The sequence below is a fragment of the Poeciliopsis prolifica genome, unplaced genomic scaffold (genome assembly GCF_027474105.1).
Source record: "Poeciliopsis prolifica strain line A6 unplaced genomic scaffold, Auburn_PproV2 SCAFFOLD202, whole genome shotgun sequence".
NCBI lineage: Eukaryota > Metazoa > Chordata > Actinopteri > Cyprinodontiformes > Poeciliidae > Poeciliopsis > Poeciliopsis prolifica.
This window is the reverse complement of record NW_026562577.1, coordinates 17,345-159,573: the sequence shown is the minus strand read 5'-3', so window position 1 is coordinate 159,573 and position 142,229 is coordinate 17,345. Positions and strand designations below refer to the sequence as shown.

Here is a 142,229-nt window from a genome sequence, read left to right as displayed (position 1 = left end):
CATCATCCATCCATCATCCATCCATCCATCATCCATCCATCATCCATCCATCCATCCATCCATCCATCATCCATCATCCATCCATCATCCATCCATCCATCCATCATCCATCCATCATCCATCATCCATCCATCATCCATCCATCATCCATCATCCATCCATCCATCCATCCATCATCCATCCATCCATCCATCCATCATCCATCATCCATCCATCCATCATCCATCCATCATCCATCCATCATCCATCCATCCATCCATCCATCATCCATCCATCCATCATCCATCCATCCATCCATCATCCATCATCCATCCATCATCCATCCATCATCCATCCATCATCCATCCATCATCCATCCATCATCCATCCATCCATCCATCATCCATCATCCATCCATCATCCATCCATCATCCATCCATCATCCATCCATCCATCCATCATCCATCCATCATCCATCCATCATCCATCCATCATCCATCCATCATCCATCCATCCATCATCCATCCATCATCCATCATCCATCCATCCATCCATCCATCCATCATCCATCCATCATCCATCCATCATCCATCCATCATCCATCCATCCATCATCCATCCATCCATCCATCATCCATCCATCATCCATCATCCATCCATCATCCATCCATCATCCATCATCCATCCATCATCCATCCATCATCCATCCATCATCCATCCATCATCCATCATCCATCCATCCATCATCCATCCATCCATCCATCCATCATCATCCATCCATCCATCATCCATCCATCATCCATCCATCCATCCATCCATCCCATCCATCATCCATCCATCATCCATCCATCCATCCATCATCCATCCATCCATCCATCCATCCATCCATCCATCCATCCATCCATCCATCCATCATCCATCCATCCATCCATCCATCATCCATCCATCCATCATCCATCCATCCATCATCCATCCATCATCCATCCATCATCCATCCATCATCCATCCATCATCCATCCATCATCCATCCATCCATCATCCATCCATCATCCATCCATCATCCATCCATCATCCATCCATCATCCATCCATCATCCATCCATCCATCATCCATCCATCATCCATCATCCATCCATCATCCATCCATCATCCATCATCCATCCATCCATCCATCATCCATCCATCATCCATCCATCCATCCATCCATCCATCCATCCATCCATCATCCATCCATCCATCCATCATCCATCCATCCATCCATCATCCATCCATCCATCCATCCATCCATCCATCCATCCATCCATCCATCCATCCCATCCATCCATCCATCCATCATCCATCATCCATCCATCATCCATCCATCCATCATCCATCCATCCATCATCCATCCATCCATCATCCATCCATCATCCATCCATCATCCATCCATCATCCATCCATCCATCATCCATCCATCATCCATCCATCATCCATCCATCATCCATCCATCATCATCCATCCATCATCCATCCATCATCCATCCATCATCCATCCATCCATCATCCATCCATCATCCATCCATCATCCATCCATCCATCCATCATCCATCATCCATCCATCATCCATCCATCCATCATCCATCCATCCATCATCCATCCATCATCCATCCATCATCCATCCATCCATCATCCATCCATCATCCATCCGTCATCCATCCATCATCCATCCATCATCCATCCATCATCCATCCATCCATCATCCATCCATCATCCATCCATCATCCATCCATCATCCATCCATCATCCATCCATCCATCATCCATCCATCATCCATCCATCCATCCATCCATCCATCATCCATCATCCATCCATCCATCATCCATCCATCCATCCATCATCCATCCATCATCCATCCATCATCCATCCATCATCCATCATCCATCCATCCATCCATCATCCATCCATCCATCCATCCATCCATCCATCATCCATCATCCATCCATCCATCATCCATCCATCATCCATCCATCATCCATCCATCCATCCATCCATCCATCATCCATCCATCCATCCATCATCCATCCATCCATCCATCATCCATCATCCATCCATCATCCATCCATCATCCATCCATCATCCATCCATCATCCATCCATCCATCCATCATCCATCCATCATCCATCCATCATCCATCCATCATCCATCCATCCATCCATCATCCATCCATCATCCATCCATCATCCATCCATCATCCATCCATCATCCATCCATCCATCATCCATCCATCATCCATCATCCATCCATCCATCCATCCATCCATCATCCATCCATCATCCATCCATCATCCATCCATCATCCATCCATCATCCATCCATCCATCATCCATCCATCCATCCATCATCCATCCATCATCCATCATCCATCATCCATCCATCATCCATCCATCATCCATCATCCATCCATCATCCATCCATCATCCATCATCCATCCATCATCCATCCATCATCCATCATCCATCCATCCATCATCCATCCATCCATCCATCCATCATCCATCCATCCATCCATCATCCATCCATCATCCATCCATCCATCCATCCATCATCCATCCATCATCCATCCATCATCCATCCATCCATCATCCATCCATCCATCCATCCATCCATCCATCCATCCATCCATCCATCCATCCATCCATCATCCATCCATCATCCATCCATCCATCATCCATCCATCCATCCATCCATCATCCATCCATCATCCATCCATCATCCATCCATCATCCATCCATCCATCATCCATCCATCATCCATCCATCATCCATCCATCATCCATCCATCCATCATCCATCCATCATCCATCCATCATCCATCCATCATCCATCCATCATCCATCCATCATCCATCCATCCATCATCCATCCATCATCCATCATCCATCCATCATCCATCCATCATCCATCATCCATCCATCCATCCATCATCCATCCATCATCCATCCATCATCCATCCATCATCCATCATCCATCCATCATCCATCCATCATCCATCATCCATCCATCATCCATCCATCATCCATCATCCATCCATCATCCATCCATCATCCATCATCCATCCATCATCCATCCATCATCCATCCATCATCCATCCATCCATCATCCATCCATCATCCATCATCCATCCATCATCCATCCATCATCCATCATCCATCCATCCATCCATCCATCATCCATCCATCCATCCATCCATCCATCATCCATCATCCATCCATCCATCATCCATCCATCATCCATCCATCATCCATCCATCCATCCATCCATCCATCATCCATCCATCCATCCATCATCCATCCATCCATCCATCCATCATCCATCATCCATCCATCATCCATCCATCATCCATCCATCATCCATCCATCATCCATCCATCCATCCATCCATCATCCATCCATCATCCATCATCCATCCATCATCCATCCATCCATCCATCCATCATCCATCCATCATCCATCCATCATCCATCCATCATCCATCCATCATCCATCCCATCCATCATCCATCCATCCATCCATCATCCATCCATCATCCATCATCCATCCATCATCCATCCATCATCCATCATCCATCCATCATCCATCCATCATCCATCCATCATCCATCCATCATCCATCATCCATCCATCATCCATCCATCCATCCATCATCCATCCATCCATCCATCATCCATCCATCCATCCATCCATCCATCCATCATCCATCCATCCATCCATCATCCATCATCCATCCATCCATCATCCATCATCCATCCATCATCCATCCATCCATCCATCATCCATCCATCATCCATCCATCATCCCCATCCATCATCCATCCATCCATCCATCCATCATCCATCATCCATCCATCATCCATCCATCATCCATCCATCATCCATCATCATCCATCATCCATCCATCATCCATCCATCATCCATCCATCCATCCATCATCCATCCATCCATCCATCATCCATCCATCCATCCATCCATCCATCCATCATCCATCCATCATCCATCATCATCCATCCATCATCCATCCATCCATCCATCCATCCATCCATCATCCATCCATCATCCATCCATCCATCCATCATCCATCCATCATCCATCCATCCATCCATCCATCATCCATCATCCATCCATCATCCATCCATCCATCCATCATCCATCCATCATCCATCCATCCATCATCCATCCATCCATCCATCCATCATCCATCATCCATCCATCATCCATCCATCATCCATCCATCATCCATCCATCATCCATCATCCATCCATCATCCATCCATCATCCATCCATCCATCCATCATCCATCCATCCATCCATCATCCATCCATCCATCCATCCATCCATCCATCATCCATCCATCATCCATCCATCATCCATCCATCATCCATCCATCCATCCATCCATCCATCATCCATCCATCCATCCATCCATCATCCATCATCCATCCATCATCCATCCATCCATCCATCCATCATCCATCCATCCATCCATCCATCCATCCATCCATCATCCATCCATCCATCCATCCATCCATCCATCATCCATCAGATGGTGTCGGTTCTAGCAGCAGCTCTTTGCAGACTCTTTTCGGTTCTTTTGTCTTATTGATGAAACGCAATAATAAAATTTTTCTGAACCTTAAACTGACCAGCCAGAAAAATGTTCTTACTTCATATTTTAATCACTTTGTTGTTTTTATATTTTTGCTTTATTTAAAACATTTTATTCATTTAGATTTTATATATTCATTCATGTAATTCGCAGCACAAGTAGAGATTGAAAAAGCTCAGGAAGGTCAGATTATTTTTATTCAGTGAAGTAAAACCAGCTAAATGAAAACTGTTTTCAGTTATTTCCTCCTAACTCTGTTTGAACTGTAAATGTTTCTGTTTAACTTGAAATGTTTCCATTAGAGCGACTTCAGGAACCCGCCCGGTTCTGCAGAACCCCAAGCTGACTCCAACCAGCTGCTGCTAGCCGACTGTTAGCCTAGCTAGCCCACTGTTAGCCTAGCCCCACTGTTAGCCTAGCTAGCCCACTGTTAGCCTAGCTAGCCCACTGTTAGCCTAGCTAGCGGTTGTCTCCGCCTCTCCTTCCGTCTTTGCCGTTTTCCAGCTCTTCCTCATCTTCATCCCCAGTAGCTAGATGAAATCACGCCTCATTCTCATCTAGAAAAGAAAGTTTTCCAGTTCAGGTCTGACTGGAAGGCGGTTTGAGTCCAGTAGGAATCAGACGGAACGCCTATGGCAAGCCGTTTTAACATAAATTCGGTTTTGCCGCCCTTACATTCCAGATATCGCTACTTGTTTTATGACGAGACGTTTTAGCAATTTAAGATCTCTCTAATTATATTCTGATTAGTCAAAATGACGTCAGATTTACCATTGAGTTGTCTGGAGACTTCAGTTCAACATGTCTACAGTGAATTACTGACCATCTGAAATACACAATGAAATTCTGACTAGTCAAAAAGTAAATTCAAGATATCTCGATTGTAGTTTTGATGAGTCATAATTCTAATCAAAGATATCTCTAATTAGTCCATAATTCAAAATATCTTAAATGTATTTTGAATAGGAGAAATGCAGTTTTGACTTGTGGAAATTAAATCATAGATATATATCTTAAAAGCAAATAATGACTGGACAAAACTAAATGAGAGATATCTTGAATTATTCAACTTTTCTATTTAAGATATCTTGAATTAGCATTCTGTCCAGTCAAAGCGTCACTGATTTACGTGGCAATTTGAAGGTTAAATAAAACAATGAAAAATAGAAAAAAACAAAACAAGATGTTTGAAAATGCACAACTTTCATGTTGAAAATGGATTTTAGCTTTTCAAAGCTTTGTTTAGCTTTTGTTCAGAAATGAACAAACAGGATTTGTTTTTGCAGATATCGTTAGCAGTCTTATAGTTTATAAAGTTTTGCTGAGCTCTTTCTAAATTTGTGGCATTTATGGACAATTTTGTGCAGGAAACATAAAGTTCTGCATTTAAATGTTGGAGACATCTTGAGAGGAATTTTGACTTGTCAAAAAGTAACTGAAGATATCTTGAATTATCATTCCCACTAGTCAGAATGGAAATGCAGATATCTTAAATTACCATTACGGATCGTCAAAATGTAGTTTTGTCTAGTCAAAATGAATCTTTAGATATCTGGAATGTAATTACCGAAAGTCAGACGAAAGCGAATTTATGTTAAAATTCGCTTTTATAAATTTGAAAATATTTGTCTAAATTTTTCTTTTTCCAAATGGTCGCGGAACATCCAGAGTTTGGTTTAGCACTGAGCTAATAGAGCTGAGACAATACTGATTGTCTCCGCCAGGGGGCGCCAGTTTCAGCATGTGTGACCCTGCTGCGCTCTCCTCTCTGCCGCAGGAGGGCGCTTTAAGAAGGAGATCGCGGCCAGAGTGGCTGCTGCTCATCAGGGATGAAGGAGGCCCCCCAGAGGCGCAGGTGGGTACTGCAGCTCACACCGGGGTAATTACTGGATTTTAAACCATTCATTTTGATTATAAATCAGCTTTTAATACAGTTTCAACTTAAAATTACTGCCATTTCACATCTCGGTGTTTATATCTGCAATTTATTTGCAAAGAATATTTATTAAGAGACAGCTTTAAGGTAAGAAACAATAAATATAATATTGTGTCAAGGCATAATGAGGAATATGTGCTGTATCATTACAAACATACATATTTTATTTTTATATATCTGCTGCCTGTTTTGTGTTTAAACGTGTGTCTTTATTAGGAAGGACTTAACTATTGATTAATTAATTATTCTTACGATAAATTGGATAAAAACTGACATTCAGCAGATTTTATTTCAACTTTTTTAATAATAGGGAATACATTAAAAGTTGTAAACAAATATTTGCATTCTTTTTAAAATAAGAACATAAACATTTTAATCCATAAATTTAATAACAAATTTTATTTTTAAACTTTTCTGTTGAGCATTTTATAGATTAAGTGATTATAACTGATAACCAAATGTGCTAATGAATTTTTATTGATTATGTTCTATTAAAAACTCAGTGTTTCATGTTTTAAATGTCATTTTTGCTTCATTTCTGCTCTGACTGAGTTGTTTTTTCAGCTGCAGTTAATGATTATTGACTATTAACGTGGTTGGTTTCCATCATCTGTACCGATAGATTATTGATTATTGGTTTCTTACATTAAGTTTTTCAGTTGAAATCAGCCTGGTGTGTCTGTGTGTGTGTGTGTGTGTGTGTGTGTGTGTGGTGTGTGTGTGTGTGTCTGTGTGTGTGTGTGTCTCTGTGTGTGTGTGTTGTGTGTGTGTCTGTGTGTGTGTGTGTGTGTGTCTGTGTGTGTGTGTGTGTGTGTCTGTGTTTGTCTGTGTGTGTGTCTCTGTGTGTGTGTGTGTGTGTGTGTGTGTGTCTGTGTGTGTGTGTCTCTGTGTGTGTGTGTGTGTGTGTGTGTCTGTGTGTGTGTCTCTCTGTGTGTGTCTCTGTGTGTGTGTGTGTCTGTGTGTGTGTGTCTGTGTGTGTGTGTGTGTGTGTGTGTGTGTGTGTCTGTGTGTGTGTGTGTGTGTGTCTGTGTGTGTGTGTGTCTCTGTGTGTGTGTGTGTGTGTGTCTGTGTGTGTGTGTGTGTGTCTGTGTGTGTGTGTGTGTGTCTGTGTTTGTCTGTGTGTGTGTCTCTGTGTGTGTGTGTGTGTGTGTGTGTCTGTGTGTGTGTGTGTCTCTGTGTGTGTGTGTGTGTGTGTGTGTGTGTCTGTGTGTGTGTCTCTCTGTGTGTGTCTCTGTGTGTGTGTGTGTCTGTGTGTGTGTGTGTCTGTGTGTGTGTCTGTGTGTGTGTGTGTGTGTGTCTCTCTGTGTGTGTGTGTGTGTGTGTGTGTGTGTGTCTGTGTGTGTGTGTCTGTGTGTGTGTGTGTGTGTCTGTGTGTGTGTGTGTGTGTGTCTGTGTTTGTCTGTGTGTGTCTCTGTGTGTGTGTGTGTGTGTGTGTGTGTCTGTGTGTGTGTGTCTCTGTGTGTGTGTGTGTGTGTGTGTGTCTGTGTGTGTGTCTCTCTGTGTGTGTCTCTGTGTGTGTGTGTCTGTGTGTGTGTGTGTCTGGTGTGTGTGTCTGTGTGTGTGTGTGTGTGTGTCTCTCTGTGTGTGTGTGTGTGTCTGTGTGTGTGTGTGTCTGTGTGTGTGTGTGTGTGTGTGTGTGTGTCTGTGTGTGTGTGTGTCTGTGTGTGTGTGTGTGTGTGTGTGTGTGTGTGTGTGTGTGTGTGTGCAGTTCGCTCTGTGGGTAGACGCCGTGGTGTTCGTCTTCAGCCTGGAGGAGATCAGCTTCCAGACGGTTTATCACTACTACAGCCGCCTGGCGTCCTACAGGAACACCGCTGACCTGCCGCTGGTGCTGGTGGGAACCCAAGGTGCTCTCTCTCACACACACACACACACACACACACACACACACACACACACACAGAAAACTTTACGAGTCACATGCGCTTCATGTCTGAGCCTCTGCTGCCATCTGGTGGTGGTCGGTGGTATTACATCTGAGTTTCTCTCATTTCTCTCACCACATTATGATGCAGCCACTGCCGTGCTTCACTCTCAGTGGTTCTGTTTGGAGGTTAAAGTTCACCTGCTTCAGATCATGCTGCCAGTCGGTTCTGATCCAATTAGAAACAAAACTGCCTTTCATCTCTGTTAGCTCTTCTTCCTGATTACTGAGTTATTTTAATTGATTTTATTTAATCATTCAATCATTTATTGATTTGTATTTATTTCTTATTAATTTCATTTATGTAATGATTTATTTACTATTAAGTAATTAAGTTTTTTTTTATCATTACCATAGTCGTTTAATAATTAATTTCTTTAAGAAAGACAAATGGCTTTCATCTGTTGTCAATCAGCTGATTTTTTTTTGAGATTTTCTTTTTGGTTTTTATTTATTTTATCATTCCTTCATTTCATTTATTAATTAAAATTATCTACTTTTATCCATTTAATTTCATAATTCATTCATTTTTTTATTTCATTATTTAATCATTTTTTTATTTTATTTTAAATTTGAGTCATTTTTTACTTAAGTTTTTATTCTACTTAGTCATTTATTCATTTAATGTATTTATTTTCTTTGAACTAATAACTTTCATTAAACAATAATTTATTAATTTATTTATTTGATTATAAATGTATGTAGTCATTCATTTATTTGTGCTTATTTATTTAAATTGTAGTCATTTTATTGTATTTATTAATTAGATTTTTTATGCAATTTTATTTAATCATTTATTTTGTTAATTCTGTTTTTAACCCTTTATTTTTATTAATTCTATTTAAACCTTTATTTTTTATTCATTCTATTTAATCCCTTATTTTTATTAATTCTATTTAAAACTTTATTTTTATTCATTATATTTAATCCCTTATTTTTATTAATTCTATTTAGTCCTTTATTTTTATTCATTATATTTAATCCTTTATTTGTATTAATTCTATTTAATCCTTTATTTTTATTAATTCTATTTAAACCTTTATTTTTATTAATTCTATTTAATCCCTTATTTTTATTAATTCTATTTAATCCTTTATTTTTATTCATTCTATTTAATCCCTTATTTTTATTAATTCTATTTAGTTTATTTTTATTAATTCTATTTAATCCTTTATTTTTATTAATTCTATTTAATCCTTTATTTTTATTAATTCTATTTAATCCTTTATTTTTATTAATTCTATTTAATCCTTTATTTTTATTAATTCTATTTAATCCTTTATTTTTATTAATTCTATTTAATCCTTTATTTTTATGGATTGTTATCGTTGTGTCGGTGTGGAAGCCCTTCCACCAGCAGAGGGCGCCAGCGCCCCTCCCTGACCTTCTCTTCCGGTCGTTTCCCTCCAGACGCCATTAGCTCGTCCAACCCGCGGGTGATCGATGACAGCCGCGCCAGGAAGCTTTCAACGAGCTGAAGCGCTGCACCTACTATGAGACGTGCGCCACCTACGGGCTGAACGTGGAGCGCGTCTTCCAGGACGGTAAGCCGCTCCTGCGGGAAGGTGACTTTCCTCCATCGGCTCTTAATCGCTCCGCAATTAGGAGCGAAATGGCGCCGCTCGGCTATTCAGCTCCGACCGGCCGCAATTAACTTTTATAATGAGGAGGGGGGGATGAAGGGCCGGACATTACGGCTGAAGTGACCGCAGCCATCAGAGTCCTCACTGACCCGGCCGCCTGGCTCCGGTTCGGATCCGGTTTCACTTCACCCCAATAGTAGAACACACCACATTCATCCCAGCAACTTTAAATGTCAAATTTACTACTTTAAATGAGTCCATGAAGGCAACATTAACCGGCTGGTCCAGGTGAGCAGCGCTGCTGTTGCTGCGCTGGTCCAGCAGGGGGCAGCCTTTCCTCTCTGAGCGGCGCTGCAGAGCCTCAGGAGGAAAGACTGCAGACTAAACGCTGCCTGATTATCCTCTTAATTATTCCACTGAGTGTGTGTGTGAGAGAGAGTTTTTGAGTGTGTGTGTGTGTGTGTGTGTGTGTGTGAGAGAGAGAGAGTTTTTGTGTGTGAGAGAGAGAGAGTTTTTGAGTGTGTGTGAGAGAGAGAGAGTTTATGTGTGTGTGTGTGTGTTTGCCTCCTTGTATTTGTCTCATCATTATCTCAGATTAATCAGTTTTCTAATCATCCAGCAGAACCAAGAGTTTAATGTTTCTGTGGACAGCAGCAGCCTGCAGGGCTGTGTGTGTGTGTGTGTGTGTGTGTGTGTGTGTGTGTGTGTGTGTGTGTGTGTGTGTCACCACAGCAATCTGCCTCTGTTTCCACACGTTCAGTGAATTTTCTGCATCTTTGCTGCTTTTTCTAGGTTTTTGCAGCTATAATTTCTCGTGGATTCAAATGTTTAATCTAACTAATCAAACTTTATATCAATTAAATAATCAACATTTTAATTAAAAACATTTTGGATGCTGAACTATTGGACAAACAGAAGTCTGAGCTCAAATGTATTTTTATGTTCCAAAACCATCAGATTGACCAAAGTCATTTTATATCCAATCAGCTTCAGGAACATTTGAAAAAAATGTAATTGTGTTAAAATTTATGTAAATAATGAATCAAAATGAAGGCGTTGACGTCCCACCTCCAATAATTTAATGCAACTCATTACGTAGAAAACTGTTGCAAAAATGAAAGCTGGACATAATTAATGTCTCCCGACAGGAATTAGGTTAGCGAAGCTGCTAATGATACAAACAAGATGGCTGATTGCAAAGATAGCAGGAACGATTTGATGTTGTAGTTCTGGGGATTCCTGAAGCTGAAAACTGGAGCATTTTTATTATGTGTTGGGTTCAGCTGCATCATGCAGATGTGGAAGAATCTTCATCAGCGCAGACTGAGGGTTTGATGAAATTATTGCTAGAGAGAAAGGTGATTATAGAGATTTATTACTATTCTAGATTCATTCCCAAGCATCAAAACACAAAGCTCCATGATGGAGGTAGCCAGCAAACAAGCAAGCTATGAGGCTAATACGTTAGCAGCATGGAGGCCGGCGGGTTCTTGGACATGAATCCATCTGTAAAGAGACATTTAGCGTGAGGAACGCTCTGTGGCGCTCTGTCTTGACGTGTTCAGAGTCTGTCCTGTCCGTCCTGTCCGTGTCTGTCCATCTGTTTCTGCGCGTCCTGCAGTCAGACGTGGATCCAGGTCATTTCCCTGCTGCTTCGGTGATAAAGCGACGAGTCGGATTGATGGTGTTTCTGTTTGAGTGGTGAGGGCTGCAGGACGCTGCGGTTCTGGTTCTGATTGGTTTCCATTGATATTAATGATTAATGGAGGATTCATGCAGAGACGGATCCGTCCTGAACCGCCTGATTTAAACTGCATTTAGTAAATGTGAGTCGATGGAGAATCAAATCACAATTTATGAGCGCGTATCGATGCTGTTTTCATATTTCTGTGACCTTCGGCGATCGATCAGGGGGCGGGGCTTCAGAAAACTGCTGATTCTGTTACCTGGCAGGAAACGCCTTCACACCGCCAGGTCCACATCCTGGTTGCCACTGAGACCTTCATGAGACCTGAATTATGTAACTGAGAGGCTGTTTGACATAAAGACTGAATCTGACCAGAGTTCTGGTGGAGCCGATGGCCTAGTCCAAACCCTGAAATAAAGTCTGTAACCCGTCCTGTTAGCGCCTGTCCTCAGTCTGTCTGTCTGTCCTCAGTGTCTGTCTGTCTGTCCTCAGTCTGTCTGTCCTCAGTCTGTCTGTCTTCAGTCTGTCTGTCCTCAGTCTGTCTGTCCTCAGTGTCTGTCTGTCTGTCCTCAGTCTGTCTGTCCTCAGTCTGTCTGTCTGTCCTCAGTGTCTGTCTGTCTTCAGTCTGTCTGTCCTCAGTGTCTGTCTGTCCTCAGTCTGTCTTCAGTCTGTCTGTCCTCAGTGTCTGTCTGTCTTCAGTCTGTCTGTCCTCAGTGTCTGTCTGTCCTCAGTGTCTGTCTGTCCTCAGTCTGTCTGTCTGTCCTCAGTGTCTGTCTGTCTTCAGTCTGTCTGTCCTCAGTGTCTGTCTGTCTTCAGTCTGTCCTCAGTGTCTGTCTGTCCTCTATGTCTGTGTGCGTCTGATTTCCTGTCCTGTGAAGTGAAGCTGGTCGGTGGGGGGAGGAGCGGAGCGTGACCTCCGTGTGAGGGACTCGGGGGGTGACAACGACGTGCTTTCTCGTCCATCAGCGCACTAATTTAATTAGCTTAATTACACCGACATGAACCCCTTCTCTCTCTCTCTCTCTCAATCTCACACACACTTACAGGCTGTGTGTGAGACTCTTCTTTATAATCCGTGTCGGAGTGCAGACTCTGGACGCTTCGTTAGCGCTCATTAATGAGCTATAATGACCACACATGCATAAATACAGGCCAGAAATCACCAGGAGATCGAATCCAGTGTGTCAATACACACACACACACACACACACACACACACACACACACACACACACACACACACACACACAACGGACAACACATGTATATTAGTCATATGGACATAGAGACCAGGGTGGATATGAGTCAGCTAGCTAGCAAGGCAGTGAGAAGGCAAGGTGGAGGGCTAATAAAGTGGAGGGCTAATAAGGTGGAGGGCTAATAAGATGGAGGGCTAATAAAGTGGAGGGCTAATAAGGTGGAGGGCTAATAAGGTGGAGGGCTAATAAGGTGGAGGGCTAATAAAGTGGAGGGCTAATAAGGTGGAGGGCTAATAAGGTGGAGGGCTAATAAAGTGGAGGCTAATAAGGGGAGGGCTAATAAGAGGAGGGCTAATAAAGTGGAGGGCTAATAAGGTGGAGGGCTAATAAAGTGGAGGGCTAATAAGGTGGAGGGCTAATAAGGTGGAGGGCTAATAAGGTGGAGGGCTAAAAGTGGAGGGCTAATAAGGTGGAGGGCTAATAAGGTGGAGGGCTAATAAAGTGGAGGGCTAATAAAGTGAAGGCTAATAAGGTGGAGGGCTAATAAGGTGGAGGGCTAATAAGGTGGAGGGCTAATAAAGTGGAGGGCTAATAAGGTGGAGGGCTAATAAGGTGGAGGGCTAATAAGGTGGAGGGCTAATAAAGTGGAGGGCTAATAAGGTGGAGGGCTAATAAAGTGGAGGGCTAATAAGGTGGAGGGCTAACCATCTAGTAAGCAAACAGACAAGGTAACAAGCTAGTTAGCAAGCTAGTAAGATAGTAAGTTTGCATATCAAGCTGATAAACAAGGTAGCTAGCAAATAAAATAGCAAGCAAGCTAGCAAGTAAGGTAGCGAGTAAGATAGCAAACGTGCAACATATCAAGCTAGTAAACAAACAAGCTAGCTAGCGCATGGCATGAACATGAAACAATAAGAGACCCTGAATTAGAACCAACGTAGTTTAATGTTTTTATTGCATCTTTTTTAATGAATCTGTTTCTTTTCCAAATCTGGATCCATTTTTAAAAGCTGTCAGCCATTTTCCTCCCACCCAGATGTTTGGGACCCGAGCAGCTCATCCTGGTCACTTTGGTTCCTGAACTGTGAAATAAATCAGACCTTCTGAAGCAGCTGTGCAGTGAGAAGAGTGAGACGCCACAGTGTCCACCTCACCCTCCGCCTCACCCATCTGCCCCGCTCTGCCCCCATCTGCCCCGCTCTGCCCCCTCTGCCTCACCCTCTGCCCCGCCATAAATCTGATCAGAGAGACGTGTCCATTAGCAGGAATGGCAGCTTCTCACTGCAGAGCTGAGATTGATGGATAGAGTTAAATTGTATTAAGCATGTAGTTTAAATATTTAGCACAACCTTATCATAACTGTTAAGGCCCCTCAGAGTAAAATACAGCCTGCCAGCAGCGGCGGCCGAGCATCAGCGGCGGCGGCGTCTGATCCGCCGCCGCGCTCGCCCTGATCGCTCGCCCTGATCGCTCGCCTCCTTTCATGGCCTGTTTTTGTTCTGAACAGCCTCTCTGCGCCGCAGCGGCCGCTTTAAAGACCGCCGAGGTCGCTCTCTCTTCTCGCTGCCCTTGGCTCGGCCCAAGTCACCTGGAGGTAAATGTTTACGAGCGGCTCCTCGTTAACGAAGCCCAGGGCTTTAACGAGCCCAATTAAAACAATGGCTTCATCTGGGGACGGCGGAGCCGGCCAGAGTTTATTGGAACGGAGATAATGGAGTCTCTAAAGTCTGAACTCTGCTGCCTCAGAATCACAGCCAGGGTTCAACCGCAGAAAATTAACGCTGTTAGGGCCCGAAACGCCCGAACCGCCCGAGAGACGCCACCATCATGTCAGGACTCTGCCGTGTTTCAGCCCCGCTGCAGCTGACCCAGAATGCTGCAGCTGGAGTTCTGACTGAACGGAGGAAGACGGGGCAGAGGGTGACTCTGAGACCCAGCTGTTCAGACACTCAGTGCTGATGGTGGTTTACAGATCCCGGTTGAAGACGGCTTGCTCTGCCTGCTGTTAGCCTGAGCCCGGTGTTTCTGCCTGGTTGATTGGATCCAGACTCCTCCTGGACTTTAACCTTGTCTTTGTGTTGTCTTTGTGTTGCCGTCGCCCTCCAGTTGCGCAGAAGGTCGTCGCCGTCAGGAAGAAGCAGCAGCTCTCCATCGGACCCTGCAAGTCGCTCCCCAACTCTCCGAGTCACACGTCCGTCTGCGCCGCTCAGGTGTCCGCCGTCCACGTCAGCCAGGTCCGCCGCCGCCCGGCTTCCTTCCTGTGTCTTTATCCAGTTTTCACACGGTGAGCGTTGACCCGGCCTCTCGTTGCTCCGGTTCTGGTTGCAGACCAGTAACGGCGGCGGCAGTCTGAGCGACTACTCTTCGTCGGTTCCGTCCACGCCGAGCACCAGCCAGAAGGAGCTGCGCATCGACGCGCCGCAGGCCGCCAACACGCCCACGCCCGTCAGGAAGCAGTCCAAACGCCGCTCCAACCTCTTCACCGTGAGTCTCCCATCTCAGCTTCGGGTCAGACAGAACCACAGGAACAGGCCGGGTTCTGTCACTGGTTCTCCATAAAGCAGTTGACAGTGGCTGTACGGCCGCTAATCTGCTAATAGAACAGCTACGTTTTTTTAGCGATAACTGTGGAAATATTTAGCTTCATCTATGTACAAAATCCTGAATAATTATAGCATTAGCTACAGCTAATGTTTATAATTTATGCTTAGCATTAGCTGTAGCTAATGCTTATATGTTATGCTAAGCATTAGCTACAGGTAATGTTCATAAGTTATGCTAAGCATTAGCTATAGCTAATGTTTATAAGTTATGCTAAGCATTAGCTATAGCTAATGTTTATAAGTTATGCTAAGTATTAGCTATAGCTAATGTTTATAAGTTATGCTAAGCATTAGCTATAGCTAATGTTTATAAGTTATGCTTAGCATTAGCTATAGCTAATGTTTATAAGTTATGCTTAGCATTAGCTACAGCTAATGTTTATAAGTTATGCTAAGCATTAGCTATAGCTAATGTTTATAAGTTATGCTTAGCATTAGCTATAGCTAATGTTTATAAGTTATGCTTAGCATTAGCTATAGCTAATGTTTATAAGTTATGCTTAGCATTAGCTACAGCTAATGTTTATAAGTTATGCTAAGCATTAGCTATAGCTAATGTTTATAAGTTATGCTAAGCATTAGCTATAGCTAATGTTTATAAGTTATGCTAAGCATCAGCTATAGCTAATGTTTATAAGTTATGCTAAGCATTAGCTATAGCTAATGTTTATAAGTTATGCTTAGCATTAGCTATAGCTAATGTTTATAAGTTATGCTTAGCATTAGCTACAGCTAATGTTTATAAGTTATGCTAAGCATTAGCTATAGCTAATGTTTATAAGTTATGCTAAGCATTAGCTATAGCTAATGTTTATAAGTTATGCTTAGCATTAGCTATAGCTAATGTTTATAAGTTATGCTTAGCATTAGCTACAGCTAATGTTTATAAGTTATGCTAAGCATTAGCTATAGCTAATGTTTATAAGTTATGCTTAGCATTAGCTATAGCTAATGTTTATAAGTTATGCTTAGCATTAGCTATAGCTAATGTTTATAAGTTATGCTTAGCATTAGCTAGCTGTTTATAAGTTATGCTAAGCATTAGCTATAGCTAATGTTTATAAGTTATGCTAAGCATTAGCTATAGCTAATGTTTATAAGTTATGCTTAGCATTAGCTATAGCTAATGTTTATAAGTTATGCTTAGCATTAGCTACAGCTAATGTTTATAAGTTATGCTAACCATTAGCTATAGCTAATGTTTATAAGTTATGCTTAGCATTAGCTATAGCTAATGTTTATAAGTTATGCTTAGCATTAGCTATAGCTAATGTTTATAAGTTATGCTTAGCATTAGCTACAGCTAATGTTTATAAGTTATGCTAAGCATTAGCTATAGCTAATGTTTATAAGTTATGCTAAGCATTAGCTATAGCTAATGTTTATAAGTTATGCTAAGCATTAGCTATAGCTAATGTTTATAAGTTATGCTTAGCATTAGCTATAGCTAATGTTTATAAGTTATGCTTAGCATTAGCTACAGCTAATGTTTATAAGTTATGCTAAGCATTAGCTATAGCTAATGTTTAGAAGTTATGATAAGCATTAGCTACAGCTAATGTTTATAAGTTATGCTTAGCATTAGCTATAGCTAATGTTTATAAGTTATGCTTAGCATTAGCTATAGCTAATGTTTATAAGTTATGCTTAGCATTAGCTACAGCTAATGTTTATAAGTTATGCTAAGCATTAGCTATAGCTAATGTTTATAAGTTATGCTAAGCATTAGCTATAGCTAATGTTTATAAGTTATGCTAAGCATTAGCTATAGCTAATGTTTATAAGTTATGCTTAGCATTAGCTATAGCTAATGTTTATAAGTTATGCTTAGCATTAGCTACAGCTAATGTTTATAAGTTATGCTAAGCATTAGCTATAGCTAATGTTTAGAAGTTATGATAAGCATTAGCTACAGCTAATGTTTATAAGTTATGCTTAGCATTAGCTATCGCTGGTTAGTCCCTTCAGGAAGAGTGATTATAATGTGTCTGGTTGTTGTGATCTTATCGCTAGTGTTTTAGCGTTAGCACAGCTAACGTTGCAGTTAGCGGTGACCGATGGTAACCAGTCGCTTGAGCTAATTTCAACCTTTCATTTGAAGGCTGATGCCCGGTGGAGCCGCTCTTACTGGGTTCTACAGGTCCATATTGTGTTTCAACGTGTTAATGAATCTGTAGATGAAGGAGGTTCTGCTGCAGTCGGACCCGGTCTGATGATGATGATGATGGTGGTGATAATGGTGTCTTGTGGCTCCACAGTCGAGGAAGGCCAGCGATCCGGACAAAGAGAAGAAAGGTCTGGAGAATCGGGCCGACAGCATCGGCAGCGGGCGCGCCATCCCCATCAAACAGGTGAAGCGCTTTGATTGGTCCGCCTTCATCACAATCACACACTTGACATGAATTAGAGCGCCGGCTCTCCTGGGTCCGGGTCCGGATCATTAGGAGGAGCCGCCGCCCCTCTGCGCCGTCTGAAGGAAGAAAAGAGCGTCTGCGCCACCGGCGGCGAGCTGGACCGGCGAATCAGGCAATTACGGCTCTGCGGCGGCGGCGGCCTCTCGAGTCCGCGCCGCGGCCTCGTTTGTAATCTGAGCGGGGGGTCACGTTCTGAAGAGGAGACGAGGTAATAACCGGCGAAAAGCTCCTTCAGCGCCCGGCGGCTTCAAACGAGCCCTCCTCCTCCTCCTCCTCTTCTTCTGTGGTGCTGCTGCTGGCGTGGAGAGCCTGAGAGACTCATTATGGAGTTAATCATTTCACATGAAACACGTCAGCTTTCATTTCCAACAACAGCACAGCGTCTTGTTTTCACTCCCTGCAACCTGATTTATTCGCTTTGCTTCTGCGGAGCAACAACACGGCCAAAAACACGACGGCATCATGAGGAATATTCAGATTCCCACTTGAAACATGATGTTTAATAAGCACATTTATTTACAGACCAATTCTACGGAGCAACAACATGACCAAAACAACAGTAGATAATCTATTCTAAAATATGATTTTCTGTTTTATTTCCACTCTCTTTATGCTTCATATGTAAAGCAGTTTATTTCAGTAAGTTCTCTAGCTGTAAATTATGGTATAATAACAAACATCTTAATTGGAAATCCTTAATTGCAGCTGTAAATTATGCAGAAACCGTCATAAAATAAATCAAAACACTGATCTGGTGCCAAAACTTTCTGAACAACTGAAATGTATTTAATTTGAAGCTGCAGCGAAACATTGTCTCCATCCTGCTGACCCGCCATGTTCTGGACCAGAACCGTGTGTGTTCATTGGTTGATGATGCTGACAGACGCCGCTCCATAATGAGTGTTTAATTCACCGCTGCCAGAAATAAAAGGTGCAGAAATGAGTGCTGCACTGTTCTCCACTAGCAGCTCCTTCACACGGCTCCTCCGCTTCACCTCCACCTGACCTCCGGCCAACCTCTGGCTGACCTCCGGCTCACTTTGACCTCTGCCTCACCTCCAGCTGACCTCTGCCCCATCTCTGCCTGACCTTAACCTGTGGCTGACCTCTGGCTCACTTTGACCTCCGGCTGACCTCTGGCTCACTTTGACCTCCGCCTCACCTCCACCTGACCTTGACCTCCAGCTGACCTCTGGCTGATTTCTGCCCCACCTCTGCCTGACCTTAACCTGGGGCTGACCTCTGGCTCACTTTAACCTCTGACTGACCTCTGGCTCACCTCTGGCTGACCTCCGGCTGACCTCTGGCTCACTTTGACCTCTGACTGACCTCTGGCTCACCTTGGCTCACCTCTGGCTGACCTCCGGCTGACCTCTGGCTGACCTCTGGCTGACCTGGCTCACTTTGACCTCTGGCTGACCTCTGGCTCACCTCCGGCTGACCTCTGGCTGACCTCCGGCTCACTTTGACCTCTGGCTGACCTCTGGCTGACCTCCGGCTCACTTTGACCTCTGGCTGACCTCTGGCTCACCTCTGGCTGACCTCTGGCTCACCTCCGGCTGACTTCCGGCTGACCTCTGGCTGACCTTGAGCTGTAGGATCATCACTCTGACTTTAGGACCTGCTGCTCTCCACATGGGATGTTTCTTCTTTAAATCAAAGTGTTTCTGTGTGCAGCTCTAACCGACCAACCCAGTTATTTCACATAAATCTGGACAGAAATCATTTCAGGTCCTTTGAAAAAAGTGTTAATCACATCATTTATTGATCATCTTTGTTTTCCAAGCAGGAAAACCAGATCATGAGGTGGAGGATCAACAAACTGAACAATAATTTAAATTAATTTTCTCACCGACTTCAACTCTCGCTCTGTGGTTGCCTAGCAACAGCAGTTTCCAGCTCCCCCAAACGTTGGTTGCCTAGCGACGACCTGTTGATTAGCAGCTTGTAGAGCAAATATTGATGATCAATAATTCAGACGGCTCAGGTCGGTCCAGTGACACTGGTTCAACTGGACTGGTTAACTGGTCCTGACTGGTTTCATGTCAGCTCTCCTGACGGACCGCCGGACGCCGCCGCCGCCTCGTTAGCGCCGCCGCCTCGTTAGCGCCGCTCGCCAGCGACTGGAGGTGTCGCCGCCTGGCTTCGCCTTCGGTTGCGGCGGGAACGCCTCGTTAGGAGAGCGGCGCTCATTAAAAGCTCACACACTCTGGGCTGAGAGCGGCGCTCTGATCCTCCACTCTCACTCAATTAGAGCCGCAAATGAACAAAACACACCCGGCGCCGGCCGCCTGCACCACCAGCACCGCCTGCACCACCAGCACCACCCTGCACCACCTGCACCACCTGCACCACCTGCACACACTCCACCCATAAAACACCCAATTACAGCCCCACTCACTGGGCTTGGACTAGGACCCGGAGGCCTGCTGCGGCTCCACAGTCACCACTGATTCATGGGACTAAATTTCCCAGAATTCAACCTGTGAAGGAAAACTTGGACGTTCTGGATCCAGACCTGGACGCTTGAAGAGGCGTTCAGGCACAGCCAAAACGCAGGAAATGTCCGTTTTGATCTTTGGAGGCTCCCTGTAGCGCCGAGCCTCAGAGGAGCCGCCGGCTGCTCCGTCCTGCTCTCCATCCTGCTCTTCATCCTGCTCTTCATCCTCTTCTTCTTCTCCTCCTGTGCTGCGTTTGTTGACGGCGCGGTCCTCCGACATCTGCTCTGCGCCGCTAATTAAGCGATAATTACCGGAGAGAGGCTGACCAGGGAGCTTTGAACAGCAACAGTCTGACAAATTAATTTGCTGTAAAAACAGCAGCTGAGCCGCCGGGTTGTTGGTTCTACTCCCTCCCTGAGCCGGACCCTCCAGGCGCGTCCCAGAGGACCTCTAATCCCCGTCCCTGAACGCATCGCGCCTTCTGCCTCGTCGGGTCCAACTGCTGCGTCTTAGAGGCGTCAGACTCACTTCACGTCTCGGTTCATGTGTTCATCTGCTGGCTGCCTCTGGAAACAAACCAGATGTGTTAAATACGTTTCTAGTGTCTGGAAAATGAGCCTTTCACAAACTGCACAAGGTCAGAGGTCACAATCACAGCCGCCTCGGTCGTACAATGGCTGCTGGAAAACAGAAGTTTGGAGAAGTTCTGATGATCTAAGAATGAAAATGTGATGAGCAGGTTTTGTTTAGGACACAGACACTAACTGGTTGAACTGGTTGAACTGGTTGGAAGTAAAGCTGAATATTTGTTATTGATCAGCTTAACAATCTGACTTTCTAATCGATCAGTAGAAAATCAGCAAACATCTGGACACACCGGTAAAGTTTCTGATTGGTTCTGATGGTTCTAACTGGTTCTGATTGGTTCTGATGGTTCTGATTGGTTCTGATGGTTCTGATTGGTTTCTGATTGGTTCTGACTGGTTCTGATTGGTTCTGATGGTTCTGACTGGTTCTGATTGGTTCTGATGGTTCTGACTGGTTCTGACTGGTTCTGATGGTTCTGATGGTTCTGATTGGTTCTGATTGGTTCTGATGGTTCTGATTGGTTCTGACTGGTTCTGATTGGTTCTGATGGTTCTGACTGGTTCTGACTGGTTCTGATTGGTTCTGATGGTTCTGATTGGTTCTGATGGTTCTGACTGGTTCTGATTGGTTCTGATGGTTCTGACTGGTTCTGATTGGTTCTGATGGTTCTGATTGGTTCTGACTGGTTCTGACTGGTTCTGATGGTTCTGACTGGTTCTGATTGGTTCTGATGGTTCTGATTGGTTCTGACTGGTTCTGATTGGTTCTGATGGTTCTGACTGGTTCTGATTGGTTCTGATGGTTCTGACTGGTTCTGATTGGTTCTGATGGTTCTGATTGGTTCTGACTGGTTCTGACTGGTTCTGATGGTTCTGACTGGTTCTGATTGGTTCTGATGGTTCTGATTGGTTCTGACTGGTTCTGACTGGTTCTGATTGGTTCTGATGGTTCTGACTGGTTCTGATTGGTTCTGATGGTTCTGACTGGTTCTGACTGGTTCTGATGGTTCTGATTGGTTCTGATGGTTCTGATTGGTTCTGATGGTTCTGATTGGTTCTGATGGTTCTGATTGGTTCTGATGGTTCTGACTGGTTCTGATGGTTCTGACTGGTTCTGACTGGTTCTGATTGGTTCTGATTGGTTCTGATGGTTCTGATTGGTTCTGATGGTTCTGACTGGTTCTGATGGTTCTGATTGGTTCTGATGGTTCTGACTGGTTCTGATGGTTCTGACTGGTTCTGATTGGTTCTGATGGTTCTGACTGGTTCTGACTGGTTCTGATTGGTTCTGATGGTTCTGACTGGTTCTGATGGTTCTGACTGGTTCTGATTGGTTCTGATGGTTCTGACTGGTTCTGATGGTTCTGACTGGTTCTGACTGGTTCTGACTGGTTCTGATTGGTTCTGATGGTTCTGATTGGTTCTGATGGTTCTGACTGGTTCTGACTGGTTCTGATTGGTTCTGATGGTTCTGACTGGTTCTGATTGGTTCTGATGGTTCTGACTGGTTCTGATTGGTTCTGATGGTTCTGATTGTTCTGATGGTTCTGATGTTCTGACTGGTTCTGATGGTTCTGATTGGTTCTGATGGTTCTGATGGTTCTGATGGTTCTGACTCTGATTGGTTCTGATGGTTCTGATTGGTTCTGATGGTTCTGACTGGTTCTGATGGTTCTGATTGGTTCTGATTGGTTCTGATGGTTCTGATTGGTTCTGACTGGTTCTGACTGGTTCTGATTGGTTCTGATGGTTCTGACTGGTTCTGATTGTTTCTGATGGTTCTGATTGGTTCTGATGGTTCTGACTGGTTCTGATGGTTCTGATTGGTTCTGATTGGTTCTGATGGTTCTGATTGGTTCTGACTGGTTCTGACTGGTTCTGATGGTTCTGATTGGTTCTGACTGGTTCTGACTGGTTCTAACTGGTTCTGACTGGTTCTGACTGGTTCTGTCTGGTTTCTGATGGTTCTGATTGGTTCTGATTGGTTCTGACTGGTTCTGATGGTTCTTATTGGTTCTGATTGGTTCTGACTGGTTCTGATGGTTCTGATTGGTTCTGATGGTTCTGATTGGTTCTGACTGGTTCTGATTGGTTCTGATTGGTTCTGATGGTCTGACTGGTTCTGATGGTTCTGATTGGTTCTGATGGTTCTGATTGGTTCTGATGGTTCTGACTGGTCTGATTGGTTCTGATGGTTCTGATTGGTTCTGATGGTTCTGACTGGTTCTGATTGGTTCTGATGGTTCTGATTGGTTCTGATGGTTCTGATGGTTCTGACTGGTTCTGATTGGTTCTGACTGGTTCTGACTGGTTCTGATTGGTTCTGATGGTTCTGACTGGTTCTGATTGGTTCTGATGGTTCTGATGGTTCTAACTGGTTCTGACTGGTTCTGACTGGTTCTGACTGGTTCTGATTGGTTCTGATGGTTCTGACTGGTTCTAACTGGTTCTGATGGTTCTGACTGGTTCTGATTGGTTCTGATGGTTCTGACTGGTTCTGATTGGTTCTGATGGTTCTGATTGGTTCTGATGGTTCTGATGGTTCTGACTGGTTCTGACTGGTTCTGACTGGTTCTGATTGGTTCTGATGGTTCTGATTGGTTCTGACTGGTTCTAACTGGTTCTGATGGTTCTGACTGGTTCTGATTGGTTCTGATGGTTCTGACTGGTTCTGACTGGTTCTGACTGGTTCTGATTGGTTCTGATGGTTCTGATTGGTTCTGACTGGTTCTGATTGGTTCTGATGGTTCTGATTGGTTCTGATTGGTTCTGACTGGTTCTGACTGGTTCTGATGGTTCTGATGGTTCTGATTGGTTCTGATGGTTCTGACTGGTTCTGATTGGTTCTGATGGTTCTGATTGGTTCTGACTGGTTCTGATGGTTCTGACTGGTTCTGATTGGTTCTGATGGTTCTGATTGGTTCTGATTGGTTCTGACTGGTTCTGATTGGTTCTGACTGGTTCTGATGGTTCTGATTGGTTCTGATGGTTCTGACTGGTTCTGATGGGTCCCGGTCCGCAGCCTGGATGGACCGGGCCTCCCCGGCCCCCTCCACCCCGCCCCGCTCTCTTTAAATTGGGGGCTGATTTCGGGCGTTAGTTACCCTGTAATTCATTAGCGGCGCCACTGGCAGCGGCAGGCTGTAATTTCACGCTTGGCAATAAAAGATGTCTCATAATCTGCTTCATTTAGCAGCCAAAGAATTTAATGAAATTAACTGCAGCCCTAATTAAGACGGTGAATATTAAAGAGCTGCTATCAGGTTTAACGAGGCCCGCCGACCCGCCCTCCGCCGGATCCCAAGAATATCATTTCCCTGAGAAAGGCTGTCAGCGCTGGGAGCCATTTTGGCCCTGATGACATTTCTGTCATGCAGCAACCCGGCAAATGAGCTTCCAGGAGCGGGGGGGCCGTTCTGGTCCGAGGAATAATTAAAACCAGGAACTCAGGCGTCAATCAGCCAGCAGCGAGAGCCTCCTGCTCGTTACCAGGCCAACATGGCGGCCAGCCGCGGCCCGGCCGCCGCCGCCGCCGCCGCCGCCGCCGCTGTCCAGGAAGAGGAGCTGCTCCTTCCTCTAATGAAGGAAGGTTTGGAGAATTGAGTTTCTAATTAATGACCCAGAACTCTGATCAGATCTTCCTCTCTGCTGTTGTTTGATCCGCTCGCTCGGCGCCGCTCCCCTGGGCTCGCCTCATCAGCGCCGACCTTGGTGGAGACGGATGCTGCTCCGCGGCGCCTCCTGTTCGCGCAGGTGAAGCAGCAGCTTTCATCATCAGGAAGGAGAGCGAAAAACCTGATCTGCTCTGTGCGGCAGGTTGAGGAGGAACCAGTCAGAACCAGAACCAGTCAGAACCAGTCCAGTTTCCTCCCAGCATCTGGAGGAAGGACAGCTTACCTCTCAATACATGCAGGTCCAGGTGAGCGGGACACCTGGACACTCGGACTGATGGTAGGCCTGGTCTGATTGGTCCAACACGTAAAAACTGTCCAACCAATCAGAAGAGGTCTCTGTCCAATCATCGTCCTCCATGTCGGCGGTTGGCCTCGCCTTACAGCTTCCTGCCCTCTGATTGGTCGACTGATTGGCTCTGATTGGACGAGTTCTTGGTCTGAATCATGATCAGCAGTTTGTTAGTTTGAGGTAAATTGGTTGCAGATGTTTATGTCTGATTTGGTGATTCTATGATCTCAGAGAGCTGGTATTGGAAGTTGGGTTCATGAATCAACTCTGATTGGTTGAAGGAAATCTTTGTATCTGGACCGGAACCTGAGGACTTTGGTTCAGAACCATTGGCCCGTTGTGCTGGTTCTGTTAGTTGAAGTACATGTTTGCCGGGAACACAGAGGAACTTCCAGAAGTTCTCCTGAGGTGTCTGGTTCTGTTCTGTGATTGGTCTGTTCCTCTGATTGGTTCTGTTCTGTGATTGGTTCTGTTCCTCTGATTGGTTCTGTTCCTCTGATTGGTTCTGTTCCTCTGATTGGTTCTGTTCCTCTGATTGGTTCTGTTCTGTGATTGGTTCTGTTCCTCTGATTGGTCCTTTGGTGGACCTCATCGTTTGGGTCGGTGTCTGCTCTGACCGGGTCGAACGGCGCCGCCTCCTGCCTCCATCCTCTTTGTCTGCTGGACGTCTGTAATCAGCGGCTCACACTCCGGGCCTGTCTGAGGGGATGATGGATGACCCGGGTCGGAGTGCGGCCCGGACCAGATGCAGGAAGGTTCTGATTGACCGTCCTGATCCGGGAGACAAAGGCAGAGGGTTCTGTGTCCGTGCTGTCAGGCCGTCGGCGGCGGGAGGATCCATTGTGTGAGCAGAATGGGGCGATTGAGCGATTAGAGGCAGATTACTGGACGGTTCTTTATCTGGTTCTGCTCAGCAGGTTTAATGGGTTTGATGTTCCTCTGCTGCCAGGACAGAAGCCGTCCCGCTGTCTTTGTGTCTCCGTCTTCTGGACGGATCGGACTCCTGACAGCGCGCCTCTTTAATCAGAGGCCCGGTCCGACTCCGCCAGCGTTTCTGCTAACGAATGACTCCGTCTGCCGGCTTCCCCCGAGCCGCCGACCTTTTCCGTCATCCCTCACAGCGCCGCGGCGTCGCAGGGATCCGCCGCCGCCGCTCGGCACGACCTGAACCGCAAAGCTCGGCGGCGCCCTCGGACGTTTTGGGATGCCTAACAAATGAGTCCATCTGCCGCCCCCGAGCGCCGACCTTTTCCTAAGCACTGCCTCGCCATACTTCAGCGGCGCAGAGAGTCCATCCCAGGAAGTATTTGTCTTACATCCATCGTCCCAGGAGGGACCTTGTGGGCCGTCATGGCCGCCGCGGCCCCGCCGCCTGCCAGAGGTAAAGCAAGTGTGTCACAGAGGTGACTAATGGAGGATATTACCCATCAGCAGGGTTTCAATTAGCTTCCCTCATGCTAACTGATGGCTTGTCATCCTCAGGAGGGATGCTGGGAATGAATCTGCTGCTGGAGGAAGTGATGCGTTACTTCCTGTCCAAATAGGAACCTCAGTGAAATAAAACCAAACATTTCTCTGGTCCTTCCTCCTGGAAAATCTGTTTACTCAGTTTGACAGGAAAGTTTCACTTTTCACTTGGTGACATGACTCATCTTTAGAGTTCAAAGGTCAACACCAGACACCAACAGGGTCAGAATCCCTGAATATGTCTGGGTGACTTGGTCTAGGCCGTTTTAGGGAATCTCCTCTGAGCGGCGCTGACCCGGTTAGCCGCTCGCTAGCAGGCGCTAACGGACGCTCAGCCGGCCTGACAGCTCTCGGCTGCCGGCGGCCTTCGCTTGGCCGCGGCGAGAGGCTCGTCACGTCGCGTTTAGCGCGCCGCGGGGAAGCCATGTTGTTCCCGTGGTGCGGCGAGACGCCGCCGCTTCCTGACAGCAGCCGGGATGAGTTTGAACATGGCCGCCGCGGCCTGAGATCAGAACCGTGTCCAGCTCCGTCTCCACGCCTCACTGTCACTCTGAAGCGTTTCTGCGTGGCGTTTTGTCGCCGCCAATTACAGCGAGCCGGCGGGGGTCACGGCGGCGCAGCGTCCCACCGCCGCCCTCCGCCTAATGAGAGCTGAGCGGAGAGCTGAGCGGAGAGCTGAGCGGAGAGCTGAGCGGAGAGCAGGCTTCTGTCCATCATCCGTCCTCCTCCTCCTCCCGCTCTTCACACGGACTCTATTAATACTCTGTGTCGGAGTGTTAATGTTGTAGAGGTCCAGTGAAGTGACACGCGTGGCAGCGCGCCTGTAATTGCTAATCAGCGGACGGTTTTATCCCCCGCCGCCGCCTCCCTCGCGCCTCCTTTTTGACCTTCCTGCTCTCCCCTCGTACCTAATGAATGCTGCTCAAATGAAGTGTGGGCGGCAAAGGAGCGCCAGCCGAGCAGCGCCAGCCGAGCAGCGCCAGCCGAGGAACGCGAGCGGCGGGCCTAGACGCTCACTCGGCCGCGGCTGATGTGCGTAGGAGAGAGAAATAAAGATCCAGACAATTAAATAAGTGCTGATTTCCCCACATTTTGCCGCGTTCAGCTCCTCTGACTGGATGTTTGGACTCCTGACGTCTTCTGGCGCTGAGCTCGTTATCTCCACTCCACAGACCCTGGTGGTCATGTAGCCTGAGCGGCGGCCCGTCCACATGTTGGCCAAGTGCACAATTAGGACGCTGTGAGTCAGAGTTGAAGCTGGCAGCATGTCGGCCAACCACAACTCACAGCACTGTTTGGGTAGTTTGACCCGCTTGTGGTCAGAACCATCAGAACCAGAGCAGGACTTCACTTGGCACCAGTTTTAGGCTCATTTTAATCCGTTAGCTAAAGTTTCCTCACATGTAGGCGGTTTCGATTGGCCGGTGCAGCCGGTCTCCGGTCCAGTTCTGGTGGACCTGCTCATTAAAATTGTGAGGAGGTCAAACAGAGTAAAGGATCCAGCAGAGCTTGCAGTGGCGATGCTGTTTCACTGTAACGTGTCACGACTCTTCCTGATGACTATCCTCTGCTGCTTCCTGCAGGGCATGCTGATGAAGAGGAGCGGCAAATCCCTCAACAAGGAGTGGAAGAAGAAGTACGTGACGCTGTGCGATAACGGCCTGCTCACCTACCACCCAGCCTGCATGTAAGCTGATGGCCGACGTTCCCTCCTGTTTGGCCATAACACACTCTGTGCATCAATTAGGACTCGTCATCTGTTTGCCCACCATGATGAGGACATCAGCTCTAATGTGTCTGCTAATTACCCTGTTGGCTCACAGAGGCTTTATGGCGGCAGGCGAAGACCTGCTGCTTCCTCCGGAGAGCAGGAGGAACCGGGTCAGCAGAGCCCAGCGCTGCAGGTTCCGAGTCCGGAACCGGCGCCGCTTTGCTCTCATTCGCTGCAGTTCTATCACAAATGTGTACAAAATGCTGCTGATGTTTCTGCTAACGACCCAAAGTGCAGTTTGCATGAGAAACATAATGAAAACACAGATTAGTGATTAAAAATCGCCGTCCTGCCGCCACTTCCTGTCGTCTTCGTCTGGACACCAGAAACCACATTAACTCACAGTCACACACTTCCTATTCGCACCTACATTTATTAATATTGACGTCATTTTTATTGCCATGTTTCAGTTTTAGCTCCTTCTGTTAGCTTTAGCTCCTTCTGTTAGCTTTAGTTCCTTCTGTCAGCTTTAGTTCCTTCTGTTAGCTTTAGCTCCTTCTGTTAGCTTTAGCTCCTTCTGTCAGCTTTAGTTCCTTCTGTCAGCTTTAGCTACTTCTGTTAGCTTTAGCTCCTTCTGTTAGCTTTAGCTCCTTCTGTCAGCTTTAGCTCCTTCTGTCAGCTTTAGCTCCTTCTGTTAGCTTTAGCTCCTTCTGTTAGCTTTAGCCTCCTTCTGTTAGCTTAGCTCCTTCTTAGCTTTAGCTCCTTCTCCTTAGCTCCTTCTGTAGCTTTAGCTCCTTCTGTAGCTTTAGCTCCTTCTTTTAGCTTAGCTCCTTCTAGCTTTCTCCTTCTCTTTAGCTTCTTCTTAGCTTAGCTCCTTTAGCTCCTTCTGTCTTTAGCTTCTCTTCAGTCAGCTTCAGCTTTAGCTCCTTCTGTTCTTTAGCTCCTTCTGTTAGCTTAGCTCCTTCTGTTAGCTTTAGCTCTTCTTCTTTACCTCCTTCTTTTAGCTTTAGCTCCTTCTGTTAGCTTTAGCTCCTTCTGTCAGCTTTAGCTCCTTCTGTTAGCTTTAGCTCCTTCTGTTAGCTTTAGTTCCTTCTGTTAGCTTTAGCTCCTTCTGTTAGCTTTAGCTCCTTCTGTCAGCTTTAGTTCCTTCTGTTAGCTTTAGCTCCTTCTGTTAGCTTTAGCTCCTTCTGTTAGCTTTAGCTCCTTCTGTTAGCTTTAGCTCATTCGGTCAGCTTTAGCTCCTTCTGTTAGCTTTAGCTCCTTCTGTCAGCTTTAGTTCCTTCTGTTAGCTTTAGCTCCTTCTGTTAGCTTTAGCTCCTTCTGTCAGCTTTAGTTCCTTTTGTCAGCTTTAGCTCCTTCTGTTAGCTTTAGCTCCTTCTGTTAGCTTTAGCTCCTTCTGTTAGCTTTAGCTCCTTCTGTCAGCTTTAGCTCCTTCTGTTAGCTTTAGCTCCTTCTGTTAGCTTTAGCTCCTTCTGTTAGCTTTAGCTCCTTCTGTCAGCTTTAGTTCCTTCTGTTAGCTTTAGCTCCTTCTGTTAGCTTTAGCTCCTTCTGTTAGCTTTAGCTCATTCGGTCAGCTTTAGCTCCTTCTGTCAGCTTTAGCTCCTTCTGTTAGCTTTAGTTCCTTCTGTTAGCTTTAGCTCATTCGGTCAGCTTTAGCTCATTCGGTCAGCTTTAGCTCCTTCTGTCAGCTTTAGCTCCTTCTGTTAGCTTTAGCTCCTTCTGTTAGCTTTAGCTCCTTCTGTCAGCTTTAGCTCCTTCTTTTAGCTTTAGCTCCTTCTGTTAGCTTTAGCTCCTTCTGTCAGCTTTAGCTCCTTCTGTTAGCTTTAGCTCCTTCTGTTAGCTTTAGCTCCTTCTGTCAGCTTTAGTTCCTTCTGTTAGCTTTAGCTCCTTCTGTAGCTTTAGCTCCTTATGTTAGCTTTAGCTCATTCGGTCAGCTTTAGCTCCTTCTGTCAGCTTTAGCTCCTTCTGTTAGCTTTAGCTCCTTCTGTTAGCTTTAGCTCGTTCTGTTAGCTTTTACTCCTTCTGTTAGCTTTAGCTCCTTCTGTCAGCTTTAGCTCTTTCTGTTAGCTTTAACTCGTTCTGTTAGCTTTAGCTCCTTCTGTTAGCTTAACTCATTCTGTTAGCTTTAGCTCGTTCTGTTAGCTTTAGCTCCTTCTGTTAGCTTTAGCTCGTTCTGTTAGCTTTAGCTCGTTCTGTCAGCTTTAGTTCCTTCTGTTAGCTTTAGCTCCTTCTGTCAGCTTTAGTTCCTTCTGTTAGCTTTAGCTCCTTCTGTTAGCTTTAGCTCATTCTGTTAACTTTAGCTCATTCTGTTAGCTTTAGCTCCTTCTGTTAGCTTTAGCTCGTTCTGTTAACTTTAGCTCCTTCTGTTAGCTTTAGCTCCTTCTGTCAGCTTTAGCTCATTCTGTTAGCTTTAACTCATTCTGTTAGCTTTAGCTCGTTCTGTTAGCTTTAGCTCCTTCTGTCACATTTGCCTAGTTTTCTTTGGCATTTAACTACATTTGTATGAATATTTTGGTAGTTTTCTGTAGTATTTTTACATTTTTAGTACTTAGGTAACTGTCACTAGCATCCAGCGAGTTTTTTTAGTTTCTATGCTGGTTGTGAATCATGGAGTTTATTCTTTGCTTTGGTTTTTATTGCTGAACTTGATTTTTCAGCTGTTTCCTTCCTGGGTTTTTAAAGCTTTTCTTTACGTTCATGATGTCAGAAAAGCTTTTGTTTTCCAGATTTCTTCGTGTTTGGCTGGTTGTTGATGCTTTGTGAATTAATCTTGTGTTGGGACTCATTCATAGTTTCATGTCTTCATGGTTTTGCCGTCCAGCTTCATGTGTCCCTTTGTGGCTTCCGTAGCCACAGTTCTGACATGAAACAACATTTTAAAGATCAGCAAACTGTTTTCAGCTTGAGCCTTCCTGACCCTGAGTAGTGAAGTACAGTTTAGCAGCAGCTGGGAGTTGCTGGTTTGATTCCCTGCAGAGCCGTCGCCACACTTCGCCTCTCTGCACCCGTCAGTCAGCCGTTAGAGGAGCTGAAGCAGCAAATTAGAGTTAAACTCATCATTAACACATCAGCGCCGCATAAACCGCCTGCAGCAGCGCAGTCCGACCGACCCGGATCAGCTGGATCAGCGCCGCTGGATCCAATCATAGCGGCGCCGCTGCTGCTGAGCCCGGTTCTGGTTCTGGTTCTGATCCGTCCAGCTGGCTACGCACAGAACTTCTGAAAACTGAATCATCTTCTACAGACTGAGTCATGTGCGAACCGGTTCTGGTTCTGGATTGTTGCCTGGAGCAGGGTTCCCAAAGTGGGGTTGGAGGGCCCTGAGGGGGCCGTGAGGCTCCAAGTGTCGGGTCCAAACCAGATTTGATGTTTGGACCCGATATGAGGCGTACGGAGGGCAAGACGAGGAAAAACTGAACGAATCACTGAAGATAACTAAATGTGAACATATAAATATAAAAATGTCAAAGTTAAATAATCCAATCTGTGAGAATTATGTGTTCAATATTGGACTGGTTTCCTAAAGGTTCTGGACCCTTTTGGGCTTTCATTCGGTCTTATTTTGGAGGTTCTGGATCCAGTTGTAGTTCTGGTTCTGGACCCATATTTAGGCTGTCATTAGGTTCTGCCGCCTCCATCAGAACCAGCCACCAGTAGATCTGCTGGTTCTGCTCCGTCGGTCAGACCGGTGTCGATTGATTGGACCGGTGTCGATTGGTGCTGATCGGACCGGTGCTGATCGGATCGGTGCTGATCGGACCGGTGTCGATTGATTGGACCGGTGCTGATCGGACCGGTGCTGATTGGACCGGTGCTGATTGGACCGGTGCTGATTGATCGGACCGGTGCTGATCGGACCGGTGCTGATTGGACCGGTGCTGATTGGACCGGTGCTGATTGATCGGACCGGTGCTGATTGGACCGGTGCTGATTGGACCGGTGCTGATTGATCGGACCGGTGCTGATCGGACCGGTGCTGATTGGACCGGTGCTGATTGGACCGGTGCTGATTGGACCGGTGCTGATTGGACCGGTGCTGATCGGACCGGTGCTGATCGGACCGGTGCTGATTGGACCGGTGTCGATTGATTGGACCGGTGCTGATTGGACCGGTGCTGATCCGACCCGGTCTCTCTCTCTCTCCATGCTGCAGCTTTCCCTCCGTCCTCTCAGCTGTTGCCGTAGCGACCGGTGCTGATGAACGTCGGATGCAGATGGAGAGTCATTAGGGCGTCAATCTGTCGGAGCGTTTACCCAGAATCCCCGGCGAGGCCCTGGAGAGCACTAGGCTTTGAATAGGCCCTTTGTCAGGAGAGCTGCCAGCAGGAGGCGGGACGATCAGAGAGAGAGAGAGAGAGTGTGTGTGTGTGTGTGTGTGTGTGTGTGTGTGTGTGTGTGTGTTAATAATCTAGTTTATGGTTATTATTTACGGCACGGCGGTGGCAGCCGTTACTGCGGGTCGTTATTCTCAGCCTCTTCATCAGACGTGTCGGGTCGTTTGGCGGCGGTCCAAACCCATCAGAACCACACAGGATGTAAACAACCACAGGTCTGGTTCTGGACCTGTTGAATCCCATCTGGACCAGGTCCGACTGGTTCTGTTGACCTGGTTGGTTTGGGCCAGTTCTGGTTCTGGTTTCTTTCAGGTTATTGATTCAGAACCCGTTTGGTACTTTTTGTGGACGGGTTCAGGCTCCTCCTGGTGCCAGGTCCGGCTCGGTTCCCAGGAGAACTCCTGGTCTGGTTTGGACCCGTTTCAGCTGATTCAGTTCAGTCTTGGTTTCTGGTCCAGTCCAGTTTGGATCGGTTCTGGTTCTGTCCTGGTGGTTCTCATGTTTTAGCTAAAAACCATCCATTAAAATGTTTCAGTATCTGGAAAACAGAACCCATGAGCAATCCAGGAGAGTCCCAGAACATTTGGTCAGCTGGATGAATCAGATTATTTCAAACTAGTTATTGTTTGGTTATTTCTGCCGTCACAAAGTCACTGAGGCTGAAATACAATCAGGAATGTTTGCTAACGGAAAATAAAACTTGATTCAAAGCAGGAAATTGCATTTATTGGCCTTATTGTTATCCTCTCTCTCTCTCTCTCTGTCTCTCTCTCTGTCTCTCTCTCTGTCTCTCTCTCTGTCTCTCTCTGTCTCTCTCTCTGTCTCTCTGTCTCTCTCTCTGTCTCTCTCTGTCTCTCTCTCTGTCTCTCTCTCTGTCTCTCTCTCTGTCTCTCTCTCTGTCTCTCTCTCTCTCTGTCTCTCTCTCTCTCTGTCTCTCTCTCTCTCTCTCTCTCTGTCTCTCTCTCTGTCTCTCTGTCTCTCTCTGTCTCTCTCTGTCTCTCTCTCTGTCTCTCTCTCTGTCTCTCTCTCTCTCTGTCTCTCTCTCTGTCTCTCTCTGGCTCTCTCTCTGTCTCTCTCTCTCTCTGTCTCTCTCTCTCTCTGTCTCTCTCTCTCTCTGTCTCTCTCTGTCTCTCTCTCTGTCTCTCTCTCTGTCTCTCTCTGTCTCTCTCTCTGTCTCTCTCTGTCTCTCTCTCTGTCTCTCTCTGTCTGTCTCTCTCTCTGTCTCTCTCTCTCTCTTTCTCTCTCTCTGTCTCTCTCTCTCTCTGTCTCTCTGTCTGTCTCTCTCTGTCTCTCTCTGTCTCTCTGTCTCTCAGGACTACATGCAGAACGTTCACGGGAAGGAAATCGATCTTCTGCGGACCACCGTTAAGGTTCCGGGGAAGAGGCCGCCGCGCGCCGTCTCAGCCTGCGGCGCCGGGCCCAACCAGAACGCCAACGGCCTGGTGAAGGACATGAGCAATGTCCAGCTGGGACCGGCCTCAGGTCAGTTTCAGGGGCAGCTCTGTGGCCCTGGGGCAGGCCGGCCACTGAGGTTTCAGTTTATTAAACTGGATTTTAATCTGGGCTGAAAGGATCTATCAGATTAATTGAGATTATTGATTAATTGTTAGGTGGGATATTTGGTGAAAAAAACATGTTCAGAGCAGCAGTTCATCCAGAACTACAGAAACAAAACTGGTCCTGCTGTGTTCAGGCAGCGTAGGAAACGCCGGCGTTCTGCCGCTTCCTGAGTGTTTGATGATCTCAGCTGAATGCAGGCCAGCAGCTCCTGTTCATCATCTGGGTCCTTCAGAACCGGGCCGGCCTTGGTGGAACAAGCGCCGCGCTTCACCTGATGGAGGCGTCGTAAAACAAAAGCCGGGGGGCGCCGCCGCGTGTCGCGCTCTGCTGCATAAAAGCAGCTCAGAGGCTTAAATCAAGCAGGAGAACCGCTGAGAGCATGAATATTCAGGATCCATCACTAATTAATGCCATGAATATTAATGCAGTGAGCGAGCAGGCTGAGACTGGAGGGGAGAGGAAACAACAGCAACAGGAAGAGGAAACACTGGAGGAGGAAACACTGGGACGGGGAATGCAGGAGAAAATTTGATGCTACCTCCCACCTGCAGGTGGCAGTGTTTCTCTGACTTCATGTCAGCTTAGAGTTCATTATCGATACAAACAAAAACTCATTTACCAAATTTAAAAATCTCTAATATTCTTGTAAATATTCTAAATCACCTCCATTATATTTCAGATTTTTATTGAAAAAGATTTGTTAAAAATCATGAAACCTGCTCTGAATGTGTTGTTCTTCCAGCTAATGGCCTTCATATATCCTCCAATTAGCGATTAATCGATTACTAAATCGCTCGATCCATCACGATTAATCAGATTGTTGGTTTCAGCCGCAGTGTTTAGTCCTGTAGTTCCCTGTGCTGCCTGCAGAGGGCAGCCTGCTGACCTGCTGACCCTCCTCAGGCTCGGTGTCCAGCAGCACGTCGGCGTCCCAGATGGCGAGCGGCGTCAGCCTGGTGTCCTTCAACAGCCGCGGCCTGGAGGGCCTCCACCAGCGCTCCTACTCCGTCTCCAGCGCCGACCAGTGGGCCGACGCCACCGTCATCGCCAACTCTGGAGTCGGCACAGGTGAGAGGCTCAGGAGGCCAGACACGCAGCAGCACCAGGGGGCCCTCTGGGCCTCACGGTGCAGCTGCATGGTAGAGCTCTGTGGCTGCTGGGTGTGCTTGACTTGAAGTGGCAGCATTACGTCCTCAGGACCAAACACACACACACACACACACACACAGACAGACTGACAGCTGTCAGGCCGCGTGTTGTCATGATGATAAGTCTGACTGGCAGCCCCCCGCCAGCCGTCCTAAAGCAGCATTTAAAGCTGTGAAGCTGGTGGAGAGGAGAAGTGTTGCTGCTTGTACTCAACTCCCCCACACTGACGATCAACAAAATCATGGAACTGGTTTCAAACCAGTTTAATGCAAACAGAAAACTGCTTGAAACAAACCTCACACCGTTATGCTAAATCATTTCCACAATTCAGCCAAGACCAAGACCGAATTTTCATCCAGTTCAAACCAATCAGAAACCAGTTCAAACCAATAAGAAACCAGTTCAAACCAATCAGAAACCAGTTCACACCAACATAAACCAGTTCACACCAACATAAACCAGTTCAAACCAATCAGAAACCAGTTCAAACCAAGATAAACCAGTTCAAACCAACATAAACCAGTTCAAACCAACAAAAACCAGTTCAAACCGACATAAACCAGCTCAAACCAATCAGAAACCAGTTCAAACCAACCAGAAACCAGTTCAAACCAACAAAAACCAGTTCAAACCAATCAAAAACCAGTTCAAACCAACCAGAAACCAGTTCACACCAACATAAACCAGTTCAAACCAACCAGAAACCAGTTCAAACCAAGATAAACCAGTTCAAACCAACCAGAAACCAGTTCAAATCAACCAGAAACCAGTTCACACCAACATAAACCAGTTCAAAGCAATCAGAAACCAGTTCACACCAACATAAACCAGTTCAAACCAATCAGAAACCAGTTCAAACCAACCAGATACCAGTTCAAACCAATCAGAAACCAGTTCAAACCAACATAAACCAGTTCAAACCAACGTAAACCAGTTCATACCAACCAGAAACCAGTTCAAACCAACATAAACCAGTTCAAACCAATCAGAAACCAGTTCAAACCAATCAGAAACCAGTTCAAACCAACATAAACCAGTTCAAACCAACAAAAACCAGTTCAAACCAATCAGAAACCAGTTCAAACCAATCGGAAACCAGTTCAAACCAACATAAACCAGTTCAAACCAATCAGAAACCAGTTCAAACCAATCGGAAACCAGTTCAAACCAATCAGAAACCAGTTGAAACCAATCAGAAACCAGTTCAAACCAACATAAACCAGTTCAAACCAACATAAAACCAACATAACCAACATAAACCAGTTCAAACCAATCAGAAACCAGTTCAAACCAACCAGATACCAGTTCAAACCAATCAGAAACCAGTTCAAACCAACATAAACCAGTTCAAACCAATCAGAAACCAGTTCAAACCAACATAAACCAGTTCAAACCAACGTAAACCAGTTCATACCAACCAGAAACCAGTTCAAACCAACATAAACCAGTTCAAACCAATCAGAAACCAGTTCAAACCAATCGGAAACCAGTTCAAACCAACATAAACCAGTTCAAACCAACAAAAACCAGTTCAAACCAATCAGAAACCAGTTCAAACCAATCGGAAACCAGTTCAAACCAACATAAACCAGTTCAAACCAACAAAAACCAGTTCAAACCAATCAGAAACCAGTTCAAACCAATCAGAAACCAGTTCAAACCAATCAGAAACCAGTTCAGACCAATCAGAAACCAGTTCAGACCAACATAAACCAGTTCAAACCAACATAAACCAGTTCAAACCAATCAGAAACCAGTTCAAACCAACATAAACCAGTTCAAACCAATCGGAAACCAGTTCAAACCAATCAGAAACCAGTTCAAACCAATCAGAAACCAGTTCAAACCAATCGGAAACCAGTACAAACCAATCAGAAACCAGTTCAAACCAATCAGAAACCAGTTCAAACCAATCGGAAACCAGTTCAAACCAATCAGAAACCAGTTCAAACCAATCGGAAACCAGTTCAAACCAGATTGTAAAAGTTGAAAACCTTTGAATTTGTTTCTGTTTAGTCCTATAAAAGAGATTTTTTCTCCAGATATTTTTCCAGTAAATCAGAAACTGGTACCGGAGAAGAAATTCAAATGATGAAATAAAAACACATTAGAAACAGACATGAGTTTTAAACGAGGCAGTAAGTTATTAAAATGAGCCAGAGGTCCGGTTGGTTCCAGGGTCTGCAAAGTTCCTGGACTTCTGAGAAAAACAAACAAGTTTTATGTAGTCTAGTTAAGTTTACCTGAACTGAAGCTCATTTTTACAGTGTAGCTGAAGCATTCAGTTATTAAATGAATATAAAACCTTCCCAGCTGCAGTTCTGCGGCGGCAGAGTGATGCTGCGGGGGGCGCTGCGGACCGGAGCAGGTCTGCAGATGGCGGCCGTTAATTGCCGCTCGGGGACGGCGTCTTGTCAGCAGAGATAAGTTGTCACATTTTCCACTTGAGCTGAGACTAAACGATTGTAAAGTAAGTTATGGCCGTCCTTGGGGCGCCGCGCGGGTCGGGGTTCCGTTCAGACGCACGGAGCCGCTGTCAGCGCGCCGCCGCGCCGGCCGATTGATGAGAGCCGAATGTTATTTTATTCCGCCGCTGGTCACAGCTGTCAGCCTGCTGAGGGAGGCCAGAGAGACGCGGCGGCGCAGCGGAGAGGCTCAGGCCCGACCGCTGCAGACTACCCACCGAATCAGACAAATCACAGCAGGTCGCGACCTCACAGACACCAAAACCAACAAACAGAGCCATGAGCCAGGAGACGGAAATAACAACCAAACTACGTCTGAACTCAGCGTTAATCCTGGTTCTGATTACGACATTTCAGAACCAGATTCACTGGTTCTGTGTCCAGTGACAAAACCTCTGAGACCAGATTAATACCAGTCCAAGACTAATTTACCATGTCACTAAAACCAGTCCTAAACCAGTTAGGAACTGGTTCCAGTCTAAAACCAGTCCTGCTAGAGACTGGTTTTCTCTAGCAGGACCAGAGAAAACCAGTCTAGACTGGTTTGGTACCAGTCTAGACTGGTTTGGTACCAATTTAGACTGGTTTGGTACCAGTCTAGACTGGTTTGGTACCAGTCTAGACTGGTTTGGTACCAATTTAGACTGGTTTGGTACCAGTCTAGACTGGTTTGGTACCAGTCTAGACTGGTTTGGTACCAGTTTAGACTGGTTTGGTACCAGTCTAGACTGGTTTGGTACCAGTTGGTTTGGTACCAGTCTAGACTGGTTTGGTACCAGTCTAGACTGGTTTGGTACCAGTTTAGACTGGTTTGGTACCAGTCTAGACTGGTTTGGTACCAGTCTAGACTGGTTTGGTACCAGCCTAGACTGGTTTGGTACCAGCCTAGACTGGTTTGGTACCAGCCTAGACTGGTTTGGTACCAGTCTAGACTGGTTTGGTACCAGTCTAGACTGGTTTGGTACCAATTTAGACTGGTTTGGTACCAGTCTAGACTGGTTTGGTACCAGTCTAGACTGGTTTGTACCAGTCTAGACTGGTTTGCTACCAGTCTAGACTGGTTTGGTACCAGTCTAGACTGGTTTGGTACCAATTTAGACTGGTTTGGTACCAGTCTAGACTGGTTTGGTACCAGCCTAGACTGGTTTGGTACCAGCCTAGACTGGTTTGGTACCAGTCTAGACTGGTTTGGTACCAGTCTAGACTGGTTTGGTACCAATTTAGACTGGTTTGGTACCAGTCTAGACTGGTTTGGTACCAGCCTAGACTGGTTTGGTACCAGCCTAGACTGGTTTGGTACCAGCCTAGACTGGTTTGGTACCAGTCTAGACTGGTTTGGTACCAGTCTAGTCTAGACTGGTTTGGTACCAATTTAGACTGGTTTGGTACCAGCCTAGACTGGTTTGGTACCAGCCTAGACTGGTTTGGTACCAGCCTAGACTGGTTTGGTACCAGTCTAGACTGGTTTGGTACCAGTCTAGTCTAGACTGGTTTGGTACCAATTTAGACTGGTTTGGTACCAGTCTAGACTGGTTTGGTACCAGTCTAGACTGGTTTGGTACCAATTTAGACTGGTTTGGTACCAGTCTAGACTGGTTTGTACCAGTCTAGACTGGTCTGGATCCAGTAAGCAGAACCCTGGCTTGAACACAGCCTCATGTAAACCTTGTGTCTTCTGTCTCATTGCTGCTCTACGTTGCAGACACCGGTTTGGGTGACTCAGTCTGCTCCAGTCCCAGTATCTCCAGTACCACCAGTCCAAAGATGGAGCCTCCCCATCACCGCACGCCAACCGCAAGAAGCACCGGCGGAAGAAGAGCACCAGCAACTTCAAGGCGGACGGCCTCTCTGGTACTGCAGAAGGTAACGCCATCCCCCTCCCATCGCCTCACTTTCCTCACCCGGGTTTGACCCCGGACCGGTTCTGGTCCGGCCTGCGGACACGTGAGCGGGTTCTGAGACCCGGGTTTGGAAACGCTGCCATGTGATCGTCTGAGACTCCTGACCTCTAGAGGGAGCGAGGGATCTCTCCATCCTCATTCCTCTGCCCTTCATCTCGGCCTCCATCTTTGATTTGTTTCAAAACTTTAAACCAAATGTCTGTTTGCTGCAATTTACCGAGTCCGACTGGGAACGACTAGAATCCGGTCAAGATCCCGTCAGGATCCCGTCAGGATCCAGTCAGGATCCAGTCAGGATCCCGTCAGGATCCAGTCAGGATCCAGTCAGGATCCAGTCAGGATCCCGTCAGGATCCAGTCAGGATCCAGTCAGGATCCGGTAGAGTTCAGGTCTGATCTAATCAGTTTTGACTCGCCGGGTTGTTGCCAACCAATCAGGGCCTCCATCATCACTCGCTGACTTCCTGGAACAAAGGTTTGTGTAACAGGAGCAGCGTTCTGATTGGCCTGTGCCAGCGTAGCTCCGCCCCCGTCGATCCCTGGCCAGCGGTTGGTTGTCTCTCTGATTCGGCGTTGCTAATGGAGGCAGTCTGTGCATGGCTGAACAGATGTGGCGGCTGCAGCAGATGTGTAATGTTGGTCTCTCCATCAGCGCGGCAACAAGCAGCAGACATGACGAGTGGCTGCCTGAGTGATGGATGGGCGCTGCATCCTGCGCTCTGAGTAAATGTGATTTTCTCTCTTTATTCTGTCTTTATTCCTTTAATCCTGGCCGCCATCGCTCCTCATCGCCTTCGCCTCCTCCGCCCGTCAGCAGCAGACTCGCCCCCCGATTAGTCAGCTTAAGTGAAATATTATAAATAATCCAGCGTATTGAAATCTTTTATCAGCTGTGTCACTTTCATTATTCAATAAGCGATTAGTAACAGTCTTCCCAATTTAGCCATTAAGCACAGAGCGCGCTCAGTCGGCCGTCGGCCTGTCACGCCGGGCGGCTGGTGAAGTATCTAGGTGTCAGAGCGAGGCCCGGGTAATTTACGACGGGGGACCGCCCTCTGCGGCCGACCACACACACACACACACACACACACACACACACACACACACACACACACACACTCCTCACACTCACACACACACACACACACTCACACACACACTCCTCACACTCACACACACACACTCACACACTGCTCACACACACACACACACACACACACTCCTCACACACACTCACACACTCCTCACACACACACACTCCTCACACTCACACACACACCCTCACACACTCACACACTCCTCACACACACACACACACTCACACACGCAGGTGAGATCACCTGCTTAGTTCACAGCTTCACACATACATTACAATAAAGCTTCAAACCATCGTCTCAGCTGAAAAATTCCAAAACAGACCCAGTTCAACAGGAAATGACATCAGAGCTTCAACCACAGGTTTTGTTCCTGTCTGGGTTTATTTCCATTCACTAAACTGGTTTAAACCAGACTGAACCGGTTTGAAGCAGATCTGACTGTAAACAAAGGGAATGAACAGAAATAATCCAAAACTGGTGCAGTCAGAAATGTGAAGCAGTAGCAAAGCAAGACAAACATCAGAACCACAGCAGTCATGAAGCAGCATCAGGACCAGCGGGGATCCCAGGACCAGCGGGGATCCCAGGACCAGCGGGGATCCCAAGACCAGCGGGGATCCCAGGCCCAGCGGGGATCCCAGGACCAGCGGGGATCCCAGGCCCAGCGGGGATCCCAGGCCCAGCGGGGATCCCAGGCCCAGCGGGGATCCCAGGCCCAGCGGGGATCCCAGGCCCGGTCCACATTAAACCAGTTTGGACCCAAAGCCAGTATCAGTAAACCAGTCACAGAGGTGCCCGGATAGGCCTCAGCATATCTTCTGTGAGCTTTCAAAGCTGACCTCTGACCCCCAGAGTCTGAAGTTTCCTCTTTGACTGGAGACCCCGTGACCTCAGACCAGAGCTGATTGGCCGTTCCTCTGGCAGGTGATCAGTGTGTTCGCCAGGTGAGCCGCAGAAGGAGAAATGAGGGCGAAGCTGTCTGGTCGGACCAGGTTCTGGTCGGGTTCTTTTTGGGTCAGAACCGGGTTCTGGTCAGGTTCTGTTTGGGTCAGAACCGGGTTCTGGTCAGGTTCTGTTTGGGTCAGAACCGGGTTCCGGTCGGGTTCTGTTTGGGTCAGAACCGGGTTCTGGTCGGGTTCTGTTTGGGTCAGAACCGGAGCCCTGCGGTCCCCCCCCCCTGCCTCTGGAGGGAGAACAGTCGTCTGCAATATTTTCCAGGTTATTAATGCTGTAAAATGCTGCGAATAATGTGCGGAGTAATGACCTGTGTCGCAGAGCAATAGTGTGTGCGCTGACATTTAAGGCTTTTAATTTGTGTTTCCTGAGGCCGCCGCCTGTCTGCCGGCGCGCGGCCAGCCGGCCCGCCGCCTGACGGCCCGCCGCCTGACGGCCCGCCGCGCGTCCCGCTGAAACGTCGGCTGTTTGGGTTGTTCTGTTTGTGCTGCTAAAGGTTGCCGGTGTCAGAGTTCACAAATTGCCTCGGCGCCACCTCCCTTTGCCGAATGTCAGCCACAGTAGCCGAGAGCGCTGGCAGTAATTACTGCCGCCTGTGTGTTCTGGTGTGTGCATACGTTTAGTCGACCCGCAACGTTTAAACCCGCCACTGACACAAACGCTCTGGGAAACGAGCAAGGCATCAAAACAACCTTCATGTCCTGCTGGGGGTGCGACGCTGCTGCCCCCATGGCAACCCATCCAGAACCAAAACCAGTATGAAACCTAAACCAGTCTGCAGTTTAAGGCCAAAACCTTCACACTGGCTTTAAACCAAAGTCTGTATCTACAAAAACTATGAACAGTTTTCAGCCAAAACCAGTAAAACCAGCATTCAAAACCAGTTTCAAACCAAAGCCGGAGTCAGACTGAACCTTAGGCCAAGACCAGCATGTAACCAAACTAATACCAGTTCCAGTTGGTGTTATAAACCAGTTCAGAAGCTTAGCGTTGGAGCAGAAACTGGCTCTGAGGTCCGATCAGCACCAGTCACTGGACAGGACCAGTGTGAACCAGAAAACTCTCCATAACCGGTTTAAACTAAAGCCAGTGGAGACATGAGCTGATTGGCTCAAAGACTGGAACCAGTCAGAACCAGTTTAAAGCAGTTTAGATGCTACGTTTGATGCAGTTACCTGTAGTGGCCACTGGGGGCAGCAGTCTGCGTTGCACTAGCTGAGCCATGTTTTTGTCGTTTCTGGACTGAACCAGGAGTTCTGGACCCGGAGGCTGCAGGTGTGTTGACCTTTAGAGCTGTAAATGTCAGGCCGGTTCTGGTCCAATCTGGGACCTCCTGGTTCTATTCATGAGCTGCTGCGGCCCGCCGAGTTGGCGTTTAATCTGTGGCTTTGAGGGCGCACGCTCTTTGTTGGTCCTCCCTCCCTCTGGAAGCAGAGCATCATGGGAATTTAATTACGGCGAGTCCCTGCAGGGCGGAGGCGGCGCCGTCATTCAGAACCAGGAGGCTGTCGGATCTCAAACATGAGGCGGCAGATCAAGTTTGGACCTGGTTCTGCTGGAAGCCACAGACTGACTCTCCCTCTGTTAAGCTACAATCGGTTCTTTTTGTTCTGGTCCAGCCAGACTCAGGTTCCTCTACTTCTCTCTTTCTTCCTAACAACACTTCCTGCCTGACCGGCCACTTCCTGAAAAAGCTAAACTTAAAGTTAAGGTTTTAAAATGTCAGGTGGCATAAAGATGATAGAAACACGTCTGGCTTTTCAGCGGGACAAATGCAGCTTCTTTTCTATCAGCAAAAGCTTCACACCAGGCTAATAAAGCTAACGCTAGCTAACTAGCTAGTCTGTCTATCAAACCAGACTACTGAGGCTAACGCTAGCTAACTAGCTAGTCTGCCTGTCAAACCAGACTACTGAGGCTAACGCTAGCTAACTAGCTAGTCTGTCTGTCAAACCAGACTACTGAGGCTAACGCTAGCTAACTAGCTAGTCTGCCTGCCAAACCAGACTACTGAGGCTAACGCTAGCTAACTAGCTAGTATGCCTGTCAAACCAGACTACTGAGGCTAATGCTAGCTAACTAGCTAGTCTGCCTCTGTCCTGGATCCAAAGCCGGGTTCACAGTTTGCGTGATGCTTGTAATGTAGCAACCATCTTGTATGTTTCTAGTTTTTCTCTCTTGGCCGAATTCAAAGTTTTGTGTTTGACTGAAACTTGAAACCTGAAAGATTGATGGAAAAACAAGAAACCAACAAATTCATCTTGGTCCAACAACCAAAATGAATTTCACAAGCCCTTGTTGGCTTGATGACTGGATGATCTAATTGTGGTGAAAACATCAATAAAACTCAGAGTTTGTGTAGTTTAGTGTTTTATCTGAAGTAGAGGGAACCGGCCTGGTGGTTCAGTTTGCCGTAAAACCGAAAGGAACGTGAATCCATCACTTATTCAGTTGGAGTTTTATGATGTTTCTGCTAATATTGCCTGTTGGGACTTTCAGAGTAAAAGCACAGAATGATTCCGGGCCGGTTCTCTGACCCGTTTTGTCCTCCACCAGAACAAGAGGAGAACTTTGAGTTCACCATCGTGTCGCTGACGGGTCAGACGTGGAACTTCGAGGCCACGTCGTACGAAGAGCGGGACGCCTGGGTCCAGGTCATCGAGAGCCAGATCCTGGCCAGCCTGCAGGCCTGCGAGAGCAGCAAGAACAAGGTGACCCGTTTGGTTCTGTTGGAGGTTTAAAGCGACTCCTCAGCACCGGATCTCCTCTCAAACCCAATCTTTCCCGTTTCCACTCCCATAATTACAGAATAGCAATTACCGTCGGGTCGGCCCGGTTCTCCGTCTCGGCCGTGTTTACGCCTAAGGCACTGAGCCTCTCAGAGGCCCCTCCCCCACCCGTTTAATTTGTTTGCCATGTTCTCCCTTCACGCCTGAAACATGTGTGTCTGTGATGACGTGTGTTGATCTAACCGGGCTCTGTGGACCCGACCTTCTCTCCTCCAGTCTCGTCTGACCAGCCAGTCGGAGGCGCTGGCGCTGCAGTCCATCCGGAGCATCCGGGGCAACGGGCGCTGCGCTGACTGCGACGTACCGAGTGAGTGAGCAGCCGTCTGTTCTAACGCTTTTAGCACCACAGAAGAAGAAAGGAGGTCCTGGTTTGTAGGTTTCTATGACCCTGAAGGGAAACCTTTGAGTTTACAACAGGAAATAGATCAGCAACAGGAAGTACAGGAACAACAGGAAGTAAATCAGCAACAGGAAGTACAGGAACAACAGGAAGTAAATCAGCAACAGGAAGTACAGGAACAACAGGAAGTAAATCAGCAACAGGAAGTACAGGAACAACAGGAAGTAGATCAGCAACAGGAAGTACAGGAACAACAGGAAGTAGATCAGCAACAGGAAGTACAGGAACAACAGGAAGTAGATCAGCAACAGGAAGTACAGGAACAACAGGAAGTAGATCAGCAACAGGAAGTACAATAACAGGAAGTACAGGAACAACAGGAAATAGATCAACAGGAAGTACAGGAACAACAGGAAATAGATCAGCAACAGGAAGTACAGGAACAACAGGAAGTAGATCAGCAACAGGAAGTACAGGAACAACAGGAAATAGATCAGCAACAGGAAGTACAGGAACAACAGGAAGAAGATCAGCAACAGGAAGTACAATAACAGAAAGTACAGCAACAACAGGAAATAGATCAGCAACAGGAAGTACAGGAACGATCCAGCTCTATTGCCAAGGCGCTCCTGGTGACTCGATGGATGACTGTAGGTAGTTGCTGTGTTTGTTTGGACTAGGCCATTCAGTGGAAGATTTCCAGTTTCAATGTTTTGCCATCCTGTGACACCCAGCTGGTTCTGGTTCTGCTCCCCAGACCCAGACTGGGCCAGCCTCAACCTGGGCGCTCTGATCTGCATCGAGTGCTCTGGGATCCACCGGAACCTGGGGACCCATCTGTCCCGGGTCCGGTCCCTGGACCTGGACGAGTGGCCGCTGGAGCTCATCAAGGTGATGTCGGCCATCGGCAACGAGCTGGCCAATAGCGTGTGGGAGGCCAACGCCCAGGGCCGCCTCAAACCGGGGGCGGACGCCAGCAGGTAGGACACGCCTCCGGAACCGGGCCGCGGCCCGTTGACACCAACAGAACCGGATCAGAATGTTGCTGCTCATGTTGTTGTTTCCCCTTGTTGCTCCATATGGCCGTGTGTCGCCCGATGCTGCCCCAAGTCACCTTGTGTTACCACCTTGTCCCCGTGTGTTGCCCTTGTTGCCCCATGTTGCCCCAATGCTGCCCCATTTTGCCCCTTGTTGCCCCATGTTGCCGTTTTTGCCCCATGTCTCCGTGTGTTGCCCTTGTTGCCCTATATCCCTGTGTGTTGCCCCATGTCGCCATGTGTTGCCCCATGCTTCCCCATGCTGCCCTATGTTGCCCCATGTCGCTATGAGTTGCCCCATGCTGCCCTATGTTGCCCCATGTCGCTATGAGTTGCCCCATGTCGCTGTGTGTTGCCCCATGCTGCCCTTTGTTGCCCCATGTCGCCGTGAGTTGCCCCTTGTTGCCCCATGCTGCCCTATGTTGCCCCGTGCTGCCCTATGTTGCCCCATGTTGCTGTGTGTTGCCCCATGCTGCCCTATGTTGCCCCATGTCGCCGTGAGTTGCCCCTTGTTGCCCCATGCTGCCCTATGTTGCCCCGTGCTGCCCTATGTTGCCCCATGTCGCTATGAGTTGCCCCATGCTGCCCTATGTTGCCCCATGCTGCCCTATGTTGCCCCATGCTGCCCTATGTTGCCCCATGTCGCTATGAATTGCCCATGTCGCTGTGTGTTGCCCCATGCTGCCCTATGTTGCCCCATGCTGCCCTATGTTGCCCCATGCTGCCCTATGTTGCCCCGTGCTGCCCTATGTTGCCCCATGTCGCTATGAATTGCCCCATGTCGCTGTGTGTTGCCCCATGCTGCCCTATGTTGCCCCATGCTGCCCTATGTTGCCCCATGCTGCCCTATGTTGCCCCATGCTGCCCTATGTTGCCCCATGTCGCTATGAATTGCCCCATGTCGCTGTGTGTTGCCCCATGCTGCCCTATGTTGCCCCATGCTGCCCTATGTTGCCCCATGGTGCCCTATGTTGCCCCTTGCTGCCCTATGTTGCCCCATGTCGCTATGAATTGCCCCATGTCGCTGTGTGTTGCCCCATGCTGCCCTATGTTGCCCCATGCTGCCCTATGTTGCCCCATGCTGCCCTATGTTGCCCCATGTCGCTGTGTGTTGCCCCATGCTGCCCTATGTTGCCCCGTGCTGCCCTATGTTGCCCCATGTCGCTATGAGTTGCCCCATGCTGCCCTATGTTGCCCCATGTCGCCGTGAGTTGCCCCTTATTGCCCCATGCTGCCCTATGTTGCCCCATGTCGCCGTGAGTTGCCCCTTGTTGCCCCATGCTGCCCTATGTTGCCCCATGTCGCTATGAGTTGCCCAATGCTGCCCTATGTTGCCCCATGTCGCTGTGTGTTGCGCCATGCTGCCCTATGTTGCCCCATGTCGCTGTGTGTTGCCCCATGCTGCCCTATGTTGCCCCATGCTGCCCCATGCTGCCCTATGTTGCCCCGTGCTGCCCTATGTTGCCCCATGTTGCTGTGTGTTGCCCCATGCTGCCCTATGTTGCCCCATGTCGCCGTGAGTTGCCCCTTGTTGCCCCATGCTGCCCTATGTTGCCCCGTGCTGCCCTATGTTGCCCCATGTCGCTATGAGTTGCCCCATGTCGCTGTGTGTTGCCCCATGCTGCCCTATGTTGCCCCATGCTGCCCTATGTTGCCCCGTGCTGCCCTATGTTGCCCCATGTCGCTATGAATTGCCCCATGTCGCTGTGTGTTGCCCCATGCTGCCCTATGTTGCCCCATGTCGCTGTGTGTTGCCCCATGCTGCCCTATGTTGCCCCGTGCTGCCCTATGTTGCCCCATGTCGCTATGAGTTGCCCCATGCTGCCCTATGTTGCCCCATGTCGCCGTGAGTTGCCCCTTATTGCCCCATGCTGCCCTATGTTGCCCCATGTCGCCGTGAGTTGCCCCTTGTTGCCCCATGCTGCCCTATGTTGCCCCATGTCGCTGTGTGTTGCCCCATGCTGCCCTATGTTGCCCCATGCTGCCCTATGTTGCCCCGTGCTGCCCTATGTTGCCCCGTGCTGCCCTATGTTGCCCCATGTCGCTATGAATTGCCCCATGTCGCTGTGTGTTGCCCCATGTCGCTGTGTGTTGCCCCATGCTGCTCTATGTTGCCCCGTGCTGCCCTATGTTGCCCCATGCTGCCCTATGTTGCCCCATGCTGCCCTATGTTGCCCCGTGCTGCCCTATGTTGCCCCATGTCGCTATGAATTGCCCCATGTCGCTGTGTGTTGCCCCATGTCGCTGTGTGTTGCCCCATGCTGCCCTATGTTGCCCCATGTCGCTATGAGTTGCCCCATGCTGCCCTATGTTGCCCCTGCTGCCCTATGTTGCCCCGTGCTGCCCTATGTTGCCCCATGTCGCTGTGTGTTGCCCCATGCTGCCCTATGTTGCCCCATGTCGCTGTGTGTTGCCCCATGCTGCCCTATGTTGCCCCATGTCGCTATGAGTTGCCCCATGCTGCCCTATGTTGCCCCATGCTGCCCTATGTTGCCCCATGCTGCCCTATGTTGCCCCATGCTGCCCTATGTTGCCCCATGTCGCTGTGTGTTGCCCCATGCTGCCCTTTGTTGCCCCATGTCGCCGTGAGTTGCCCCTTGTTGCCCCATGCTGCCCTATGTTGCCCCGTGCTGCCCTATGTTGCCCCATGTCGCTATGAGTTGCCCCATGTCGCTGTGTGTTGCCCCATGCTGCCTATGTTGCCCCATGCTGCCCTATGTTGCCCCATGTCACTGTGTGTTGCCCATGCTGCCCTATGTTGCCCCATGTTGCTGTGTGTTGCCCCATGCTGCCCTATGTTGCCCCATGTCGCTGTGTGTTGCCCCATGCTGCCCTTTGTTGCCCCATGTCGCCGTGAGTTGCCCCTTGTTGCCCCATGCTGCCCTATGTTGCCCCATGTCGCTATGAGTTGCCCCATGTCGCTGTGTGTTGCCCCATGCTGCCCTATGTTGCCCCATGTCGCTGTGTGTTGCCCCATGCTGCCCTATGTTGCCCCGTGCTGCCCTATGAGTTGCCCCATGTCGCTGTGTGTTGCCCCATGCTGCCCTATGTTGCCCCATGCTGCTGTGTGTTGCCCATGTCGCTGTGTGTTGCCCCATGCTGCCCTATGTTGCCCCATGTCGCTGTGTGTTGCCCCATGCTGCCCTATGTTGCCCCATGCTGCCCTATGTTGCCCCATGTCGCTGTGTGTTGCCCCATGCTGCCCTATGTTGCCCCATGCTGCCCTATGTTGCCCCATGTCGCTGTGTGTTGCCCCATGCTGCCCTATGTTGCCCCATGCTGCTGTGTGTTGCCCCATGCTGCCCTATGTTGCCCCATGTCGCTGTGTGTTGCCCCATGCTGCCCTATGTTGCCCCATGCTGCCCTATGTTGCCCCATGTCGCTGTGTGTTGCCCCATGCTGCCCTATGTTGCCCCATGCTGCCCTATGTTGCCCCATGTCGCTATGAGTTGCCCCATGTCGCTGTGTTGCCCCATGCTGCCCTATGTTGCCCCATGTCGCTGTGTGTTGCCCCATGCTGCCCTATGTTGCCCCATGCTGCCCTATGTTGCCCCATGCTTCCCTATGTTGCCCCATGTCGCTATGAGTTGCCCCATGTTGCTGTGTGTTGCCCCATGCTGCCCTATGTTGCCCCATGTCGCTATGAGTTGCCCCATGTCGCTATGAGTTGCCCCATGTTGCTGTGTGTTGCCCCATGCTGCCCTATGTTGCCCCATGCTGCCCTATGTTGCCCCATGTCGCTGTGTGTTGCCCCATGCTGCCCTATGTTGCCCCATGTCGCTGTGTTGCCCCATGCTGCCCTATGTTGCCCCATGCTGCCCTATGTTGCCCCATGTCGCTGTGTGTTGCCCCATGCTGCCCTATGTTGCCCCATGTCGCTGTGTGTTGCCCCATGCTGCCCTATGTTGCCCCATGTCGCTGTGTGTTGCCCCATGCTGCCCTATGTTGCCCCATGCTGCCCTATGTTGCCCCATGTCGCTGTGTGTTGCCCCATGCTGCCCTATGTTTCCCCATGCTGCCCTATGTTGCCCCATTTCGCTGTGTGTTGCCCCATGCTGCCCTATGTTGCCCCATGTCGCTATGAGTTGCCCCATGTCGCTGTGTGTTGCCCCATGCTGCCCTATGTTGCCCCATGTCGCCGTGAGTTGCCCCTTATTGCCCCATGCTGCCCTATGTTGCCCCATGTCGCCGTGAGTTGCCCCTTGTTGCCCCATGCTGCCCTATGTTGCCCCATGTCGCTGTGTGTTGCCCCATGCTGCCCTATGTTGCCCCATGTCGCTGTGTGTTGCCCCATGCTGCCCTATGTTGCCCCATGCTGCCCTATGTTGCCCCATGTCGCTGTGTGTTGCCCCATGCTGCCCTATGTTGCCCCATGTCGCTGTGTGTTGCCCCATGCTGCCCTATGTTGCCCCATGCTGCCCTATGTTGCCCCATGCTTCCCTATGTTGCCCCATGTCGCTATGAGTTGCCCCATGTTGCTGTGTGTTGCCCATGCTGCCCTATGTTGCCCCATGTCGCTATGAGTTGCCCCATGTCGCTATGAGTTGCCCCATGTTGCTGTGTGTTGCCCCATGCTGCCCTATGTTGCCCCATGCTGCCCTATGTTGCCCCATGTCGCTGTGTGTTGCCCCATGCTGCCCTATGTTGCCCCATGTCGCTGTGTGTTGCCCCATGCTGCCCTATGTTGCCCCATGCTGCCCTATGTTGCCCCATGTCGCTGTGTGTTGCCCCATGCTGCCCTATGTTGCCCCATGTCGCTGTGTGTTGCCCCATGATGCCCTATGTTGCCCCATGCTGCCCTATGTTGCCCCATGTCGCTGTGTGTTGCCCCATGCTGCCCTATGTTGCCCCATGTCGCTGTGTGTTGCCCCATGTTGCCCTATGTTGCCCCATGCTGCCCTATGTTGCCCCATGTCGCTGTGTGTTGCCCCATGTTGCCCTATGTTGCCCCATGCTGCCCTATGTTGCCCCATGTCGCTGTGTGTTGCCCCATGCTGCCCTATGTTGCCCCATGTCGCTGTGTGTTGCCCCATGCTGCCCTATGTTGCCCCATGTCGCTGTGTGTTGCCCCATGTCGCTGTGTGTTGCCCCATGCTGCCCTATGTTGCCCCATGCTGCCCTATGTTGCCCCATGTCGCTGTGTGTTGCCCCATGCTGCCCTATGTTGCCCCATGTCGCTATGAGTTGCCCCATGTCGCTGTGTGTTGCCCCATGCTGCCCTATGTTGCCCCATGTCGCCGTGAGTTGCCCCTTATTGCCCCATGCTGCCCTATGTTGCCCCATGTCGCCGTGAGTTGCCCCTTGTTGCCCCATGCTGCCCTATGTTGCCCCATGTCGCTGTGTGTTGCCCCATGCTGCCCTATGTTGCCCCATGTCGCTGTGTGTTGCCCCATGCTGCCCTATGTTGCCCCATGCTGCCCTATGTTGCCCCATGTCGCTGTGTTGCCCCATGCTGCCCTATGTTGCCCCATGTCGCTATGAGTTGCCCCATGTCGCTGTGTTGCCCCATGCTGCCCTATGTTGCCCCATGCTGCCCTATGTTGCCCCATGCTGCCCTATGTTGCCCCATGTCGCTATGAGTTGCCCCATGTTGCTGTGTGTTGCCCCATGCTGCCCTATGTTGCCCCATGTCGCTGTGTGTTGCCCCATGCTGCCCTATGTTGCCCCATGCTGCCCTATGTTGCCCCATGTCGCTATGAGTTGCCCCATGTTGCTGTGTTGCCCCATGCTGCCCTATGTTGCCCCATGTCGCTGTGTGTTGCCCCATGCTGCCCTATGTTGCCCCAAGCTGCCCTATGTTGCCCCATGTCGCTGTGTGTTGCCCCATGCTGCCCTATGTTGCCCCATGCTGCCCTATGTTGCCCCATGTCGCTGTGTGTTGCCCCATGCTGCCCTATGTTGCCCCATGTCGCTATGAGTTGCCCCATGTCGCTGTGTTGCCCCATGCTGCCCTATGTTACCCCATGCTGCCCTATGTTGCCCCATGTCGCTGTGTGTTGCCCCATGCTGCCCTATGTTGCCCCATGCTGCCCTATGTTGCCCCATCTCGCTGTGTGTTGCCCCATGCTGCCCTATGTTGCCCCATGCTGCCCTATGTTGCCCCATGTCGCTATGAGTTGCCCCATGTTGCTGTGTGTTGCCCCATGCTGCCCTATGTTGCCCCATGTCGCTGTGTGTTGCCCCATGCTGCCCTATGTTGCCCCAAGCTGCCCTATGTTGCCCCATGTCGCTGTGTGTTGCCCCATGCTGCCCTATGTTGCCCCAAGCTGCCCTATGTTGCCCCATGTCGCTGTGTGTTGCCCCATGCTGCCCTATGTTGCCCCATGCTGCCCTATGTTGCCCCATGTCGCTGTGTGTTGCCCCATGCTGCCCTATGTTACCCCATGCTGCCCTATGTTGCCCCATGTCGCTGTGTGTTGCCCCATGCTGCCCTATGTTGCCCCATGTCGCTATGAATTGCCCCATGTCGCTGTGTGTTGCCCCATGCTGATCTATGTTGCCCCGTGCTGCCCTATGTTGCCCCATGTCGCTATGAGTTGCCCCATGTCGCTGTGTGTTGCCCCATGCTGCCCTATGTTGCCCCATGTCGCTGTGTGTTGCCCCATGCTGCCCTATGTTGCCCCATGTCGCTGTGTGTTGCCCCATGCTGCCCTATGTTGCCCCATGCTGCCCTATGTTGCCCCATGTCGCTGTGTGTTGCCCCATGCTGCCCTATGTTGCCCCATGTCGCCGTGAGTTGCCCCTTGTTGCCCCATGCTGCCCTATGTTGCCCCATGTCGCCGTGAGTTGCCCCTTGTTGCCCCTGCTGCAGCAGCAGGTCGATACTGTCTCCATTAGCTCGCCCCTCTCTCTCCGGTTCCTCTTTCTGTCGTTTCTCCTCAGATTCTGCTGACGCTTTAACGTCTCGCATTATAAATTATGGGCATCAAATGCTGCTGTGATCTCTGCGTTTCTCCTTCTGCCATCAAACTCGTTTGGAGGCTTCCATCCTCCCATCTCACTGGGGAAGCGCTTCCTCCAGCCGCCAGCAGGTGGCGCCGCGCCGACTCTGAACGGAACAGAAGTAAAACCAATTAAAGATGGCTTCCGTCCTTTACTCAGCTGAGAGCAGCAACACGTTAGCATTTCGTTAATCTAGTTAAAGGAGAAACTTTGTGCTGCGATGACGTCGGGGACGGCAAGGCCCACTTTGGGAGGCCTTGAGTTCTCGACGCGGGTTCGATTCCCGGACCCAACGATATTTGCCGCATGTCTTCCCCCCTGTTCTTGCCACTTCCTGTCAGCTGACTTTAGACCGCAAAGGAGAAACGATGACACAGCAAAAATAGTTACCGAGGTGAATGCTACAGAGGTGAACGTGTGAATGCTAGAGGTGAACGTGTGAATGCTAGAGGTGAACGTGTGAATGCTAGAGGTGAACGTGTGAATGCTAGAGGTGAACGTGTGAATGCTAGAGGTGAATGTGTGAATGCTACAGAGGTGAACGTGTGAATGCTAGAGATGAACGTGTGAATGCTAGAGGTGAATGTGTGAATGCTAGAGGTGAATGTGTGAATGCTACAGAGGTGAACGTGTGAATGCTAGAGGTGAACGTGTGAATGCTACAGAGGTGAACGTGTGAATGCTAGAGGTGAACGTGTGAATGCTACAGAGGTGAACGTGTGAATGCTAGAGGTGAACGTGTGAATGCTAGAGGTGAACGTGTGAATGCTACAGAGGTGAACGTGTAAATGCTAGAGGTGAACGTGTGAATGCTAGAGGTGAACGTGTGAATGCTAGAGGTGAACGTGTGAATGCTAGAGGTGAACGTGTGAATGCTACAGAGGTGAACGTGTGAATGCTAGAGGTGAACGTGTGAATGCTAGAGGTGAACGTGTGAATGCTAGAGGTGAACGTGTGAATGCTACAGAGGTGAACGTGTGAATGCTAGAGGTGAATGTGTGAATGCTACAGAGGTGAACGTGTGAATGCTAGAGGTGAACGTGTGAATGCTACAGAGGTGAACGTGTGAATGCTAGAGGTGAACGTGTGAATGCTACAGAGGTGAACGTGTAAATGCTAGAGGTGAACGTGTGAATGCTACAGAGGTGAACGTGTGAATGCTAGAGGTGAACGTGTAAATGCTAGAGGTGAACGTGTGAATGCTAGAGGTGAAAGTGTGAATGCTACAGAGGTGAACGTGTGAATGCTAGAGGTGAACGTGTGAATGCTAGAGGTGAACGTGTAAATGCTAGAGGTGAACGTGTGAATGCTACAGAGGTGAACGTGTGAATGCTAGAGGTGAACGTGTGAATGCTAGAGGTGAACGTGTGAATGCTAGAGGTGAACGTGTGAATGCTACAGAGGTGAACGTGTGAATGCTAGAGGTGAACGTGTGAATGCTAGAGGTGAACGTGTGAATGCTACAGAGGTGAACGTGTAAATGCTAGAGGTGAACGTGTGAATGCTAGAGGTGAACGTGTGAATGCTAGAGGTGAACGTGTGAATGCTACAGAGGTGAACGTGTGAATGCTAGAGGTGAACGTGTGAATGCTAGAGGTGAACGTGTGAATGCTAGAGGTGAACGTGTGAATGCTACAGAGGTGAACGTGTGAATGCTAGAGGTGAACGTGTGAATGCTAGAGGTGAACGTGTAAATGCTAGAGGTGAACGTGTGAATGCTAGAGGTGAACGTGTGAATGCTAGAGGTGAACGTGTGAATGCTACAGAGGTGAACATGTGAATGCTAGAGGTGAACGTGTGAATGCTAGAGGTGAACATGTAAATGCTAGAGGTGAACGTGTGAATGCTAGAGGTGAACATGTGAATGCTAGAGGTGAACGTGTGAATGCTAGAGGTGAACATGTAAATGCTAGAGGTGAACGTGTGAATGCTAGAGGTGAACGTGTGAATGCTAGAGGTGAACGTGTAAATGCTAGAGGTGAACGTGTGAATGCTACAGAGGTGAACGTGTGAATGCTAGAGGTGAACGTGTGAATGCTAGAGGTGAACGTGTGAATGCTAGAGGTGAACGTGTGAATGCTAGAGGTGAACGTGTGAATGCTAGAGGTGAACGTGTGAATGCTACAGAGGTGAACGTGTGAATGCTAGAGGTGAATGTGTGAATGCTACAGAGGTGAACGTGTGAATGCTAGAGGTGAATGTGTGAATGCTAGAGGTGAACGTGTGAATGCTAGAGGTGAACGTGTAAATGCTAGAGGTGAACGTGTAAATGCTAGAGGTGAACGTGTGAATGCTACAGAGGTGAATGTGTGAATGCTACAGAGGTGAACGTGTGAATGCTAGAGGTGAATGTGTGAATGCTAGAGGTGAATGTGTGAATGCTACAGAGGTGAACGTGTGAATGCTAGAGGTGAATGTGTGAATGCTACAGAGGTGAACGTGTAAATGCTAGAGGTGAACGTGTGAATGCTACAGAGGTGAACGTGTGAATGCTACAGAGGTGAACGTGTGAATGCTAGAGGTGAATGTGTGAATGCTACAGAGGTGAACGTGTAAATGCTAGAGGTGAACGTGTGAATGCTAGAGGTGAACGTGTGAATGCTAGAGGTGAACGTGTGAATGCTAGAGGTGAACGTGTAAATGCTAGAGGTGAACGTGTGAATGCTAGAGGTGAACGTGTAAATGCTAGAGGTGAACGTGTAAATGCTAGAGGTGAACGTGTGAATGCTACAGAGGTGAACGTGTGAATGCTAGAGGTGAATGTGTGAATGCTACAGAGGTGAACGTGTGAATGCTAGAGGTGAATGTGTGAATGCTAGAGGTGAATGTGTGAATGCTACAGAGGTGAACGTGTGAATGCTAGAGGTGAATGTGTGAATGCTACAGAGGTGAACGTGTAAATGCTAGAGGTGAACGTGTGAATGCTACAGAGGTGAACGTGTGAATGCTAGAGGTGAACGTGTGAATGCTACAGAGGTGAACGTGTGAATGCTAGAGGTGAATGTGTGAATGCTACAGAGGTGAACGTGTAAATGCTAGAGGTGAACGTGTGAATGCTAGAGGTGAACGTGTGAATGCTAGAGGTGAACGTGTGAATGCTACAGAGGTAGCAGCAATAAATGGTAAATATGGAGTTAAAATCATCCCAAACTAGAAACATGAACCATTTAATGTGAGATCAGTTTTTAGAGCATTTCTTAAGATGATCGTTTTCAATAAATTTCTGATCACCATGAACAGATCCCTGATCCTCAGGAGTTGCGATTCTGCGTGAATCGGTTGATTCTGCATGTTTAGATCCGGCGTGTTAAAGAGAAGAGGAGCTGAAGGTGCAGGTGGAGGATGGAGTGTGGATGTGGTGTAATGGATGGAGAACTGCCCCCCCTGCTGCCCCTCCTGCCCCCGTGGTCTGTGGAGTGAGTAATAGAGGCCGAAATTTCATTTTGCAAGTGGCTGATTTAATGATCCAAAGGGTAATTAATGGCCTGATTATCTTAATGTTAAATATGGCCAGCAGCAATTACGCTGACCTCCTGTCTGTCATTGCTGCCCCCCCTTACTGCCCCCTGCTGCCCCCACCCTCCCGCCGCCCCCCAATTAGGAGGAGGAGACGGATGGAGAGACCAACACCTTTATTTGTGAAGGAATCGTCTGGGCTGAGCTGGAGGGAAGCGAGCGGCTCGGTGTGGACCGACACCAGCCGCGCCAGCTCCGCCGCGCCGCGGGGGCCCAATGGGCCCAGGGGGCGGAGCTTATGAGATTCGGGGCTTCCTGTTGGGCTTCAGCCTCCAAAAGACCAAGCCGTCCTCTAAATGGTGCCATTAACCCCCGGCAGCCCGCGGTCAGCCGTCATCGCCTCGGCTGGCGCGCGCGCCGCCCGCCGCGCCGCTCCTGATGGCGGCTGATGGCGGCGCTCTGGGGGCTGCTAAGTTTGGCCCTGACCCGGTGGGGGAGCAGCGCCTCCCTCAGCTGCTGCTCATCGGTTTAATGAGGTGTCCTGCGCCGGCTCCGCGGGCCTGGATGGTTGACACCGTGTTAGCGGACCAAGCCGACCGGCAGCGACAGCGCCCCCTGGACACACCCTCCTGCTGCGACCTCTGACCTCTAGAGAGGGTCGACAGCCGCTGGTTCAGGCTGGTCCATTTCTTCAGCCGCTGGAGAAAAATCCGGTTAATTTTGGAAACTGAAAGATGAATGTTGAAGCTTCCTGCAGGCCTAGTTCTGTTGCTTCTGACCCGGTTCTGACCCGGTTCTACGGTCCTGGTATTTGCTCGCTCCTGGTCCGCATCTAAAGCTGAAGCACAATCTGATTGTTCAGTTCATCTGTTTGTTGTTTGCTCACCGTTTGTGGTTGGGCTAAAAGGACTTTATGCTAGGCTACAGTAGCATCTGAAAGGTAGCAGCTAATGCTAACGCTAACGTTACCTAAATGAAGAAGCTCCTGAAACTCTGGAGAGATGAAGGTTTGTCTCATCTGAAGGTTGAAGATTAAACCTGTAAATGTTGATTTATTCTGTAATTTAGCAGCAGGAAAATGTTTTGATCTGTAAAGTTTCTGCTTGAGTCGATTTGTAGTTTGTGATTAATGAATCTCTGCTTCTTGCTCTGTCTCCTGATGACTCGGTCTGTGTGTCGTTTGGACCGCTGGTTCTGGTCTCATTGATTATTGGCTGCTATTATCAGCAGGCAGCAGATCCTGAACCAATCGATCGCTGCGGTCAGAACCAATCAATCATGGGACGGTGTCTCTGGTTCCGATCTGAACCGTCAGCGGTCCGGCTCGGTTCCGCTCGCTCAGCCGCTCTGTCTGGGGTCGGCCGCGGGGCGTTCAGGTGCCGCTCCGACAGCAGAGAAACGAGCAGTGGGCTGAAGGATGGCGGCGCGGAGCGATGCTCCACCGTTTAACGGCGCGCGGCGCTTGACGAATTCCCGGCCAGTAATAATTCAGCAGCAGGTCTGCGGCGCTGGGGTGGGGGGTTCCGGGGGGCCCGGGGGGCCCGGGGCCCGTTAAGGGAGCAGATCCGTCTTGTTCGCTGCGCTCCGTCTGAAAAGGCTAACAGATTTAAAATTAGACCCGGGGCTTTTCATCTGAGCCGGGGGGCAGCTGCGGCCGACACGACGGCACGATTGGGCCCAGGGGACCAGATGGGGCAGGGGGCCCCGCATCACTGAATAATTGCCCCCCAGGGTCAGGGGTAATGGTGTCTGGGGGCAGATCCGACTCAGATCCTCATAAAACCAACTCAGATCAGTTGGGAAGGACAAGATGAGACACGAGTCACATGACATGGAACCAGAACCTTCTGCAGGGTCCACATGCACCAAAGACGGACTTCCTGTTCAGATGGATGAACTTCCTGCTACACAAAGCTGATTTTTCCTGCGTTAAACGGACCCGTCCTGTGGGACCCGAGCCAGTCTGCAGGCGGCGGACGATCAGGATGTTTCCAGTGGGAAGCAGTTCTGAGTGACACGTCAGCATCAACGCTCTGCGGGAGAAATGACTTTCAGACTGGGTCCCCGGCCCGTTGCCCCCGGCCCGTTGCCCCCGGCCCGTTGCCCCCCACCCCGCGGTCTGTCGGTCGGTGGCTCCCGCCCCTGGTCCTCCGCTCCTCCAGCTGCAGCGCTGAGGAATAATTGGCTCCTTGGTTTTAATTCATCTGTAAAGGAGGCTTGATTAGATTAGTCCTAATGGACGTTATTTTGTACATGGCTGCCCCGCTGCCCCCCCTGCCCCCCTCGCCTAACAAGCCTCCAATTTACTGTTGACATTAAGCGGCGACTCGAGCCAATCAGCGGCTCATTCATCGCCTGTCATGGCGGCCAGGTTATGCTAATGCGGACTAAAAGCACAAACTAAAAGCGCGTTCTTTATGCCTGAGTCATCAGATTACCCCCCCCCCCAGCCTTCCTCTAATAATGAAGAAATAAATAACCCCCCTGCCCCCGGCTCAGTCAGCAGCAGGACGGCCGCCGTGGGCGCTGATGTGTTTGGACTGAATGGGTTCACGGCGAGCCGCTGGTGAACCCTCAGCTGATCCCACCGCCACGGAAAAGATGGCCGACCGCAGGACGGAGGCCTAGAGGAGACACACCCAGCTGTTTGGGAGTCCAGATTATCTGGAGGTTCCTGCAGTCAGACTAAAGGAAATGCTGAAAACGTTCGGATGGTTTGATACCTGACAATAATAACGATAATTATAATATCTACTGCCGTCAATACATCAGCCACTGCATCATTTTAATACAGTTATAGTGATAATAAACTCTTTGTTTTTCTAACTGTCTCTAATAAAACATGTATTGATACTCAAACTAGACCTGAGTTTATATATTTCTAATAAATGTATTCAAATCGTCAGTTTCCAGATGAATAAAAATACTTTTATAAAATAGATATGAAATGTTAGCGCTCTGTTAGCATTCAGTTAGTGCTCTGTTAGCACTCTGCTAGCATTCTGTTAGCGTTCAGTTAGTGCTCTGTTAGCACTCTGCTAGCATTCTGTTAGCACTCTGTTAGCATTCAGTTAGTGCTCTGTTAGCACTCTGTTAGCATTCTGTTAGCACTCTGTTAGCATTCAGTTAGTGCTCTGTTAGCATTCTGTTAGCACTCTGCTAGCGTTCAGTTAGTGCTCTGTTAGCATTTGGTTAGCGCTCTGTTAGCATTCGATTAGCATTTTTTAGTGCTGTGTTAGCACTCTGCTAGCGTTCAGTTAGTGCTCTGTTAGCTTTCAGTTAGTGCTCTGTTAGCATTCTGTTAGCACTCTGTTAACGTTCAGTTAGTGCTCTGTTAGCATTTGGTTAGCGCTCTGTTAGCATTCGGTTAGCATTCTGTTGAGCTCTGTTAGCGTTCTGTTAGCATTCGGTTAGCGTTTTGTTAGTGCTCTGTTAGCGTTCTGTTAGCATTCGGTTAGCATTCTGTTGAGCTCTGTTAGCGTTCTGTTAGTATTCGGTTAGCATTCTGTTGAGCTCTGTTAGCGTTCTGTTAGCATTCGGTTAGCATTCTGTTGAGCTCTGTTAGCGTTCTGTTAGCATTCGGTTAGCATTCTGTTGAGCTCTGTTAGCAGATCTTCTGTAAATGTCTACTTGTGTCAGTCCTGAAGAAGAGCTGCAGGTTCTGAGGAGGTTTGGGTTCCCTGTGTTTGGGATCATTGAGGACGTGTTCCCAGTGTTCCTCCTGGTCCCTCAGGACGCTCTGTGACATGTAGTTAATTACCAGAGGAGGTGTCTCCTACATCCTGCCCCCCGCCGCTCGGTTCCTCTTTAGTATCCGTGCAGCATCAGTGGAGCGTCTCGTTTCAGCTCAGGGATCGGCTTCCCGTCGCTCCGGCCCGTTCCTCCTCCTCCTCCTCCTCCTCCTCTCTTCCTTACCTCATCTGCATGGTGGCAGCTCTGTAACCCCTGGTCTCCTGCGCCGGCCTCTTTTTAATTATCTGAGCCCATCGGAGGGCGGCTAACGACCCGCTAATTGATTTCAGCCTCTCTCTCCCGGCTCCTGGTGAAGGTGGAGCCAGTCGGCGGGCCTCACCTCTTCTGGCAGGGATTCATCTTTAAAGCACATTAGGTCAGGCAGTTAGCTGATGCTCCATCTATCCGGCTATTAATCTATTAATTAGAGGGCTAATTAGGCCAGAAGAGCAGCCTGACACCGTGTCACTCTGGACCCGCTGCACCGCTCATTACCTCCCACTGCCTCCACCGGGAGCTAATGGAGGCTCATCCGTCTGCCTCCCTCTGCAGGAACCAGAACCAGAACCGCCGGAGAGCGGAGCAGGGACGGGTCGCCGGGTCCGACTGTGGGTTCCATCTGGACCTGTCTGGGTTTTAGAAAAGTTCAGATCATTCCCAAACATGCACTGTGAAGCAAAAACTAATGAAATGATCCGTTAATCTGAAGAATCAATCGATCATCAAAGATTAGTCATTGATTGGATAACGAGAAAACAGGAGCGACAGAAAAATATCATGATTCATAATAAAACATCAGCACTAAAAAACTCTGGTTCTGGTCCCAGTCCTGGTTCTGGTCCAAAGAGTTTTTATTCCTCAGGTTTAATGGCAGCAGATCTTTAGTGTCTAATTCATTCATTTTAATTTCAGATGATATCTGATCTTTTCTGCTCAATTGGTTTATTTTCTGCTTTTCTTTGGATTCTTATGTTGCTCTGATGTTTTATTTCCTCGTTTTGTCTCGTTGTTGATCCTCTAGTTTTAGTGGCTCTGTCTGTGCTGACCAGTCTGGATTTAATCCATATGTCCTAGTCAAAGTATTTTCTCTGAAGCATTGTTAGTGGATACTGATTCTGTTGCTGCGACTCGCTGACTTTGGCTCTGGTTGTCGGTTCAACGCCCTTAGGAAGGCAGACAAAGCAGCTGTGGGGCACACACACTGACACACACACTGACACACACACACACAGACACACACATGACACACACAGACACACACACACTGACACACACACTGACACACACGTTGGAGCTCAAACAACAGGCAGGAAGTCAGAGATGCTCAGTGGGCCCAGCGCGGCGCCCTGAGGAACGCCAAACAGAACCAGAGCTGATGAAGCTGTCAGTCAACAGGTCAAAGGTCAAAGGCTTCAGTGACTGGAGAATCCACTTTAATCCCAGTTTAATCTGGAAGTTTCTTTTGTCTGTTGTGTTTTTCTTCTGGCTCTTGTAGCTTTGTGGGAACTTTTAGTTTTTAGTTCAGAATTTTCTCAGGTTTCTGTTGATTTTGATGGTTTTATTGAAACGTTCAGATGAATCTGATCTGTAACAGCAGCAGAACCAGCAGCAGCCGTGCTGCTACAGACCCACTGCAGCTCACACACACAGCACCTCCCCTCTGGGCTGCACAGGCTGACATATTTGCATTGTGTGTGTGTGTGTGTGTGTGTGTGTGTGTGTGTGTGTGTGTGTGTGTGTGTGTTTTCCTGTCACAAGCGATCTCACCGGGACTCGTGTTTAATTATCTACCCAGCATGCCTTGGTGCTGAAAACACAGCATTTCCTCTAATGGGATGTGAAAAGGGACACACACACAGAGATTAACACACCCTGTGTGTGTGTGTGTGTGTGTGTGTGTGTGCTTCAAACACGTTAACACACACACACACACACTCTTGGTGCGGTTAATTAGTGCAATTAGCCTCTCCAGTGTCCAGAGCTGTGTTTTCAGGAGTCGTTAACTCGAGACGGAGACTCGCTGTTTACTAAATACACGCCTGAAGTTCACACACACACACACACACACACGCACACACACACGCATACACACACACACACACACACACACACACACACACACACACAGGCCGATTACATCACAGTGATGCTAATGTACATTAAATGTGTTAGGAATATTCAGTAACGGTTGTAAAAACCAAACCATCAGAACAAGACGAGGTTCAGCTTCAAGATGGCTGAAAACCCATCAGATCATCAATATCCATGATTATTGAGTAGATTTAGCGTTAAACATCTCAACCGCCGTCAGTCTGCTGACGTTTCCTGTCTTGTTTCTTTATTTTAAAGTTGAAACTGCTGCTGCGCAACGTACTCAGAGGGCTGTTGCTAGGCATCCCACAGCTAGCTCTGTTAGCCCTGTCGTGGTGAGCAGTCCCTCCTCTGCCTACATCCCCCAGAATGCTGTGTGGTTCTTGATTTCTCAGTGTAATTATTTCCATGGTGACCTGTAGGGTTATTGGTGTTTGATGTTTCTGGACGCCTGGCGGATCTTAGCGACTCCAGAGGACGAAGGCCTGCGTCTCCTGGTCCCACAGCCTCACACCTCCTCCCAGAGTCCTGCTGGGAGGACACACACACAGAGACACACAGAGACACAGAGAGAGACACACAGAGACACAGAGAGACACACAGAGACACAGAGAGACACACAGAGACACAGAGAGACACACAGAGACACAGAGAGACACACAGAGACACACACACACAGAGACACAGAGACACACACAGAGACACAGAGAGACACACACAGAGACACACAGAGACACAGACACAGAGACACACACAGAGACACAGAGAGACACACAGAGACACACAGAGACACACACAGAGACACACACAGAGACACACAGAGACACACACAGAGACACACAGAGACACACACAGAGACACACACAGAGACACACACAGAGACACAGAGACACACACAGAGACACACAGAGAGACACAGACACAGAGAGACACAGAGACACACAGAGACACACAGAGACACACTCTCTCTCTCTCTCTCTCTCTCTCCGGGACGCCTCCAGGCTTTGTCCGCGGGCTTTGGGCCGTGGTCGGAGCCAGCCTCTCTGGGTCGGGGCAGGAAGGAGGAACCTGGGGACATTCCGCCATGCTAGGCGCCTCCTTGCCCCCCCACTTGCCCCTGCTGCCCCTGTGTTGCCCCCAGCAGGCGCTGGTATCCAGGAAGAGAGCTAATGAGGTCCAGAGCCGTTCCCACACCGATCCATCGGGTCTCAGGAACGGTTTCAGAGAGGAATCTGCCATCGGTACCAAACGTTAGCGGGCCGAGCCGCCCAGTTTACAGTCACTCTGCTGTGGATTGGACTCGATTCAAAACATTCTTGCCTAAACACTACGGAGGGAATGACCTTTGACCTGACCCTCCACATGGAGCATTCAGCTTCTACGCTCCACAGATCTGGATCAAACTTCCACTGAAACCCTGACTTCCTGTTTGATGTTTTAGGGATATTTGGTCTGTCTCATCTCTCATGTCTGGTGGTGTTGAGGCATTCTGATGATCTGTGATGTCACGTCCTGTCTCCAGGGAGGAGCGTGAGCGATGGATCCGGGCCAAGTATGAGCAGCGTCTGTTTGTGGCGGCGCTGCCCGGCGCCGACCCGCCTCTGGGCCAGCAGCTGCTCCGCGCGGCGGCGGAGGAGGACCTGCGCGGCGTGGTGCAGCTGCTGGCCCACGCCTCCCGCCAGCAGGTCAACGACACGTCGGGCGACGGCTGCTCGCCGCTGCACCTGGCCGCGCACAAGGGCAACGTGGTTCTGCTGCAGCTGCTGGTCTGGGTAAGCCTCCTCGGGCCGGGCCGGGCCGAGCCGGGCCGACCGGTCTGACCCGTTCCGCTGTCTCCGCAGTACGGCGCCGACCTGACGGCGAGGGACGCCCACGGGAACAGCCCCATGGCGTACGCGCGGCAGTCCGGCAGCCAGGAGTGCGTGGAGGTTCTGGCCCAGTACGGCGGCGCCGACGAGCGCTACGCCCTGATGACCACGCCCAACCGCGCCGCAACGCCAACCGCAACAACAGCTGCAGCAGCCTGGGCAGCAGCCTGGGCAGCAGCCTGGGCAGCGCCGCGCTCATCTGACCCAGAGCATGATGGGAAACGGGTCTCTTACCTCATCGGCCAATCAGAATCCAGGAACACAACACGACGAGAGGAGAACCCACCAGAACCAGGCCCGGTGGGACGGGAGCTTAGACTGCGTTAGTTAAGGAGTTTGCCTCTGCTGAGAGTGTGTGTGTTGTGTCAGAGTGTGTGTGTGTGTGTGTGTATATGTGTGTATATGTGTGTGTGTGTGTGTCAGAGTGTGTGTGTGTGTCAGTGTGTGTGTGTGTGTGTGTGTGTGTGTATGTGTATGTGTGTGTGTGTTGTTGGACCAATGGGACAGCGTTCCTGGGCGTTCCTGGGCGTTCCTGGGAGCCTCCAGGCTCAGGACCATCAGTGTTTCTGATTGGTTCATTTTGTCCAATCGGACCAAAGGAACCTCGTCTGACGAAGGGCTGTTTCTTCTTCTTCTGTAAATACTGCGCCTCTGTCCTCATTTCCTGTCGCTGTTGCCGGAACAATGAGCACAAACAGGAAGTAGTCTCGTATGTAGGTCTGGTCTGGGACTCAAGCAGGAGGTTCTGGACGATCTGATTGGCCAAATCATCAAGAGGTCAAAGTGCAGCTGCGTGTCAGAGCCTTTAGAGATGAAGACATACGGAGTCCATCTCTGCCAACAAACTGATTGAAACACACAGACACGCCTCAGCTCCAAACCTCAAACTTTTGCAAGAAAAAAATCAGAAATGCTCCATTTTTGTTCTAGATTGATTTCAAACTTTGAGAGACTTTTGGCAGAAATGTATTCCGTATGAGAGCCCAGTGGTTGATCCAAACCCGGAGTTGACCGGACGGTTCTGGAACCTGAAGTTCGTCGGAACGCCGTTAGCTTCCTCTGCTGACGTTTATTGAGCTAGCAGAAGTTAAACTTCACACGTCATTTTGCTGGTAACCTGAAGGGGCTGACAGGCCTAGTCAAATCACTCCTGGTGTTTGTAGAAGGGAAAGCGAAGGGAGCCTCAGGAAGAACGCTCTGTCTAGAAATCCTAACCTAGATGTTGCTGCAGCAGGTGAGTCGTTCTCAGCTGGAAAATCAAACTTTCTCCACTTGCCTTTTTTATTTTGCCTTTATGATCCCAGAATGACACAAACTGCTTCTCCAGGGATTCTGTGTGAACCGGGTCTGTTTTTCACTTCCAGTCCAACCAGAACCAGAACCTCCACGCCGTATTCGGGCCGTTGTAGATTCAAAAAATAAATAGTGAGAGAAAAAAGCTGTTCAGATTCATTTCAGAAATTTTCTGGAAGAAAATTTGTAAGTCAAAATATTTTTGAGGAAAAATTCCCAAGTTTTGAGATAAATTTCACATAATTTTTTAAAGAAAATGTGTTGAGCTTGTAAAGGTGAGCCTTTTCAGTTTAGTTCAGATCAATCTCAAGGTGTTTTTCCTCACTAATGTGACATGAGCAAATCTCAACATTTCTGAGTTTTTTCCATCTGAATTGTCTGGTTTTGCATCATCATGGTCCGGATCAGGATGATTGAAACTCAGTTTATATCCTTATCACAGCACAGCTTGCTTTAAAGGGACATTTCCAATAAGTTTATGAGTAAAAGTTGTTTATATTACTTCAAAAGTAATAAATCGTCCTGCTCACAATGTGTTTAAGCTTAAAGGAGAAAATATGATTTTAAAAAATCTGTCCAGGGAGTTTATGTCATTATTTAGTTTATAAGATAAATGTTGTGATTCAGCTTCAGAAGTGGCTACAGTTGTGAAATATTCTAACAGTAGGAATTATTTTAGCAGACCAAAGTTTACAGGCCAAGAAAGATGGCTAACATCAGTTTGACTGGTGAAAAAGGGAAGCTAATGCTAACAGTGCTCTGAGTTACCTGGACAATAAACTGAAAAGCTGCTGAGTCATTGTCCCTGTTAAGAAGATTTATATTTCACCGTTTACGCTCACACAATACAAAATGTTGTAAATTGGAGAATAAAGCACCGTGTGAGACGTAGCTACTGATTAGCCTGTTAGCTTAACATGCTAACTGATAAAAGCTGCTGGCTAGCTTAATTAAATCAGTTCCGTGGAACTCTCATATTTACACGTTTGGACCTTTAACGTCATATTGGACATTTGACTAAATTTATAGAATAAATCATAAACATCTGAATTCAGCGAATAGTGTCGAAACAGCCGAGTCGCGCCGCTGCTTCCTTAAAGCAGCTTTAGCGGTGGAGCCATGAACAGCCGGAGGCCTTGAAGAGCCGTTTTCCCTCTGACGACGTTCAAAAAGTTCTCCAGTTAAATCCCCAATGAACGGAGCAGCAACCAGGGGATAAAGCTAACATTGTTAGTCATTCTGGTGAGTTTCTGTTTTTAACATTTAATCAGCCTTGGAAAAGCAGCGTCGCTCATTTTCACCGTTAGCTGCCGAGTGTTTCCCAGCTAGCGGCCTCGTTAGCACCCGTTAGCTGCCGAGTGTTTCCCAGCTAGCGGCCTCGTTAGCACCCGTTAGCTGCCGAGTGTTTCCCAGCTAGCGGCCTCGTTAGCACCCGTTAGCTGCCGAGTGTTTCCCAGCTAGCGGCCTCGTTAGCACCCTTTCCCAAAGGTAACTTGTTCTTCCACTACTTTTCTCCTTCATGCTAAATATAACGAGTTTGAAGGGTTTGGGAATAAATGAAGCAACATCCACTAATTTATTAATGATGCATGTCTGTCAGCAAAAGAACAGGCAACCTGGGTGAAAGTGACTCCTCTGGTTTCTGGGTCATTCAGTTTAAACAGCAAAATAATCCATGTAAGAACAGAAGGAAGTGAAAGAATTAGACTTTATTTTAAGTTATGCATTGGAGCCTCTTTCAGTTTTCGGACTGCGTTATAAACCTGCAGATAAAAGCTGTAAAATGTTGTTTTACAGTGTCGATAATAAAAGCTGATCAGTGATGAACTGTAGAAATGTTTCTGTGCTAGGCTTTAATAATGGCTTTAATAATGACTTTAATAACTTCCCTCCAGCCTCCATCTTATTTAAACTCCCACAGAAAAACCTTCTTGTACATTTGCTCCTGAATCCATTCACTTTTTACCCTGTTTTATCATTACTGTTCTTGTTGTCACTGTTGTTCTAATTATTCTAATTATTATTATTATTATTACATTTTGTTGTACAGTACCAATGTTGAAAAGTTCTACCTAAAGCAGAAACTTCTACTGTAATTTGTCTCTTTTCAATAAAGACAGGAAAATGCTTCTTATAAACTCAACATGAGACTTTTATTTATTCATTCTGGAATATTTCCTGTTTTTTGAGACATAAATGATCCTGACATTTTTACAAACAAGATTTCTTAAATGTACATTTTTATTTTTAAAAAATAATTTTCATTATGTGCAGATTTGCCAGTAAAATAAAATTTGACAATAAGTGAGGTTTTATTTCCTTTAAAATGTTTCAGCTGAAAAGTGAAACTTTAATTCGTTTTATTTATAATTTTAGTTTTATTTTCCTGCTCATCTGCTCAGAGTTATGAATTTAGTATTTATTGTAGCTTAAACACTTTAAAATTGGTAAATTATCAATAGAAATGAAAATGAAGTCAGAACAATATTTATTTTAATGATGAAATATTTATCTAGAGATGATATTTGGATGTTCCAGCTGCAGATGGTTGATGAAGAACATAAAGAAGATGAAGGTCTCGTTTGTCGGCCGCCATGTTGGATTCCGCAGGCCGAGGTTCGGATCCGGGAGGCCGAACCTCGGCCGGATCTTTGCTTCCATAAAGACACAAAATTAAACTAATTTAGTCCGAAAATAAACAATATTTTAGTCACTAAATCGTCGTTTTGATTTTTAAAATGTGTAACTTTATTTAAAACATTTGGTGCTTCATTATTAAATTTATTTAGAAAATTATTTTTCTTCTCATAAATTCTAGAATAATTGAATTGAATATAAATTGAAGGATGTTAGTAAGTTTGCACTTTTCTACGTGAAGCTATTCGGCGGATTTGTTTGTACCTGGCAACCCGCGTCGTTACGCGCCCGCCGCGCGGTTCACCTGGAGCCGCCGCTCGGTTCACCTGGAGCGCCGCTCGGTTCACCTGGAGCCGCCGCTCGGTTCACCTGGAGCCGCCGCTCGGTTCACCTGGAGCCGCCGCTCGGTTCACCTGGAGCCGCCGCTCGGTTCACCTGGAGCCGCCGCTCGGTTCACTGGAGCCCCGGGTTCACCTGGAGCCGCCGCGGTTCACCTGGAGCCGCCGCTCGGTTCACCTGGAGCCGCCGCTCGGTTCACCTGGAGCCGCCGCTCGGTTCCTGGAGCGCCGCTCGGTTCACGTTCTGCTGATGAAACTGATCAATAACCGACAGCACGTCCTCCGGACGAAGGTCAATTAGTCCTGGTTATCATCAGTTATTCTTGCTGGATGAATTGCTGTGAATTCATGTCGCCTGCCGCGTTTCTTCATTTAGATTTTTTTCTCGTTTTAAACGAATTTTATTTCATTTTTACGAAGTTTCTTCTCGTTTAAAACTGGAGGCTAAATAATGAGTGAAGGTTTAGATTTCAATCATGCAGGTGTGTGTGTGTGTGTGTGTGTGTGTGTGTGTGTGTGTGTGTGTGAAGGAGTCACACTAACGCATCTCTCTCTCTTTGCGTCCTTTAATCGCAGGTTTCACATCACTGTATAAATAAGGTTCGCGGCTTCATTCCATCGTGCGCGCGCAGCTTCCGCTCGGTATTTACATCGTCAGCTCCACGCGCACTTGGCGGTGAAAAACTGCGGCTCTTTGAGAACGTTCTCGGGCTCCGACGCTAAAAGAGCCGAACAGAACCGGACGGTTCGGTGAGATCCGTCTCATCAGAGTCACGGAGTGAACAGAAAACATTTGGATCAACGAGTCAAAAACAAACAAAGTCAGAGGAGTCTGGTGGTTCCGGTTGGGTTCAGAACCCGTCCGAACCTAGGGCCGGGCCTGCTCCATCTGCTGGTGCTGACTCCTGATGGCGACGGCTGACGTGGACCGGGATCGGAACCACGATCTTGGGGTTCCGGCTCGGCTCCCCGGACTTGTTGTTGACGTTTCCGGCCTTGACCCTTTTCCACTTGGCGCGCCGGTTCTGGAACCAGATCTTCACCTGGGACCTCGCTCAGCTTGAGCGCATGCGCGATCTGGGAGCGCTCGGTGAGCGACAGGTACTTCTTGCAGTGGAACTCCTTCTCCAGCTCCAGCAGCTGCTCGCTGGTGAACGCGGTGCGCCGCCGCCGGTTCTTGCCGCTGCCCGCCCCGCCGCCGCCGCCCGCCGCGCGCACCGCCGCCGGACGCCGCGCCGTGCAGGTGCGGCGCGTCGTCCAGGCCTCCGCCGCCGTCCGCGTCTTCCTTGTGGCAGAGCGCCGTGAGGTTGTCGTCCGAGCTGTAGCCAGGTCGCTGTCCATGGAGAAACTCTCGTCCTTCCGGCCGCCGTCCTCCTCCTTGGGACTCGTCCTTGGACAGAACTCTGGCTGCGGGATGAACCAGAACCCGGAAATTAAATCTGTTCATATGAGCCGCAAGGAGAAAACGCATTTATGCTCCACAGAGAAACATTTAATCCCCATTTCAAACATTTCAAGATCCCCGTGAAGGTGAGGAAGAGGAGGAGGAGATGAAGGTGTCGGCATCATCATCATCAGGCCGCATCGGGACGCGCTGCGGGACGCGCTGCGGGACGGTCCGCTTTCACGCGTAATTACGCACCGATGTCTCCGCGGCCTTCTCTGTGTGTGTGTGTGTGTGTGTGTGTGTGTGTGTGTGTGTGTGTGTGTGTGTGTGTGTGTCAGAGGTTTTCTGCAGCACATTCCGGAATTTCTGGATGTTTTTTTTTTCTTGATTATTTAAAACTAATTGGATTAAACAAATAAATGAATATTAGATAAATAAATGAAATTTCATTAAATCAATGAATTTAATTGTTTTTCAGTTAATCCGTTTTAACTGCGGCCTGCGCAATATTAATATAATTATAATAACAATAATAACCTTCATATAAACGCCTTATTTATTTGCCTTTTTTTAATAAAGTGAATTCAAATGTTTTCGTCATAATTAATTTATTTTCAGTTTTAATATTTTTTCAATTAAAGTGAAACAAAATGATGTCATTAAATTCAACTATTCTAATGTCGAAACCAGCAGATGAAACTATTCTCAGTGTTTGACCCACGCGTGGACCAACCTGTGGAAGTCTGCAGCGGCGCGTCCGCGTCGTGGAAGGCCGGCAGCGCGGACTCTTTCCCGGGCAGGAAGCTCTTCCCGTCCTCCGCCTCCAGCCGCAGCGCCTGCGAGCCGAACTTCCTGGCGGCCTCCTGGTGCTGCTGGGACGGGGAGAATCCGCCGGGCAGCGAGGCCATGAGGGTGGAGGTGAGCGCCATGCCCTGCGCCAAACCCTGCGTCAAACCTGCGCCAGGCTGGAGCAGAAGCCGCTCTGCAGCCCGGGAATCTGCGGGTGGTGTCCGCCGGGCAGCGCCTGCTGCAGGGCCGGCGGCGGCGGCGGCGGCGGCTGCAGCACCACGGAGCGGTTAGGGCATGAACATCGGGTACCCGGTGTAGACGAAGTGTCCCGGGCTGGGCTGCGGGGGCCCGCCGATCAGGGAGTCGATGCTGAAGGCGGTGGTGCTTCCGAGTGGCCGCTGCATCACCATGAAGGACGGACCGAACGCCGCGCTCATAAGACCGGCCGCTGGAGCCGAGGGAGGCCGGGGGAGAGCCGCGCAGGGCGGCGGGCCGGAGGGCGGCGGAGGCTCGGAGCCCCGCCGGAAGTCACCGGGAGATGAGGGCGGCGGCGACCCGCTCACAGACCAGCATTCCTCCCTCAACCCGCAGGAGATGCGCCGCTTCCAGGAAGAAAAGCACAAACTGGGAGGACGAGATGACCCGAGGTTCTGGACCGAGTTCTGGACTGCGCTCCTCTCTGACCCGCTTCGGCAGCCGGAGTGAATCCTGTGTGTTTCCTGCCGCTGCGCCTCCGCAACTGTTTAGGATTTAAATTGCGCTCCCCTCTGGTTAATTGCGCTGCCTTTAGCGCCAGGACGCCGCCTCCCTGCGCCTCTGATTGGCGGATGTCGGGTGACGAGCCGGAGCTCGTGCACGATCCGGATCCACTCAGCGTGGGGCTGAAAGAGACACTTTCACTTCATCGGAAAATGTTTCCAGTTCTGGTTCCGATGGAGGAACTGGAGTATGGAGGGAGATTAGGCCAAAACTAGAGAAATTCAGTTTTTTTCCTCCACATTTCTTTCATGTTGTCTGAGACTTTAGAGACTTTAAACCGACACAAAAACTGTAGTTTTATTTCTCTGACCTGATCATCATGCTGTCCATGTGATCAATAATCAATCAAATCAAAGTTTATTTCACTGATAAACATTTCTCTGGACCCGTTAGAAACCAACCAGCAGATGAGCGGGCGTGGTCGGGTCGCTCTCCGTTGAGGTTGATTCTAAAGTTGAGCGTTAGAAACAGATGATTTGTTGCTGCAGCAGGACGATCCGGATCGGAATCTGTTTCAGATCCACCATGAATCCAACTGAAATCTGTTTCCACTTTCATGACTTTGAATTGATTGAGTGACGTTTTGGGATTCCGTATTTGAAAACCTCCTCATGAGAAAGCAGGTGAGACGTTTGGGAAAGTTTTCTATGAGTTTGATTTTTAAAGCTGTGAAACAGAAAATCTGATTTTTATTTGGACGCATAAACATGTTCCACAATCCATGAACAAACTAATGCTGGTAAATATCTCTGCGTTGAAATGCAGCAGCAGACACTGCTGAGACTGACTGGAATAAAAACAACCTTCATTTGATCCCTTTTACTTTCACTGCTTTTCTTTCTGATAAAATCTGATTTAGTGGAAATCATTTAGAAACATTTGCAGTAAATTTTGCAATGTTTGCGTTTAATGTGACTTTTTATTAGCTATGAACTGAATCAGCCAGACTGAGGCATCTGAAGACACGCTGCCCCCTGCAGGTGGAGGCTGCATCACTTCAACACTTTGAAAACCTTTGATGTAATTTAGCAGCAAATGGATCAAAACATCTTTGATCAAATGATATTTAAATAAGAACCCAGACGTTTGTATTTATCTCTCTGGAGATTGATTCTGAAATAGGACTTCCTCTAATACCTGATCAATATAATCAATCCTGGAATATTGATACTTTACTTATTGTAGCTCATTTCTACCATTAATGAGAAGAAGCTAAAGTGCAAGACGCCTCGTCGTCTCCAGCTTTGTGTTTGCAGATGGAATCGGGTCGGACCGGCCGCGAACTCTGCCGATTATCCGTCCTTCCGTCTCACACCGCGGCGCCCCGTTTCCGTGGCGCCCGCGGCCGCGGCGCCCCGTTTCCGCGGCGCTGTACCTCCCAGTGTTTGCTCCTGCGTGCTGACGGACGGAGGAACGACCGCCTCATCAATTCAGCTGCAGCTCATCAATGCCAGCGGCGTCAAAACGCATCAGAGGGGACACGTGACCTCTGACCCCGAGCAGCGAGTCAAGGACACGCCTGAGCGGCCCGCCCCCCCGGGGTCATTACGGAGCCTGATCAGTGCAGACATTAAATAGCAGTATTTTTCAATTAGCGCCGACAAATTCAATCAAAATTCCATAGATTAGGATGAAACGAGGCGCGGGTCATTTACAAGGCCTTTAATTGCACCGCCATTAGACAAATAGTGCGGCTCCTCCGTCTCATTATCAATCATGGCCAGGCATCAATAGTAAAAGGTTGGAGGCAGCGGCTGTGCGGGCCGCCGTGCACCAGGCGCCGCGCACGCCGCCGCGCTGCCACCAGCAGCTAATAAATACCCTCTTTTGTACTTATAAATTATCCAGTTTAATTAACAACATGGATTATGATTGGACTGTGATTTAATTAAACCTTTCCTGCATGCGGGGCGAGCGGCGCCGCCATCCATTATGGGCTGATGATGGTGCTGATGATGAAGGCTCCGACAGGAGCTGCTTACCTGGAGATCAGCCATGATGGGGATGATTCTGGTTCAGCTGCTGAGGAAATCCAGATTTTAATCTGGAGTTGAACATTTATCACTTTTATGTTTCTGAGTTTAGTTTCAAGAAAAAAGCAGCAGATTTAAAATGTAACAAGTTAATTTGGATTTCATTAGAATATAATCAGTTTTTAGGGTGGAACCTTTGTGTTGACACGTTTCTAGTCGGACCGTCAGTCTGATGCACAGCTACCTTCGTTTCTGATTTGACAACGGAAACAATCTGATGATTCAAGTTGAGCTAAAAGCCGTTAGCATGTCAGAGAGGCTATGCTAGCCTAAAATAGGACCTAACATGTAGCAGCTAACGCTAACGTTGCATAACACCTGGCTTCCGTCTCGCGTCTTTAATAAGATATTAAAAACTTTAAAACTGACAATAATTTTCTGCAAAAACTTTGGCAAGAAAAAAAACCTGTTTTGGACTGAAACTGTTTCTGATTTTGGTTTTATGGTTTTTAAGTCAAATTCTTCAGCTTCAGCATTTAACTTAATTAAATCTTACTCCCAAAGCTTCTCAGAACCAGAACTGGGCCGATCGGGTCTGCATGAGCTAACCGCGCTAACTAGCGCTTCGTCTGTTAGCTTAACTAAAACCATTGAATCCTGCTGAGTTTTTCTGTTTGTGTAAACATGAAGTAGAATAAAACTCAGATTTCATCAACATCCAGAAACTTGTTTAAATCAATCTGATGATGAAGTTATGAGGTTCTCATCATTATTGATAAATTATCGCTGTAAAGAAGCTCCTATTCGCTGATCTGTATGATAGTTTTGTTTCATTTCAGGTGAATTAATATATTTTCTTCTGAACTAAACAACTGATTTGTTTGTTTAGTTAATCCTAACCCTAACCCAAAATGAGATTTGGTGTTTTTCAGTGATCTGAGTTATGGCCTGAATCAGAGAGAATAATCCAGATTATCTGAACCGACTGGAACCACTGGATGGATCTGGGACTTTCTGATCAACCAGCAGTTTTTTTTTACATAAATGTTTTAAATTCTGTGTATTTTAAATCAAAAGGCCTCTGAAAATCATTGTACAGTGGACATTTTTATGGGAACAGCAGGTTATCATCTGCAAACAGAAGGAAGCGATTCCTGACCTGTTCAGGTTCAGCCTGCAGGGGGCAGCACTGAGGCGGTTTCAGCCAAATGAAACAAATTATGCATCGTTAAGTTTTTTCATGTTCTGGTTGTTTCAGTGATGGAAAGAGTCCGGCCGGCGGCGGAGCAGGACTTCCTGTTCGGCCCGGCGTCCTGACGTCGGCCCAGCAGCAGCTCGACGCCTCGTTAGCAGAACCGAGGCGCCGGTCGGAACCGAGCAGCGACCGGGTCAGAGTTCGTTTGTGAAGCAGAAAAACCCGGAAACGCTTCAGCAGTGAGGCCACGTTCCCACGGCGACGCATGACATCATCGGAGAACATTTCCAGCCTCAACTGGTTCATGTTGTGACTGATGAGACATTTCTGAGGCTTCAGGTGTTTGGACGTCACTGTCAACGTTTCCTGGTCTTTGGGACCATTCGTCTCGTCAAAGAACCGGATCTGCTGTTTACCCCCTTCAGGCGTGACCTCTGACCTCGGCCTGCAGCAGCAGTGAGAACAGACGGTTTCTGCTGCGTTCACAGATGAGGAAGATGAGGAAGATGAGGCGCTAATTAGATCAGGCCGTTTTTACCTCACAGTCTCCAGAATTGAATCATTGCAGCTTCAGTCTGGATGAGACGAGAAGGCGGCTGAATTTGGCTTTCCTCTGAGTGACCCGCTGACAGCATGAGGCCCGTCTGACCCGACGCGCTTCCATCCGACACCAGCGGCATGAATGGCGGCCTTGTCTGCTCGACGCGTTCTCACAGGAAACGCTGCGCCGCCGTAACGTCGTTAGCACCTGGAGGGGGCTGTCCGCCGCCTCGCTCTCACACCACGCCGAGCAGACCAGGCTGACGGGACTTCACCGTCTTCACTGCAGATTCCAGGAGATTCCAGGAGATTCAAGGGGATTCCAGGAGATTCAAGGGGATTCCAGGACATTCTCATTCATCTTCACAGCCACAGCTACTCTACTTTTTATCACATTATTCAATTATAAATGTCACCATATCCTGAAAAGAAACATCTAGCTCCAACTTAAATATGCAGTTAGCATGCTAAGCTTTTCATTTGAAGCTGAAACTTTAGCTAGCAAACTGTTTATTTTTATCTCCAAACCTAATATCAAGTAACAAATGTCCTTCATTAATATTTAGCAGCAAACTAATAATTTGTCTCCAAACCAGATATTTACTTCTGAACTAAATAAAATTGAATTTATAAATGAAATGTTAGTTAATTAATGAAATAAGAGGAAATGGACTATCAAAATAAAAGTTGGGTTCGATCCGACTACTAAATCTGAATTGTTGACCTGAAGTGATCATATTTATCTTGCCTAAATATCCAGTTTCAAACTAAATTTAAGTTTTAAACTATGTATGTCATGTGTAATATTTTTAGTTAGTATTTAGTTTGTTAAATAGTTTGAACTGTAGCTTTAATAAATAACTAAACTGAACCTCCATTTTGTCCCTGACAATCTAAAAATATGAATGTAATAGCAAACAGATGAATTACTTTCTTTAGTTGTATTTAGTAAAGGTTATTTTTTATGGAGCAGCGGTTGTCAGTAGGTTGGTCGGTGGTCGGTCGTTGTAAACTAACCATTTGTCCTGCTAGCACTAGGCTAGCCTATTAGCGTCGGTTGTATTTACCCAGAATGCTCTGCGCTGTAGTCCACTTCCAGCTTTTGGAGCAAAGGGAGTTGGATTAATGTTTTTCTCATGTCGTTCTTTATGTATTTTCCAGCTTCTATTCTCTTGGATTTCTTCTGATGATAATTGATCAGTGACATCATCACTCTGGGCTCATTAAAGGCGCCATGTTTCGATTCTCTGTCAGTTAATTTAAGGTGAATCATGTTGAGTCAACATGTTTCCAGTAGGAGTGGAGGATGCATGACGTTTCATTCTGGTTCTGATCCAGACTCCTACGGGCTTCCGCCGTCAGACGTTCTGCTGCGGCTCCGCGACCCGCTAATGGAGCCAACATGGCGGAACATCGCCGCAGCTTCTCTGCTCAACGGCTCATCAGCTGATGAGCGCGGCGGCAGGGGTCAAAGGTCAGCGCTAAGGCATCTGGGGCGCTGTGACGGGGCGTGGCCAGGTGTCATCTGGATTTGATGTGTGATGTGAAGCCGCACACGTCAAGGTCAGAGGTCAAGGTGGATGAAGAGGCAGAATCATCCTCATCAGGTCAGGAGTGCATGAGTGTGTGTGTGTGTGTGTATGTCTCTGTGTGTGTGTCTGTGTGTGTGTGTGTCTCTGTGTGTGTTGTGTGTGGTGTGTGTCTCTGTGTGTGTGTGGTGTGTGTCTCTGTGTGTGTGTGTGGGTGTGTGTGTGGTGTGTATGGTGTGTGTCTCTGTGTGTGTGTGTCTCTGTGTGTGTGTATGGTGTGTGTGTGTGTCTCTCTGTGTGTGTCTCTGTGTGGTGTGTGTGTGTGGTGTGTGTGTGTGTCTCTCTCTGTGTGTGTGTCTGTGTCTGTGTGTGTGTGTGTGTGTGTCGGAGCTGGAGGAAAACACGGTGGTGGTGGAGTGATGACCAGAGATAAACACCGTTAGATAATTGTTCTTTTATTATTATTATTATCTGAACCATTTTATCATCTGTAATTTTATGGGATGATTTTTATTTACTTCTCAGTTATGAACCATAAAAAACTCATTAAATGACAGCATTTTATTTTCTGTTTTCTACGGAAGAGTATTGGTGCCAAAATGAGATGTGTGATGTCAGACTTTCCTCGTTTTCTTCTTTATATTATTTAATGTTTTTAGATGTGTTGACGGTTTTAATTTAGAAAGTTTACCACAAACAGTTGGTAATGTGTAGTTCAAACAGACAAAGTCATGACTCTGCCACCACCGTGCTTCCCAGCCGCTAGCTCAGTTAGCTCAGTTAGCAGAGCGGTGCTGGTCGTTTTTTGAGGTCGTTCTTGTTTTCCTGTCAGAATCTCCCAGCTTCCAGCCTGATGCTCAGCGATTTCCCGGCTGAAAGCAGCGGAGCGTGTTTTCACCACAACGAGCCTTCAGGCGGCGGCGGCGGAACACAGACGCCGCCAGAGTCTGAACCAATTACAGGACAATTAGCCAGCTGGCTGTTATGAAACACAGCAATTAATGTTTCGTTAATAAGTCAGATTCACAGCGATTCCACATCGTCGGCTAATCGCCGGGTAATTACTGCCGCCGCTGCGTCTCGGCGCCGGCGACGGATTGATCCGACAAATCTGGGCCTCAAACTGCTGGGCATCAACATCTGGAGCTGACGGCGCCACCATCAGGCCGGATGACTGAACGCTGCTGTCGCCAGCAGGTACTGTAAAACTTTTCCTCTCAGCATTAAATTCAGATGAATTAATTCTCCTGCAGGGAAATGAACTGATTTAAACTGATTATGATGAAGAAATGAACAAACTGCTGCTGGGCTACAATAAGACACACAGCAAATAAAATATACAGCAAATAAAATATTAAACCTAGATGAATGGAGGAACTGAATATTTCAAAAGAAAATCTAAAAATGTTTCTTTTCTCAATTAAGTCTTGTAAAATGTAACACCTAATGCAACATAATAAATACTCCATAAGAAAAATCTAAAAGAAAATGTATAAAATATAAAAAACTGTATTTAATCTGGAGATATTGATCAAATTGGGTAAATTTGGCTCAATAAATCTGTTACAGAAGGAAATCTAAAATGCAGATGAGCAGCCAGAAGATCAAACCCGATCCTGGTCTAGTCAAAACCTTCTGGACCCAAATCCTCCAAACTCTTCAGCCTGATCCACATCATGGGTCTTAAAGGGCCGGTAGCACCAGAACATATTGATAAGACCGGCCCATTACCTAACAACCCCACCATGCAGAAACCTCTTGCTGCTTTATGGCTGCTGTACAGGAGGCTCCACTTTGCTTTCAAAGGAGTTTGGCCTGATTCTTTGTAAATGTTGCATTCAAAGTGACGGCGCTCCTAAAACGGGTCAGAACTTAAATCCGATGGTCTCAGGTTTACTGACAAAATGTGACAAAGGTTTTGTTTAGGCCACGGTCCGGTCCGGTTTCAGGATAGCAGAACGGTGAGCGGCATTACAGGAAGTAGACGTTTCCACGCGGCTACAGCGGCGTTCAGTGATGTCGGCGTCGCAGCGTCTCGGCTCCGTTTGAGCAAAAAGGGGAATTATCCACAGAACCGAACAGGAACCCGGGTCATCATCTGGAGCCGCCGGGCCCACTGGGACACCAATGGAGCCAACGCAGCGTGGCGCCGTCTTGATGCTGGCGGCCATCTTTGCTCGGTCTCAGGAAGCGGTGTTCACACCGTGGATAATCGGATTAAGGAGGCGCCGTTTGTTCCGCTCCATGAGCCCAGCTGGACCGAGACGTGGGAGACAGACAGAACCTCAGAGGTACTGGGTGCACTGGTTCTACTGGTTTCTACTGGTTCTAATGGTTCTACTGGTTCTAGTGGTTCTAATGGTTCTAACGGTTCTAATGGTTCTACTGGTTCTACTGGTTCTAATGTTCTACTGGTTCTAGTGGTTTCTACTGGTTCTACTGGTTCTACAGGTTCTAATGGTTCTACTGGTTCTACAGGTTCTACTGGTTCTACTGGTTCTAATGGTTCTAATGGTTCTATACTGGTTCTAATGGTTCTAATGGTTCTAATGGTTCTAATGGTTCTACTGGTTCTAATGGTTCTACAGGTTCTAATGGTTCTACTGGTTCTACAGGTTCTACTGGTTCTATGGTTCTAATGGTTCTAATGGTTCTACTGGTTCTAATGGTTCTAATGGTTCTACTGGTTCTAATGGTTCTAATGGTTCTACTGGTTCTAATGGTTCTAATGGTTCTACAGGTTCTACTGGTTCTGCTGGTTCTAGTGGTATAATGGTTCTAGTGGTTCTAATGGTTCTACTGGTTCTAATGGTTCTACTGGTTCTAATGGTTCTACTGGTTCTAATGGTTCTACTGGTTCTACTGGTTCTAATGGTTCTAATGGTTCTAATGGTTCTAATGGTTCTACTGGTTCTATTGGTTCTACTGGTTCTAATGGTTCTACTGGTTCTACTGGTTCTACTGGTTCTACTGGTTCTAATGGTTCTAATGGTTCTACTGGTTCTAATGGTTCTAATGGTTTCTACAGGTTCTACTGGTTCTACTGGTTCTAATGGTTCTACTGGTTCTACTGGTTCTAATGGTTCTAATGGTTCTACAGGTTCTACTGGTTCTACTGGTTCTAATGGTTCTAATGGTTCTACTGGTTCTAATGGTTCTAATGGTTCTAATGGTTCTACTGGTTCTAATGGTTCTACTGGTTCTACTGGTTCTAATGGTTCTACTGGTTCTACTGGTTTCTGGTTCTAGTGTTCTAATGGTTCTAATGGTTCTACTGGTTCTAATGGTTCTAGTGGTTCTAGTGGTTCTACTGGTTCTACTGGTTCTAGTGGTTCTACTGGTTCTACTGGTTCTACTGGTTCTACTGGTTCTAATGGTTCTAATGGTTCTACTGGTTCTACTGGTTCTACTGGTTCTAATGGTTCTAATGGTTCTAATGGTTCTACTGGTTCTAATGGTTCTAATGGTTCTAATGGTTCTACTGGTTCTACTGGTTTCTACAGGTTCTACTGGTTCTAATGGTTCTAATGGTTCTACTGGTTCTACTGGTTCTGCTGGTTCTAGTGGTATAATGGTTCTAAATGGTTCTACTGGTTCTAATGGTTCTAGGTTCTAGTGGTTCTACTGGTTCTACTGGTTCTAGTGGTTCTACTGGTTCTACTGGTTCTAATGGTTCTACTGGTTCTACTGGTTCTAATGGTTCTAATGGTTCTAGTGGTTCTACTGTTTTAATGGTTCTAATGGTTGTACTGGTTCTAATGGTTGTACTGGTTCTACTGGTTCTAGTGTTCTAATGGTTCTACTGGTTCTAATGGTTCTACTGGTTCTATTGGTTCTACTGGTTCTACTGGTTCTACTGGTTCTAATGGTTCTAATGGTTCTAATGGTTCTACTGGTTCTAATGGTTCTAATGGTTGTACTGGTTCTAATGGTTCTAGTGGTTCTAGTGGTTCTACTGGTTCTACTGGTTCTAGTGGTTCTACTGGTTCTACTGGTTCTAATGGTTCTACTGGTTCTACTGGTTCTAATGGTTCTAATGGTTCTAATGGTTCTACTGGTTTTAATGGTTCTAATGGTGTACTGGTTCTAAGGTTGTACTGGTTCTACTGGTTCTAGTGGTTCTAATGGTTCTACTGGTTCTAGTGGTTCTACTGGTTCTATTGGTTCTAGTGGTTCTACTGGTTCTACTGGTTCTAGTGGTTCTACTGGTTCTACTGGTTCTACTGGTCTGTATCATTCAAGTTGAAAACTATTCCAGTTTTCCAGTATTTTTCGTTTTAATTAAAGTTATTTATTTTCTCATTTATTTGTCAATAAACCAAAACTGAACAAATTAATGACTAATAAATTACATGACATTTATCTTCCATCTTATCTTGAACATTTTGTTTGACTTGTGACTGAGGGCCGCTCAAAGTTGTTCTGAGGGCCACAAGCGGCCCCCGAACCGCCCTTTGGACCCGTTATCATTAAAAGCTCTTTGGTCTTTAGTCTTAAAGCTGCAGATCAGAAAAAAACATAAAAAGTGAAACAAGAAGCAATTAAAAAATGTTCAGTTGATTTAATATAAATTTTGTTCAACAATAAATTCAAATTAAATAAAAAAAAATTCATTAATTCCATAAAAAAAAGGAAAAGTTATTAGAGAAACGAAAATAATAATTAATAAAACATGATTCTAATTCAATTCCACAGATCGTCACATCTGGTCTAATCAAAGTCCTGATCCGAGTCATGTGACCTCTGGAGGCTCCGCCCACTGACAGGCTGACCCTCAGGGACATCAGGCAGGAAATGGGTCAACGGCTCAGTGAGGTGGAAACACACACACTGATACACACACACTCTGAGACACACACTGAGACACCACACACTGAGACACACACACACTGAGACACACACACTGATACACACACTGATACACACACACACTGAGACACACACACACTGAGACACACACACTGATACACACACTGATACACACACACACTGAGACACACACACACTGAGACACACACACAGTGAGACACACACACAGTGAGACACACACACACTGAGACACACACACTGAGACACACACACACTGATACACACACTGATACACACACACACTGAGACACACACACACTGAGACACACACACTGATACACACACTGATACACACACACTGAGACACACACACACTGAGACACACACACACAGTGAGACACACACACAGTGAGACACACACACAGTGAGACACACACTCTGATACACACACTGAGACACACACTGATACACACACTGATACACACACACTGAGACACACACTGAGACACACACACACTGAGACACACACACACTGAGACACACACTGAGACACACACTCTGAGACACACACTGATACACACACACTGAGACACACTGATACACACACACACTGAGACACACACACTGATACACACACACTGATACACACACACACTGAGACACACACTCTGAGACACACACTGATACACACACACACTCTGAGACACACACTGAGACACACACACACTCTGAGACACACACTGAGACACACACACACTGATACACACACACACTCTGAGACACACACTGAGACACACACACACTGATACACACACTGATACACACACACACTGAGACACACACACACTGATACACACACTGAGACACACACACACTGATACACACACACTGATACACACACTGAGACACACACTCTGAGACACACACACACACTGAGACACACACTGAGACACACACTGATACACACACTCTGAGACACACACTGAGACACACACTGATACACACACTGATACACACACTCTGAGGACACACACACACACTGAGACACACACACTGAGACACACACACACTGAGACACACACACTGAGACACACACTGAGACACACACACACACTGAGACACACACTGAGACACACACTGAGACACACACACACACTGAGACACACACTGAGACACACACTCTGAGACACACACTGAGACACACACTGATACACACACTGATACACACACACACTGAGACACACACTGAGACACACACTCTGAGACACACACTGAGACACACACTCTGAGACACACACTGAGACACACACTGATACACACACTGATACACACACTCTGAGACACACACACACACTGAGACACACACTGAGACACACACTGAGACACACACTGAGACACACACACACACTGAGACACACACTGAGACACACACTGAGACACACACTGATACACACACTGATACACACACACTGAGACACACACTGAGACACACACTGAGACACACACACTGATACACACACTGAGACACACACACACACTGAGACACACACTGAGACACACACTGAGACACACACTGATACACACACTGATACACACACACTGAGACACACACTGAGACACACACTGAGACACACACACACTGAGACACACACACTCTGAGATACACACACACACTGAGACACACACACTCTGAGATACACACACACTGAGACACACACTGATACACACACACTGATACACACACACACTGATACACACACTGATACACACACACACTGATACACACACACTGATACACACACTGATACACACACACACTGATACACACACTGAGACACACACTGAGACACACACACTGAGACACACACACACTGAGACACACACACACTGAGACACACACACACTGAGACACACACACACTGAGACACACACACACTGAGACACACACTGAGACACACACACACTGATACACACACACACTGAGACACACACACACTGATACACACACACACTGAGACACACACTGAGACACACACACACTGATACACACACACACTGAGACACACACACACTGAGACACACACACACTGAGACACACACACACTGGAGACACACACACACTGAGACACACACACACTGATACACACACTGAGACACACACACACTGATACACACACACTGATACACACACTGAGACACACACCTGAGACACACACACACTGATACACACTGAGACACACACTGATACACACACTCTGAGACACACACTGAGACACACACTGATACACACACTGATACACACACTCTGAGACACACACACACACTGAGACACACACACACTGAGACACACACACACTGAGACACACACACACTGAGACACACACTGAGACACACACTGAGACACACACACACTGAGACACACACTGAGACACACACACACACTGAGACACACACTGAGACACACACTGAGACACACACACACACTGATACACACACTGAGACACACACTCTGAGACACACACTGAGACACACACTCTGAGACACACACTGAGACACACACTGATACACACACTGATACACACACTCTGAGACACACACACACACTGAGACACACACTGAGACACACACTGAGACACACACACACACTGAGACACACACACTGAGACACACACTGAGACACACACTGAGACACACACACACACTGAGACACACACTGAGACACACACACACACACTGAGACACACACTGAGACACACACTGAGACACACACACACTGAGACACACACTGATACACACACACACTGAGACACACACTGAGACACACACTCTGAGACACACACTGAGACACACACTGATACACACACTGATACACACACTCTGAGACACACACACACACTGAGACACACACTGAGACACACACTGAGACACACACTGAGACACACACACACACTGAGACACACACTGAGACACACACTGAGACACACACTGATACACACACTGATACACACACTGAGACACACACTGAGACACACACTGAGACACACACTGATACACACACTGAGACACACACACACTGAGACACACACACAGTGAGACACACACACTCTGAGATACACACACACACTGAGACACACACACTCTGAGATACACACACACTGAGACACACACTGATACACACACACACTGATACACACAACACACACTGATACACACACACACACTGATACACACACTGATACACACACCACTGATACACACACACTGATACACACACTGATACACACACACTGATACACACACTGAGACACACACACACTGAGACACACACACTGATACACACACACACTGATACACACACACACTGATACACACACACACTGATACACACACTGATACACCACACACTGATACACACACACACTGATACACACACTGACACACACACACACTGATACACACACTGACACACACTGAGACACACACACTGAGACACACTGACACACACTGAGACACACACACACTGATACACACACACACTGAGACACACACACTGAGACACACACACTGACACACACTGAGACACACACACACTGATACACACACACACTGATACACACACTGATACACACACACACTGATACACACACACACTGATACACACACACACTGATACACACACTGATACACACACACACTGATACACACACTGAGACACACACTGAGACACACACACTGAGACACACACAGTGAGACACACACACACTGAGACACACACACACTGAGACACACACACACTGAGACACACACACACTGAGACACACACTGAGACACACACACACTGATACACACACACACTGAGACACACACACACTGAGACACACACACACTGAGACACACACTGAGACACACACACTGATACACACACACACTGAGACACACACACACTGAGACACACACACTGAGACACACACACTGAGACACACACACACTGAGACACACACACACTGAGACACACACACTGAGACACACACACTGAGACACACACACTGAGACACACACTGAGACACACACACACTGATACACACACACACTGAGACACACACACACTGATACACACACACACTGAGACACACACACTGAGACACACTGAGACACACACACTGAGACACACACACACTTCCTTCTTGATTTGTTGAATATTAATAAATAAATGACTTTAATTTCTGCTTTTATAGGCCAGCAGATTAATTATTCCTGTGGGGTATGAATAATTGTGGTCTGGGGTCAATCTGGAGGAATTTATGTCATATTAATTATCATTATCTATTTTCTCATTTAGCTGAGTTGGAAGCTTTTTATTTATTTTCTGTATTGATTTTATTTATGTGTAAAATATTTAATATTTATCCAGCTGATAAAATAATATCTTAGTAAAAGTTTTGCTCCACTTAACATCATTAATAAATAATTTATATCTATAATGTTCTCAAAATCTTGATTCAAAAACATTTAATTGATAAAATTTTATTTTATTCCATTTGTTGAAGTCAGCGCGCCCTCTGACGGCCACACTGTGGAATTACATCATTTGTTTAAACCATAAATATGGAAAATGTTCTGCAGCGCAGTGACGTCATCCACAACACCAAGGTTTTATTGATCCGCCACCTGGTGGTGACGGGAAGAATTGCAGATATTGAATTGATCAGCAACTGTTTCTAATAATGTTTCTTTGGTTTACTGAAGGGAGCTGAGCGCTCGGTGCGCTGCTGCCACCTTCTGGAGTGCGGCGATACTGCACCAGTAATCCTTGAACTATTTTAATTTATTAAAACATAAAAATTTAAGAAAGTTCACCAGCAGCATTTAGAGTTTATGACATGAACTCTGTGGTTTGAAACATTTGAAGATGAATCATAGCTAATATTTATTGGTATTGTTGGGAATAAAGTCAGAAAATGTTAAATTCTCAGAAAAACCAAAAATCTTCCAGCTGCTGATGATGAATGAAGATCTGGAAACATTTTCTCTACAATCTGATTCAAACTGAAACAATGACGGCTTCAGCCCGGCATCCGAATCGTTTTAGTTCAACATTAATATTCACTTAATATCCTTTCCATGAAAAATAGACATAAAATAGTTCAAGTTGAATTTATCTTTTACACTTAATAAAACTCTGAGTTTTCCTCAGAATCAGGAAATGAAAATATTTAATATGACATCAAGTTAAAAACAGGAAAAGTTTTTCTGCTCTGACTTCATCACTTCCTGTTTTGTTTTTTCTTTCCAGGACGTCAGTGTGTATCAGTGTGTATCAGAGTGTGTGTTTCAGTGTGTGTGTGTGTGTGTCTCAGTGTGTGTGTGTCTCAGTGTGTCTCAGTGTGTCTCAGTGTGTGTCTCAGTGTGTGTGTCTCAGTGTGTGTCTCAGTGTGTCTCAGTGTGTCTCAGTGTGTATCAGTGTGTGTGTCTCAGTGTGTCTCAGTGTGTCTCAGTGTGTGTGTGTGTGTGTCTCAGTGTGTGTGTGTGTGTGTCTCAGTGTGTATCAGTGTGTGTGTTTCAGTGTGTGTGTCAGTGTGTCTCAGTGTGTATCAGTGTGTCTCACTGTGTGTGTCAGTGTGTGTGTGTATCAGTGTGTGTGTGTATCAGTGTGTGTGTGTATCAGTGTGTATCAGTGTGTGTATCAGTGTGTATCAGTGTGTGTGTGTATCGTGTGTGTGTGTATCAGTGTGTATCAGTGTGTGTGTGTCTCAGTGTGTGTCTCACTGTGTGTGTATCAGTGTGTGTGTGTATCAGTGTGTATCAGTGTGTGTGTCTCAGTGTGTGTCTCAGTGTGTGTGTATCAGTGTGTGTGTGTATCAGTGTGTGTGTGTCTCAGTGTGTATCAGTGTGTGTGTCTCAGTGTGTGTGTCTCAGTGTGTCTCAGTGTGTGTATCAGTGTGTGTGTGTCTCAGTGTGTGTCTCAGTGTGTCTCAGTGTGTCTCAGTGTGTCTCAGTGTGTGTCTCAGTGTGTCAGTGTGTCTCAGTGTGTATCAGTGTGTGTGTGTATCAGTGTGTGTGTGTATCAGTGTGTATCAGTGTGTGTGTGTCTCAGTGTGTGTCAGTGTGTGTGTATCAGTGTGTGTGTGTATCAGTGTGTGTGTGTATCAGTGTGTATCAGTGTGTGTGTGTCTCAGTGTGTGTCTCAGTGTGTGTGTATCAGTGTGTGTGTATCAGTGTGTGTGTGTCTCAGTGTGTGTGTCTCAGTGTGTCTCAGTGTGTGTATCAGTGTGTGTCTCAGTGTGTGTGTCTCAGTGTGTCTCAGTGTGTCAGTGTGTGTGTGTCTCAGTGTGTGTCTCAGTGTGTATCAGTGTGTGTGTGTCTCAGTGTGTGTCTCAGTGTGTCTCAGTGTGTCTCAGTGTGTCTCAGTGTGTCTCAGTGTGTGTCTCAGTGTGTCTCAGTGTGTCTCAGTGTGTGTGTCTCAGTCTGTCTCAGTGTGTGTCTCAGTGTGTCTCAGTGTGTCTCAGTGTGTCTCAGTGTGTCTCAGTGTGTGTCTCAGTGTGTATCAGTGTGTCTCAGTGTGTCTCAGTGTGTCTCAGTGTGTGTGTCTCAGTGTGTCTCAGTGTCTCAGTGTGTATCAGTGTGTCTCAGTGTGTCTCAGTGTGTCTCACTGTGTGTGTCTCAGTGTGTCTCAGTGTGTCTCAGTGTGTGTGTCTCAGTGTGTCTCAGTGTGTGTCTCAGTGTGTCTCAGTGTGTGTGTCTCAGTGTGTCTCAGTGTGTCTCAGTGTGTGTCTCAGTGTGTCTCAGTGTGTGTCTCAGTGTGTCTCAGTGTGTCTCAGTGTGTCTCAGTGTGTTTCTCAGTGTGTGTGTCTCAGTGTGTCTCAGTGTGTCTCAGTGTGTGTCTCAGTGTGTCTCAGTGTGTCTCAGTGTGTCTCACTGTGTGTGTCTCAGTGTGTCTCAGTGTGTGTCTCAGTGTGTCTCAGTGTGTCTCAGTGTGTATCAGTGTGTCTCAGTGTGTCTCAGTGTGTCTCAGTGTGTCTCAGTGTGTCTCAGTGTCTCAGTGTGTCTCAGTGTGTATCAGTGTGTCTCACTGTGTGTGTCTCAGTGTGTCTCAGTGTGTGTCTCAGTGTGTCTCAGTGTGTCTCAGTGTGTATCAGTGTGTCTCAGTGTGTCTCAGTGTGTGTCTCAGTGTGTCTCAGTGTGTCTCACTGTGTCTCAGTGTGTCTCAGTGTGTATCAGTGTGTCTCAGTGTGTGTCTCAGTGTGTTCAGTGTGTCTCAGTGTGTCTCAGTGTGTATCAGTGTGTCTCAGTGTGTCTCAGTGTCTCAGTGTGTATCAGTGTGTCTCAGTGTGTCTCACTGTGTCTCAGTGTGTATCAGTGTGTCTCAGTGTGTGTCTCAGTGTGTCTCAGTGTGTCTCAGTGTGTCTCAGTGTGTCTCACTGTGTCTCAGTGTGTCTCAGTGTGTGTCAGTGTCTCAGTGTGTGTCAGTGTGTCTCAGTGTGTCTCAGTGTGTGTGTCTCAGTGTGTGTCTCAGTGTGTCAGTGTGTCTCAGTGTGTATCAGTGTGTCTCAGTGTGTCTGTGTGTGTATCAGTGTGTCTCAGTGTGTCTCAGTGTGTCTCAGTGTGTCTCAGTGTGTATCAGTGTGTCTCAGTGTGTGTGTCTCAGTGTGTGTCAGTGTGTCTCAGTGTGTATCAGTGTGTCTCAGTGTGTCTCAGTGTGTGTGTCAGTGTGTCTCAGTGTGTCTCAGTGTGTGTCTCAGTGTGTCTCAGTGTGTATCAGTGTGTTCAGTGTGTCTCAGTGTGTCTCAGTGTGTCTCAGTGTGTATCAGTGTGTCTCAGTGTGTGTGTCTCAGTGTGTCTCAGTGTGTGTCAGTGTGTCTCAGTGTGTCTCAGTGTGTGTCAGTGTGTCTCAGTGTGTATCAGTGTGTCTCAGTGTGTCTCAGTGTGTGTGTCTCAGTGTGTGTCTCAGTGTGTCTCAGTGTGTGTCTCAGTGTGTCTCAGTGTGTATCAGTGTGTCTCAGTGTGTCTCAGTGTGTCTCAGTGTGTGTCTCAGTGTGTCTCAGTGTGTATCAGTGTCTCAGTGTGTCTCAGTGTGTGTCTCAGTGTGTCTCAGTGTGTGTCTCAGTGTGTGTCTCAGTGTGTGTCTCAGTGTGTCTCAGTGTGTGTCTCAGTGTGTCTCAGTGTGTCTCAGTGTGTCTCAGTGTGTGTCTCAGTGTGTATCAGTGTGTGTCTCAGTGTGTCTCAGTGTGTCTCAGTGTGTCTCAGTGTGTCTCAGTGTGTCTCAGTGTGTGTCTCAGTGTGTCTCAGTGTGTGTCTCAGTGTGTCTCAGTGTCTCAGTGTGTGTGTCAGTGTGTCTCAGTGTGTCTCAGTGTGTCTCAGTGTGTGTGTCAGTGTGTCTCAGTGTGTCTCAGTGTCTCAGTGTGTCTCAGTGTGTGTCAGTGTGTCTCAGTGTGTCTCAGTGTGTCTCAGTGTGTCTCAGTGTGTCTCAGTGTGTGTCTCAGTGTGTCTCAGTGTGTCTCAGTGTGTGTGTCAGTGTGTGTATCAGTGTGTCTCAGTGTGTGTCTCAGTGTGTCTCAGTGTGTCAGTGTGTCTCAGTGTGTCTCAGTGTGTCTCAGTGTGTCTCAGTGTGTGTCTCAGTGTGTCTCAGTGTGTCTCAGTGTGTCTCAGTGTGTCTCAGTGTGTCTCAGTGTGTCTCAGTGTGTATCAGTGTGTGTCTCAGTGTGTGTCTCAGTGTGTCTCAGTGTGTCTCAGTGTGTCTCAGTGTTTCTCAGTGTGTGTGTCTCAGTGTGTCTCAGTGTGTCTCAGTGTGTATCAGTGTGTCTCAGTGTGTGTCTCAGTGTGTCTCAGTGTGTCTCAGTGTTTCTCAGTGTGTGTGTCTCAGTGTGTCAGTGTGTCTCAGTGTGTGTCTCAGTGTTTCACTGTGTCTCAGTGTGTGTCTCAGTGTGTCTCAGTGTGTCTCACTGTGTCTCAGTGTGTGTCTCAGTGTGTCTCAGTGTGTCTCAGTGTGTGTGTCTCAGTGTGTCTCAGTGTGTCTCACTGTGTGTGTCTCACTGTGTGTGTCTCAGTGTGTCTCAGTGTGTCTCAGTGTGTGTCTCAGTGTCTCAGTGTGTCTCAGTGTGTATCAGTGTGTCTCAGTGTGTCTCAGTGTGTGTCTCAGTGTGTCTCAGTGTGTCTCACTGTGTCTCAGTGTGTGTCTCAGTGTGTCTCAGTGTGTCTCAGTGTGTGTGTCTCAGTGTGTCTCAGTGTGTCTCAGTGTGTCTCAGTGTGTATCAGTGTGTCTCAGTCTGTCTCAGTGTGTCTCAGTGTGTGTCTCAGTGTGTCTCAGTGTGTCTCAGTGTGTCTCAGTGTGTCTCAGTGTGTCTCAGTGTGTCTCAGTGTGTCTCAGTGTGTATCAGTGTGTCTCAGTGTGTATCAGTGTGTCTCAGTCTGTCTCAGTGTGTCTCAGTGTGTCTCAGTCTGTCTCAGTGTGTATCAGTGTGTGTCAGTGTGTATCAGTGTGTCAGTGTGTGTCTCAGTGTGTCTCAGTGTGTGTGTCTCAGTGTGTGTCTCAGTGTGTCAGTGTGTCTCAGTGTGTCTCAGTGTGTGTGTCTCAGTGTGTGTGTCTCAGTGTGTGTCTCAGTGTGTCTCAGTGTGTCTCAGTGTGTCTCAGTGTGTGTGTCTCAGTGTGTGTCAGTGTGTCTCAGTGTGTCTCAGTGTGTCTCAGTGTGTGTCTCAGTGTGTCTCAGTGTGTCTCAGTGTGTCTCACTGTGTGTGTCTCACTGTGTGTGTCTCAGTGTGTCTCAGTGTGTCTCACTGTGTGTCTCACTGTGTGTGTCTCAGTGTGTCTCAGTCTGTCTCAGTGTCTCAGTGTGTGTCTCAGTGTGTCTCAGTGTCTCAGTGTGTATCAGTGTGTCTCAGTGTGTCTCAGTGTGTGTCTCAGTGTGTCTCAGTGTGTCTCAGTGTGTATCAGTGTGTCTCAGTGTGTCTCAGTGTGTGTGTCTCAGTGTGTCTCAGTGTGTCTCAGTGTGTCTCGTGTGTATCAGTGTTATCAGTGTGTCTCAGTGTGTCTCAGTGTGTGTATCAGTGTGTGTCAGTGTGTGTCTCAGTGTGTCTCAGTGTGTCTCAGTGTGTGTCTCAGTGTGTGTCTCAGTGTGTGTCTCAGTGTGTATCAGTGTGTGTCAGTGTGTGTCTCAGTGTGTCTCAGTGTGTCTCAGTGTGTGTCTCAGTGTGTCTCAGTGTGTCTCAGTGTGTCTCAGTGTGTGTCTCAGTGTGTCTCAGTGTGTGTGTCTCAGTGTGTGTCTCAGTGTGTCTCAGTGTGTGTGTCTCAGTGTGTGTGTCTCAGTGTGTGTCTCAGTGTGTGTCTCAGTGTGTCTCAGTGTGTGTCTCAGTGTGTGTGTCTCAGTGTGTCTCAGTGTGTCTCAGTGTGTCTCACTGTGTCTCAGTGTGTGTCTCAGTGTGTCTCAGTGTGTGTCTCAGTGTGTCTCAGTGTGTCTCAGTGTGTCTCAGTGTGTGTCAGTGTGTGTCTCAGTGTGTCTCAGTGTGTCTCAGTGTGTGTCTCAGTGTGTCTCAGTGTGTATCAGTGTGTGTCAGTGTCTCAGTGTGTCTCAGTGTGTCTCAGTGTGTGTCTCAGTGTGTCTCAGTGTTTCTCAGTGTGTGTCTCAGTGTGTCTCAGTGTGTGTGTCTCAGTGTGTGTGTCTCAGTGTGTCTCAGTGTGTCTCAGTGTGTGTCAGTGTGTGTGTCTCAGTGTGTCAGTGTGTCTCAGTGTGTCTCAGTGTGTGTGTCTCAGTGTGTGTCTCAGTGTGTCTCAGTGTGTCTCAGTGTGTCTCAGTGTGTCTCACTGTGTCTCAGTGTGTGTCTCAGTGTGTCTCAGTGTGTCTCAGTGTGTGTGTCTCACTGTGTGTGTCTCAGTGTGTCTCAGTGTGTCTCACTGTGTGTGTCTCAGTGTGTGTCTCAGTGTGTCTCAGTGTGTCTCAGTGTGTGTCTCAGTGTGTCTCAGTGTGTATCAGTGTGTATCAGTGTGTCTCAGTGTGTCTCAGTGTGTCTCAGTGTGTCTCAGTGTGTCTCAGTGTGTCTCAGTGTGTCTCAGTGTGTATCAGTGTGTCTCAGTGTGTCTCAGTGTGTCTCAGTGTCTCAGTGTGTCTCAGTGTGTCTCAGTGTGTCTCAGTGTGTCTCAGTGTGTGTATCAGTGTGTCTCAGTGTGTCTCAGTGTGTGTCTCAGTGTGTCTCAGTGTGTCTCAGTGTGTCTCAGTGTGTATCAGTGTGTGTCAGTGTGTCTCAGTGTGTCTCAGTGTGTGTGTCTCAGTGTGTCTCAGTGTGTCTCAGTGTGTATCAGTGTGTATCAGTGTGTCTCAGTCTGTCTCAGTGTCTCAGTGTGTGTCTCAGTGTGTCTCAGTGTGTCTCAGTGTGTGTCTCAGTGTGTCTCAGTGTGTATCAGTGTGTCTCAGTGTGTCTCAGTGTGTGTGTCTCAGTGTGTCTCAGTGTGTCTCAGTGTGTCTCAGTGTGTCTCAGTGTGTGTATCAGTGTGTGTCAGTGTGTGTCTCAGTGTGTCTCAGTGTGTCTCAGTGTGTGTCTCAGTGTGTCTCAGTGTGTATCAGTGTGTGTCAGTGTGTGTCTCAGTGTGTCTCAGTGTGTGTCTCAGTGTGTCTCAGTGTGTCTCAGTGTGTCTCAGTGTGTGTGTCTCAGTGTGTGTCAGTGTCTCAGTGTGTCTCAGTGTGTGTCTCAGTGTGTGTGTCTCAGTGTGTCTCAGTGTCTCAGTGTGTCTCAGTGTGTCTCAGTGTGTCTCAGTGTGTGTCTCAGTGTGTGTGTCAGTGTGTGTGTCTCAGTGTGTGTCTCAGTGTGTGTCAGTGTGTATCAGTGTGTCTCAGTGTGTGTCAGTGTGTCTCAGTGTGTCTCAGTGTGTCTCAGTGTGTGTCTCAGTGTGTCTCAGTGTGTATCAGTGTGTGTGTCTCAGTGTGTGTCAGTGTGTCTCAGTGTGTCTCAGTGTGTGTGTCTCAGTGTGTGTGTCTCAGTGTGTGTCTCAGTGTGTCTCAGTGTGTCTCAGTGTGTCTCAGTGTGTCTCAGTGTGTCTCAGTGTGTCTCAGTGTGTCTCAGTGTGTCTCAGTGTGTGTGTCTCAGTGTGTGTCTCAGTGTGTCTCAGTGTGTGTGTCAGTGTGTCTCAGTGTGTGTCTCAGTGTGTCTCAGTGTCTCAGTGTGTTCTCAGTGTGTATCAGTGTGTATCAGTGTGTCTCAGTGTGTGTCTCAGTGTGTCTCAGTGTTTCTCAGTGTGTGTGTCTCAGTGTGTCTCAGTGTGTGTCTCAGTGTGTCTCAGTGTTTCTCAGTGTGTGTCTCAGTGTGTCTCAGTGTGTCTCAGTGTGTCTCAGTGTTTCTCAGTGTGTCTCAGTGTGTGTCTCAGTGTGTCTCAGTGTGTCTCAGTGTGTCTCAGTGTGTCTCAGTGTGTGTCTCAGTGTGTATCAGTGTGTATCAGTGTGTCTCAGTGTGTCTCAGTGTGTGTCTCAGTGTGTCTCAGTGTGTCTCAGTGTGTGTCTCAGTGTGTCTCAGTGTGTGTCTCAGTGTGTGTCTCAGTGTGTATCAGTGTGTATCAGTGTGTCTCAGTGTGTCTCAGTGTGTGTCTCAGTGTGTCTCAGTGTGTCTCAGTGTGTGTGTCTCAGTGTGTCTCAGTGTGTATCAGTGTGTCTCAGTGTGTATCAGTGTGTATCAGTGTGTCTCAGTGTGTCTCAGTGTGTGTCTCAGTGTGTCTCAGTGTGTGTCTCAGTGTGTCTCAGTGTGTCTCAGTGTGTGTCTCAGTGTGTATCAGTGTGTATCAGTGTGTCTCAGTGTGTGTATCAGTGTGTCTCAGTGTGTCTCAGTGTGTGTGTCTCAGTGTGTCTCAGTGTGTGTCTCAGTGTGTCTCAGTGTTCTCAGTGTGTGTGTCTCAGTGTGTCTCAGTGTGTCTCAGTGTGTCTCAGTGTTTCTCAGTGTGTCTCAGTGTGTGTCTCAGTGTGTCTCAGTGTGTGTCTCAGTGTGTCTCAGTGTGTCTCAGTGTGTGTCTCAGTGTGTATCAGTGTGTATCAGTGTGTCTCAGTGTGTCTCAGTGTGTGTCTCAGTGTGTCTCAGTGTGTGTCTCAGTGTGTGTCTCAGTGTGTCTCAGTGTGTGTCTCAGTGTGTCTCAGTGTGTATCAGTGTGTATCAGTGTGTCTCAGTGTGTCTCAGTGTGTGTCTCAGTGTGTGTCTCAGTGTGTATCAGTGTGTATCAGTGTGTCTCAGTGTGTCTCAGTGTGTCTCAGTGTGTGTGTCTCAGTGTGTCTCAGTGTGTCTCAGTGTGTATCAGTGTGTATCAGTGTGTCTCAGTGTGTCTCAGTGTGTGTCTCAGTGTGTCTCAGTGTGTGTCTCAGTGTGTCTCAGTGTGTGTATCAGTGTGTGTCAGTGTGTCTCAGTGTGTCTCAGTGTGTCAGTGTGTCAGTGTGTGTCTCAGTGTGTCTCAGTGTGTCTCAGTGTGTCTCAGTGTGTGTGTCTCAGTGTGTGTGTCTCAGTGTGTGTCTCAGTGTGTGTCAGTGTGTCTCAGTGTGTGTCTCAGTGTGTCTCAGTGTGTGTGTCTCAGTGTGTGTGTCTCAGTGTGTGTCAGTGTGTCTCAGTGTGTGTGTCTCAGTGTGTGTGTCTCAGTGTGTCTCAGTGTGTCTCAGTGTGTGTGTCTCAGTGTGTGTGTCTCAGTGTGTGTCTCAGTGTGTGTCAGTGTGTGTCAGTGTGTATCAGTGTCTCAGTGTGTCTCAGTGTGTCTCAGTGTGTCTCAGTGTGTGTCTCAGTGTGTCTCAGTGTGTCTCAGTGTGTGTCTCAGTGTGTCTCAGTGTGTCTCAGTGTGTCTCAGTGTGTGTCTCAGTGTGTCTCAGTGTGTCTCAGTGTGTCTCAGTGTGTGTCTCAGTGTCTCAGTGTGTGTATCAGTGTGTGTCAGTGTTTTCTCAGTCTGTCTCAGTGTGTCTCAGTGTGTGTATCAGTGTGTGTCAGTGTGTCTCAGTGTGTGTCTCAGTGTGTCTCAGTGTGTCTCAGTGTGTGTCTCAGTGTGTCTCAGTGTGTCTCAGTGTGTCGTGTGTCTCAGTGTGTGTATCAGTGTGTGTCAGTGTGTCTCAGTGTGTCTCAGTGTGTGTGTCTCAGTGTGTGTGTCTCAGTGTGTGTCAGTGTGTCTCAGTGTGTCTCAGTGTGTGTGTCTCAGTGTGTGTCTCAGTGTGTGTCTCAGTGTGTCTCAGTGTGTCTCAGTGTGTCTCAGTGTGTGTGTCTCAGTGTGTGTGTCTCAGTGTGTGTCTCAGTGTGTCTCAGTGTGTATCAGTGTGTCTCAGTGTGTGTGTGTCTCAGTGTGTCTCAGTGTGTCTCAGTGTGTATCATGTGTCTCAGTGTGTGTGTGTCTCAGTGTGTCTCAGTGTGTCTCAGTGTGTCTCAGTGTGTGTCAGTGTGTCTCAGTGTGTCTCAGTGTGTCTCAGTGTCTCATCTCAGTGTGTGTCTCAGTGTGTCTCAGTGTGTCTCAGTGTGTATCAGTGTGTCTCAGTGTGTGTGTGTCTCAGTGTGTCTCAGTGTGTCTCAGTGTGTCTCAGTGTGTGTCAGTGTGTGTCTCAGTGTGTCTCAGTGTGTCTCAGTGTGTTTCAGTGTGTGTCTCAGTGTGTCTCAGTGTGTATCAGTGTCGTGTGTATCAGTGTGTCAGTGTGTGTCTCAGTGTGTCTCAGTGTGTCTCAGTGTGTGTCTCAGTGTGTGTGTCAGTGTGTGTCTCAGTGTGTCTCAGTGTGTGTCTCAGTGTGTGTGTCAGTGTGTGTCAGTGTGTCTCAGTGTGTGTGTCTCAGTGTGTGTCTCAGTGTGTCTCAGTGTGTCTCAGTGTGTGTGTCTCAGTGTGTGTGTCTCAGTGTGTGTCTCAGTGTGTCAGTGTGTCTCAGTGTGTCTCAGTGTGTCTCAGTGTGTCTCAGTGTGTGTCTCAGTGTGTCTCAGTGTGTCTCAGTGTGTCTCAGTGTGTCTCAGTGTGTCTCAGTGTGTCTCAGTGTGTCTCAGTGTGTCTCAGTGTGTCTCAGTGTGTCTCAGTGTGTGTCTCAGTGTGTCTCAGTGTGTGTGTGTCTCAGTGTGTCTCAGTGTGTCTCAGTGTGTCTCAGTGTGTGTGTCTCAGTGTGTATCAGTGTGTCTCAGTGTGTCTCAGTGTGTCTCAGTGTGTGTCTCAGTGTGTCTCAGTGTGTGTCTCAGTGTGTCTCAGTGTGTCTCAGTGTGTCTCAGTGTGTATCAGTGTGTCTCAGTGTGTCTCAGTGTGTATCAGTGTGTCTCAGTGTGTCTCAGTGTGTGTCTCAGTGTGTCTCAGTGTGTCTCAGTGTGTATCAGTGTGTATCAGTGTGTCTCAGTGTCTCAGTGTGTGTCTCAGTGTGTATCAGTGTGTGTCAGTGTGTCTCAGTGTGTCTCAGTGTGTGTCTCAGTGTGTGTCTCAGTGTGTGTCAGTGTGTCTCAGTGTGTCTCAGTGTGTCTCAGTGTGTGTCTCAGTGTGTGTCAGTGTGTATCAGTGTGTCTCAGTGTGTCTCAGTGTGTCTCAGTGTGTCTCAGTGTGTCTCAGTGTGTCTCAGTGTGTGTGTCTCAGTGTGTATCAGTGTGTCTCAGTGTGTCTCAGTGTGTCTCAGTGTGTGTGTCTCAGTGTGTCTCAGTGTGTGTGTCTCAGTGTGTCTCAGTGTGTCTCAGTGTGTCAGTGTGTGTCTCAGTGTGTATCAGTGTGTCTCAGTGTGTCTCAGTGTATCAGTGTGTCTCAGTGTGTCTCAGTGTGTGTCTCAGTGTGTCTCAGTGTGTCTCAGTGTGTATCAGTGTGTATCAGTGTGTCTCAGTGTGTCTCAGTGTGTGTCTCAGTGTGTATCAGTGTGTGTCAGTGTGTCTCAGTGTGTCTCAGTGTGTGTCTCAGTGTGTCTCAGTGTGTGTCAGTGTGTCTCAGTGTGTCTCAGTGTGTCTCAGTGTGTGTCTCAGTGTGTGTCAGTGTGTATCAGTGTGTCTCAGTGTGTCTCAGTGTGTGTCTCAGTGTGTGTATCAGTGTGTCTCAGTGTGTCTCAGTGTGTATCAGTGTGTCTCAGTGTGTCTCAGTGTGTATCAGTGTGTCTCAGTGTGTATCAGTGTGTCTCAGTGTGTGTCTCAGTGTGTCTCAGTGTGTGTCTCAGTGTGTCAGTGTGTGTCAGTGTGTCTCAGTGTGTCTCAGTGTGTGTGTCTCAGTGTGTGTCTCAGTGTGTGTCTCAGTGTGTGTCTCAGTGTGTGTCAGTGTGTCTCAGTGTGTCTCAGTGTGTCTCAGTGTGTCTCAGTGTCTCAGTGTGTCTCAGTGTGTCTCAGTGTGTCTCAGTGTGTCTCAGTGTGTCTCAGTGTGTATCAGTGTCTCAGTGTGTCTCAGTGTGTCTCAGTGTGTCTCAGTGTGTGTGTCTCAGTGTGTGTGTCTCAGTGTGTGTCTCAGTGTGTCTCAGTGTGTGTCTCAGTGTGTGTGTCTCAGTGTGTGTCAGTGTGTCTCAGTGTGTGTGTCTCAGTGTGTGTCTCAGTGTGTCTCAGTGTGTCTCAGTGTGTGTGTCTCAGTGTGTGTGTCAGTGTGTGTCTCAGTGTGTGTCAGTGTGTCTCAGTGTGTCTCAGTGTGTCTCAGTGTGTCTCAGTGTGTGTCTCAGTGTGTCTCAGTGTGTCTCAGTGTGTATCAGTGTGTCTCAGTGTGTGTGTGTCTCAGTGTGTCTCAGTGTGTCTCAGTGTGTCTCAGTGTGTGTCTCAGTGTGTCTCAGTGTGTCTCAGTGTGTCTCAGTGTGTCTCAGTGTGTGTGTCTCAGTGTGTCTCAGTGTGTGTGTGTCTCAGTGTGTCTCAGTGTGTCTCAGTGTGTCTCAGTGTGTGTCTCAGTGTGTATCAGTGTGTCTCAGTGTGTCTCAGTGTGTCTCAGTGTGTGTGTCTCAGTGTGTCTCAGTGTGTGTGTCTCAGTGTGTCTCAGTGTGTCTCAGTGTGTGTCTCAGTGTGTATCAGTGTGTCTCAGTGTGTCTCAGTGTATCAGTGTGTCTCAGTGTGTCTCAGTGTGTGTCTCAGTGTGTCTCAGTGTGTATCAGTGTGTCTCAGTGTGTGTCTCAGTGTGTGTCAGTGTGTCTCAGTGTGTGTGTCTCAGTGTGTGTCTCAGTGTGTCTCAGTGTGTCTCAGTGTGTGTGTCTCAGTGTGTGTGTCTCAGTGTGTGTCTCAGTGTGTCAGTGTGTGTCAGTGTGTATCAGTGTGTCTCAGTGTGTCTCAGTGTGTCTCAGTGTGTCTCAGTGTGTGTCTCAGTGTGTCTCAGTGTGTCTCAGTGTGTGTCTCAGTGTGTCTCAGTGTGTCTCAGTGTGTCTCAGTGTGTGTCTCAGTGTGTCTCAGTGTGTCTCAGTGTGTCTCAGTGTGTGTCTCAGTGTGTCTCAGTGTGTATCAGTGTGTGTCAGTGTGTTTCTCAGTGTGTCTCAGTGTGTCTCAGTGTGTGTATCAGTGTGTGTCAGTGTGTGTCTCAGTGTGTGTCTCAGTGTGTCTCAGTGTGTCTCAGTGTGTGTCTCAGTGTGTCTCAGTGTGTCTCAGTGTGTCTCAGTGTGTGTCTCAGTGTGTCTCAGTGTGTATCAGTGTGTGTCAGTGTGTGTCTCAGTGTGTGTGTCTCAGTGTGTGTCAGTGTGTCTCAGTGTGTCTCAGTGTGTGTGTCTCAGTGTGTGTGTCTCAGTGTGTGTCTCAGTGTGTCTCAGTGTGTCTCAGTGTGTCTCAGTGTGTCTCAGTGTGTGTGTCTCAGTGTGTGTCTCAGTGTGTCTCAGTGTGTATCAGTGTGTCTCAGTGTGTGTGTGTCTCAGTGTGTCTCAGTGTGTCAGTGTGTATCAGTGTGTCTCAGTGTGTGTGTGTCTCAGTGTGTCTCAGTGTGTCTCAGTGTGTCTCAGTGTGTGTCAGTGTGTGTCTCAGTGTGTCTCAGTGTGTCTCAGTGTGTCTCAGTGTGTGTCTCAGTGTGTCTCAGTGTGTCAGTGTGTATCAGTGTGTCTCAGTGTGTGTGTGTCTCAGTGTGTCTCAGTGTGTCTCAGTGTGTCTCAGTGTGTGTCAGTGTGTGTCTCAGTGTGTCTCAGTGTGTCTCAGTGTGTGTATCAGTGTGTCTCAGTGTATCAGTGTGTGTCAGTGTGTCTCAGTGTGTCTCAGTGTGTCTCAGTGTGTGTGTCTCAGTGTGTGTGTCTCAGTGTGTCAGTGTGTCTCAGTGTGTGTGTCTCAGTGTGTCTCAGTGTGTCTCAGTGTGTCTCAGTGTGTGTGTCTCAGTGTGTGTGTCTCAGTGTGTGTCTCAGTGTGTCTCAGTGTGTCTCAGTGTGTCTCAGTGTGTCTCAGTGTGTCTCAGTGTGTCTCAGTGTGTCTCAGTGTGTATCAGTGTGTCTCAGTGTGTGTGTGTCTCAGTGTGTCTCAGTGTGTCTCAGTGTGTCTCAGTGTGTGTCTCAGTGTGTCTCAGTGTGTCTCAGTGTGTCTCAGTGTGTCTCAGTGTGTGTGTCTCAGTGTGTCTCAGTGTGTGTGTGTCTCAGTGTGTCTCAGTGTGTCTCAGTGTGTCTCAGTGTGTGTGTCTCAGTGTGTATCAGTGTGTCTCAGTGTGTGTGTCTCAGTGTGTCTCAGTGTGTGTGTCTCAGTGTGTCTCAGTGTGTCTCAGTGTGTCTCAGTGTGTGTCTCAGTGTGTATCAGTGTGTCTCAGTGTGTATCAGTGTGTCTCAGTGTGTCTCAGTGTGTGTCTCAGTGTGTCTCAGTGTGTCTCAGTGTGTATCAGTGTGTATCAGTGTGTCTCAGTGTGTCTCAGTGTGTGTCTCAGTGTGTATCAGTGTGTGTCAGTGTGTCTCAGTGTGTCTCAGTGTGTGTCTCAGTGTGTCTCAGTGTGTGTCAGTGTGTCTCAGTGTGTCTCAGTGTGTCTCAGTGTGTGTCTCAGTGTGTCAGTGTGTATCAGTGTGTCTCAGTGTGTCTCAGTGTGTGTCTCAGTGTGTCTCAGTGTGTCTCAGTGTGTCTCAGTGTGTGTCTCAGTGTGTCAGTGTCTCAGTGTGTCTCAGTGTGTGTCTCAGTGTATCAGTGTGTCTCAGTGTGTATCAGTGTGTCTCAGTGTGTCTCAGTGTGTGTCTCAGTGTGTCTCAGTGTGTCTCAGTGTGTATCAGTGTGTATCAGTGTGTCTCAGTGTGTCTCAGTGTGTGTCTCAGTGTGTATCAGTGTGTGTCAGTGTGTCTCAGTGTGTCTCAGTGTGTGTGTCTCAGTGTGTGTCTCAGTGTGTGTCAGTGTGTCTCAGTGTGTCTCAGTGTGTCTCAGTGTGTGTCTCAGTGTGTCAGTGTGTATCAGTGTGTCTCAGTGTGTCTCAGTGTGTCTCAGTGTGTCTCAGTGTGTCTCAGTGTGTCTCAGTGTGTGTGTCTCAGTGTGTATCAGTGTGTCTCAGTGTGTCTCAGTGTGTCTCAGTGTGTGTGTCTCAGTGTGTCTCAGTGTGTGTGTCTCAGTGTGTCTCAGTGTGTCTCAGTGTGTCTCAGTGTGTGTCTCAGTGTGTCTCAGTGTGTCTCAGTGTGTATCAGTGTGTCTCAGTGTGTCTCAGTGTGTGTCTCAGTGTGTCTCAGTGTGTCTCAGTGTGTCAGTGTGTATCAGTGTGTCTCAGTGTGTCTCAGTGTGTGTCTCAGTGTGTATCAGTGTGTGTCAGTGTGTCTCAGTGTGTCTCAGTGTGTGTCTCAGTGTGTGTCTCAGTGTGTGTCAGTGTGTCTCAGTGTGTCTCAGTGTGTCTCAGTGTGTGTCTCAGTGTGTGTCAGTGTGTATCAGTGTGTCTCAGTGTGTCTCAGTGTGTCTCAGTGTGTGTATCAGTGTGTCTCAGTGTGTCTCAGTGTGTATCAGTGTGTCTCAGTGTGTCTCAGTGTGTATCAGTGTGTCTCAGTGTGTATCAGTGTGTCTCAGTGTGTGTCTCAGTGTGTCTCAGTGTGTGTCTCAGTGTGTGTCAGTGTCAGTGTGTCTCAGTGTGTCTCAGTGTGTGTGTCTCAGTGTGTGTCTCAGTGTGTGTCTCAGTGTGTGTCTCAGTGTGTGTCAGTGTGTCTCAGTGTGTCTCAGTGTGTCTCAGTGTGTCTCAGTGTGTGTCTCAGTGTGTCTCAGTGTGTCTCAGTGTGTCTCAGTGTGTGTCTCAGTGTGTCTCAGTGTGTATCAGTGTGTCTCAGTGTGTCTCAGTGTGTGTCTCAGTGTGTCTCAGTGTGTCTCAGTGTGTGTGTCTCAGTGTGTGTCTCAGTGTGTCTCAGTGTGTCTCAGTGTGTGTGTCTCAGTGTGTGTCAGTGTGTCTCAGTGTGTGTCTCAGTGTGTGTCTCAGTGTGTCTCAGTGTGTCTCAGTGTGTGTGTCTCAGTGTGTGTGTCTCAGTGTGTGTCTCAGTGTGTGTCAGTGTGTCTCAGTGTCTCAGTGTGTCTCAGTGTGTCTCAGTGTGTGTCTCAGTGTGTCTCAGTGTGTCTCAGTGTGTATCAGTGTGTCTCAGTGTGTGTGTGTCTCAGTGTGTCTCAGTGTGTCTCAGTGTGTCTCAGTGTGTCTCAGTGTGTCTCAGTGTGTCTCAGTGTGTGTCTCAGTGTGTCTCAGTGTGTGTGTCTCAGTGTGTCTCAGTGTGTGTGTCTCAGTGTGTCTCAGTGTGTCTCAGTGTGTCTCAGTGTGTGTGTCTCAGTGTGTATCAGTGTGTCTCAGTGTGTCTCAGTGTGTCTCAGTGTGTGTCTCAGTGTGTCTCAGTGTGTGTGTCTCGTGTGTCTCAGTGTGTCTCAGTGTGTGTCTCAGTGTGTATCAGTGTGTCTCAGTGTGTCTCAGTGTGTATCAGTGTGTCTCAGTGTGTCTCAGTGTGTGTCTCAGTGTGTCTCAGTGTGTCTCAGTGTGTATCAGTGTGTATCAGTGTGTCTCAGTGTGTCTCAGTGTGTGTCTCAGTGTGTATCAGTGTGTGTCAGTGTGTCTCAGTGTGTCTCAGTGTGTGTGTCTCAGTGTGTGTCTCAGTGTGTGTCAGTGTGTCTCAGTGTGTCTCAGTGTGTCTCAGTGTGTGTCTCAGTGTGTGTCAGTGTGTATCAGTGTGTCTCAGTGTGTCTCAGTGTGTGTATCAGTGTGTCTCAGTGTGTCAGTGTGTATCAGTGTGTCTCAGTGTGTCTCAGTGTGTATCAGTGTGTCTCAGTGTGTATCAGTGTGTCTCAGTGTGTGTCTCAGTGTGTCTCAGTGTGTCTCAGTGTGTCTCAGTGTGTCTCAGTGTGTATCAGTGTGTCTCAGTGTGTATCAGTGTGTCTCAGTGTGTCTCAGTGTGTCTCAGTGTGTGTCTCAGTGTGTGTCAGTGTGTGTCAGTGTGTCTCAGTGTGTCTCAGTGTGTGTGTCTCAGTGTGTGTCTCAGTGTGTGTGTCTCAGTGTGTCTCAGTGTGTGTCAGTGTGTCTCAGTGTGTCTCAGTGTGTCTCAGTGTGTGTCTCAGTGTGTCTCAGTGTGTCTCAGTGTGTCTCAGTGTGTGTCTCAGTGTGTCTCAGTGTGTATCAGTGTGTCTCAGTGTGTCTCAGTGTGTGTATCAGTGTGTCTCAGTGTGTCTCAGTGTGTCTCAGTGTGTCTCAGTGTGTGTCTCAGTGTGTGTATCAGTGTGTCTCAGTGTGTCTCAGTGTGTCTCAGTGTGTGTATCAGTGTGTCTCAGTGTGTCTCAGTGTGTCTCAGTGTGTATCAGTGTGTCTCAGTGTGTCTCAGTGTGTGTCTCAGTGTGTGTCTCAGTGTGTCTCAGTGTGTCTCAGTGTGTCTCAGTGTGTGTCTCAGTGTGTGTCAGTGTGTATCAGTGTGTCTCAGTGTGTCTCAGTGTGTCTCAGTGTGTCTCAGTGTGTATCAGTGTGTCTCAGTGTGTCTCAGTGTGTGTATCAGTGTGTCTCAGTGTGTATCAGTGTGTCTCAGTGTGTCTCAGTGTGTCTCAGTGTGTCTCAGTGTGTGTCTCAGTGTGTGTCAGTGTGTGTCAGTGTGTCTCAGTGTGTCTCAGTGTGTGTCTCAGTGTGTGTCTCAGTGTGTGTGTCTCAGTGTGTGTCTCAGTGTGTGTCTCAGTGTGTCTCAGTGTGTCTCAGTGTGTCTCAGTGTGTCTCAGTGTGTGTATCAGTGTGTCTCAGTGTGTCTCAGTGTGTATCAGTGTGTGTCTCAGTGTGTCTCAGTGTGTCTCAGTGTGTCTCAGTGTGTGTCTCAGTGTGTCTCAGTGTGTGTCTCAGTGTGTGTCAGTGTGTGTCAGTGTGTCTCAGTGTGTCTCAGTGTGTGTGTCTCAGTGTGTGTCTCAGTGTGTGTGTCTCAGTGTGTGTCTCAGTGTGTCTCAGTGTGTGTCTCAGTGTGTCTCAGTGTGTCTCAGTGTGTGTCTCAGTGTGTATCAGTGTGTCTCAGTGTGTCTCAGTGTGTGTCTCAGTGTGTCTCAGTGTGTCTCAGTGTGTCTCAGTGTGTCTCAGTGTGTGTATCAGTGTGTCTCAGTGTGTCTCAGTGTGTCTCAGTGTGTATCAGTGTGTCTCAGTGTGTCTCAGTGTGTCTCAGTGTGTCTCAGTGTGTGTATCAGTGTGTCTCAGTGTGTATCAGTGTGTCTCAGTGTGTCTCAGTGTGTATCAGTGTGTCTCAGTGTGTATCAGTGTGTGTCTCAGTGTGTCTCAGTGTGTCTCAGTGTGTCTCAGTGTGTCTCAGTGTGTCTCAGTGTGTGTGTCAGTGTGTCTCAGTGTGTCTCAGTGTGTGTCTCAGTGTGTCTCAGTGTGTCTCAGTGTGTCTCAGTGTGTATCAGTGTGTCTCAGTGTGTGTGTCAGTGTGTCTCAGTGTGTCTCAGTGTGTCTCAGTGTGTATCAGTGTGTCTCAGTGTGTCTCAGTGTGTCTCAGTGTGTCTCAGTGTGTCTCAGTGTGTCTCAGTGTGTTTCAGTGTGTCTCAGTGTGTCTCAGTGTGTGTGTCTCAGTGTGTGTCTCAGTGTGTCTCAGTGTGTCTCAGTGTGTCTCAGTGTGTCTCAGTGTGTCTCAGTGTGTCTCAGTGTGTGTCTCATGTGTCTCAGTTGTGTATCAGTGTGTGTTTAATGGACTGTGTGTTCAAGGTTGAGCTCTAATGGGTTCTGCTTCCATTGGATCCATTAAGGAGAAACGATTCTCTGTCTGAACGACTTTAAGTAGCAAAACTTCAAACGTTCAGAAAATCAAAACTGAATTTCTGCTTCATAAAGACAATAAAAAGAGAGATCAGCAGCTGGAGGAAAAGTCAGATCTGATCCTAAATGAATCAAATTAACTCCAGATGTTTTCTCTGAACTGATTTTCATGTTAAAATGTGAATATTTTAGATTTTTGCTCTTAAATCTCAGCAGCTGCTGATTTTAATGCTTCAGACTCCAAATATGTCCTGAGGTCTGAGAGCAGCTAATGCTAATGCTAACTAATGCTAATGCTTTGTTGTAAACAAATATTTTAGTCATGAGTAATCTATAGATTACTGTTCCGATTAATCCAATAATCAGATTCAACTATTTATAAAACATGGACTAATTCCTGTTCATATACATATGAGTCCAATGTTTCATTTTTAGCTTCTATAACGTTTTCCTGAAGAGGAGGAAGTCAGAGCTCCGCGCAACGCTCATAATGCCCCCGCCAGAACACGCCGCACAATAATAAAACATAAACTAACGAAGCTTCAGGTACATTTTCCTCCAGGAGTTTTAATGATCAGGGAAGTCGAATCATTGGAGGGAAAACTTTCAGCCCTAATGCTAACGCTAACGGCCTTCCTCATATTCCCTGTTTGGTTTCAGCCAATCAGCAGCAAGGGAAATGCAAGGCTGCTACGCTAACATGTTAGCGTAGGTGTTAGCGAGTGGAGCATTCAGCTTCTAAATATTTATTTACATCCACAGAAAAGTGTTGGCTGGATTATTTCATTAGATTTCATCCATCCATCATCCATCCAACATCCATCCATCATCCATCCATCCATCCATCATCCATCCATCATCCATCCATCTTCTGCCGTTTATCCGGGTCGGGTCGCGGGGTAGCAGCCACTTCCTCTGGGGGAATCCCGAGGCGTTCAAATATTTCCACTCCAAATGGAGCAAAATAAATAAATGAAGTGAGAAATTCTTTAACATGTTTCCTTCGTCTTGTAGAGAAACTTCTTCTTCTCTCCTCATGATGGCGCTCACACCGGCTCCAGTTTTTGGCGAGTTATTCCCTCCCACTGTCGCCACTGCTAACCAACTGGTTTACAGTATCAGCTGAATGTTGCATGTAGGGATGAAAGGTGAAAGTTCAGCTTTGGCTCTCTGAGGAGTCCAGGTCACACTTGATGGTTATAGTTGACGATTATTTTAAACAACTGATGAATCTGATCAGTTGTTGAATCTTAACTGTTGATAAGCAAACCAGCCAAGTAATTTCAGGAAGCTAAAAGTTTCCAGGTTAGCAAAATGTTGCAATGCTAAGCTAATGGTTAGCGGATTAGCAGAGCGCTTCCTGGCTGATGAACTGTTAAGATGAGACTCCTGGTGTTTTTACGAACGTCTGTGATGGAAAACCTGCCGAGTGAAGAGCAGCTCAACTTCCTGGAAAATAAGCTAATCGCTGATTAGCGCCGCTGAGGCTCAACAAAAGCAGCAGCTGCAGGTTTGAATCCCAGCCTGCCGCGGTTACCGCATCACACCTGGGCGCTAATCCTACAACCGCCCTCTGACCTTTCACTCAGGACACGCTTAGATTATTATTAAGCCCTGAACATGGAAAAACATCATGAAGTATAAAGACAAAATCTGAGAGGAAAAAATGTTTTTGTGATGGGAGGAAGACGCTCCATTGATTGGTAGTGTGTGTGTTTGACCACCAGGAATGACGCTACGCTGTGTGTGTGTGTGTTGTGTGTGTGTGTGTGTGTGTGTGTGTGTGTGTGTGTGTGTGTGTGTGTGTGTGTCCTTGACAGGCAGGATATAAACGAGCCGCTCCAAGCTTCAGAGCACAGCAGCGACCAAGAAGAAGAAAGAAGTCTTCACCTCCCAGAATCCACCAGCAATAATAACAAGAAGAAGAAGAAACATCAAACTGTGGTGAGTTTTTGATTTTTCACTCTGTTCATCAGAAATTCAAATGTTTAGATTCAATAAAACAGAAAAGTTAGTTTTTAGCTAACGCCTTAAAATAAACTGTCATGTTTGGAATCTCACCTAAAATGTTTTATTTTCTTCATCATGGAAGTTTGATTATTTATTACAGCCATAAAAATGTTAAGGATGAAACATTGAAGTGGTTAATAATGAGATGTGGTCTGTGATTGGTGGACAGGTCATGTGTCCTGCGTGGCTATTGGTGGCCGTGGTGGTTGTGGGCGGAGCCAGAGGAGCGGCCAGCCAATGCTGGGAGAGTCTGAGCTGCCAGGATCTGAACAGCGAGAGCAGCATGATGGTAAAATGATCCTCAATATTCAACCAAACCACATCAATCACTTTCACGTTCAATACTAATCAATATTGGTTTTTCCTGATCAAATTCACCGATCAGCTCATCCGTCAGCATTTTTATTGAGATCAAAATTACAGGTTTTGTGGAAATAAATTAGAAATATTAGCATTTTGTGATATTATATCTGATGGTAAATGAGGCAGTAGAGGAGAAAATGAATACTGCCACCTGCTGGTGGGAGGTAGCATCGCTGATAATGATGCGTTAGTGAAAAATGGGGCTTATTTTTGATTTATGTGATTTTCATCTAAAAAAACAGAACAAAAAAAACTTTTTGATTGAAAAATGACTTTTATTGATAATTAATCTAGATTGTTGAGCAATGTAGTTCCATAACGTTTAAGTGAAAAGCCTGGTTTCATTTGTTTTTAAAATCCTGGTTAATTTTCATTTTATTTTCTAAATCGGTTCTGAAGAATATTTGGGTAAAAAGCTTTTTAAATTAAATTTCCTCTGCCTACATGCCCCAGAATGCCTTGCGGTAGCCGTATTATTGATCAGATCCAGTGAAATGTTTGCTATCAAGTTTAATGTTATTGTGGTTCAGAACAATATTAAGGCTCAGCTGGATCTGATCCTCTGGGTCGGCAGGACTGCATCCACGCCTGCCGCTCCGACCTGACGGCCGAGACGCCCTGGTCCCAGGTGACGCCCACCTGTCGCCGCCCCCCCGACCCCGCCGCCCCGCAGGCCAAGCGCTCCTACTCCATGGAGCATTTCCGCTGGGGGAAGCCGGTCGGCCGCAAACGCCGCCCCGTCAAGGTCTACGCGTCCAACGACGTGCAGGAGGAGTCGGCCGAGGCGTTCCCCGCCGAGATGAGGAGGCGCAGCGACGAAGAGGAGGACGAGGAAGAGCAGCTGCTGCAGGAGAAGAAGGACGGATCCTACAAGATGAAGCACTTCCGCTGGAGCGGCCGCCGGCGGGGAAACGCTACGGAGGATTCATGAAGAGCTGGGAGGAAGGGAGGCAGAAACCGCTGGTCACACTGCTGAAGAACATCATCAACAAGGAGGAGCAGGTGTAGCCAATGAGAACGCCGCGCCTCGCCTGGTGTAGCCAATGAGACGCTGCGCTGGATTTCACATTCATGACTCCATGTAAATAACTGTATTTATTATATGAGTTATTTGCAAGCAAAAGGAAAGACGAGTTTGTCTTTTTTTCTTTAAACCAGCTCAGTGGCCTATTCAAAGTACAGTCATCAAATTCAACTTTAAAACTAATCATCCGAAACGGGAACAAAAACATTTACTGGGTTTTCACTCCAACAGAAACAAAAAAGAACCAAATGGACTGTTTGGTTCTGGACTGTTTGGTTCTGGACTGTTTGGTTCTGGACTGTTTGGTTCTGGACTGTTTGGTTCTGGACCTGGAGACCAGAACTTCAACTGTTTATCAATAATAAATCCCCTTTAAAGTTTTCATGTAACCATTCAGTTGCAGTCACTATGGTAACAGTCACTATGGTAACAGTCACTATGGTAACAGTCACTATGGTAACAGTCACTATGGTAACAGTCACTATGGTAACAGTAACTGGTCTGAAGAACCAGAACTTTCAACTGAACAAAGATCTGATTATTCTGAACAGGAACCAGATCAACGGCTTTTATTCCTTAAATATGTCCATAAATTGAGTTCAGCTGCAAAGTAAAGCTGCTTAGTCATTAAAAATGAAAGTTTTATTATAATTTAGTCCATTGCATAAAGTCTCTCTTCCTGCTCTGACATATTTTGATGCTGAAGTTGCATTAATGATCAATTCATGCTGCAGTTCAAAGTTCCTCCACTAGAGGGAGACATCCTGTCACCTGACAGGTGGATTGAAACTGGTTCCAGGTTTTTCTCTTTCCGTTTTCTCTTTAGAGTTAGAGTTTCTCTTTCCTGTTGCTTTTAATGTCAGGAAAGTTGCAGAAAGTCTGAACTGAAGCGGAAAAACTGCCAACAAGTTTAAATATTGGAGCAGAATCAGATTTATTTCAACAGATTATGTCAGGCTGGTGTATCGCAGCACTCGGTTCTGGTCCGAACAGACGGGTTCAGAGAATCCTGGAGAAACATGAACGCACCACCAGCAGACCAGCAGGGTTCCACTTGGAGCTGCAGTCCAGGTTCTGGTTCTGGTCCAGGTCCAGGTTCTGGTTCTGGTTCAGGTCTGAACTCGCTGCAGTCCAGGTTTTGATGGAGCTTCAATCGTTTCTCCACACAAGAAAAGTTCCTGAAGAGCAAAGAAACATTTCAGAACTAACGAGGTTCAACAAACTCTCAGTTTCTTCAAGAAGGTCGGGTTCAGGTCAGCGTATGAAACTCGGGTCAACATACTCATGACCTAACCCTCCCCTGGAAAGGTCAAAGGTTACCTTGTCATAGATGACTCTCAGGATGAGCGAGCAGCTGGGACATGCGGCCACCTCCTCTCCGTTCTCCAGGTCCTCCTGCAGCAACAAACAGGGACTGAGGTCAGCCAGCAGGTCAAAGGTCAACGTGTAAAAGCCACAACATGGACATATCCAGCAGGATTTACAGAGGAGGATTTGGGTTCAGCGGGAGGTAAAGAACAGAAATAAGAGCTTTCACTTCAAATCCGGCTAAAAAGCTATTAAAACAAAAATAACTTACAAAGCAAAATAATAACATAACTTCCAAATAAGTGGAGAAATGTGTCATGATCTGCAGCCGAATCACGCCGAACACTTTACTGAACGATAAGGAACATGTTTCTGTGAGCGGGTCAGTGTCGGTGTGTCCTACAGCTGAATCTAAGTTAAAATCCCAGATCTGATACGGACTTTGGCTAGGACCGCGGAGGCGACGCTCACCTTGGTTATACAGAAGCGGTCACCACAGGGACAAGGGAAGTAATAGGCCTCCGTCTCCTCGTCAAACTCAAAGTCCTCGATCTCCACCTCATCATGAAACACCGACATATTTCCCCGGAGACACCATCAGCTGCTTCTACCGGGCATTTACCGCGACACGCTGATCAGCAGGCTGCGGCGCGGAGTGATGACGTCTCTGTCTCTCGCTGTGACGAAGGCGTGAGACAGTAGTAGCAAAGCTAGCTATGCTACTACAGGCAGTTTATTACAATCAAACAGGTGTGTGTGTGTGTGTGTGTGTGTGTGTGTGTGTGTGTGTGTGTGTGTGTGTGTGTGTGTGTGTGTGTGTGTGTGTGTGTGTGTGTGTGTGTGTGAGCAAGGATTTACAGCTTATAGACAAAATGACGTCTCAGATGTTGGTTGGATAAAATTCAAGCATTTATTAAATATTTAAAATATACAAAATTAGCTGAGAGGATTTAGTTTGTATGTTTGTGTGAGCGCATAAGTATGGATATAATTTAGTTATTTTAAGTTTTGTAGATATATAAGGAAAATGTATTTGTGGATTACATCTCCGTCCACTTGATGGCGGTAATGCACCACATTTTTAAACTGCCAGAAAACACTATAGAAGAAGAAGTTGTTCAGGCAGTGAGGGATGCACAGCCTGGAGTCCAAACATGCAAGTTTTTACAATATTTCCGTCATGAAAGCACAGAATGAACAGTTTGATGTAAAACATTGACCTTTGAACTTTGCAGGTAAAAAACTGCAGTGGTGGAGGACAGTGATGGATGATGGATGATAGATGGATGGATGGATGGATGATGGATGGATGGATGGATGGATGATGGATGGATGGCTGTTGGATGGATGGATGATGGATGGATGATAGATGGATGGATGGATGGATGATGGATGGATGATGGATGGATGGCTGTTGGATGGATGATGGATGGATGGATGGATGGATGGATGATGGATGGATGATGGATGGATGGCTGTTGGATGGATGGATGATGGTGGATGATAGATGGATGGATGGATGGATGATGGATGGATGATGGATGGATGATAGATGATGGATGGATGGATGATGGATGGATGGATGGATGGATGGATGGGTGATGGATGGCTGTTGGATGGATGATGGATGATGGATGGATGATGGATGGATGGATGATGGATGGATGGATGGATGGATGATGATGGATGATGGATGGATGGCTGTTGGATGGATGGATGATGGATGGATGATGGATGGATGGCTGTTGGATGGATGGATGATGGATGGCTGTTGGATGGATGGATGATGGATGGATTATGGATGGCTGTTGGATGATGGATGGATGATGGATGGATGATGGATGGATGATGGATGATAGATGGATGGATGATGGATGGATGAATGGATGATGGATGGATGATGGATGGATGGATGGATGGATGGATGGATGATGGATGGATGATGGATGAATGATGGATGGCTGTTGGATGGATGGATGGATGATGGATGGATGGATGGATGGATGGATGAATGATGGATGGATGATGGATGGATGATGGATGGCTGTTGGATGGATGGATGGATGGATGGATGGATGGATGAATGATGGATGATGGATGGATGGCTGTTGGATGGATGGATGATGAATGGATGATGGTTGGATGATGGATGGATGATGGATGGATGGCTGTTGGATGGATGATGAATGGATGATGGTTGGATGATGGATGGATGATGGATGGATGGCTGTTGGATGGATGATGAATGGATGATGGTTGGATGATGGATGGATGATGGATGGTTGGATGATGGATGGATGATGGATGGATGATGGATGGATGGATGTTGGATGGATGATGAATGGATGATGGTTGGATGATGGATGGATGATGGATGGTTGGATGATGGATGGATGGATGTTGGTTGGATGGATGATGGATCCTGTGCTGACCGGATATACAATATCAGAACAAACTTTATTAACAGTGTATTTATTGACAGTGAATGAGTTGCTGTGTAATATCCTCTGTAATCCCGGCGTCCGCCAGCAGAGGGCGCCACACAAAGCTCCCCTGCTTTGTGTGTTGCGGCGCAGCATCAGCTGCTGTTTCAGGCCAGCAGCACTATGGGCGGCAACCGCGCGGTTGCAGCCGGGGCTGTCCGCCTCGCAGGGCTCTGCACCCGGATCCAGAGGCCGCTGCGGCCGGAACCAGAACCGGGACCGCAGCCTCAGTCTGGGCTCGGAGGAACCTGAGCGAACCGGCGGCCGCCGAGCCGCGCAGGAGCTGAAGAGCGGCGCGGAGCTTCCGGGACCCAGTTGGTTCACCACCCTGTACTGGCTGTTCATCAGGGGCTACGGGGCCAAAGGTCATCTGCTGCAGGTAACACACACACACACACACACACACACACACACACACACACACACACACACTGCTGCAGGTACACACACACACACACACACACACACACACACTGCTGCAGGTAACACACACACACACACACACACACTGCTGCAGGTAACACACACACACACACACACACTGGTTGTATTTCATTTAGTTTCAGCCAAAAATGACTTTCTTTATTTTATATGTAAATTTAAATGTTTTTTCAAGTAAAATCTAAAACTTTTGTGCTGAAACATTTTGGAGATGATCCGTTGAACCCGTTCAGAACCGCTGGGTCCATTTGGATCAGAAGGTTTAAAGCTGCTGCAGGTGAAAACTGAGATCATGTTACACCAGCAGAACCAGCAGAACCGACACCAGAACCATGACAAGATGCTAACAGCTGTTAGCTTCTGTGAGACGGATCTATGTGTTCAACAGTTTCTGCTGATTAATGAACCAATCAGTTTATCAATAAACAATATTATTGATTCCTGCATCAATACAAACTTAATGTGGCATCAAAACTTTCACTTTTATTGTGATTCCAATGAAAATGGAGGCAAAACGAGCCAAATATCCAGCTGGACATACTGGGACATACTGGGACATACTGGGACACATGATGGGAAATACACTCATGACGTCACACCGACTGTCTGCTTGTTCAATGTCTCTGAGCTTCCAGTTTCTGTCAAGATGCTAAAGTTAGCAATGATGCTGACATTAGCATCTTGGCTAATTGTGTCAGTGTGTCTGGCTACTGCAGGGCTTCAGTCCTACAGGATTCATTCTCTACCTGCTAGTGGCTACATTGTAGCTCACTTTAGCTCTCATGCTAACTGTTAGCATGAGAAATTTTCTATTTATTAAATAATGTTGATGTTCTGCTGGTTTAACAGACAGGAAGTTCAGCAAGATGTGGATGCAGAGCAGATGCTGTTACTGTGTGTCAGTGTGTGTTAGTGTGTGTTAGTGTATCAGTGTATCAGTGTGTGTCTGTGTGTGTGTTAGTGTGTGTCAGTGTGTGTCAGTGTGTGTCAGTGTGTGTCAGTGTATCAGTGTGTATCAGTGTGTATCAGTGTGTGTCAGTGTGTGTCAGTGTGTGTTAGTGTGTATCAGTGTATCAGTGTGTATCAGTGTGTATCAGTGTGTATCAGTGTGTATCAGTGTGTCAGTGTATCAGTGTGTATCAGTGTGTATCAGTGTGTATCAGTGTGTATCAGTGTGTATCAGTGTGTGTCAGTGTGTGTTAGTGTGTGTTAGTGTGTGTATCAGTGTGTATCAGTGTGTGTCTGTGTGTGTGTTAGTGTGTATCAGTGTATCAGTGTGTATCAGTGTGTATCAGTGTGTATCAGTGTGTATCAGTGTGTGTCAGTGTGTGTCAGTGTGTGTCAGTGTGTATCAGTGTGTATCAGTGTGTATCAGTGTGTATCAGTGTGTATCAGTGTGTGTCAGTGTGTGTCAGTGTGTATCAGTGTGTATCAGTGTGTATCAGTGTGTATCAGTGTGTATCAGTGTGTGTCAGTGTATCAGTGTGTATCAGTGTGTATCAGTGTGTCTCAGTGTGTGTCAGTGTGTGTCAGTGTGTATCAGTGTATCAGTGTGTATCAGTGTGTATCAGTGTGTGTTAGTGTGTATCAGTGTATCAGTGTGTCAGTGTGTATCAGTGTGTATCAGTGTGTGTCAGTGTGTGTCAGTGTGTGTCAGTGTGTATCAGTGTGTATCAGTGTGTATCAGTGTGTATCAGTGTGTATCAGTGTGTGTCAGTGTGTGTCAGTGTGTATCAGTGTGTATCAGTGTGTATCAGTGTGTATCAGTGTATCAGTGTGTATCAGTGTGTGTCAGTGTATCAGTGTGTATCAGTGTGTATCAGTGTGTCTCAGTGTGTGTCAGTGTGTGTCAGTGTGTATCAGTGTATCAGTGTGTATCAGTGTGTATCAGTGTGTGTTAGTGTATCAGTGTATCAGTGTGTCAGTGTGTATCAGTGTGTATCAGTGTGTGTCAGTGTGTGTCAGTGTGTGTCAGTGTGTATCAGTGTGTATCAGTGTGTATCAGTGTGTATCAGTGTGTGTCAGTGTGTATCAGTGTGTATCAGTGTGTATCAGTGTGTATCAGTGTGTGTTAGTGTGTGTCAGTGTGTGTCAGTGTGTGTCAGTGTGTCAGTGTGTATCAGTGTGTGTTAGTGTGTATCAGTGTATCAGTGTGTATCAGTGTGTATCAGTGTGTATCAGTGTGTATCAGTGTGTGTCAGTGTATCAGTGTGTATCAGTGTGTCTCAGTGTGTATCAGTGTGTATCAGTGTGTATCAGTGTGTATCAGTGTGTATCAGTGTGTATCAGTGTGTATCAGTGTGTATCAGTGTATCAGTGTGTATCAGTGTGTATCAGTGTATCAGTGTGTATCAGTGTGTGTCAGTGTGTGTCAGTGTATCAGTGTGTATCAGTGTGTGTCAGTGTGTGTCAGTGTGTATGTGTGTGTCAGTGTATCAGTGTGTGTCAGTGTGTGTCAGTGTGTATCAGTGTGTATCAGTGTGTGTCAGTGTGTATCAGTGTGTGTCAGTGTATCAGTGTGTGTCAGTGTGTGTCAGTGTGTATCAGTGTGTGTCAGTGTGTGTCAGTGTGTGTCAGTGTGTGTCAGTGTGTATCAGTGTGTATCAGTGTGTGTCAGTGTGTGTGTTAGTGTGTATCAGTGTGTATCAGTGTGTATCAGTGTGTGTCAGTGTATCAGTGTGTGTCAGTGTGTGTCAGTGTGTATCAGTGTGTATCAGTGTGTGTCAGTGTGTATCAGTGTGTGTCAGTGTATCAGTGTGTCAGTGTGTGTCAGTGTGTATCAGTGTGTGTCAGTGTATCAGTGTGTATCAGTGTGTATCAGTGTGTATCAGTGTGTCTCAGTGTGTATCAGTGTGTATCAGTGTGTGTCAGTGTGTATCAGTGTGTGTCAGTGTATCAGTGTGTGTCAGTGTGTGTCAGTGTGTCTCAGTGTGTATCAGTGTGTATCAGTGTGTGTCAGTGTGTATCAGTGTGTATCAGTGTGTATCAGTGTGTGTCAGTGTGTGTGTTAGTGTGTATCAGTGTGTGTCAGTGTGTGTTAGTGTGTGTTAGTGTGTATCAGTGTGTGTCAGTGTGTATCAGTGTGTATCAGTGTGTGTGTCAGTGTGTGTCAGTGTGTGTCAGTGTGTGTCAGTGTGTGTCAGTGTGTGTCAGTGTGTATCAGTGTGTATCAGTGTATCAGTGTGTGTCAGTGTGTGTTAGTGTGTGTTAGTGTGTGTATCAGTGTGTATCAGTGTGTGTCAGTGTGTGTTAGTGTGTGTTAGTGTGTGTATCAGTGTGTGTCAGTGTATCAGTGTGTATCAGTGTGTGTCAGTGTGTGTCAGTGTGTATCAGTGTGTGTCAGTGTGTCAGTGTGTATCAGTGTGTATCAGTGTGTGTCAGTGTGTGTGTTAGTGTGTATCAGTGTGTGTCAGTGTGTGTTAGTGTGTATCAGTGTGTATCAGTGTATCAGTGTGTGTCAGTGTGTGTCAGTGTGTATCAGTGTGTGTCAGTGTGTGTCAGTGTGTATCAGTGTGTATCAGTGTGTGTCAGTGTGTGTTAGTGTGTATCAGTGTGTGTCAGTGTGTTTAGTGTGTGTTAGTGTGTGTATCAGTGTGTGTCAGTGTGTATCAGTGTGTATCAGTGTGTGTGTTAGTGTGTGTCAGTGTGTGTCAGTGTGTGTCAGTGTGTGTCAGTGTGTGTCAGTGTGTGTCAGTGTGTGTCAGTGTGTATCAGTGTGTGTCAGTGTGTGTTAGTGTGTGTTATGTGTGTATCAGTGTGTGTCAGTGTGTATCAGTGTGTATCAGTGTGTGTTAGTGTGTATCAGTGTGTATCAGTGTGTGTTAGTGTGTGTCAGTGTGTGTCAGTGTGTGTCAGTGTGTGTCAGTGTATCAGTGTGTATCAGTGTGTGTGTTAGTGTGTGTCAGTGTGTGTCAGTGTGTGTCAGTGTATCAGTGTATCAGTGTGTGTATCAGTGTGTATCAGTGTGTATCAGTGTGTATCAGTGTGTATCAGTGTGTATCAGTGTGTATCAGTGTGTGTATCAGTGTGTATCAGTGTGTGTCAGTGTGTATCAGTGTGTGTCAGTGTATCAGTGTGTATCAGTGTGTATCAGTGTATCAGTGTGTATCAGTGTGTATCAGTGTGTATCAGTGTGTATCAGTGTATCAGTGTGTATCAGTGTGTATCAGTGTGTGTCAGTGTGTGTGTTAGTGTGTATCAGTGTGTATCAGTGTGTATCAGTGTGTATCAGTGTGTATCAGTGTGTATCAGTGTGTATCAGTGTGTCAGTGTGTCAGTGTGTGTTAGTGTGTGTTAGTGTGTGTTAGTGTGTATCAGTGTGTGTCAGTGTATCAGTGTGTATCAGTGTGTGTCAGTGTGTGTCAGTGTGTATCAGTGTGTGTCAGTGTGTATCAGTGTGTGTCAGTGTATCAGTGTGTATCAGTGTGTATCAGTGTATCAGTGTGTATCAGTGTGTATCAGTGTGTATCAGTGTTGTATCAGTGTATCAGTGTGTATCAGTGTGTATCAGTGTGTGTCAGTGTGTGTGTTAGTGTGTGTCAGTGTGTATCAGTGTGTATCAGTGTATCAGTGTGTATCAGTGTGTATCAGTGTGTATCAGTGTGTATCAGTGTGTATCAGTGTGTATCAGTGTGTATCAGTGTGTATCAGTGTGTATCAGTGTGTCTCAGTGTGTATCAGTGTGTATCAGTGTATCAGTGTGTATCAGTGTGTATCAGTGTGTATCAGTGTGTATCAGTGTATCAGTGTGTATCAGTGTGTGTCAGTGTGTATCAGTGTATCAGTGTATCAGTGTGTCTCAGTTGTATCAGTGTGTATCAGTGTGTCTCAGTGTGTATCAGTGTGTGTTAGTGTGTATCAGTGTGTATCAGTGTGTATCAGTGTGTATCAGTGTGTATCAGTGTGTCTCAGTGTGGTATCAGTGTGTATCAGTGTGTATCAGTGTGTGTCAGTGTATCAGTGTGTATCAGTGTGTGTCAGTGTGTGTCAGTGTGTCTCAGTGTGTATCAGTGTGTATCAGTGTGTGTCAGTGTGTATCAGTGTGCATCATTGTGTTGTCAGTGTGTGTCAGTGTGTATCAGTGTGTGTCAGTGTATCAGTGTGTGTCAGTGTGTGTCAGTGTGTATCCAGTGTGTATCAGTGTGTGTCAGTGTGTATCAGTGTGTATCAGTGTGTATCAGTGTGTGTCAGTGTGTGTCAGTGTATCAGTGTGTATCAGTGTGTCTCAGTGTGTATCAGTGTGTATCAGTGTGTATCAGTGTGTATCAGTGTGTATCAGTGTGTATCAGTGTGTGTCAGTGTGTGTCAGTGTATCAGTGTGTATCAGTGTATCAGTGTGTATCAGTGTGTATCAGTGTGTATCAGTGTGTATCAGTGTGTATCAGTGTGTATCAGTGTGTGTCAGTGTGTATCAGTGTGTATCAGTGTGTGTCAGTGTGTGTCAGTGTGTATCAGTGTGTGTCAGTGTGTGTCAGTGTGTGTCAGTGTGTATCAGTGTGTATCAGTGTGTGTCAGTGTATCAGTGTGTGTCAGTGTATCAGTGTGTGTCAGTGTGTGTTAGTGTGTATCAGTGTGTGTCAGTGTGTGTCAGTGTGTGTCAGTGTGTGTCAGTGTGTATCAGTGTGTATCAGTGTGTCAGTGTGTGTGTTGTGTGTATCAGTGTGTATCAGTGTGTATCAGTGTGTATCAGTGTGTATCAGTGTGTATCAGTGTTGTCTCAGTGTGTATCAGTGTGTATCAGTGTGTGTCAGTGTGTATCAGTGTGTGTCAGTGTGTGTCAGTGTGTCTCAGTGTGTATCAGTGTGTATCAGTGTGCATCAGTGTGTATCAGTGTGTGTCAGTGTGTGTGTTAGTGTGTATCAGTGTGTATCAGTGTGTATCAGTGTGTGTCAGTGTGTATCAGTGTGTATCAGTGTGTGTGTTAGTGTGTGTCAGTGTGTGTCAGTGTGTGTCGTGTGTGTCAGTGTGTGTCAGTGTGTGTCAGTGTGTGTCAGTGTGTATCAGTGTGTATCAGTGTGTGTCAGTGTGGTGTGTTAGTGTGTATCAGTGTGTGTCAGTGTGTGTTAGTGTGTGTTAGTGTGTGTATCAGTGTGTGTCAGTGTATCAGTGTGTATCAGTGTGCATCAGTGTGTGTCAGTGTGGTGTCAGTGTGTATCAGTGTGTGTCAGTGTGTGTCAGTGTGTATCAGTGTGTATCAGTGTGTGTCAGTGTGTGTGTTAGTGTATCAGTGTGTGTCAGTGTGTGTCAGTGTGTATCAGTGTGTATCAGTGTGTGTTAGTGTGTGTTAGTGTGTGTATCAGTGTGTGTCAGTGTGTATCAGTGTGTATCAGTGTGTGTGTCAGTGTGTGTCAGTGTGTGTCAGTGTGTATCAGTGTTGTGTTGTGTTGTGTGTGTCAGTGTGTGTCAGTGTGTCAGTGTGTGTCAGTGTGTGTCAGTGTGTGTCAGTGTATCAGTGTGTATCAGTGTGTGTATCAGTGTGTGTCAGTGTATCAGTGTGTATCAGTGTGTGTGTTAGTGTGTGTCAGTGTGTGTCAGTGTGTGTCAGTGTGTGTCAGTGTATCAGTGTGTATCAGTGTGTGTGTTAGTGTGTGTCAGTGTGTGTCAGTGTGTGTCAGTGTATCATGTGTATCAGTGTGTGTATCAGTGTGTATCAGTGTGTATCAGTGTGTATCAGTGTGTATCAGTGTGTATCAGTGTGTGTATCAGTGTGTATCAGTGTGTATCAGTGTGTATCAGTGTGTATCAGTGTGTGTGTTAGTGTGTGTCAGTGTGTGTCAGTGTGTGTCAGTGTATCAGTGTGTATCAGTGTGTGTCAGTGTGTATCAGTGTGTGTCAGTGTGTGTCAGTGTATCAGTGTGTGTCAGTGTGTGTCAGTGTGTATCAGTGTGTGTCAGTGTGTATCAGTGTGTATCAGTGTGTGTCAGTGTATCAGTGTGTATCAGTGTGTATCAGTGTATCAGTGTGTATCAGTGTGTGTATCAGTGTGTATCAGTGTGTATCAGTGTGTATCAGTGTGTATCAGTGTGTGTGTTAGTGTGTCAGTGTGTGTCAGTGTGTGTCAGTGTATCAGTGTGTATCAGTGTGTGTCAGTGTGTATCAGTGTGTGTCAGTGTGTGTCAGTGTATCAGTGTGTGTCAGTGTGTATCAGTGTGTGTCAGTGTGTGTCAGTGTATCAGTGTGTATCAGTGTGTGTCAGTGTGTATCAGTGTGTGTCAGTGTGTGTCAGTGTATCAGTGTGTATCAGTGTGTATCAGTGTGATCAGTGTGTGTCAGTGTGTATCAGTGTGTATCAGTGTGTGTCAGTGTATCAGTGTGTATCAGTGTGTATCAGTGTTATCAGTGTGTATCAGTGTGTATCAGTGTGTGTATCAGTGTGTATCAGTGTGTATCAGTGTGTATCAGTGTGTATCAGTGTGTATCAGTGTGTGTCAGTGTGTATCAGTGTGTCAGTGTGTGTGTTAGTGTGTATCAGTGTGTATCAGTGTGTATCAGTGTGTATCAGTGTGTATCAGTGTGTGTGTCAGTGTGTGTCAGTGTGTGTCAGTGTGTGTCAGTGTGTGTCAGTGTGTGTCAGTGTGTGTCAGTGTGTGTCAGTGTGTATCAGTGTGTGTCAGTGTGTGTGTTAGTGTGTATCAGTGTGTATCAGTGTGTATCAGTGTGTAGCAGTGTGTATCAGTGGTGTATCAGTGTGTATCAGTGTGTATCAGTGTGTGTCAGTGTGTGTCAGTGTGTGTCAGTGTGTGTCAGTGTGTGTCAGTGTGTATCAGTGTGTATCAGTGTGTGTGTTAGTGTGTGTCAGTGTGTGTCAGTGTGTGTCAGTGTGTGTCAGTGTATCAGTGTGTATCAGTGTGTGTGTTAGTGTGTGTCAGTGTGTGTCAGTGTGTGTCAGTGTATCAGTGTGTATCAGTGTGTGTATCAGTGTGTATCAGTGTGTATCAGTGTGTATCAGTGTGTATCAGTGTGTATCAGTGTGTATCAGTGTGTGTATCAGTGTGTATCAGTGTGTATCAGTGTGTATCAGTGTGTATCAGTGTGTATCAGTGTGTGTCAGTGTGTATCAGTGTGTGTCAGTGTGTGTCAGTGTATCAGTGTGTATCAGTGTGTATCAGTGTGTATCAGTGTGTGTCAGTGTGTATCAGTGTGTATCAGTGTGTGTCAGTGTATCAGTGTGTATCAGTGTGTATCAGTGTATCAGTGTGTATCAGTGTGTATCAGTGTGTATCAGTGTATCAGTGTGTATCAGTGTGTATCAGTGTGTATCAGTGTGTATCAGTGTGTATCAGTGTGTATCAGTGTGTGTCAGTGTGTATCAGTGTATCAGTGTGTATCAGTGTGTATCAGTGTGTGTATCAGTGTGTATCAGTGTGTATCAGTGTGTATCAGTGTGTATCAGTGTGTGTCGTGTGTATCAGTGTGTGTCAGTGTGTGTTAGTGTGTATCAGTGTGTATCAGTGTGTATCAGTGTGTATCAGTGTGTATCAGTGTGTATCAGTGTGTATCAGTGTGTATCAGTGTATCAGTGTGTATCAGTGTGTATCAGTGTGTATCAGTGTGTGTCAGTGTGTATCAGTGTGTATCAGTGTGTGTCAGTGTGTGTCAGTGTGTATCAGTGTGTGTCAGTGTATCAGTGTGTGTCAGTGTGTGTCAGTGTGTATCAGTGTGTATCAGTGTGTGTCAGTGTGTATCAGTGTGTGTCAGTGTATCAGTGTGTGTCAGTGTGTGTCAGTGTGTGTGTCAGTGTGTGTCAGTGTGTGTCAGTGTGTGTCAGTGTGTATCAGTGTGTGTGTTAGTGTGTGTCAGTGTGTGTGTTAGTGTGTATCAGTGTGTATCAGTGTGTATCAGTGTGTATCAGTGTGTATCAGTGTGTATCAGTGTGTCTCAGTGTGTATCAGTGTGTATCAGTGTGTGTCAGTGTGTATCAGTGTGTCAGTGTATCAGTGTGTGTCAGTGTGGTGTCAGTGTGTCTCAGTGTGTATCAGTGTGTATCAGTGTGTGTCAGTGTGTGTGTTAGTGTGTATCAGTGTGTGTCAGTGTGTGTTAGTGTGTGTTAGTGTGTGTATCAGTGTGTGTCATGTGTATCAGTGTGTGTCAGTGTGTGTCAGTGTGTGTCAGTGTGTGTCAGTGTGTGTCAGTGTGTATCAGTGTGTATCAGTGTGTGTCAGTGTGTGTGTTAGTGTGTATCAGTGTGTGTCAGTGTGTGTTAGTGTGTGTTAGTGTGTGTATCAGTGTGTGTCAGTGTATCAGTGTGTATCAGTGTGTATCAGTGTGTGTCAGTGTGTGTCAGTGTGTATCAGTGTGTGTCAGTGTGTGTCAGTGTGTATCAGTGTGTATCAGTGTGTGTCAGTGTGTGTGTTAGTGTGTATCAGTGTGTGTCAGTGTGTGTTAGTGTGTGTTAGTGTGTGTATCAGTGTGTCAGTGTGTATCAGTGTGTGTGTTAGTGTGTGTCAGTGTGTGTCAGTGTGTGTCAGTGTGTGTCAGTGTGTATCAGTGTGTATCAGTGTATCAGTGTGTATCAGTGTGTATCAGTGTGTGTCAGTGTGTGTCAGTGTGTGTCAGTGTGTGTCAGTGTGTGTCAGTGTGTGTCAGTGTGTATCAGTGTGTGTCAGTGTGTATCAGTGTGTATCAGTGTGTGTGTTAGTGTGTGTCAGTGTGTGTCAGTGTGTGTCAGTGTGTGTCAGTGTATCAGTGTGTATCAGTGTGTGTGTTAGTGTGTGTCAGTGTGTGTCAGTGTGTGTCAGTGTATCAGTGTGTATCAGTGTGTGTATCAGTGTGTATCAGTGTGTGTGTTAGTGTGTGTCAGTGTGTGTCAGTGTGTGTCAGTGTGTGTCAGTGTATCAGTGTGTATCAGTGTGTGTCAGTGTGTGTATCAGTGTGTATCAGTGTGTATCAGTGTGTATCAGTGTGTATCAGTGTGTATCAGTGTGTGTGTTAGTGTGTGTCAGTGTGTGTCAGTGTGTGTCAGTGTATCAGTGTGTATCAGTGTGTGTCAGTGTGTGTATCAGTGTGTATCAGTGTGTATCAGTGTGTATCAGTGTGTATCAGTGTGTATCAGTGTGTATCAGTGTGTATCAGTGTGTGTCAGTGTGTATCAGTGTGTATCAGTGTGTATCAGTGTGTGTCAGTGTGTATCAGTGTGTATCAGTGTGTGTCAGTGTGTATCAGTGTGTGTCAGTGTGTATCAGTGTGTATCAGTGTGTGTCAGTGTGTATCAGTGTGTGTCAGTGTGTGTGTTAGTGTGTATCAGTGTGTATCAGTGTGTGTCAGTGTATCAGTGTGTATCAGTGTGTATCAGTGTATCAGTGTGTATCAGTGTGTATCAGTGTGTATCAGTGTGTATCAGTGTATCAGTGTATCAGTGTGTATCAGTGTGTGTATCAGTGTGTATCAGTGTGTGTCAGTGTGTATCAGTGTGTGTCAGTGTGTGTATCAGTGTGTCTCTCTCTCTGCCCCAGTGCCTCCAGAAGCGGCGGTATGGGCCCCTGTGGCGGTCCCGGTTCGGTCCGTTCCAGCTGGTGAACGTAGCCAGTCCGCGGCTCATCGCCCAGGTGATCCAGCAGGAGGGTCGGTACCCGGTCCGGGTCGAGCTGCCGCACTGGAAGGAGTACCGGGACCTGAGGGGTCAGGCGTACGGCCTGCATGTGGAGTGAGTCCAGAGTCCGTTTCCGCCCAGGTGTTCGGAACCGGATCGGTGACCGGGTCTCCCTGTGGTTCCACAGCTCCGGGCCGGAGTGGCACCGGATCCGCAGCGTCCTGAACCCTAAGATGCTGCGACCCGGAGAGGTGTCGGCCTTCGGCCCCGTGGTGCAGAGCGTGGTGGACGACCTGCTGGCCCGGCTGGACCTGCTGCGCCGCCGCAGCCCCGACGGCGCCACTGTGCCCGACCTGGCCGCCGAGCTCTACAAGTTCGGCTTTGAAGGTGGGCGGGGCTTCGGGGCGGGGCGAGGGCGGGGCTTCGGGTCGGGTCGGCGTTTTGACCACCTGCCGCCCCGCAGCCATTTCCGCCGTCCTGTTCGAGACGCGCCTCGGCTGCCTGCAGGAGGAAATCCCCGCCGACACGCTGCGCTTCATCGCCGCCGTCAACGACATGCTGACGCTGTCCGACCTGGTGGTGCTGCTGCCGCGCTGGAGCCGCAGGCTCCTCCCTTCTGGAGGCGCTTCGTCCAGGCCTGGGACGACCTCTACGGCATCGGTAGGTCACCGGCTGGACGACCCGAAACACCGAGCGGGTCCCAGTATCAGTCCCAGTATGGGTCCCAGTATGGGTCCCAGTATCAGTCCCAGTATCGGTCCCAGTATCAGTCCCAGTATGGGTCCCAGTATCGGGTCCCAGTATGGGTCCCAGTATCGGTCCCAGTATGGGTCCCAGTATCGGGTCCAGTATCAGTCCCAGTATGAGTATCGGTCCCAGTATCAGTCCCAGTATGAGTATCGGTCCCAGTATCAGTCCCAGTATGGGTCCCAGTATCGTCCCAGTGTCTCTGCTCTGCAGCCCAGAAGCTGGTGGACCGGCGGATGGCGGACCTGGCGGCGCAGCCTGGCGGCGGCGGCGGCGAGGGGATGTACCTGACGTACCTGCTGTCGTCTGATAGGCTGAGCCGAGCCGAGGTTTACATGAGCGTGACGGAGCTGATGCTGGGCGGCGTGGACACGGTGAGGATCGCTGCTGGTCGTTTGTGACGCCATGTTGGAAAACGCTCCATCTGTTCTCTTCAATAATCTGAGTTTAGTTCAATAATCTGAGTTTAGTTCAATAATCTGAGTTTAGTTCAATAATCTCTGAGTTTAGTTCAATAATCTCTGAGTTTTAGTTCAATAATCTCTGAGTTTATTGAACTCAGATCATTATAACGATCAGCAGCGTTTATCTTTGGTTTCCTTTCATAGGCATCAAACAAGCTGCTGAAGCCACACAAAGGTCAAGGTCAAAGCTCTGCGTGTGCTTCATGTTTCAGGAAGTTCAGAGAACCAGATTTTAATGTGATCACTTCCTGTTTCTGGTGACCTGACCCGACTCGCCCGGCGCCGCTCGCTCGGCTCTGGTCGGGTTCTGGATGAGTCACAGCAGAAACATTCGGATCATAACTGAACAGGTTCAGACCTGAATCAGAACCGAGACTCCACAGCTCATTTAATCCTAATCTCTAGAATCTGAAAACGTCTCCTGACATAAAAACTAATTCAGATGGAATAAAGTTTAGAATCTGAGGCTCCGATCAAAGCTTGAACATTGACTCTGTCCTCCAGACGTCCAACACTCTGTCCTGGGCTCTGTACCGCCTGGCCGGGACCGACCCGCCCAGAACCGCCTGCAGGCCGAGGTCGACGCCGTCTGCCCCGCCCGCCGCCCGCCCACCGCCCAACACCTGCCAGGATGCCCTACCTGAGGGCCGTCATCAAGGAGACGCTGCGGTGAGTCACAGGACACGCCAAAACATTCCAGGATATTCCAGGATATTCCAGGGTATTCCAGGGTATTGTCTCCAATCAAAGTTTTCACTTTCTGTCATAAATCAGCTGAAATCTGAGACTAAACGTTTGAAGATAAAAACGTCCTCAGACTTTTAGGTTTTTCCTTTTCTGACCCGTTTAGTTTCACAGAACCTCATCAGAACCTCATCAGAACCTCATCAGAACCTCATCAGAACCTCATCAGAACCAACAGGTCAAAACAGAACTGGTTCTGATGAGAAGGGCCTAGTCAAAGCCCACTGTACGTCCTCCATGTTCTGCCAGTTGAAATAAAAACAAAAGAGAAAAAACTGCAGATGGAAATAAAACCAGGATTTAAATCTTTTAAAATCATTTCCAGGGCAACAGCCATGATGCCTGTTAAGAATTAAAGAGAAATAACTTAATTCAGCTCCTGAATTAATTCCTGATCCTGGATTCTTGAGCCTCAGTATGTGCAGAAAGAGACACCGTACCACATCAGACTGCAGATATCCAGAGTTTATCCAGAGAAAATCAATGCAGACACAAAATGTTACAATGAGCTTCTCACCAGATCATCAAAAGTCCAAGACGTGACGAAACAGAAACAATTAACCGAGTTGAAGGCAGAAAATGCATTTTACGGGAATCATGGACTCGGGCAGAAAGCAATTTGAAGTCTCTGTTGCAAACGAGAGCTTTTCTAAGCCTTTCTCTAAATGTAAATATATGCATTAGAAGGTGTGTTTTCCTTAATGTTACTTTTATTACCTCTGCTAAAGAACCCAAAGGCAGAAATATGGATAATCAAACTGGGTCTCTGCCGTTCCAGGCGTCTCCTGCTGACCCTCCTTCAGCTAAATGTACGACCTCTGACTGTTAGTTTTCTCCTCAGTGATTGGACTAGAACGTGTTTCACTGAAACAAAATCTAATGCTAAAAAATGACTATAAGTCTGGATCTAAAACTAACTAATTCAAACATGCTTAAAGAAATATATTTAATTCTAGTATGGATAAATTTATTTATGATAAGTTTTAAGATCCTGGTGAACTTTTGAACCACACTTTGTTAATAACCCGGCAGACAGACTCCATGTTATGGATCAGTAAAGAGTCCAGGCCTGACTTTCTGTAAAACCCTCCTGTAGGATTTATATAAGTTCAGAGATCAGTTGTTTAGTTTGGATCTTTATCTAAGTTTGTCTTAATGTGAAGGTTAGCCTGAGTGCTATTGTGCTAATTTAACCTTTTATTTCAACAAACCATCAGGTTTCATTCATAGAAGCAGGAAGTGATGCGTGTGTGTGTGTGTGTGTGTGTGTGTGTGTGTGTCTGTGTGTGTGTGTGTGTGTGTGTGTGTCTGTGTGTGTGTGTGTGTGTGTGTGTGTGTGTGTATGTGTTGTGTGTGTGTGTGTCTCTGTGTGTGTGTGTGTGTGTGTGTGTGTGTGTATGTGTGTGTGTGTGTGTGTCTGTGTGTGTGTGTGTGTGTGTCTCTGTGTGTGTGTGTCTCTGTGTGTGTGTGTGTGTGGTGTGTGTGTGTGTGTCTGTGTGTGTGTGTGTGTGTGTGTGTGTGTCTCTGTGTGTGTGTGTGTGTGTGTGTGTGTGTGTGTGTATGTGTGTGTGTGTGTGTGTCTGTGTGTGTGTGTGTGTGTGTGTCTCTGTGTGTGTGTGTCTCTGTGTGTGTGTGTGTGTGTGTGTGTGTGTGTGGTGTGTGTGTCTGTGTGTGTGTGTCTGTGTGTGTGTGTGTGTATGTGTGTGTGTGTGTGTGTCTGTGTGTGTGTGTGTGTGTGTGTCTCTGTGTGTGTGTGTCTCTGTGTGTGTGTGTCTCTGTGTGTGTGTGTGTGTGTGTGTGTGTGTGTGGTGTGTGTGTGTGTGTGTCTGTGTGTGTGTGTGTCTGTGTGTGTGTGTGTGTGTGTGTGTGTGTGTGTTGCAGTCTGTATCCGGTGGTGCATGGAAACGGGCGTTTGGTGTCAGAGAACGAAGTGATGCTGGACGACTTCTGGTTCCCAAAGAAGGTAAGAGAGGAAGAGCTGCTGCTGTCCGTCCTCACCTGTCTCTGTCCTCACCTGTCTGTCTGTCCTCACCTGTCTCTGTCCTCACCTGTCTGTCTGTCCTCACCTGTCTCTGTCCTCACCTGTCTGTCTGTCCTCACCTGTCTCTGTCCTCACCTGTCTGTCTGTCCTCACCTGTCTCTGTCCTCACCTGTCTGTCTGTCCTCACCTGTCTCTGTCCTCACCTGTCTGTCTGTCCTCACCTGTCTGTCCCTGTAGACTCAGTTCCACCTGTGTCACTACGCTGCGTCCCACGATGAGGCCGAGTTCGTGGATCCGGAGGAGTTCCTGCCGCAGCGCTGGCTGCAGCAGGAATCTCCCAGCAGCCATTGCGGCAGAGCCACGCCCGGTTTTCTACCGCCATCATCCTTACAGCTTCATCCCGTTTGGCGTCGGCGTGAGAGCCTGTGTGGGCAAGAGGCTGGCAGAGATGGAGATGCACCTGGCTCTGTCCCGGGTGAGCGAGAGATTGATTGATTGATTGATTGATTGATTGATTGAGTGAGTTCTAATAATGTGTGTCCCGGTGTGTGTGTCCTCCAGCTGATGCAGCACTACCACGTTCGTCCTGAAGTCGGTTCTCCTCCCGTTGAGCCCAAAACCAGAACTCTGCTGATCCCGTCCAGACCCATCAACCTGCGCTTCCTCCCCCGAGCCTGAAGGCGGATGGAGAAGAGGAGGAAGAGCATCTAGCATTTAGCCAGCTGCTAGCATCTGGTTAGCATTTAGCCAGCTGCTAGCATCTGGTTAGCATTTAGCCAGCTGCTAGCATCTGGTTAGCATTTAGCCAGCTGCTAGCATCTGGTTAGCATTTAGCCAGCTGCTAGCATCTGGTTAGCATTTAGCCGACTGCTAACATCTAGTTAGCATTTAGCCAGCTGCTAACATGTGGTTAGCATTAGCTTGCTAAGGCCTGACTGCGTCCTTGTGCTCAGCTGCCTTCATGGATTCTATTTATTAATTATGACAGCATGAAGAGGATTTTACTCTCTCAACTTTTAAACCAAGAACTAAGAGAAGTTTGTATTTGATTTATTACTTAGAAAAAACTTTTTTTGAAATGAACAGAAACATTTTATGACTCTTTAAAATTCTGCATGTTGATCCTGTTTGATGCTTTCATTCATATTTCTGTTTCTACAAAGTTGAATAAAATATTTTATGAAATGTTTCGTTTTGATCTGTGAAAGTTTCCAGCAGCAGGAACCAAACTGGAACCAAACTGGAAGCAGCACAAACTGGTCAGACAGTCTGGTGTTTGATTCATCTCATCAGATTTTTCCAAACCGGTCTGGACGGGTCCAAACCGGTCTGGACGGGTCGTCCAGCTTTGACCAGCTCGTTGTTGAATTAGGAGACTTGAACCTCCCAGTCAGTTGTCCACAGTAAACCAGTGACCACCTGCTGGTGCAGCTGCAGCTCCCAGTCTGCACTGGGAGACGGTGGTGAGAGTTTTGTTCTCAAATTGAAATGAATCCAGAAACGTTTCTGTTCCAGACCGACGCTGCACATCATGATGCTGCCACCACCGTGCTTCCCTGTGGTTTTGCTGTGGTGTCTCCGGGGCTGATCTGGTTCCGGTTGCTGGAAGCAGCTGGATGAGGACAAAGTGTCTCATCAGAGCTTCTGCGTCTTGGACATTTTCTGGAAAACACCAGGAAATGTCTGACACTCAAAAGTGGATCAAGTCTCAGGTTTGTCTCCTGCTGGTCTGTTCAGCCGCGTTAGCGTCAAGCTAAAGGTGCAGTAATCATCTCAGCCAGCAGGGGTCGCCCCAGGCTGCAGCGTCCTCCTCTTCCTCCTCTTCCTCCTCTTCCTCCTGACGCGCCGCCTTCCTCATCCGGACCGGACCGCAGCCTAGATGCTCCAGCAGTCCGTGTAGCTGAGACCCGGTCTGCGTCCTCCCAGCCCGGTACCGGACCCGGTCCCGGTTCTGATGGACGGTTAGCCCCCCGCCTTCCTGCTGCCATGGACTCGGTCGCTGCGGGGGGTCCGCAGTGCAGGCGGAGGAACCGCGACGCGCCGCGGGGAACATGGTGAGTGCTCCACGGTCCGGTTCTGGCCCGGTTCCGACTCGGTAGAACCGACGGATTCATGCATGTCGTGTTTATGGGAGCAAGCTGTCCCACGGTCCATGAAGGGGTCGTGAAAAAATCCGACTGAAATGCAACACTTCCGGTTCTTCTTCATGAAAACGCCATCATTTCTGTGACGTCACGTTGACGTGTTTCCAGAAAGTCAACAGGCAGAAGCGCTGATGGATTTTCCTGCCTTTGGACCGGAACGTGAACGCATCACGTGATTCCTCATCCTAAAGCACAAGGGTCAAAGTTCAGACCTCCAGTGACCTGCAGGTTTTAATGAGACTCAGGTACAAAACACTGGAATGAAACGGATTCATGACCTCCGGGTCGGGTTGGTTCTGTCCGGATCGGGTCGGTTCTGTCCGGATCGGGTCGGTTCTGTCCGGATCGGGTCGGTTCTGCAGAACCTCATTGAGCTCACCGTTCTGTCCTGGTGCAGCAGAGGCTCATCTAAAGCCCATTGGACCTCCAGGACTGGAGTTCGACCCCGGTGTCCTAAAGCATTGGGTCAAAACATGAGGCCAAGGGTCAGAGGTCACAGCCGGTTGTTACAAAAATCAGAATAAATAAATGTCTGCATTTTACAGATTGATAAATCAAGCCTGAACATGGACCGCTGCGGTTCTGGTTCACTTCATCCATCTGGATCAGTTTGATCCTCAGCAGCTGATTGGTCACATCAGACAGGAAGTGACATCACTCGCCAGCTGGGCCGTCTTTATGTAACCTGCTGAGGAGGCGTGAGAACGCGGCGGCAGCCGCAGAGCGACTCATGAGGCGTGACTCACCCGCCTCCACACGAGGTCAAAGGTCATCTGGCTGGCATAGAGCTGGTGGCTCAGCTGGACTGTTTCAGGTCTGTGGGGATCGTATTGATCGATCGATCGGGTCTCAGTTGGTCATCAGGTGATCATTCTGATCCTTTATTTTGAAAATCTTTCCAATGCAAAGCAGTGACCTTGTTGGTGTTTCTGCTGCCTTGTGACACCGAGGTCATGCAGGTCATTCTGGGTCATGCCTCTTCTTCCTGATCGCAGTGCAGCTTTGCCCAGAGGTCGCCCAGAGGTCGCCCAGTGGTCGGTCTGTCGGTTTGTCTCTCGCTCTCTCTGGAGGCGTTTTGTCATCATGCTAACAGGAAGCTAACGGTAGAGATATTGATTAATCGCTAATTCAATTCCACTCTGAACAGAAAAACTCAGATCAGTTATGAAACCAAAACTTTAGAAAGTAGTTTTTATGTTTGAAATTAAAAATCTTTGTAACTCCTGATAGGTTTGAATAAAAGTTTATTTTCTCATTTTAAAATAATTTATTTGGATCTTTTAATGTAATCTAAAAAGACCTTAATACAATATCCTCAGACTGATGACTAATCAATAAATCACTGATCAATTGATCAGTAAACACTGGTAATCTGGAGTAATAATCCTAATCTGAGTGTGTAATCTAGAACTGGCTCCGTCTCTGACTCATCTTCAGATTCAATCTGGATTAAACTCTTAAAGGGCCGGCAGCGCCACGATCAATAAGACCTGATAACTAACCCTAACCCTAGAAAATTTCTGAAGAAATTTAACCGGGCCTGCCAAAGTGTGCCCGTCAGTTTGGACCCAGCGTTCTGATGCTAAACATTAGCATCCATGCTAAAGAAAGCTGCAATGTCATCAATACCATGTGGAGAGTCACAAGCATGACTTACTGCATTAAGTAAGGGAAATAGCGAATACCTCATGCAAGCTAAAAGGCTAATGCTAATGTTCTACCTTGCTGCGCAAGACAGTGCCCTAACTTGAGAGGAAAAGATAATGCAAGCTAATATCATTGCAGCGCTTGTGGCGCTGCATTAGCCACAGACGAATCTTAAGGCTTTTATTTTGAAATTTTCAGAATGCTTTATTTTAAATGGTCAATGTAATCCCATGTACAACAGTGATTTGGTTAAATCAGACATATAATGGTCAAAAAAGCACTTACTTAATATAAAAATTGTCAAGGCTTTATTTTGAAATTTGTTTACAGCTTAATTTAAAATTGCCAAACTAATTCCATGTGTAACAATGGTTGGTTAAATCAGTTATAAAATGCCCAAAACACAAGTAGTTCTAAAGGCCAACAACTTCCTCAAAGCCCTGCCATAATAAAAACTACAGTGATGCGTTTTTGTAGTCCTAACCACTGGCCCTGCTGTGTTCCATTGCTATGGTAATGGATCCTCTGCAGGCTGTGAGTCAGACAGGGGGAGACATAATTCTATCAGTTTGTGGCAGCCATTTTCACTAAAATAGGCATGAGCCAGAAAGAGTCTTAAGGCTTTTATTTTGAAATTTTCAGTAAGCCTCGTTTAAATGTCCAATCTATTCACATGAGTAACAGTGATTGTGTTAAATCAGTTCTAAAATGCTCCAAACAGCAATTGATATAAAAATTGTCAAGGCTTTTATTTTGAAATTTTCAGTAAGATTAATTAAACTTAATTAACACTAATCCGATGTGTAACAATGGTTGGTTAAAATCAGTTATAAAATGCCCAAAACACAAGTAGTTCTACAGGCCAACACCTTCCTCAGAGCTCTGCCACAGTAAAAACTACAGTGATGCGTTTTTGTAGTTCTAATTTATAATTCTAAAGGCCAGCTCCTTCCTCAGAGCTCTGCCACAGTAAAAACTACAGTGATGCGTTTTTTGTAGTTATAATTTATAATTCTAAAGGCCAGCTCCTTCCTCAGAGCTCTGCCATAGTAAAAACTACAGTGATGCGTTTTTGTAGTTCTAATTTATAATTCTAAAGGCCAGCTCCTTCCTCAGAGCTCTGCCATAGTAAAACTACAGTGATGCGTTTTTGTAGTTCTAATTTATAATTCTAAAGGCCAGCTCCTTCCTCAGAGCTCTGCCATAGTAAAAACTACAGTGATGCGTTTTTGTAGTTCTAATTTATAATTCTAAAGGCCAGCTCCTTCCTCAGAGCTCTGCCACAGTAAAAACTACAGTGATGCGTTTTTGTAGTTATAATTTATAATTCTAAAGGCCAGCTCCTTCCTCAGAGCTCTGCCATAGTAAAACTACAGTGATGCGTTTTTTGTAGTTCTAATTTATAATTCTAAAGGCCAGCTCCTTCCTCAGAGCTCTGCCACAGTAAAAACTACAGTGATGCGTTTTTGTAGTTCTAATTTATAATTCTAAAGGCCAGCTCCTTCCTCAGAGCTCTGCCATAGTAAAAACTACAGTGATGCGTTTTTGTAGTTCTAATTTATAATTCTAAAGGCCAGCTCCTTCCTCAGAGCTCTGCCACAGTAAAAACTACAGTGATGCGTTTTTGTAGTTATAATTTATAATTCTAAAGGCCAGCTCCTTCCTCAGAGCTCTGCCATAGTAAAAACTACAGTGATGCGTTTTTGTAGTTCTAATTTATAATTCTAAAGGCCAGCTCCTTCCTCAGAGCTCTGCCACAGTAAAAACTACAGTGATGCGTTTTTGTTTATAATTATAATTCTAAAGGCCAGCTCCTTCCTCAGAGCTCTGCCACAGTAAAACTACAGTGATGCGTTTTTGTAGTTATAATTTATAATTCTAAAGGCCAGCTCCTTCCTCAGAGCTCTGCCATAGTAAAAACTACAGTGATGCGTTTTTGTAGTTCTAATTTATAATTCTAAAGGCCAGCTCCTTCCTCAGAGCTCTGCCACAGTAAAAACTACAGTGATGCGTTTTTGTAGTTATAATTTATAATTCTAAAGGCCAGCTCCTTCCTCAGAGCTCTGCCACAGTAAAAACTACAGTGATGCGTTTTTGTAGTTATAATTTATAATTCTAAAGGCCAGCTCCTTCCTCAGAGCTCTGCCATAGTAAAAACTACAGTGATGCGTTTTTGTAGTTCTAATTTATAATTCTAAAGGCCAGCTCCTTCCTCAGAGCTCTGCCACAGTAAAAACTACAATGATGCGTTTTTGTAGTTCTAATTTATAATTCTAAAGGCCAGCTCCTTCCTCAGAGCTCTGCCATAGTAAAAACTACAATGATGCGTTTTTGTAGTTCTAATTTATAGTTCTAAAGGCCAGCTCCTTCCTCAGAGCTCTGCCACAGTAAAAAACTACAATGATGCGTTTTTGTAGTTCTAATTTATAATTCTAAAGGCCAGCTCCTTCCTCAGAGCTCTGCCATAGTAAAAAACTAACAGTGATGCGTTTTTTGTAGTTTCTAATTTATAATTCTAAAGGCCAGCTCCTTCCTCAGAGCTCTGCCACAGTAAAACTACAGTGATGCGTTTTTGTAGTTATAATTTATAATTCTAAAGGCCAGCTCCTTCCTCAGAGCTCTGCCATAGTAAAAACTACAGTGATGCGTTTTTGTAGTTCTAATTTATAATTCTAAAGGCCAGCTCCTTCCTCAGAGCTCTGCCACAGTAAAAACTACAATGATGCGTTTTTGTAGTTCTAATTTATAATTCTAAAGCCAGCTCCTTCCTCAGAGCTCTGCCATAGTAAAAACTACAATGATGCGTTTTTGTAGTTCTAATTTATAGTTCTAAAGGCCAGCTCCTTCCTCAGAGCTCTGCCACAGTAAAACTACAATGATGCGTTTTTGTAGTTCTAATTTATAATTCTAAAGGCCAGCTCCTTCCTCAGAGCTCTGCCATAGTAAAAACTACAATGATGCGTTTTTGTAGTTCTAATCAGCTGGCCCTGCTGTGCTTCGTTGCTATGGTAATTAATCCTCTGCAACTGTCATGTGTGTGAGACAGAAAGAATTCTATCTTTGTGAGACACCCAGTCAGTTTTCACTGAAAAAAGCGGTCCGAACAACTCCTTCCATTCGGAAACCGTGATACGTATCGGAAAACCGTTTGAAGCGTATGAGAGGGCTATCTTTCGTCTCCGATAGTCCCGCTATTCATATCTGTACATCACTCACATTAATAACAGCGACGAGATAAAAATGTTGTGCGCTGAGGTCTGACATTTTCAGAAATACATGGAAGTGAACCTGGCTGAGCGAGTCGAAATCCTGTCGCATCACTTTGCTCTGAAGCCCCTAGACAGAAAACCGTAAGTCCTAGAAAAATTTTGAAAACATTTTACCGGAGCAGGCATGCGTATCTATGTCATGACCGAGTTTGATACCGATAGGGCGATATTTGTGGGCGTGATGGCGATTTCAAAATTTATTTGGGATCAGAATCTCACTGCTTCCCACACTCTAACGAATCGTTGATTACACTCTAGTTTGGGCAGTTTCTAACTGACAAAAATTTTGATGGTTTTTCGCTTTTACTTTTTTATCGTAACTCCGAATCCCACCAAAGTAATAGCACCCCTCCCGGCGCCGAGCCGCACGATTTGATACCACTATTGTGGGTGGGCTCGCAGCGGTGCGAGCCGCATTAACGGTTGACGGAAGAAAAATAAATAATAAAGAGACTTTCTATTGGGTGTAGATTAATAGGTGCCTGCCATGCAATGCTAGGCAGGCCCCAATGAACTGAAATTATTAAAAGCTGCCTCTGCATTAAAATGAAATAATATGATCTGATCTGATCCACTGGATTTGAGTTTGTTTGTTTTAGTGACTTAAAGTCTGTGATTTTGTGGAGCTAATTCTGAAATCTTTGTAATATTTTTTATTAAATGTGACTTTTTGTTCCTTGTCGTATTGATCACTATAATAACTGATCATATCTGGTCGTAATGGATATGACTGACAATATGGACATCGGGTCCAGCAGAGGAACAAGACGTAAATAAACATGCTGCCACCTGGTGGTGGGAGTTGGCATCACTTTCAGTTTATTTCTCACGTGATGCGTCAGCCTGAAATCGTGGCGCCGTTTTGATGTAACTTCACCGAAACTGCCTCTGGCGGGCCGATTTGGCCCCTGCGCCGTCAGTTTGACCCACATGGGTTAGATCCTGGTTGTTATGGACCTGCGGGGTTTCAATCAGAACTTTAATGATCTGTGATTGGCTCATCAAATGTTTCTCCACATCTGATTGGCCGAACACTTTGACCCTCAGCTGATTGGTCCTCAGCTGATTGGCTGCTGAGGACCAATCACAGGACAGGACCTCAGCTGATTGAGGACTAAACACCTGGTCCGGTTCGGTTCTGGTCCGGTTCGGTTCTGGTTTAGTTTTATTTTGATTTCATTAATGACTCAGAAATTTCTGTAAAGTTTGTTGTTTTGTAAAGTCAGAATGATGTCAGACGGCAGAAGGTCTGTGGACACACACACACACACACACACACACACTCACCCTCTCTCGCTGCGTTCAGGCTGTCGGTAAAATCTGCTCTCCGATGCATCAAAAGTTGCTGCTGAGCTTCAACTTTCATGTTGCTGGTTGCAGGTTGCTGGTTGCAGGTTTCAGGTTGCTGGTTGCTGGTTGCAGGTTGCAAGTTTCAGGTTGCTGGTTGCAGGTTTTAGGTTGCAGGTTGCTGGTTGCAGGTTTCAGGTTGCAGATTGCAGGTTTCAGGTTGCTGGTTGCAGATTGCCGGTTGCAGGTTGCTGGTTGCAGGTTGCTGGTTGCAGGTTGCAAGTTTCAGGTTGCTGGTTGCAGGTTTTAGGTTGCAGGTTGCTGGTTGCAGGTTTCAGGTTGCAGGTTGCTGGTTGCAGGTTTCAGGTTGCAGGTTTCAGGTTGCAGATTGCTGGTTGCCGGTTGCAGGTTGCTAATTGCAGGTTTCAGATTGCAGGTTGCTGGTTGCCGGTTGCAGGTTGCTAATTGCAGGTTGCAGGTTTCAGGTTGCTAATTGCAGGTTGCAGGTTTCAGGTTGCAGGTTGCAGATTGCAGGTTTCAGGTTGCAGGTTGCAGATTGCAAATTTCAGGTTGCAGGTTGCAGGTTGCAGATTGCAGGTTTCAGGTTGCAGATTGCAGGTTTCAGGTTGCAGGTTGCCAGTTGCAGGTTGCAGATTGCAGGTTTCAGGTTGCAGATTGCAGGTTTCAGGTTGCAGGTTGCCAGTTGCAGGTTGCTAATTGCAGGTTGCAGGTTTCAGGTTGCTAATTGCAGGTTGCAGATTGCAGGTTTCAGGTTGCAGGTTGCCAGTTGCAGGTTGCTAATTGCAGGTTGCAGGTTTCAGGTTGCTAATTGCAGGTTGCAGGTTTCAGGTTGCAGATTGCAGGTTGCTGGTTGCAGATTGCAGATTGCAGGTTTCAGGTTGCAGGTTGCTGTTGCAGATTGCCGGTTGCGGGTTGCTGTTGCAGGTTGCTGGTTGCAGGTTGCAAGTTTCAGGTTGCTGGTTGCAGGTTTTAGGTTGCAGGTTGCTGGTTGCAGGTTTCAGGTTGCAGGTTGCTGGTTGCAGGTTTCAGGTTGCAGGTTTCAGGTTGCAGATTGCTGGTTGCCGGTTGCAGGTTGCTAATTGCAGGTTTCAGATTGCAGGTTGCTGGTTGCCGGTTGCAGGTTGCTTATTGCAGGTTGCAGGTTTCAGGTTGCTAATTGCAGGTTGCAGGTTTCAGGTTGCAGGTTGCAGATTGCAGGTTTCAGGTTGCAGGTTGCAGATTGCAAATTTCAGGTTGCAGGTTGCAGGTTGCAGATTGCAGGTTTCAGGTTGCAGATTGCAGGTTTCAGGTTGCAGGTTTCAGGTTGCAGGTTGCCAGTTGCAGGTTGCTAATTGCAGGTTGCAGGTTTCAGGTTGCTAATTGCATGTTGCAGATTGCAGGTTTCAGGTTGCAGGTTGCCAGTTTGCAGGTTGTTAATTGCAGGTTGCAGGTTTCAGGTTGCTAATTGCAGGTTGCAGGTTTCAGGTTGCAGATTGCAGGTTGCTGGTTGCAGATTGCGGTTGCAGGTTTCAGGTTGCTGGTTGCAGGTTGCTGGTTTCAGGTTGCAGATTGCAGGTTGCAGGTTGCTGGTTGCAGATTGCTGGTTGCCGGTTTCAGGTTGCTAATTGCAGGTTGCAGGTTTCAGGTTGCTGGTTGCAGGTTGCTGGTTTCAGGTTGCAGATTGCAGGTTTCAGGTTGCAAGTTGCTGGTTGCTGGTTTCAGGTTGCTGGATGCTGGTTGCAGATTGCAGGTTTCAGGTTGCAGATTGCAGGTTTCAGGTTGCAAGTTGCTGGTTGCTGGTTTCAGGTTGCTGGTTGCTGGTTGCAGATTGCAGGTTTCAGGTTGCCGGTTGCTGGTTTCAGGTTGCAGATTGCAGGTTTCAGGTTGCAGGTTGCTGGTTTGCAGATTGCTGGTTGCCGGTTTCAGGTTGCTAATTGCAGGTTGCAGGTTTCAGGTTGCTGGTTGCAGGTTGCTGGTTTCAGGTTGCAGATTGCAGGTTTCAGGTTGCAGGTTGCTGGTTGCAGGTTGCAGATTGCAGGTTTCAGGTTGCTGGTTGCAGGTTGCTGGTTGCTGGTTGCTGGTTTCAGGTTGCTGGTTGCTGGTTGCAGATTGCAGGTTTCAGGTTGCCGGTTGCTGGTTTCAGGTTGCAGATTGCAGGTTTCAGGTTGCAGGTTGCTGGTTGCAGATTGCTGGTTGCCGGTTTCAGGTTGCTAATTGCAGGTTGCAGGTTTCAGGTTGCTGGTTGCAGGTTTGCTGGTTTCAGGTTGCAGATTGCAGGTTTCAGGTTGCAGGTTGCTGGTTGCAGGTTGCAGATTGCAGGTTTCAGGTTGCTGGTTGCAGGTTGCTGGTTGCAGGTTGCAGATTGCAGGTTTCAGGTTGCAGGTTGCTGGTTGCAGATTGCTGGTTGACGGTTTTAGGTTGCTAATTGCAGGTTGCAGGTTTCAGGTTGCTGGTTGCAGGTTGCTGGTTTCAGGTTGCAGATTGCAGGTTTCAGGTTGCAGGTTGCTGGTTGCAGGTTGCAGATTGCAGGTTTCAGGTTGCAAGTTGCAGGTTGCCAGTTGCAGGTTGCTAATTGCAGGTTGCAGGTTTCAGGTTGCTAATTGCAGGTTGCTGGTTGCAGATTGCAGGTTTCAGGTTGCTAATTGCAGGTTGCAGGTTTCAGGTTGCAGATTGCAGGTTGCTGGTTGCAGATTGCAGGTTGCAGGTTTCAGGTTGCTGGTTGCAGGTTGCTGGTTTCAGGTTGCAGATTGCAGGTTGCAGGTTGCTGGTTGCAGATTGCTGGTTGCCGATTTCAGGTTGCTAATTGCAGGTTGCAGGTTTCAGGTTGTGGTTGCAGGTTGCAGATTGCAGGTTTCAGGTTGCAAGTTGCTGGTTGCTGGTTTCAGGTTGCTGGTTGCTGGTTGCAGATTGCAGGTTCAGGTTGCCGGTTGCTGGTTTCAGGTTGCAGATTGCAGGTTTCAGGTTGCAGGTTGCTGGTTGCAGATTGCTGGTGGCCGGTTTCAGGTTGCTAATTGCAGGTTGCAGGTTTCAGGTTGCTGGTTGCAGGTTGCTGGTTTCAGGTTGCAGATTGCAGGTTTCAGGTTGCAGGTTGCTGGTTGCAGATTGCTGGTTGACGGTTTTAGGTTGCTAATTGCAGGTTGCAGGTTTCAGGTTGCTGGTTGCAGGTTTCAGGTTGCAGATTGCAGGTTGCTGGTTGCAGGTTGCAGATTGCAGGTTTCAGGTTGCAAGTTGCTGGTTGCTGGTTGCAGGTTGCAGGTTTCAGGTTGCTGGTTGCAGGTTGCTGGTTGCCGGTTTCAGGTTGCTAATTGCAGGTTGCAGGTTTCAGGTTGCTGGTTGCAGGTTGCTGGTTGCAGGTTGCAGATTGTAGGTTTCAGGTTGCTGGTTGCAGGTTGCTGGTTGCAGGTTGCAGATTGCAGGTTTCAGGTTGCAGGTTGCTGGTTGCAGATTGCTGGTTGACGGTTTTAGGTTGCTAATTGCAGGTTGCTGGTTTCAGGTTGCAGATTGCAGGTTTCAGGTTGCAGGTTGCTGGTTGCAGGTTGCAGATTGCAGGTTTCAGGTTGCAAGTTGCTAATTGCAGGTTGCAGATTGCAGGTTTTAGGTTGCAAGTTGCTGGTTTTAGGTTGCTGGTTGCAGATTGCAGGTTTCAGGTTGCTGGTTGCTGGTTGCAGGTTGCAGATTGCAGGTTTCAGGTTGCTGGTTGCTGGTTGCAGGTTGCTGGTTGCAGATTGCAGGTTTCAGGTTGCTGGTTGCTGGTTGCAGATTGCAGGTTTCAGGTTGCTGGTTGCTGGTTGCAGGTTGCTGGTTGCAGATTGCAGGTTTCAGGTTGCTGGTTGCTGGTTGCAGGTTGCTGGTTGCAGATTGCAGGTTTCAGGTTGCTGGTTGCTGGTTGCAGGTTGCTGGTTGCAGGTTGCAGGTTTCAGGTTGCTGGTTGCAGGTTGCTGGTTTCAGGTTGCAGATTGCAGGTTTCAGGTTTCAGGTTGCTGGTTGCAGGTTGCAGATTGCAGGTTTCAGGTTGCAAGTTGCTGGTTGCTGGTTCAGGTTGCTGGTTGCTGGTTGCAGATTGCAGGTTTCAGGTTGCAGATTGCAGGTTTCAGGTTGCAGATTGCAGGTTTTAGGTTGCCGGTTGCAGGTTGCTGGTTGCAGATTGCAGGTTTCAGGTTGCCGGTTGCTGGTTTCAGGTTGCAGATTGCAGGTTTCAGGTTGCAGGTTGCTGGTTGCAGATTGCTGGTTGCCGGTTTCAGGTTGCTAATTGCAGGTTGCAGGTTTCAGGTTGCTGGTTGCAGGTTGCTGGTTTCAGGTTGCAGATTGCAGGTTTCAGGTTGCAGGTTGCTGGTTGCAGGTTGCAGGTTGCTGGTTTGCAAGTTGCAGATTTGCAGGTTTCAGGTTGCTGGTTGCAGGTTGCAGATTGCAGGTTTCAGGTTGCAAGTTGCTGGTTGCAGGTTGCAGGTTGCAGGTTGCTGGTTGCAGGTTGCTGGTTGCCGGTTTCAGGTTGCTAATTGCAGGTTGCAGGTTTCAGGTTGCTGGTTGCAGGTTGCTGGTTTCAGGTTGCAGGTTGCTGGTTGCAGGTTGCAGATTGCAGGTTTCAGGTTGCTGGTTGCAGGTTGCTGGTTGCAGGTTGCAGATTGCATGTTTCAGGTTGCTGGTTGCAGGTTGCTGGTTTCAGGTTGCAGGTTGCTGGTTGCAGGTTGCAGATTGCAGGTTTCAGGTTGCTGGTTGCAGGTTGCTGGTTTCAGGTTTCAGGTTGCAAGTTGCTGGTTGCAGGTTGCAGGTTTCAGGTTGCTGGTTGCAGATTGCTGGTTGACGGTTTTAGGTTGCTAATTGCAGGTTGCAGGTTTCAGGTTGCTGGTTGCAGGTTGCTGGTTTCAGGTTGCAGATTGCAGGTTTCAGGTTGCAGGTTGCTGGTTGCAGGTTGCAGATTGCAGGTTTCAGGTTGCAAGTCGCTGGTTGCTGGTTGCAGGTTGCAGGTTTCAGGTTGCTGGTTGCTGGTTGCAGGTTGCTGGTTGCCGGTTTCAGGTTGCTAATTGCAGGTTGCAGGTTTCAGGTTGCTGGTTGCAGGTTGCTGGTTGCAGGTTGCAGATTGCAGGTTTCAGGTTGCTGGTTGCAGGTTGCTGGTTGCAGGTTGCAGATGCAGGTTTCAGGTTGCAAGTTGCTGGTTGCAGGTTGCAGATTGCAGGTTTCAGGTTGCAAGTTGCTGGTTGCTGGTTGCAGATTGCAGGTTTCTGGTTGCTGGTTGCAGGTTGCAGATTGCAGGTTGCTGGTTGCTGGTTGCTGGTTGCAGATTGCAGGTTTCAGGTTGCTGGTTGCTGGTTGCAGGTGCTGGTTGCAGATTGCAGGTTTCAGGTTGCTGGTTGCTGGTTGCAGATTGCAGGTTTAAGGTTGATGGTTGCAGGTTGCTGGTTGCAGATTGCAGGTTTCAGGTTGCTGGTTGCTGGTTGCAGGTTGCAGGGTTGCAGGTTGCAGGTTTCAGGTTTCAGGTTGCTGGTTGCTGGTTGCAGATTGCAGGTTTCAGGTTGCAAGTTGCTGGTTGCTGGTTTCAGGTTGCTGGTTGCTGGTTGCAGATTGCAGGTTTCAGGTTGCAGATTGCAGGTTTCAGTGCAGATTGCAGGTTTTAGGTTGCCGGTTGCAGGTTGCTGGTTGCAGATTGCAGGTTTCAGGTTGCCGGTTGCTGGTTTCAGGTTGCAGATTGCAGGTTTCAGGTTGCAGGTTGCTGGTTGCAGATTGCTGGTTGCCGGTTTCAGGTTGCTAATTGCAGGTTGCAGGTTTCAGGTTGCTGGTTGCAGGTTGCTGTTTCAGGTTGCAGATTGCAGGTTTCAGGTTGCTGGTTGCAGGTTGCTGGTTGCAGGTTGCTGGTTGCAAGTTGCTGGTTGCTGGTTGCAGGTTGCTGGTTGCAGGTTGCAGGTTTCAGGTTGCTGGTTGCAGGTTGCTGGTTTCAGGTTGCAGATTGCAGGTTTCAGGTTTCAGGTTGCTGGTTGCAGGTTGCAGATTGCAGGTTTCAGGTTGCAAGTTGCTGGTTGCTGGTTTCAGGTTGCTGGTTGCTGGTTGCAGATTGCAGGTTTCAGGTTGCAGATTGCAGGTTTCAGGTTGCAGATTGCAGATTGCAGGTTTCAGGTTGCAAGTTGCAGGTTGCTGGTTGCAGATTGCAGGTTTCAGGTTGCTGGTTGCAGGTTGCTGGGTTGCAGGTTGCAGGTTTCAGGTTGCTGGTTGCAGGTTGCTGGTTTCAGGTTGCAGATTGCAGGTTTCAGGTTTCAGGTTGCTGGTTGCAGGTTGCAGATTGCAGGTTTCAGGTTGCAAGTTGCTGGTTGCTGGTTTCAGGTTGCTGGTTGCAGATTGCAGGTTTCAGGTTGCAGATTGCAGGTTTCAGGTTGCAGAGCAGGTTTTAGGTTGCCGGTTGCAGGTTGCTGGTTGCAGATTGCAGGTTTCAGGTTGCCGGTTGCTGGTTTCAGGTTGCAGATTGCAGGTTTCAGGTTGCAGGTTGCTGGTTGCAGATTGCTGGTTGCCGGTTTCAGGTTGCTAATTGCAGGTTGCAGGTTTCAGGTTGCTGGTTGCAGTTGCTGGTTTCAGGTTGCAGATTGCAGGTTTCAGGTTGCAGGTTGCTGGTTGCAGGTTGCAGATTGCAGGTTTCAGGTTGCAAGTTGCTGGTTGCTGGTTTCAGGTTGCTGGTTGCTGGTTGCAGATTGCAGGTTTCAGGTTGCAGATTGCAGGTTTCAGGTTGCAGATTGCAGGTTTTAGGTTGCCGGTTGCAGGTTGCTGGTTGCAGATTGCAGGTTTCAGGTTGCCGGTTGCTGGTTTCAGGTTGCAGATTGCAGGTTTCAGGTTGCAGGTTGCTGGTTGCAGATTGCTGGTTGCCGGTTTCAGGTTGCTAATTGCAGGTTGCAGGTTTCAGGTTGCTGGTTGCAGGTTGCTGGTTTCAGGTTGCAGATTGCAGGTTTCAGGTTGCAGGTTGCTGGTTGCAGGTTGCAGGTTGCTGGTTGCAAGTTGCAGATTGCAGGTTTCAGGTTGCTGGTTGCAGGTTGCAGATTGCAGGTTTCAGGTTGCAAGTTGCTGGTTGCTAGTTGCAGGTTGCAGATTGCAGGTTTCAGGTTGCAGGTTGCTGGTTGCAGGTTGCAGGTTGCTGGTTGCAAGTTGCAGATTGCAGGTTTCAGGTTGCTGGTTGCAGGTTGCAGATTGCAGGTTTCAGGTTGCAAGTTGCTGGTTGCTAGTTGCAGGTTGCAGATTGCAGGTTTCAGGTTGCAAGTTGCTGGTTGCTGGTTGCAGGTTGCAGGTTTCAGGTTGCTGGTTGCAAGTTGCTGGTTGCCGGTTTCAGGTTGCTAATTGCAGGTTGCAGGTTTCAGGTTGCTGGTTGCAGGTTGCTGGTTTCAGGTTGCAGATTGCAGGTTTCAGGTTGCAGGTTGCTGGTTGCAGGTTGCAGATTGCAGGTTTCAGGTTGCAAGTTGCTGGTTGCTGGTTGCAGGTTGCAGGTTTCAGGTTGCTGGTTGCTGGTTGCAGGTTGCTGGTTGCCGGTTTCAGGTTGGTAATTGCAGGTTGCAGGTTTCAGGTTGCTGGTTGCAGGTTGCTGGTTGCAGGTTGCAGATTGCAGGTTTCAGGTTGCTGGTTGCAGGTTGCTGGTTGCAGGTTGCAGATTGCAGGTTTCAGGTTGCTGGTTGCAGATTGCTGGTTGACGGTTTTAGGTTGCTAATTGCAGGTTGCAGGTTTCAGGTTGCTG

The 142,229-nt window shown here is 47.4% G+C and overlaps 2 protein-coding genes, 1 long non-coding RNA gene and 3 pseudogenes across 3 annotated transcripts; 4 read left to right on the top strand and 2 right to left on the bottom strand.

The window, feature by feature from the left end:
* The window catches only part of LOC129356861 (arf-GAP with GTPase, ANK repeat and PH domain-containing protein 1-like), a 71,880-nt pseudogene extending 7,732 nt beyond the window's left edge, over window positions 1–64,148 (top strand).
* Window positions 64,149–68,799: 4,651 nt separating this feature from the next.
* On the bottom strand, window positions 68,800–70,929 carry LOC129356866 (homeobox protein GBX-2-like; annotated as a pseudogene).
* Window positions 70,930–75,909: 4,980 nt separating this feature from the next.
* LOC129356867 (uncharacterized) lies at window positions 75,910–77,466 on the top strand. Its single transcript, XR_008605464.1, has 3 exons — window positions 75,910–75,999; window positions 76,089–76,357; window positions 77,112–77,466. It is a non-coding gene; the product is annotated as an uncharacterized LOC129356867 (long non-coding RNA).
* A 3,552-nt stretch (window positions 77,467–81,018) lies between these two features.
* LOC129356862 (pro-opiomelanocortin-like) lies at window positions 81,019–107,587 on the top strand. The gene is given in 7 exon segments (XM_055026405.1): window positions 81,019–81,094; window positions 105,908–106,031; window positions 106,267–106,386; window positions 107,035–107,077; window positions 107,080–107,110; window positions 107,112–107,356; window positions 107,359–107,587. Coding segments are annotated over 5 exon segments (546 nt in total). The 5' UTR covers window positions 81,019–81,094; window positions 105,908–106,031; window positions 106,267–106,269; the 3' UTR covers window positions 107,469–107,587.
* An 812-nt stretch (window positions 107,588–108,399) lies between these two features.
* LOC129356863 (diphthamide biosynthesis protein 3-like) lies at window positions 108,400–109,474 on the bottom strand. Its single transcript, XM_055026406.1, has 3 exons — window positions 109,264–109,474; window positions 108,805–108,879; window positions 108,400–108,662 (listed from the first exon to the last, which is right to left on the bottom strand). Exons 1-3 carry the CDS (start codon window positions 109,369–109,371, stop codon window positions 108,594–108,596), a joined length of 252 nt encoding a protein of 83 aa, XP_054882381.1. The 5' UTR covers window positions 109,372–109,474; the 3' UTR covers window positions 108,400–108,593.
* A 1,900-nt stretch (window positions 109,475–111,374) lies between these two features.
* Window positions 111,375–127,571, top strand: LOC129356868 (sterol 26-hydroxylase, mitochondrial-like; annotated as a pseudogene).
* The last annotated feature ends 14,658 nt before the right edge of the window (window positions 127,572–142,229 follow it).

Bases quoted from the DNA above. Each gene is read 5' to 3' on its own strand.
- LOC129356863 (XM_055026406.1), bottom strand. From the start codon at position 109,371: ATGTCGGTGTTTCATGATGAGGTGGAGATCGAGGACTTTGAGTTTGAC. The intron at 108,880-109,263 runs GTGAGCGTCGCC...TTGTTGCTGCAG, and splicing joins ACCGCTTCTGTATAACCAAG to GAGGACCTGGAGAACGGAGA. The intron at 108,663-108,804 runs GTAACCTTTGAC...TTTGCTCTTCAG, and splicing joins TGAGAGTCATCTATGACAAG to GAACTTTTCTTGTGTGGAGA.